This window comes from Oncorhynchus nerka, linkage group LG17 (assembly GCF_034236695.1).
Source record: "Oncorhynchus nerka isolate Pitt River linkage group LG17, Oner_Uvic_2.0, whole genome shotgun sequence".
In the NCBI taxonomy this organism is placed as follows: Eukaryota; Metazoa; Chordata; class Actinopteri; order Salmoniformes; family Salmonidae; genus Oncorhynchus; species Oncorhynchus nerka.
In genome coordinates, this window is record NC_088412.1 from 10646135 (window position 1) to 10790313 (window position 144179).

Here is a 144179-nt window from a genome sequence, read left to right on the forward strand (position 1 = left end):
AGGGTTATGTAGGGACCTGGTTATGTAGGGACCTGGTTATGTAGCAGGGTTATGTAGAGGCCTGGTTATGTAGGGACCTGGTTATGTAGCAGGTTTATGTAGGGGCCTGGTTATGTAGCAGGGTTATGTAGGGGCCTGGTTATGTAGCAGGGTTATGTAGTGGCCTGGTTATGTAGCAGGGTCATGTAGTGGCCTGGTTATGTAGCAGGGTTATGTAGGGACCTGGTTATGTAGCAGGGGTATGTAGGGACCTGGTTATGTTGCAGGGTTATGTAGCAGAGTTATGTAGGGACCTGGTTATGTAGCAGGGTTATGTAGGGACCTGGTTATGTTGCAGGTTTATGTAGGGGCCTGGTTATGTAGCAGGGTTATGTAGGGGCCTGGTTATGTAGCAGGGTTGTGTTGTGGCCTGGTTATGTAGCAGGGTCATGTAGGGATCTGGTTATGTAGCAGGGTTATGTTGGGACCTGGTTATGTAGCAGGGTTATGTAGGGGCCTGGTTATGTAGCAGGGTTATGTAGGGACCTGGTTATGTAGCAGGGTTATGTAGGGACCTGGTTATGTAGCCTGCTGTTGGCATGACTCACTGTTCAGCCTCTACCTTCTCCCCCCTCTAGATCAGCCCCTCCACATTTCACATCTCTACCCCAGTGTTCTATACAGTATAGATAGTAACTAACTCTCTACCCCAGTGTTCTATACAGTATAGATAGTAACTAACTCTCTACCCCAGTGTTCCTTACAGTATAGATAGTAACTAACTCTACCCCAGTGTTCTATACAGTATAGATAGTAACTAACTCTACCCCAGTGTTCTATACAGTATAGATAGTAACTAACTCTACCCCAGTGTTCTATACAGTATAGATAGTAACTAACTCTCTACCCCAGTGTTCCTTACAGTATAGATAGTAACTAACTCTACCCCAGTGTTCTATACAGTATAGATAGTAACTAACTCTACCCCAGTGTTCTATACAGTATAGATAGTAACTAACTCTCTACCCCAGTGTTCTATACAGTATAGATAGTAACTAACTCTCTACCCCAGTGTTCCTTACAGTATAGATAGTAACTAACTCTACCCCAGTGTTCTATACAGTATAGATAGTAACTAACTCTACCCCAGTGTTCTATACAGTATAGATAGTAACTAACTCTACCCCAGTGTTCTATACAGTATAGATAGTAACTAACTCTCTACCCCAGTGTTCCTTACAGTATAGATAGTAACTAACTCTACCCCAGTGTTCTATACAGTATAGATAGTAACTAACTCTCTACCCCAGTGTTCTATACAGTATAGATAGTAACTAACTCTCTACCCCAGTGTTCTATACAGCATAGATAGTAACTAACTCTCTACCCCAGTGTTCTATACAGTATAGATAGTAACTAACTCTACCCCAGTGTTCTATACAGTATAGATAGTAACTACCTCTCTACCCCAGTGTTCTATACAGTATAGATAGTAACTACCTCTCTACCCCAGTGTTCTATACAGTATAGATAGTAACTAACTCTCTACCCCAGTGTTCTATACAGTATAGATAGTAACTACCTCTCTACCCCAGTGTTCTATACAGCATAGATAGTAACTAACTCTCTACCCCAGTGTTCCTTACAGTATAGATAGTAACTACCTCTCTCTACCCCATTGTTCTATACAGTATAGATAGTAACTAACTCTCTACCCCAGTGTTCTATACAGTATAGATAGTAACTAACTCTCTACCCCAGTGTTCTATACAGCATAGATAGTAACTAACTCTCTACCCCAGTGTTCTATACAGTATAGATAGTAACTAACTCTACCCCAGTGTTCTATACAGTATAGATAGTAACTACCTCTCTACCCCAGTGTTCCTTACAGTATAGATAGTAACTACCTCTCTCTACCCCAGTGTTCTATACAGTATAGATAGTAACTAACAGTCACAACTCTCTCTCCTCTCTACCCCAGTGTTCTGGAGGATGACGAGGAGGATGAAGGTCACACAGTGGTGGCCACGGCCCGGGGGATCTTCAACTGTAACGGCGGGGTGCTGAGCTCCATCGAGACGGGAGTCAGCATCATCATCCCCCAGGGAGCCATCCCCGACAGCATAGAACAGGAGATCTATTTCAAGGTCTGTCGGGACAACAGCATCCTGCCCCCCCTGGACAAGGAGAAAGGTATGTGTCTAGTGTTTTCTTAATCACTATGCCCACTGGATAGTACATCTTACTCTTGTTGCTCTAGCAGAAGTGCTGCCAACTCAGGACCCTGGAGACAAGGGTTCGATCCCCATGGTCCATCTCGATCTTCCATCCCTTTCAACTGTCTTCCCCCTTTTCTCAAGATCTGTCTATCTTAAATATGAAAGGAGAGCAGAATTCCATTCTCCTAAAGACAAAATATAAAACATATCATTCTTGCCTCTATCTATTCCATCCAGGAGAGACCCTGCTCAGCCCTCTGGTGATGTGTGGGCCTCACGGTCTTCAGTTCCTGAAGCCGGTGGAACTGCGTCTACCTCACTGTGCGTCTATGACCCCAGATGGTTGGTCTTTTGCTCTAAAATCCTCCGACTCCTCGTCGGGTACGCTGTCCTCTATCTGTCCTTTTGGGGGTTGGGTCGGGGCTTCGGTGGTCTGTGTGATTGGTTGGGGGTTGAGTCGGGGATTCAAATGGCTTGTGTGATTGGTTGGCGGTTGGGTCGGGGCTTCGGGTGGCCTGTGTGATTGGTTGGAGGTTGAGTCGGGGCTTCAAATGGCTTGTGTGATTGGTTGGGTCGGGGCTTCGGCTGGCCTGTGTGATTGGTTGGTGTTGTGATTGAGGAGGGGTCACCATAGAGTTGGATAAGAGTACATTTGATAAGGGGCGGGCTGTGATTCCAACTCTATGGGTGTCGCTGGGGAGCGAATTTCCAGTCAGGTAAATGGAAATTCCAAGTCAATAATTAAAATTTGTAAAAATGTATAATGATTTCTCAATAAACCCGAGAATGAGAAGCTCTTTAATTCCAATATTTCAAAAAACAAACAATTGAAATGGATTTGACCCCAACCCTGCAAAAGAGAGATCTGGCTTGTTCATCGTCTTTATCACTCATCTACTGGTTTCCATTTTCTAGTCACAACATTGGATTTTTGTAACAATCTGAACATTTGTATCACCTAAGTAGTTATTTCCCACAGCAGTTACAATGTGAGGATTATGAAAATAGCCTGTGTTGTTGTTGCACCTAACACACACTACCATTCAGAAGTTTGGGGTCACTTAGAAATGTCCTTATTTACCATGAAATTAGTTGCAAAATGAATCAGAAATATAGTCAAAACATTGACAAGGTTATAAATAATGATTTTTAAATGAAATAATAATTGTGTCCTTCAAAGAATCCTCCATTTGAAAAAAGTACGACCTTTGGCATTCTAGGTAATCTGAAGAGATTTCACCCCATGCTTCCTGAAGCTCCTCTCACAAGTTGGATTGTCTTGATGGGCACTTCTTACGTGTCAAGCTGCTCCCACAACAGCTCAATAGGGTTGAGATCTGGTGACTGTGCTGTCCACTCCATTATAGACAGAATACCAGCTGACTGCTTCTTCCCTAAATAGTTATTGCATAGTGTCGTGGAGAATCGTTTCAGAAATATAATACTCTAACAAGAACTTGTGAAATCAATATAGACTTTAATACAAACGTAACAGAGCTGAGCCCTTCCATGGAAGGACCCTCTCACAAACACAACAGAGCTGAGCCCCTCCATGGAAGGACCCTCTCACAAACACAACAGAGCTGAGCCCCTCCGTGGAAGAACCCTATCACAAACATAACAGAGCTAAGCCCCTCCATGGAAGGACCCTCTCACAAAGGTAACAGAGCTGAGCCCCTCCATGGAAGGACCTTATCACTAACATAACAGGGCCAAGCCCCTCCATGGAAGGACCCTATCACAAACATAACAGAGCTAAGCCCCTCCATGGAAGGACCCTCTCACAAACATAAGAGCTGAGCCCCTCCATGGAAGGACCCTATCACAAACATAACAGAGCTGAGCCCCTCCATGGAAGGACCCTATCACAAACGTAACAGAGCTGAGCCCCTCCATGGAAGGACCCTATCACAAACGTAACAGAGCTGAGCCCCTCCATGGAAGGACCTTATCACTAACATAACAGAGCTGAGCCCCTCCATGGAAGGACCCTATCACAAACGTAACAGAGCTGAGCCCCTCCATGGAAGGACCTTATCACTAACATAACAGAGCTGAGCCCCTCCATGGAAGGACCTTATCACTAACATAACAGGGCCAAGCCCCTCCATGGAAGGACCCTCTCACAAACGTAACAGAGCTGAGCCCCTCCATGGAAGGACCCTCTCACAAACGTAACAGAGCTGAGCCCCTCCATGGAAGGACCTTATCACTAACATAACAGGGCCAAGCCCCTCCATGGAAGGACCCTCTCACAAACGTAACAGAGCTGAGCCCCTCCATGGAAGGACCCTCTCACAAACGTAACAGAGCTGAGCCCCTCCATGGAAGGACCTTATCACTAACATAACAGAGCTGAGCCCCTCCATGGAAGGACCCTATCACAAACGTAACAGAGCTGAGCCCCTCCATGGAAGGACCCTATCACAAACGTAACAGAGCTGAGCCCCTCCATGGAAGGACCCTCTCACAAACGTAACAGAGCTGAGCCCCTCCATGGAAGGACCCTCTCACAAACGTAACAGAGCTGAGCCCCTCCATGGAAAGAGACTTAACTTCTCATATTACAGAGTCCTGCCTCTATAGGATTCTGTCTTTGCATAACATATAGAGTCCCCCCCCCCCTCCCTCTATATGAAAATAGCTTCCCTTGACCTTTCTCCATTATTTTTATTTTCATCTCAGAGCTTGTTCACGCCCACTAACGCTCATATCTGCTTTTGGTTAGGTTATCATGATGGTAGAACTCCTTTCACATTCTAAAAAGAATGCATTGCATGCTTATGTTTCACGTGTTAGTCATCGGTTATCTTGCTTCCATCCTGCTGACCAATAGTGCGTCCAGCTGTCATAAATGTACGTATGGCCTGTTCCCTTTCAGAAATAGAGTATAGCCTGGGTGTCATCTTCTCTTAATGTGTATGTCCTTGCTTCTTCAGCCTGGCAACTAGACCTATTTATATTTAATGCTTAGCTCTCCTTTAACACTTAGCTCCCACAATAGTTTGGAGCTGTGCTTTGGGTCATTGTCCTGTTGTAGGAGGAAATTGGCTCCAATTAAGTGCCGTCCACAGGGTATGGCATGGTGTTGGAAAATGGAGTGATAGCCTTCCTTCATCAAGATCCATTTTACCCTGAACAAATCTCCCACTTTACCACCACCAAAGCACCCCCAGACCATCACATCGCCTCCACCATGCTTCACAGATGGCATCAAGCACTCCTCCAGCATCTTTTCATTTTTTCTGCATCTCATGAATGTTCTTCTTTGTGATCCAAACTCCTCAAACTTAGATTTCTCTGTCCATAACACTTCTTTCCAATCTTCCTCTGTTCAGTGTCTGTTATTTTGCCCATCTTAATCTTTTCTTTTTATTGGCCAGTCTGAGATATGACTTTTTCTTTGCAGCTCTGCCTAGAAGGCCAGCATCCCGCAGTGGCCTCATCACTGTTAACGTTGAGACTGGTATTTTGCATACTACTTAATGAAGCTGCCAGTTGAGGACTTGTGAGGCGTCTGTTTCTCAAACTAGACACTCGAATGTACTTGTCCTCTAGTTCAGTTGTGCACCGGGGGCCTCCCACTCCTCTTTCTATTCTGGTTAGAGCCAGTTTGTGCTGTTCTGTGAAGGGAGTAGTACACAGCGTTGTAAGAGATCTTCAGTTTCTTGGCAATTTCTCACATGGAAGCCTTCATTTCTCAGAGCAAGAATAGACTGATGAGTTTCAGAAGAAAGTTATTTGTTTCTGGCCATTTTGAGCCTGTAACGAACCTACAAATCCTGATGCTCCAGATTCTCAACTAGTCTAAAGAAGGACAGTTTTATTGCTTCTTTGTTAGCACAGCTGAAAACTGTTATGCTGATTGATTGCAAAAGGGTTTTCTAATGATCAATTAGCCTTTTAAAATGATAAACTTAGATTAGCTAACACAACGTGCCATTGGAACACAGGAGTGATGGTTGCTGATAATGGGCCTCTGCACGCCTATGTCGATATTCTATTTTTTTTTTTTTTATCTACCGTTTCCAGCTACAATAGTCATTTACAACATTAACCATGTCTACACTGTGCTTCTGATTAATTTCATGCTATTTTAATGGCAAAAAAATTGCACTGCACGTACATTCCTCACACACAATATACATGATGATTTTTTTGTGTCAGTTCTCGTCAGCGTATGCTGTTATTTACGGCCTTAAACAAATGGAAAGAACTGCACAATAAGACAGACAACCAACCAACCCGACCGACTGACCATTAACTGTGTTCCTGTTTCTCTAATTCCTTCAGGTGACTCCAAGACATGGCAGAACAAGTCTCTCCCAGGAGACCCCAACTACCTGGTGGGAGCCAACTGTGTGTCTGTGCTCATTGACCACTTCTGAACATAGAGGGAGACAGCTGGCCTGTTACTGAATGTGTTAGATCAGGGGGCAGCCACAGACTGAAACGTTGCCCTCCTCTCCTGCTGCTGTCCTCCTCCCAGGCAGCAGGGGGCAGCACTGCTTGACTTGATGAAGCACGAACTTGATTCTTGAATATTGAACATTGATGCATCGTTTACTGCGCCCCCAAAAAAAAAAAAAAAAAAAAAAACTCAGCAAGGTAGGAGGCCCATTGAAGTGGGAGGAGTCTCAACGCAGCATCCTATCCCAGTGCTGTGCCCCCCCCTTTTTTTGGTGCTTTAACTAAAGGCTTGCAAAAAATAACTTTTAAAAACTAAAATATAATATATTTAAAAAATTGAGCTGTTGTTGGAATGCATGAACAGACTGACTGAAGAATAATCTCATTTTGAAATTCTTTGCCTTTGTTTTTTTTCCTTTTAAACCAAGTCTGAGCAAATTGCAAGAAAAATAACATTTTTGAAAAAAATTCTAGATAAGGAGAATTCTTGAAAAAAAAAAAAACATTTAAATAATTGCAACGAAAATTTTCCAATTTAATGTATGCACTCACAAACAGAAAAGACAATATATGCAAAAAAAAAAACGTATTTGTTTGTGAGGTTGTCTGTGGTCATGCGTTTCTCTCTTGAATGATAGCTAAGGACTTGCAGATGATCTCATCTCAACAAGGGTTGTGAAGGAAGATTGGAGATGAAGTACTGTAGGCATCGTTTATGAAGGTATAAGACTGAAGGTAAAGTATTGGCATTGGATGCCCCCCTGTTTGGTTGGTCAAATGGACTTTCTCTAGAAGAAGTGAATCTTTTGTAGTTATGTTTTACCGTAGATAAATGTAACTGACTTGATTTGACAAACTCCTGCAGCGGTCTACATCTCTATGCATGTGCTATGACTCAGGTCCAGAAGCCTGCTTACTACTAAGTTCAAACACATTAAAAGTCCCATCTTACACTGCAAGCAGTGCTGCCTTATCTGCATAGTAACTTCTTTTTTTTTCAGTATAAAGACTTACTTAAAAAGAGATTTTTAAGTTGTAGTGATTGATCAATTATGGAAGTAAAAATGAAAATAAAAAAGCATTTCTCTGCATTTTCAACCCATTATATCAGTGAACTTGGATTTAGCATACAATAATATTTGAGGCTGATGAAGCAGTAAATGCTTTCTTTTCCTGCTATGCATATTGAAGTTTGAGAAAATACTACAAACAAAAACATGTTTAAATTGTGGCTGTACATAATGCTAGCAAATGGCCTTGGTTCGCTGTAAATGAACTTTTCTACATTTGTTATTTTGTATAAAAGTTTTTTTTATTTTTATGTTTCTTAAAAAAAAAAAAAAGAGCGAAAATGATGATTTAATTGGTTGTGTTTGTATTCTGGTTATACATGCCTACCGTGAGCCTTGGAACTGACCTACAGTAAGCAGTAATAAAATCAAACTTTTCTACCATCATACATACCCCCACACAACACTACTACTTAAAAGGAATTTCTAACAATCAGAAATAACTTTTTTTTTTTTTCTTCTTATTTACAAAAAAAAAAAAATGAGAAAAAGTGCTTGGTTTAAATCATTTTAAAAGATCTGTACTTGAGGGGATCTGCTTTAAGGAGCGGTCCCGTCCTCTATTTGTGATGCTGGAACCTACATTCTATTGAAATGTATTTTTGTACTAATAGACTATTTATTATGGCACATCCGTATTATTTAATTTTGATATGATGATATAACACACTAGTTTTCTTTTTCCTGTGTGCCTGACATTATTTATTTTAGTTTTATTTACGTTAAATGTTTTGTTCTTTGCAACACATTTCTAAGTATAACACTGTATTAATTCATAAAATAAATAATATAAAATAAAATAATTTTTAAAAGTAGTGCTTGGTTTGAGACTTCAATCGTGAGAAGAGAGTACATTATTGAGTAGGATGCGTATAATACACACTGATCTGACTGTAGGTGTGTCTCGCTTAACAGATTTAGTGTGTAGATTTTTTTTTTCAGCTTGCTAATCTTTGGATGCAAATGCATGTCTAGAGATCCATTTACAGTAATAAGATATTTCAAACATCGACAATTCATGGTACAATTCCTTTTCGGTCTCCAAGCCTTTTACTCGTGGCTTCAAGTGTCTCATATGGTGAATGAATGGTGTACAAAGGTTACAGGTTGTCTGTCTGGTGTCTTTTCACTGATCAATGATCTCATCAGGGTCCAAAAAGGGGATAAACTAAAATACTGAGAAAAAAATATAAACGCAACATGTAAAAAAAATATTTAAAAAATGTTGGTCCTGTTTTTCATGAGCTGAAATAAAAAATTACAGAAAATGTTTCATATGCACTAAGAGTTTATTTCTCTCAAATTTAGTGCACATTTGTTTACATCCCTGTTAGTGAGCGTTTCGCCTTTTGCTCAAAATAATCCAGCCACCTGACAGGTGTGGCATTTCAAGAAGCTGATTAAACATGATTATTACACAAATGCACCTTGTGCTGGGGACAATAAGGTTACTCTAAAATGTGCATTTTAGTCACACAACAATGCCAGAGGTCTCAAGTTTTGAAGGAGTGTGCAATTGGGATGATGACTGCAGGAATGTCCACCAGAGCATGTAATGTTCATTTCTCTACCATAAGCCGCCTCAAATGTCATTTTAGGGAATTTGGCAGTACGTCCAACCTGCCTCACAACCGCAGACCACCTGTATGGCATTGTGTGGGTGAGCGGTTTGCTGAGGTCAACGTTGTGAACAGAGTGCCCCATGGTGGAGGTGGGGTTATGGTACGGACAGGCATAAGCTACAGACAACTGACACAATTGCATTTTATCAATGCACAAAAATACCATGACGAAATCCTGAGGCCCATTGTGAGGTATCTGTATTCCCAGTCATGTGACATACATAGATTAGGACCTAATCAGTTTATTTCAGTAAAACTGTAACCTAAAGCGGCTACAGCCTCAGTGTTCACAGTAAACGCACACTGGAAGTTGCACAATGTTCAAATTTGCGCTCAGCAGACCTGAAATGGCAGATAATTTTTTTGAGGGAACATTGATTACAGTTCATATGAGGAAATAAGTCAATTGAAATAAACTGATTAGGTCCTAATCTATGTATGTCACATGACTGGGAATACAGATACCTCACAATTTGCCCAGCGTCGTCCAGGTTTGGCTGGGGTAGGCCGTCATTGTAAATAACAATTTGTTCTTAACTGACTTGCCTAATTAAATTGAATTAAAAAATGTTTTAATATAGGACCAGATTTACTGTGGTCTGCCTTCAAACCAATCTCATATCCCACTTATGGTTGTTGTAGTGACATACTAGTCTGCAACCTATTTTTTATACCTTTATTTAACTACGCAAGTCAGTTAAGAACAATTTCTTATTTTCAATGACGGCCTAGGAATAGTGGGTTAACTGGGGCAGAACGACATATTTGTACCTTGTCAGCTCGGGGATTTGAACTTGCAACCTTCCGGTTACTAGTCCAACGCTCTAACCACTAGGCTACCCTGCCGCCCCTATTAAAGCACAGAACAACAGTATTGACGACACTTAGATTAAGGCCTCTATTCAATCTGTCTCGCTGAAGAGTTGCAATATTCACTTAAAGGTAATTCAAGATTGCGCCGATTTATGGAGCGTTTACCATGAATGCAGTCTCTGCTAACACAGTGTCATGACGTTGGCCTGGGGGTAGGTTTATGACAGTCATAAATACCTCTTCCCCCCTTTTTCCTCTCTCTACCCTACTGATGTTATATTTGCAAACACCTTGGTAAACATAGAGATTCTGGTAACATAAGTAGGTGGGGGGAAATGAACTATATTCTGGTAATCCGACCAAATGAACATATGTGGTGGTACTTAATGAATAGGTTGTCATCTGAGACATTCTCAACAGTGGAAAGTCTACACATCAGTGTTATCGGATTCACATGGAATTGTTGTTCAATTTAAATGTTTGAATATGAAATTATTCATGATGGGATGTGAGAATTGGGTTTTTATAAGGTTAGGGCTCTGCTCAATCAGTGGCCCGCCCCTGTGAAGGGACATGGGCTATAAAACTTTTCAAACACGCCCTCCCTTTTCCTATATATAGCCTGTTCCGAGGATGTGGGGACGACGGTCCGATGTCAGAATGGTTCAGATAATAACTACAGAACGAAGCCAACATCAGCGTGAGCTTTGGTTGCGAATGGTATGAACTTTGAACTCTTATTCACTACAGAAGTGATACCTCCTAGCCGTTGAGTTAGCAACAGCAGCTGCAAACGTTAGGAAGGAACTTACAGTATCCTGTCTACCACACAACGACGTTACTACAACGTATCCAATTTACAGAGACATTCTTAAAAGGATTAGGTTCGGCAACACTGCCTTCCATCTACCACCAACCTACCGAAGCGCAGCTCAGAGTAAATGTTTATTGCATTTTCCTTTTCCAAATGAGCGGTAATTTAGAATGCATAATATACTGTCTTTACGATAGCACAGCTTCGCCTTTGTTCCTCAGTCTTCCCGCTCTTTCACTCAAACCCAGTCCCTTTTCTTTTGTGTAACAAGCTGTCATATCTGTTCCGCCCGCTAGGGACGTTTTCCTTTATGACGTAATTTCTAATCAAGTTATGATTAATTATGTGTATATGTAATTCTGTGTGATTAGTTAGGTATTTAGTAAATAAATAATTAAACCCAATTTTGTATTGCTGATTCAACTTGTTAGCCAGGGTTCGTGAAGATAGCCAAGAATTTACAACTTTCAGATGAGACTGAATTAAGGTGACGATTAATATTGATTGCTATTGATGTAAAATGTTACTAGGTCTTTAAGAGTTTATTCGGAAGATAACAGCTCAAATATTATTTTGTGATGCCCCGACTCTCTAGTTAATTACAATTACATGATTAGCTCAATCAGGTAATATTAATTACGGATAAATTATTTTATAGAATAGCATGTCATATCACTTAATCCGGCATAGCCAAAAGACACGACAACAGGAACATTGCCTTTAAATTTCAGTAACACTGAACTTCTGCGATACGGATTGAATAGAGAGCCCTGATATCATAAATTGGTTTATAGTGACCTAATAGAATTAAACCGGTTTATAGTGTCGTCCACAATCTAGTATAAAGGAAGAAGACAAGGAAATGATTTGGGTTCATAAAGTTTTATTAACTATTCAAAAAGTACAATCAATATACTATATCAAAATATCAAGTTGTTTTCAAGCACCTTCAGATGCTAGTACCCTCTACAATATACTGTATAACTGTAAACAATATAAAGTCTGGTTAAGACCAAAAATACATCATTTTAAACATGATCAGGTTTGTTACAAAATATAATTCAAATCTATTCCCTGAGATTAGTAGACAAAGACAATGGGTTAGTCTACAGAATCATTATACCATATTATTCCCCCGTGTCATCTGTTAACAACAGACCTTGCTCCAAATACTATTGGAAATCATTTCAAATGCTGGGTGGGGTTTGCAGTTTTAGGATTATTCTATTGGTCCGTTAACCCAGGCAAGCTCAATGCACAGAGAAAAAGTATATGAAATAATCAAATAGTATTTGAAACCAGGTCTAAACATTAGACATTTAATAATTAATGCAGATTTTGTACATTAATTGGCTACCATGATTATTTTGATTTTTTAAAATCACATTTTGATTTTATAACTTAATTTCTCTGGTGTTTATGGAGGAGTATATCTCTTCGGTGAGTGGTACGTATGTTTTCTTAGCTGGATCTAAGAAGAACAGAGGATCTTGGACCACAGCTGGGTTGAAGCCCTCTTCCACCAACGTCACTTTCTTCATCTTAAATGTTCCCGTCATCTCGAAGGAGGTCTTAAGTGTTATACATAAGAATATATTTAAGATTATTTTAAGAATATTAACTCAGCAAAAAAAGAAACAGACCTTTTTCAGGACCCTGTCTTTCAAAGATAATTCGTAAAAATCCAAATAACTTCACAGATCATTGTAAAGGGTGTAAACACTGTTTCCCATGCTTGCTCAATGAACCATAAACAATTAATGAACATGCACCTGTGGAACGGTCGTTAAGACACTAACAGCTTACAGACGACAGGCAATTAAGGTCACAGTTATGAAAACTTAGGACACTAAAGAGAACTTTCAACTGACTGAAAAACACCAAAAGAAAGATGCCCAGGGTCCCTGCTCATCTGCGTGAACGTGTCTTAGGTATGAGGACTACAGATGTGGCCAGGGCAATAAATTGTAATGTCTGTACTGTGAGACGCCTAAGACAGCGCTGCAGAGAGACAGGCCAGACAGCTGATCATGCAGTGGCAGACCACGTGTAACACCTGCACAGGATCGGTACATCCGAACATCACACCTGCGGGACAGGTACAGGATGGCAACAACAACTGCCCGAGTTACACCAGGAACTCACAATCCCTCCATAAGCTGAGAGAGGCTGGACTGAGGGCTTGTAGGCCTGTTGTAAGGCAGGCCAACAACGCCGCCTATGGGCACCAACCCACCATCGCTGGACCAGACAGGACTGGCAAAAAGTGCTCTTCACTGACGAGTGACGGTTTTGTCTCACCAGGGGTGATGGTCGGATTCACGTTTATCGTCGAAGAAATGGGAGTTACACAGAGGCCTGTACTCTGGAGCGGGATCGATTTGGAGGTGGAAGGTCAGTCATAGTCTGGGGCGGTGTGTCACAGCATCATCGGACTGAGCTTGTTGTCATTGCAGGCAATCTCAACGCTGTATGTTACAGGGAAGACATCCTCCTCCCTCATGTGGTACCTTTCCTACAGGCTCATCCTGACATGACCCTCCAGCATGACAATGCCACCAGCCATACTGCTCATTCTGTCTGTGCCTGGATCTCAATCCCATTGAGCACGTCTGGGACCTATTGGATAGGGCTAGGGCCATTCCCCCCAGAAATGTCTGGGAACTTGCATGTGCCTAAAAAATCATGTCGAATGCGCTTTGGTGTTTATATATACACTACGGGTCAAAAGTTTTAGAACACCTACTCATTCAAGGGGTTTGTGGAAGAGTGGGGTAACATCTCACAGCAAGAGCTGGCAAATCTAGTGCAGTCCATGAGGAGGAGATGCACTGCAGTACTAAATGCAGCTGGTGGCCACACCAGATACTGACTAACTTTTGACCCCCCCCCTTTTGTTCAGGGACACATTATTCCATGTCTGTGGAACTTGTTCAGTTTACGTCTGTTGTTGAATCTTGTTATGTTCATACATACGTTTACACAAGTTTGCTGAAAATAAACGCAGTTGACAGTGTGAGGACGTTTCTTTTTTTGTTGAGTTTAAACACACACACAGAGTGTACAAACATTAAGTACATGTTCCTAATATTGAGTGTTTGAAGGTTCTCCCATCTCCACAGAGGAAGCTGGAGCTCTGGCAGAGTGACCATCGGGTTCCTGGTCACCTCCCTGACCAATGCCCTTTTCTCAGATTCCTCAGTTTGGCCGGGCAGCCAGCTCTAGGAAGTATTGATGGTTCCAAACTTATTACACATACATATCTCTTTTACACAAATATTCACACCCTTGAGTCAATGAATGTTAGAAGCATCTTTGGCAGAGGTGCTTCTAACAACTATTGACTCAAGTGTGAATATTTATGTATATGAGATATGGAAATGGAGGTTTGGAACCACCAAGACTTTTCCTAGAGCTGGCCGCCCGGCCAAACTGAGCAATCGGGGGAGAAGGGCCTTGGTCAGGGTGGTGTCCAAAGCCCCAGAGTTCCTCTGTGGAGATGGGAGAACCTTCCAGAAGGACAACCATCTCTGCAGCACTCCACCAATCAGGTCTTTATGGTGGAGTCGCCAGATGGAAGCCACTCTTCAGTGAAAGGCACATGAAAGCCTGCTTAGAGTTTGCCAAAAGGTACAGTTGGAGTCATTAAAACTAGTTTTTAAAACATTCCACATATTTCTTGTTAACAAACTATAGTTTTGGCAAGTCGGTTAGGACATATACTTTGTGCATGACAAGTCATTTTTCCAACAATTGTTTACAGACAGATTTCACTGTATCACAATTCCAGTGGGTCTGAAGTTTCCATACACTAAGTTGACTGTGCCTTTAAACAGCTTGGAAAATTCCTGAAAATTATGTCATGGCTTTAGAAGCTTCTGATAGGCTAATTGACATCATTTGAGTCAATTGAAGGTGTACCTGTGGATGTATTTCAAAGCCAACCTTCAAACTCAGTGCCTCTTTGCTTGACATCATGGGAAAATCAAATTAATTCAGCCAAGACCTCAGAAAATAAATTGTAGACCACAAGTCTGGTTCATCCTTGGGAGCAATTTCCAAACGCCTGAAGGGACCATGTTCATCTGTACAAACAATAGTACGTAAGTATAAACACCATGGGATACCGCAACCATCAGGAAGGAGAAGCGTTCTGTCTCCTAAATATGAACGTACTTTGTGAAAAGTGCAAATCAATCCAAGAACAACAGCAAAGGACCTTGTGAAGATGCTGGAGGAAACGGGTACAAAAGTATCTATATCCACAGTAAAACGAGTCCTATATCCAATCAAATCAAATGTATTTATAAAGCCCTTCTTGCATCAGCTGATATCTCAAAGTGCTGTCCAGAAATCGACATAACCTGAAAGGCCGCTCATCAAGGAAGAAGCCACTGCCCCAAAACCGCCATAAAAAAAAGCAAGACTACGGTTTCCAACTGCACTTGGGGACAAAGATTGTACTTTTTGGAGAAATGTCCTCTGGTCTGATGAAACAAAAATAGAACTGTTTGGCCATAATGACCATCGTTATGTTTGGAGGAAAAATGGGGAAAGCTTGCAAGCTGAAGAACACCATCCCAACCGTGAAGCACAGGGGTGGCAGCATCATGTTGTGGGGGTGCTTTGCTGCAGGAGGGACTGGTGCACTTCACAAAATAGATGGCATCATGAGGGAGAACAATTATGTGGATATATTGAAGCAACATCTCAAGCCATCAGTCAGAAAGTTTAAGCTTGGTCGCAAATAGGTCTTCCAAATGGACAATGACCCCAAGCATACTTCCAAAGTTGTGGCAAAATGGCTTAAGAACAACAAAGTCAAGTTATTGGAGTGGCCATCACAAAGCCCTGATCACAAAGCCCTGACCTCAATCCTATAGAAAATTTGTGGGCAGAACTGAAAAAGAGTATGCGAGCAAGGTGGCCTTACAACCCTGACTCAGTTACACCAGCTCTGTCAGGAGGAATGGGCCAAAAGTCACCCAATTTAATGTGGGAAGCTTGTGGAAAGCTACCTGAAACATTTGACCCAAATTAAACAATTTAAAGGCAATGCTACCGAATACTAATTGAGTGTATGTAAACTTCTGACCATCTGGGAATGTGATGGAAGAAATAAAAGCTGAAATATATCACTCTACTATTATTCTGACATTTCACATTCCTAAATTAAAGTGGTGATCCTAACTGACCTAAAACAGGGAATTTTTACTAGGATTAAATGTCAGGAATTGTGAAAAACTGAGTTTAAATGTATTTGTCTAAGGTGTATGTAAACTTCCGACTTCAAATGTACCTAAAGGACTCTCAGAGCATGAGAAACAAGATTCTCTGGTCTGATGAAACTGAGATTGAACTCTTTGGCCTGAATGCCAAGCGTCACGTCTGGAGGAAACCTGGCACTATCCCTACAGTGAAGCATTGTAGTGGCAGCATCATGCTGTGGGGATGTTTTTCAGCGTCAGGGACTGGGAGACTATTCAGGATCAAGGGAAAGATGAACGGAGCAAAGTACAGAGATCCTTGAAGAAGTCCTGAGCGCTCTGGAGCAGGTTCTCAGACTGGGGTGAAGTTTCACCTTCCAACAGGACAACGACCCTATACACACAGCCAAGACAACGCAGGAGTGGCTTCAGGACAAGTCTCTGAGCCAGAGCCCGGACTTGAACCTGATCGAACATCTCTGGAGAGACCTGAAAATAGCTATACAGCGACGTTTGTCATCCAACCTGACAGAGCTTGAGAGGATCTGCAGAGAAGAATGGGAGAAACTCCCCAAATACAGGTGTGCCAAGCTTGTAGGATCATACCTAAGAAGACACCAGGCTGTAATCACTGCCAAAGGTGCTTCAACAAAGTACAGAGTAAAGGGTCTGAATACTTATGTAAATGGGATATTTCAGTTTTTTATGTTTAATAAATCTGCAAAACATTATTGATCAAAACCTGCTCCAGAACACTCAGAACATTCTCTCAATTTCGAGTCTCATAGCCAACCGTCTGAATACTTAAATAAGTTTTTCTTAATTTTTTTTTATACATTTGCATAATGGGGCACTGTGTGTTGATTGATGATAAAAAAAATGTTTTATTTAATCCATTTTAGAATAAGGCTGTAACGTAACAAAATGTGGAATAAGTGAAGGGGTCTGAATACTTTCCGAATGCACTGTAAACAGTATACAAGTATATTTAAAGAGCTCAGTATACTTCAAGACAACAGATTTTTTCAACTTGAACGACAGAGGTGTTAAAAGAACATTTCAATAGTAAAATACCTTGATAGTTACACTGATTCAAATCATGATAACAAAGCTGACTTTTAACATGATTAAAAAGAGATGTTGGGAAAAGCTCACCTGTATTCTAATGAAGCGCGGTCTTGCGTAAGCAGGGAGGTAGCTGGCTACTTGGCTGAAGGTGCTGGCGCCGTCAAACTCTTTCCCTTCTTCTACCTTTACAGCAGCCATTCCAATCCTCCCCTCGTGACCTGGAGAAAGACAATACTCAGCCTACATTTTTTTTTTACCTTTATTTAACTAGGCAAGTCAGATAAGAACAAATTCTTATTTACAATGACGGCCTAACCCGGACGACGCTGGGCCAATTGTGCTCCGCCCTCTGGTTCCTCCCAATCACGGCCGGTTGTGATACAGCCCCGGGATCGAACCATGGTCTGAAGTGACGCCTCTAGCACTGAGATGCAGCGCCTTAGACCGCTGCGCCGCTCGGAAGCCCACATACCAAATGCCACCCAATGTAGGGCACCCATAGCCCTATAGGCCCTTGACAGAAGTAGTGCTCTCTACAGGGAATAAGGTGCATTTGGGACGCATAATCAGAGTCATGACAAGTCTATTGTATGTGTACGGATGTGAAGTCTGTTGTACGTGTAGTCTATTGTGTGTATGAATGAGTGGTCGATTGTTTGTGTAGTATATTGTACGTGTAGTCTATTGTATGTGTATTGATGAGTAGTCTATTGAACATGTAGTCTATTGTACGTGTAGTCTATTGTACGTGTAGTCTATTGTACGTGTAGTCTATTGTACGTGTATGGATGTGTAGTATCTTGCACGTGTATGGATGAATAGTCTATTGTACGTGTAGTCTATTGTACGTGTAGTCTATTGTACGTGTATGGATGTGTAGTATCTTGCACGTGTATGGATGAGTAGTCTATTGTACGTGTAGTCTATTGTACGCGTAGTCTATTGTACAAGTGTACGGATGAGCAGCCTGTTGTACGAGTCTACGGATGAGCAGCCTGTTGTACGAGTGTACGGATGAGCAGCCTGTTGTACGAGTCTACGGATGAGCAGCCTGTTGTACGAGTGTACGGATGAGCAGCAAATACAATAAACCCAATAAACTAAAACCATTATAATTCAAAACGACTGTATATTTGTTTGCCAGGAAACACAATTTTTAAATAACCTATAATACATGTTGTAAGTAACAACCTATAATATAACTAATAACATATAGTACATGTTGTAAGTAATAACCTATAGTACATGTTGTAACTAATACCCTATAGTACATGTTGTAACTAATACCCTATAGTACATGTTGTAACTAATACCCTATAGTACATGTTGTAACTAATACCATATAGTACATGTTGTAAGTAATAACCTATAGTACATGTTGTAAGTAATAACCTATAGTACATGTTGTAAGTAATAACATATAGTACATGTTGTAACTAATAACATATAGTACATGTTGTAAGTAATAACCTATAGTACATGTTGTAACTAATAACCTATAGTACATGTTGTAACTAATACCATATAGTACATGTTGTAAGTAATAACATATAGTACATGTTGTAAGTAATAACCTATAGTACATGTTGTAAGTAATAACCTATAGTACATGTTGTAAGTAATAACATATAGTACATGTTGTAACTAATAACCTATAGTACATGTTGTAACTAATACCCTATAGTACATGTTGTAACTAATACCATATAGTACATGTTGTAAGTAATAACATATAGTACATGTTGTAAGTAATAACCTATAGTACATGTTGTAAGTAATAACCTATAGTACATGTTGTAAGTAATAACATATAGTACATGTTGTAACTAATAACATATAGTACATGTTGTAAGTAATAACCTATAGTACATGTTGTAACTAATAACCTATAGTACATGTTGTAACTAATAACATATAGTACATGTTGTAACTAATACCCTATAGTACATGTTGTAACTAATAACCTATAGTACATGTTGTAAGTAATAACCTATAGTACATGTTGTAACTAATACCCTATAGTACATGTTATAACTAATAACCTATAGTACATGTTGTAAGTAATAACCTATAGTACGTTGTAACTAATAACCTATAGTACATGTTGTAACTAATACCCTATAGTACATGTTGTAACTAATACCCTATAGTACATGTTATAACTAATACCCTATAGTACATGTTGTAACTAATACCCTATAGTACATGTTGTAACTAATACCCTATAGTACATGTTGTAACTAATACCCTATAGTACATGTTGTAACTAATACCATATAGTACATGTTGTAACTAATACCCTATAGTACATGTTGTAACTAATACCCTATAGTACATGTTGTAACTAATACCCTATAGTACATGTTGTAACTAATACCCTATAGTACATGTAAGTAATAACCCATTACACATATTGTAAGTAATGACCTATAAATGTTGTATGTAATAATACATGTTGTAGGTAATAACCCATAATACATAATGTAAGTAATAACCCACAATAAATATTGTAATAACCTATCATGTAGGTAATAACCTATAATACATGGTGTAAGTAATAACCTATAAATGGTGTAAGTAATAACCCTTAATAAATGGTGTAAGTAATAACCTATAAATGGTGTAAGTAATAACCTATAAATGGTGTAAGTAATAACCTATAAATGGTGTAAGTAATAACCTATAATAAATGTTGTAAGTAATAACCTATAATAATGTAAGTAATAACCTATAATAATGTAAGTAATAACCTATAATAATGTAAGTAATAACCTATAATAATGTAAGTAATAACCTATAATAATGTAAGTAATAACCCATAATAATGTAAGTAATAACCTATAATAATGTAAGTAATAACCCATAATAATGTAAGTAATAACCTATAACTTAGTAGCTGTTAACAATCTAAATCTGACCATATAGATTCATATTTACCTTCAACTTTCACACCATATACATTAGCCTCCTCGATGCAGTCCACCATTGTGAGGATATCAGCCACTTCAGTTGTAGCAACATTCTCGCCTTTCCACCTGAAATAACAAAACACATTTCCATGTTGGTCAGCCCCAAGAGATGTTTGGCAGCCCCAAGAGATGTGTAATTCAAACCCTGAGTGACATACTGTGGAGGGTTGGAAAATTCTGATACCTTTACCGGAATTCCCAGGTTTTCCAGATTATTTCCTTCTGATTTTCCAACTGGCATTTCTGGAAAACCTGGGAATTTTGTCAACCGTATTGCCTACCTGAACGTGTCACCAACCCGATCCTGAAACTGAACAAAGTTTTGTTCATCGATCCTCAACAGGTCTCCAGTGTTGAAGTACAGGTCACCTTTCTGTAAAACGTCTCTCAGTCTCTTCTTCTCCGTCTGCTGGTCGTTACCAGCGTAACCAACAAAGGGAGATCTCTTAGTTATCCTTCCAACCAAAAGTCCAGCCTCACCTAAAAAATAAAGAAAGGAAGATGAGGATAATGATGCTGATGCTCCCAATATTTATTTTCAGAACTATGTATCAAGCGACTAAGGAGCACTGATCTGGGATCAGACCCCCGACCCGACCCCCCCCCGTAAATGTAAACATATGCATTGTTATCTAAGAACTGACCATAAAGCAGTCCTATTGACTGATAAGAACCTGGAGCCGTATGTGATTGCAAAGACGACATTGGGTCATACTTTACCCAATGTTGTTCTGTCAACAATATAAAACAGGACCCAATCCATGTCACACGGTGTCCAAAGCTAGACAGTTCACATTTCTACAATGTAGAAAATAGTAGAAAAACCCTTGAATGACTTGGACCCAATCCATGTCCCAGTCTGCCTTAAACTAAAGTAACTTTGATAGACATCAGATTACAAACAGAGTGTCCAAAGCTAGACAGTTCACAGATTTTATGTCAGTGGGGTAAAAGTCAACAGAATTGATTTTTTTAAATGGTACCTTTCATTGCTTGGATACACAGACCCTTGGAGTTCCTAACAGGTTCCTCCTTCTCAATGTCAAATTTGATCAAAGTATAGGGGAACAGTCTCTGAAAGTGAAACACAATTACCCCAAAAATATATATATATAAAACAAAAATCTGTTGGGGCGGCACATCATTTACACATCAGGTAGTGATTTGAATCCATATGTGATCCACGTGTGGTTATCCTGGTTTCATTGTGTTGAGGTCAGATCACTACCTACCCTGTGGAGAAAGTTGACTCGTCCAACCACTCCGATCTTGTTGGTGTAGTTGATGAAGCCGATGTTGCCCTCGGTGGCAGCGTACAGTTCCCTGACAGCTACGTCTCCAAAACGATTCAGAAACTCTCTCCAGATGTCTGTACGGACGCCGTTGCCGATGGCAATACGCACTTTATGGTCCTTCTCGTTGTCTTTCTGAAAATAGAAACGGGACGGAGATGGATGTGTCTATTGAGTAGGATATCATTTCACACAGTCGGAGGTCAGAAAATAACAATTACAGGGTGGTGAAGTGTTTACAATATATTTTCTCCAATTAAAAGCAGTTAAATGCAACTTTGCTAGGTCATCTGAGTTTTTTTTTAACAGACCTAAGGCAATAACTGTAACTTTAAAATAAAACCTATAGTCGTACACTATTATGCCAGACTTACTACATATACTAAACACGTGTAATTTAGCAGACACTCTTATTTTTGATTAAATGTAACCTTTATTTCACGAGGCAAGTCAGTTAAGAACAAATTATTTTGTACAATGACGGCCTACTCCGGCCAAACCCTAACTCGGACGACGCTGGGCCAATTGTCCACCGCCCTGTGGGCCTCCATCACGGCCGGTTGTGATACAGCCTGGAATCGAACTAATGAGATGCAGTGCTTTAGACAGCTGTGCCACTCGGGAGCCCTACAGTAGTAGCTTTGATAGACATCGTATTATAAACACACACACAGAGTGTCCAAAGTTGGCAGGTACTCTACCGGTCTAAAGTTTTAGAAACACCTCCTCATTCAAGGGTTTTTCTTTCTTTTACTATTTTCTACATTGTAGAATAATAGCGAAGACATCAAAACCATGAAGTAACCAAAAAAAGTGTTAAACAAATAAATATATTTTAGATTCTTCAAATAGCCACCCTTTGCCTTCATGACAGCTTTGTACACGCTTGGCATTCTCTCAACCAGCTTCAGCTGGAATGCTTTTCCAACAGTCTTGACGGAGTTCCCATATATGCTGAGCACTTGTTGGCTGCTTTTCCTTCACTCTGCTGTCCAACTCATCCCAAACCATCTCAAATGGGTTGAGTTCGGGGGATTGTGGAGGCCAAGTCCTCTGATGCAGCACTCCATCACTCTCCTTCTTGGTAAAATAGCCCTCACACAGCCTGGAAGTGTGTTGTGTCATTGTCCTGTTGAAAAACAAATGATAGTCCCACTAAGCCCAAACCAGATGGGATGGCGTATCGCTGCAGAATGCTGTGGTAGCCATGCTGGTATGCATCCAAGTATGCCTTGAATTCTAAATATATCACAGACAGTGTCATCAGCAAAGCACCCCCACACCATCACACCTCCTCCTCCATGCTTTACGGTGGGAACCACACATGCGGAGATCATCCGTCCATCCACACGGATGGAACCAAAAATTGGAACCAAACATTTCAAATTTGGACTCCAGACCAAAGGACCAGTCTAATGTCCATTGCTCGTGTTTCTTGGCCCAAGCAAGTCTCTTCTTCTTATTGGTGTCCTTTAGTAGTGGATTCTTTGCAGCAATTTGACCATGAAGGCCTGATTCGCGCAGTCTCCTCTGAACAGTTGATGTTGAGATGTGTCTGTTACTTGAACTCTGTGAAGCAGTTATTTGGGCTGCAATTTCTGAGGCGGGTAACATTAATGAACTTATCCTCTGCAGCAGAGGTAACTCTGGGTCTTCCTTTCTTGTGGCGGTCCTCATGAGAGCCAGTTTCATCATAGCGCTTGATGGTTTTTGCGACTGCACTTGAAGAAACTTTCAAAGTTCATGAAATGTTCCATATTGACTGATCTTCATGTCTTAAAGTAATGATGGACTGTCGTTTCTCTTTGCTTAATTGAGCTGTTCTTGCCATAATATGGACTTGGTCTTTTGCCAAATAGGGCTATCTTCTGTATACCTTGTCACAACACAACTGATTGGCTCAAATGCATTAAGGAAAGAAATTCCACAAATTAACTTTTGAGAAGGCACACCTGTTACTTGAAATGCATTCCAGGTGACTTCCTCTTGAAGCTGGTTGAAGGGTGGCTACTCTGAAGAATCTCAAATATAAAATATATTTTGATTTGTTTAACACTTTTTTGGTTACTACATGATTCCATATGTTATGTTATTTCATAGTTTCAATGTCTTCACTATCATTCTACAATGTAGAAAATAGTAGAAAAACCCTTGAATGAGTAGGTGTTCTAAAACCTTTGACCGGTAGAGTAAATCCAGGGTCGGTCAACAAGAAAATCTAATTTAGTGAATAAACTACGGCCCTGTACAGAAAGCAGTTGCAACATGATGCTGCTCCCAAATTCACCCCTGTCTCATTCTCACGTTGGGAAACATTTTCGTACTGGTCCCCAGTGGGAAATCGAACCCACAACCCTGACATTGCAAGCGCCATACTCTACCAACTGAGCCACACAAGGATCGGTGTCCTAGACGAGGTGTCCTTTACCATGGGTGTGTTGCAGAGGTATCTCATGGTCTCTCCGATGTACTGCATCACTGTTACATGATGTTTCCTACAGTCCTCCCAGAACTGAGATGCTGAAAACTTTCTTCTCAGAACAACTGTTATGCCTGGTATAAAAGAGACAGATGATGTAACAGATTGGGTATTTAATCATATATCCTGATTAACTTACACCATCTTATTTAGGACATGTTTTAAAAGTAGACCAAAGTCATCTTTTCACTGTGCAACACGAAACATGTCGAACTCCTATGTGGAATGTATGAGTGTGAAAACTACTAATGTGTCTAATGGCTTCGTTCATCATGTGATACACTCTGCTCTGATTGGCTTCGTTCATCATGTGATACACTCTGCTCTGATTGGTTTCGTTCATCATGCGATACACTCTGCTCTGATTGGCTTCGTTCATCATGCGATACACTCTGCTCTGATTGGCTTCGTTCATCATGTGATACACTCTGCTCTGATTGGCTTCGTTCATCATGCGATACACTCTGCTCTGATTGGCTTCGTTCATCATGCAATACACTCTGCTCTGATTGGCTTCGTTCATCATGCAATACACTCTGCTCTGATTGGCTTCGTTCATCATGCAATACACTCTGCTCTGATATGTAGAGTATGACTCAATTCTGTATGGTTTATTTGAATAGGGGGCAGATACAAACACATTGACACGTTAAATAAACAATCTGACAACTCATTCCTAGCATTTCAAAATATGAGTCGTAACGTTACCCCTCTCGATGGCCCCAGCGAGTCCAATGAGGAAGCCTGCGCTGTGATACAGAGGCAGGTTGATATAGAACACATCCTCGGACGTCACTCCTGAGACGGCTTGGATAAAAGACGCAGTCCACACCCTCTCCTGGGTCACCAGAGCCGCTTTAGGTAGACCTACAGTCAGATAGGACAGTGGGTTATCTATAGACAATAGGTAGACCTACAGTCAGATAACCCACTGTCCTATCTATAGACAATAGGTAGACCTACAGTCAGATAGGACAGTGGGTTATATATAGACAATAGGTAGACCTACAGTCAGATAACCCACTGTCCTATCTATAGACAATAGGTAGACCTACAGTCAGATAACCCACTGTCCTATCTATAGACAATAGGTAACCTATAACCTACAGTCAGATAGGACAGTGGGTTATCTATAGACAATAGACAGTGCATTGAATGACGTATTCCTAACAAATCTTACCCCCAGGAAACAATTCAATAGGTATAAGCAACAACAACAACAAAATTTATTTCAGATTTACATGAAGTGCCTACATCCAAATTCATCCATTAGGGGACTAGGAGCCCTTTCCAGAAACCATCCCCAGCTCCTTCCTGCCCTAGTCCCAGGGCTGGAAGGAGTGGTAGCAGTGGTTCTTGAGGTGTAGAAGAGGACTGAGAAGTAGAGGAGGACCAAGGTTCTTACCAGTGGGTCCTGAGGTGTAGAGGAGGACTGAGGTTCTTACCAGTGGGTCCTGAGGTGTAGAGGAGGACCAAGGTTCTTACCAGTGGGTCCTGAGGTGTAGAGGAGGACTGAGGTTCTTACCAGTGGGTCCTGAGGTGTAGAGGAGGACCAAGGTTCTTACCAGTGGTCCCTGAGGTGTAGAGGAGGACTGAGGTGTAGAGGAGGACTGAGGTTCTTACCAGTGGTTCCTGAGGTGTAGAGGATGACTGGGGTTCTTACCAGTGGTCCCTGAGGTGTAGTGGAGGACTGAGGTTCTTACCAGTGGGTCCTGAGGTGTAGAGGAGGACCAAGGTTCTTACCAGTGGTCCCTGAGGTGTAGAGGAGGACTGAGGTGTAGAAGAGGACCGAGGTTCTTACCAGTGGGTCCTGAGGTGTAGAGGAGGACCAAGGTTCTCACCAGTGGTTCCTGAGGTGTAGAGGAGGACTGAGGTTCTTACCAGTGGTTCATGAGGTGTAGAGGAGGACTGGGGTTCTTACCAGTGGTCCCTGAGGTGTAGTGGAGGACTGAGGTTCTTACCAGTGGGTCCTGAGGTGTAGAGGAGGACCAAGGTTCTTACCAGTGGTTCCTGAGGTGTAGAGGAGGACTGACGTTCTTACCAGTGGTTCCTGAGGTGTTGAGGAGGACTGAGGTGTAGAGGAGGACTGAGGTTCTTACCAGTGGTTGCTGAGGTGTAGAGGAGGACTGAGGTTCTTACCAGTGGTTCCTGAGGTGTAGTGGAGGACTGAGGTGTAAAGGAGGACCATGGTTCTTACCAGTGGTTCCTGAGGTGTAGAGGAGGACTGGGGTTCTTACCAGTGGTTCCTGAGGTGTAGAGGAGGACTGAGGTTCTTACCAGTGGTTCCTGAGGTGTAGTGGAGGACTGAGGTGTAAAGGAGGACCATGGTTCTTACCAGTGGTTCCTGAGGTGTAGAGGAGGACTGGGGTTCTTACCAGTGGTTCCTGAGGTGTAGAGGAGGACTGAGGTTCTTACCAGTGGTTCCTGAGGTGTAGTGGAGGACTGAGGTGTAAAGGAGGACCATGGTTCTTACCAGTGGTTCCTGAGGTGTAGAGGAGGACTGGGGTTCTTACCAGTGGTTCCTGATGTGTAGTGGAGGACTGAGGTGTAAAGGAGGACCATGGTTCTTACCAGTGGTCCCTGAGGTGTAGATGTAGATCGCAGGGCTCTTGCTGGTGATGTTGGCCCTGAGGTCAGCTGACAGGGGAGTGTCTGAGGCCTGGGTGATATGTTCTGAGAGGGGGTTGATGCCTTCTACACTGCACTCCTCTGACAAGAGGTACACAGAGATACCCTGCTGTTTTAGTGTAGGGAGAACCTCCTCCACTGCCTCTTTCAGCTCTGTAGGATACAGGGAAGGAGAGAGGGAGAGAGACAGACAGGGAGAGACAGAGGGAGACACACATGTAGAGAGAGACAGACAGGGAGAGACAGACAGAGGGAGACACACGTAGAGAGAGAGACACACATGTAGAGACAGACAGGGAGAGACAGACAGACAGGGAGAGACACATGTAGAGAGAGACAGGCAGGCAGGTGATGTTACTCTCAACTCCTTAGACCAGGTTCCCCACCTGGTGCCCTGGAGGTGATTTTATTTGGCCCCCCAAGTTTTCTGAGATGGGTTTTTTTTTTGGACATAAAATACCAGCAAATCAGCTTCAAGTGATTTTATTTTATGGAAATCTGTTGCAATATATTTCCTTTGATAATAGAGAGATAAATATGATTGTATACAGATGTAAGCAAGGTTTGAAATAATGTTTTAGTCAAATATATATTTGGGCTTCTTGCAGTCTACAAATTATTAGCAATTATGTTCAGGTCCTCCATTGAGAAATGCCTGGGGTTTCTACACTACATACCAGAACATGTCTTGCTGTCAGCCCCTCAGAAGATCAACCTTGAGCAACGTGCCAAATGAGGGCTTATGTTACATTCCTAGTAGAATTCATTGCTAATAGAATACATTGCTTGTAAAATACAGCATTAAACATTCCAATAGAATACATTCCTAATAGACTGGCCAAACATGTGTTTCTAAAAATGAATTCATTATTATGTCATTTTAAGTCATTATTTTGAACATTTTATATTATATTATATTATACAGCCTAAATTTGACATGTATAGGCATGTTGTTGAAGAGCTGTTGACATCCTGAGCGCTCCTGCCAGACTGTAGCGTGTCTCAAATACTTCACAATGTCTTTCTTAAAACAATAATAATAATAATAAATGATAATAATAATAATAATAATAATAATAATAATAATAATGATAATAATGATAATAAATGATAATAATAATAATAATAATAATAATAACAATGATAATAATAATAATACCAATAATAAATAATGATAAATGATAATAATAATAATAATAATAATAACAATGATAATAATAATAATACCAATAATAAATAATGATAACAATAATAACAATGATGATAATAATACCAATGATAATAATAATAAATGATAATAATAATAATAATAATAATAACAATGATAATAATAATAATACCAATAATAAATAATGATAACAATAATAACAATGATGATAATAATACCAATGATAATAATGATAAATGATAATAATAATAATAATGATAATAATAATAATAATAATAATAATAATGATAATAATAATAATGATAATAATAATAATGATGATAATAATAATAATACCAATAATAATAATAATAATAAATGATAATAATACCAATGATAATAATGATAATAATAATAAATGATAATAATACCAATGATAATAATGATAATAATAATACATGATAATAATACCAATGATAATAATGATAATAATAATAATGATAATAATACCAATGATAATAATGATAATAATAATAAATGATAATAATAATAATAATGATAATAATATACCAATAATAATAATAATAAATGATAATAATAATGATAACAATAATAACAATGATGATAATAATACCAATAATAATAATAATAAATGATAATAATAATGATAACAATAATAACAATGATGATAATAATACCAATAATAATAACGTAATAACAATGATAATAACAATAACGATAATATACTAATAACATCAACAATATAACCCAAATAATGTGTATTCGTTCCTTCCTAGGCTACCCGGCTTGCTTCTGACTGATTTAGAGTTAGTATGCTGTTTAATAGCCTGTTGAAATGTTTAACATGAATTGATAATGACAGAATGACACATTACTTCCCACGCAGTACACGCTTTGTGTCCTCCGCTATGGGTTGTAGCGCAGCCCTTATCATCCTCCGCTATAGGTTGTAGCGCAGCCCTTATCATCCTCCGCTATAGGTTGTAGCGCAGCCCTTATCATCCTCCGCTATGGGTTGTAGCGCAGCCCTTATCATCCTCCGCTATGGGTTGTAAGCGCAGCCCTTATCCTCCGCTATAGGTTGTAGCGCAGCCCTTATCCCCCGCTATAGGTTGTAGCGCAGCCCTTATCCTCCGCTATAGGTTGTAGCGCAGCCCTTATCCTCCGCTATAGGTTGTAGCGCAGCCCTTATCATAGACACAAACCTAAGATATCGGAGTCACGTCTTTCCATTTTACAGCTGGTTTCTAGTCCTGGTTATAACTTAACATACCAAGCCCTTCACTCACTGACACCGGGATATTTAAAGGAGTACATGGTGACTGAAGGAATTGGCTGAAACATCTATGGATAGAGACTATAATTTTGTCTGTCAAACAAATAGGCCTCGGTCTTATTCCTTGAATATGAAGAAATTGGTTCCAACACAAAACAACTCTTGTTGTTCGTAGCTTAAAGTCAAATTAAGACTTTTCATCTTTAGGACTCCTAGAATTAGCCAACTTTCAGCACCCATGCGCTGTCCATCTCCCCCTCTACCGCTTCATAACACGGTCAATTATATCCGTGCTATTTCTATGTACATATTTCCAAATGAAATCCAATTCAATTACTTGGAATAATGTTGACTGCAAACGGATTCATGTTAACATATTTAGCAAAGATGGGATGGGTCTACATTTAGTCATTTCGTTTCTGTAAGCCGTTTAACAAACTATGACGGACAAACATTGGAGTTGATTCCAAAGGTAATACATTAAAGACCATACACAACTTGAAACAACCACATATTTAGTCATGGAGCACGTTCTGATTGGCCAGTGAGGGACCAAGCCTCGACACACGCACAACCCAGCCCATTCACGCCACAGACAGCACTGCTCCGGATAAAAATACAAATAAATGTTTTTAACGAGGCAAGTCAGTTAAGAACAAATTCTTATTTACAATGACGCCTACCCCGGCCAAAACCGGGCGACGCTGGGCCAATTGTGCGCCGCCCTATGGGACTCCCAAAAACGTTCGGATGTGATACAGCCTAGAATCAAACCAGGGGCTGTAGTGACGCCTCTTGCACTGAGATGCAGTGCCTTTAGACCACTGCGCCACTCGGGAGCCCCAGTGAAAAGCTAAAAAAGCATTAGACACGCCCCCAAACCTATAGCCAGCGTTTAAAGATTTACCATTGTGCTAATAAGTGTGTTAATCAATTACAAAGTACATGATCCTCCCCCTGCTCGAAGTGTTAAAATACTAAACCCTCCCAACTAACTGAAATTGAAAAATGATGACCCTCCCCCATTTCCCTCTGGGTAAAAAAATGTGTACATTTTGACCACTCCCTAACTGTAAATCGGGCAAATAGTCTACACGCCAATTGTCTTTGAGAACGGGCAGAAAAGTTTACTTCAATATGTGGGAGGCAAAAAATACGATATCGGAGTTTAATTCAATAAGGGAAATGCTGAGAAATGGAGAGTTGATTTGGTTAACAGGTACACGAAGAAGATAGCAGTACCTGCTATGGTATGTGTGATGATTGTGAGGCACTATACAAATTCGACAGTCACGAGATGGGTTTGTTCAAGTGAACTGTAGCCTACTTTTCAGATGGGTTAAATGGAAACTGACATCTGGACACTTACTGAATGTCTGTAACCTCTCACATAGCCTTAATATGAACTCCTGCAGAATTAAACATTTCTTGCAGTAAATTATACATCAAATGTAATAAATGTTTACTCGGGAACAGGAGTGGGGAAATCTGATTTATTTCAGTATCTGGAGAATATAAACGCTCAGATACTGTCTGTAGTAGAGGTGCTATCTTAAAAAGCAGTATTTTAAGCCACATAAAATATAAATCCAAGCCGAACTGAAAATGTGTCAGAAACATGTTGGGTCGTTTTTTCAAAGCTTTATATTTCCTTACAACCGGTCAAATGTATGTCACTTCGAAAAATCTCCCCAGTCCCGAAACTCCGCGAAAGTTGACAGGAAATTTTACCGATGTCAATTAGATTGCAGCTTTCCTTCTATTAATCTGGTGAGCAAGGGTTTATTTAATCTTCTATGGCAACATACTGTACAATGACAGAATAGAAGTTGACTAACAAATAGCCTAAACAAATGTCGGAAATTACAAACAGAAACATATATAGTCGGACAGAAAAAAAATCATGCACCCCTTGCAAAAACAAATCGCTCACCTAAAGCACATTTTCTATATTAGTGGTTATTAAAGGCCTCAGATGTTCACTTTATCTCATTTAGTCAGGCGGTTGTGGATGGGTTATTAGCTACCGCTACTGCGAGCGGCTGACCCGGGCACCACTATGGCGAACACATTTCTGATGTCAAGTAGTTTACAGTGAGAGTCGGTCTTACTAATGGAACACACTAGTATAATGATTGCCGTTTAGGGTTTTTGAAATATATACGGTAGGCCTACCCCTAGACTAGTGCCTAGTAGTCTAGAAACACATGCACCCCAACCTTAAGGGTTTCACTAGTTACCTCAGCCATAGTCACAATTAGCTATATGTTTTTTTGGTCTTAATAGAAGGTTAGTCATAAGGTTAACAGTGTGGTTAGGTTTCAAATCATATGTTTAATAATATAACTTGTAGGAATATGCGGAGTTTAGCCATAATTATGGCTTTGTGGCCGTGGTTACTAGTGACAAACCGACCCTATCCTTTACCTACGCGTGTGTCGTGAACAGCATTAGCGTGAGCAAACAGTGGAATATAGTAGGGTCGCCTTCAAAATAAAAGTCCCACATTGAAACTGTTGAACATAGTGGAATCCTTACCTGCCGCCGCGATGATCACTTTGGCCCCACAGCATGAGAAACAGTGTAGCAGAGATTTTGACCGTATGTTGAAGTTTAGCAGAGCGGTTGCACAGCCCAGTTTGGCCAGGCCCAGCCAAATCCACGCGTAAGAGGGTTCGTTCCCCATAAAGAGAGCTACCGTGTCCCCCTCTTTTAGATTAGCGTGAGTCTTCAAGGCTCTGGCAACCTTGTTACTCTGCTTATCCACCTCGATGTAAGAATGGGATGTCCCCTCAAAATGCATAAACGTTTTATTCGGTTGTTTCTTCACCGTGTCCAAAAAGCAGTCCAAAATGCTATAGAAAGGATTTTTCTTTTTGTATTTTTGCAGCCTGATTCCAAGTTTGATTGCTCTGAAGATATATGAACAGTCTTGGCCAAAGTATGGATCGAATAACGTTTTCAGAAGAAAGGGCAAAACAGCCAATCCGGCTATGATTGTAAACCAAATGTACATTTTGTAGCTGCGGGTTACAGACGCACGTGCCGCTGAGAATTAGAAGGTTGTAGAACTACCTCCAAAAAACGGAACGTTATAAAGTAACAAATGGGTGGCAAAGTTCAATCCGAAATCCCGACCTCGCATAACAAGCAGCCCTAGTGCAGTGGGCGGTGTACATGTTCTCCATAATTCCTCCCCCTGCGGGTTGCCAGATTGAGTTTATTGAACATTTAACTGATATTTCACATGAACAAAAAAAAGAAGAAAAAAATCTGATATGATCAAGAATTATGTACATATGGCTCAAATTAAAATAAACAGCTGATAATCGTCTGTTACTGGCAAGCAGCTGGAAATACCATTTACAAACGTCATTCAATACAGAAAGAATATGGCAACCAATGCCCTGCAACAACCTTTGAGCGAGCCTAGTGGGCGGGCACATCACCCAACCAGTAGTTCAGCACTGATTGGATAAGACTTATGAAAGACCCTTGTGAAAGGAACGCTGGAGTTGTGAGCTAATATTCATTGTGCCATGTGTACAGATGTTGTTTTAGACAGTAAAGTAGCCTAGTAGAGCCTGATTCAGCAGATAGTAGAGTAGCATAGTAGAGCCTGATTCAGTAGACAGTAGAGGAACATAGTAGAGCCTGATTCAGTAGACAGTAGAGGAACATAGTAGAGCCTGATTCAGTACAGTAGAGGAACATAGTAGAGCCTGATTCAGTACAGTAGAGGAACATAGTAGAGCCTGATTCAGTACAGTAGAGGAACATAGTAGAGCCTGATTCAGTACAGTAAAGGAACATAGTAGAGCCTGATTCAGTACAGTAGAGGAACATAGTAGAGCCTGATTCAGTACAGTAGAGGAACATAGTAGAGCCTGATTCAGCAGATAGTAGAGTAGCATAGTAGAGCCTGATTCAGTAGACAGTAGAGGAACATAGTAGAGCCTGATTCAGTAGACAGTAGAGGAACATAGTAGAGCCTGATTCAGTAGAGTAGCATAGTAGAGCCTGATTCAGTACAGTAGAGGAACATAGTAGAGCCTGATTCAGTAGACAGTAGAGGAACATAGTAGAGCCTGATTCAGTAGACAGTAGAGGAACATAGTAGAGCCTGATTCAGTAGACAAACATAGTAGAGCCTGATTCAGTAGAGTAGCATAGTAGAGCCTGATTCAGTAGACAGTAGAGGAACATAGTAAAGCCTGATTCAGTAGACAGTAGAGGAACATAGTAAAGCCTGATTCAGTAGACAGTAGAGGAACATAGTAGAGCCTGATTCAGTAGAGTAGCATAGTAGAGCCTGATTCAGTAGACAGTAGAGGAACATAGTAGAGCCTGATTCAGTAGATAGTAGAGCCTGATTCAGAAGACAGTAGATGAACATAGTAGAGCCTGATTCAGTAGACAGTAGAGGAACATAGTAGAGCCTGATTCAGTAGATAGTAGAGCCTGATTCAGTAGACAGTAAAGGAACGTAGTAGAGCCTGATTCAGTAGAGTAGCATAGTAGAGCCTGATTCAGTACAGTAGAGGAACATAGTAGAGCCTGATTCAGTAGAGTAGCATAGTAGAGCCTTATTCAGTAGATAGTAGAGTAGCATAGTAGAGCCTGATTCAGTAGACAGTAGAGGAACATAGTAGAGCCCGATTCAGTAGATAGTAGAGCCTGATTCAGTAGAGTAGCATAGTAGAGCCTGATTCAGTAGATAGTAGAGGAACATAGTAGAGCCCGATTCAGTACAGTAGAGGAACATAGTAGAGCCTGATTCGGTAGAGTAGCATAGTAGAGCCTGATTCAGTAGACAGTAAAGGAACGTAGTAGAGCCTGATTCAGTAGACAGTAAAGGAACATAGTAGAGCCTGATTCAGTAGACAGTAAAGGAACGTAGTAGAGCCCGATTCAATAGAGTAGCATAGTAGAGCCTGATTCAGTAGAGTAGCATAGTAGAGCCTGATTCAGTAGACAGTAGAGGAACATAGTAGAGCCCGATTCAGTAGATAGTAGAGCCTGATTCAGTAGACAGTAAAGGAACATAGTAGAGCCTGATTCAGTAGACAGTAAAGGAACATAGTAGAGCCTGATTCAGTAGACAGTAGAGGAACATAGTAGAGCCCGATTCAATAGAGTAGCATAGTAGAGCCTGATTCAGTAGACAGTAAAGGAACGCAGTAGAGCCTGATTCAGTACAGTAGAGGAACATAGTAGAGCCTGATTCAGTAGACAGAGTAGCCCAGTAGAGCCTCATTGATATAATACAGATCAATGCAAAATGTGCAGTTAGAAAAACTATTCTTAAATATGGACTTTTACCAAATAGGGCTATCTTCTGTATACCACCCCTACCTTGTCACAACACAACTGATTGGTTCAAATGCATTAAGTCAAGAAATTCAATTCCACAAATTAAATTAAGGCACACCTGTTAATTGAAATGCATTCCAGGTGACTACCTCATGAAGCTGGTTGAGAGAATGCCATGAGTGTGCAAAGCTGGCAAAGGCAAAAGGTGGCTACTTTAAAGAATCTCAAATATATTTTGATTTGTTTAACACTTTCTTGGTTACTAAAGAAAAACCCTTGAATGAGTAGGTGTTCTAAAACTTTTGACCGGGTTGTGTGTGTGTGTGTGTGTATGTATATATATATATATATATATATATAGCCACCCTTTGCCTTGATGACAGCTTTGCACACTTGGCATTCTCTCAACCAGTTTCAGCTGGAATGCTTTTCCAACAGGCTTGAAGGAGTTGCCACATTTGCTGAGCACTTGTTGGCTGCTTTTCCTTCACTCCACGGTCTGACTCATCCCAAACCATCTCAATATGGTAGAGGTCGGGGATTGTGGAGGCCAGGTCATTTGATGCAGCACTCCATCACTCTCCTTCTTGGTAAAATAGCCCTTACACAGCCCGGAGGTGTGTTGGGTCATTGTCCTGTTGAAAAACAAATGATAGTCCCACTAAGCCCAAACCAGATGGGATGGCGTGTCGCTGCAGAATGCTGTGGTAGCCATGCTGGTTAAGTATGCCTTGAATTCTAAGTAAATCAGACACTGTCACCAGAAAAGCACCCCCACACCATAACACCTCCTCCTCCATGCTTTACGGTGGGAACCACACATGCGGAGATCATCTGTTCACTAACACCGCATCTCACAAAGACACGGCGGTTGGAACCAAACTTTCCAATTTGGACTCCAGGCCAAAGGACAAATTTCCACCGGTCTAATTAATGTCCATTGCACATGTTTCTTGGCCTAAGCAACTCTCTTCTTAATTGTGTCCTTTAGTAGTGGTTTCTCTGAACAGTTGATGTTGAAATCTGTCTGTTACTTGAACTCTGTGAAAGCATTTATTCGGGCTGCAATTTCTGAGGCTGGTAACTCGAATGAACTTTTCCTCGAGAGCAGAGGTAACTCTGGGTCACCCTTTCCTGTGGCCGTCCTCATGAGAGCCAGTTTCATCATAGCGCTTGATGGTTTAGAAACTTTAGAAGTTCTTGAAATGTTCTGCATTGACTGACCTCCATGTCTTACAGTAATGATGGACTGTCGTTTCTCTTTGCTTATTTGAGCTGTTCTTGCCATAATATGGACTTGGTCTTTTACCAAATAGGGCTATCTTCTGTATAACCCCCCCCCCCCCCCTACTTTATCACAAACACAACTGATTGGCTCAAAAGCATTATGGAAAGAAATTCCACAAATGAAATTCCACAAATGAACTTTTAACAAGCCCCCCCCACCCCCTGATAGTAGGCGTGGGAGGTGGAATGCCGAAGACACTAGGATGTGCAATATGTCTTTCATTGGCATTTTTTTCTGGGAAATAGAGACTTTGAACTGTTGCCGAGTTAATAGAACCCTTTTTATTACAGTCCACATCAGTAAGATCTAAACTAAAAGTTATAAATTACATTAAAGCAACATCATTTATATTATAAAGAACTATTTTGTTACATGCACAGCATATCTCACAACCTTGATATAAAAAAATAGTTTAATTTAGAAAAACACAATTTTTAAAAAAATCCTTCAGTACAGATAAAAATCCATCCAGACACACAGACGGAAGAAATGGAACATTTTAGAAACGTGGAAATCATTGACTAGAACGAAGCCAGATCACACCAGGCTTGTATCCTACTACGTATTCATCCGTTCTGGAAGGCACATTCACTGCACACCACAACCTAAGATAGTTATTGGTCCTAACACACATGAACACGAGGTTTACTTGTACACGTTTGTGGCAATTTAGAATTACCGCGGCGTAATGATGGCCGCGCCGTAACGACGACCCCGGCGTAACGACGACCCAGGCGTAACGACGACCCAGGAGTAACGACGACCCCGGCGTAACGACGACCCCGGCGTAACGACGACCCCGGCGTAACGATGACCCCAGTCATTTCCCACATAATATCGCGTGGGGCGGTTGGTAGCCTAGCGCTTAAGACCGTTCGAATCGCCGAGCCGCCGAGGTGAAAAATCTGTCGATGTGCTCTTGAGCAAGTCACTTAAACCTAACTGCTCCTGTAAAAGTCACTCTGGATCAGAGCGTCTGCTAAATGACTCACATGTTAATGTAAATGTAAAACTGAACCAAAATACTAAAATTCAAGACTCACTGAAATCTCCACTAGCTCCATTTACCGCCCTTTATAAGAACAGTGTCATGCAGAGTCTTAGGACTGTTCGCTCTTATTGTCGATGAGAGAATGGACCGTCAAAACCACCGTCCTGCTGTTGACTCCGCTTCAGCTCAGAGAACAGACTCTTAGAACACAGCCGGTTCTGGAACTGGTTCTGATTCTGCCAGTCCCCCTCAGAGCCAGGGACAGGCTCTCTGTGACTTGATCTACTACTACCAGTCTTCATACTTGGGACGGACTGAGTTAAAGCTATGGTCTGAGGCGGGACACTGGGGAAAGTCGAGGCTTTGGCGCAAAACTGAACATTGACAAAGTCTTTGTAAACTGTCACGTCAGAGTTGTCAGTGGTGTGGTCATCAGCTGAAGAAGGTCCACGCAAAGGGAACGGTTTCACAGTTTCCATTTTTCTGCCTGGGTGAGAGGAAACTGCGGGGACGTGGCGGCCATCTTGGGACCCATTACTGGACAAACTCCAATCACTCGATCCTCCTTCATCTCTAACGGGAAGCTCCTCCTGGACCAGGAAGGGTTTAGTGTTACTACGGTGACACAGGAAGTTGTCATCGTCTGATCTCCCCGACTCCGCCCCCTGCAGGTACAGCTCCCTGCTGGTCTGGGTCCTCAGAGTAACGTTAGTAAAATCACCACGGTAACAGTCGAGGGAGGTTTGACCAATTTGATGAGAGGATTTGTGAGGAGGAAGTGAGAGGAAGAGTCCCGAAGAGACATGGCGTTTCCTAAGCAAGTTTGCAGGGGCTCCTTTCTCCTTTCCATTGGTCAGGAGGTTCAGGTGGGTGGGTTTACTCACAGGCCTAGTATTCCAGGTGGTGTTGGCTGCAGCTGACATGGTTTTTGAGTCGGGCTCAGAGGACCTCTTGGCCTTCAGGATCCTCCCCTCATCACCAAAGGACATGGTGATCTCAGGGAAGTGGCTAGCTGGACATGGGGTTTTATTAGGAGAACCTGACGCGTTGCCTGGATGGTTGTCAGTAGCGGCCTCTGTCTTTGATGACGAGACTGTTGATACAAGACATCATTTGGAACAAGCAATCTTTTTATTTTATTTTTATTTTTTACATCAACAGTTGTCACAGACTCCCTAGAAGAACGATTCCATTTGATGATCCTGTACCCTGTTTATTTTCATCTTATATTAAAATCAACATGGTCTTACCCGGTAAGCTGTGGCTCTTTCCCGTTTTCCTCTTGGTAGGGGTCTCCAACACTTTGGCCATGGCTGCCAGCTTACTCGCAGCATGAATTATTTTCTTCTCAGCCCTGAAGAGGAAGGAAAGGGAGGATACACTTAGCCTTAATATAACCTTTAACCCCAAATCAACCGCTGGGCACCAGTAGAGATCTGAGAGGATTGGACAGGTGTATGCAGCATACCCGGTGGCCTGCCCCCCGTCCTCTAGAAGTTCCTGCAGACAGGTGAGGTAGTAGCGTCTCATCTTCCTGGCTGTGTCCTGCCTCTCTCTCAGCACCTCGACACGGATCATCTCCGCTGCTCGCTCCTTACTCTCCTTGAGGTAGCGTAGCATGTCACCTAGAGAACGAAACGTCATGGTACATAAGGAGACACCTGTAGCATGTCACCTAGAGAACGAAACATCATGGTACATAAGGAGACACCTGTAGCATGTCACCTAGAGAACGAAACATCATGGTACATAAGGGGACACCTGTAGCATGTCACCTGGAGAATGAAACGGCATGGTACATAAGGAGACACCTGTAGCATGTCACCCAGAGAATGAAACATCATGGTACATAAGGGGACACCTGTAGCATGTCACCTAGAGAATGAAACATCATGGTACATAAGGAGACACCTGTAGCATGTCACCTAGAGAATGAAACATCATGGTACATAAGGGGACACCTGTAGCATGTCACCTAGAGAATGAAACATCATGGTACATAATGAGACACCTGTAGCATGTCACCTAGAGAATGAAACATCATGGTACATAAGGAGACACCTGCAGCATGTCACCTGGAGAATGAAACATCATGGTACATAATGAGAGGCCTGCAGCATGTCCATCGTCTAAGACCATTCCCACTTCAACTGGGGTGGGTTTCTTTCCAGCCTTTTGTAGCTAAAAGTAGTATGTTTATTTCACTCACCTCTGATTTTCTCAACAGCCTTCATGTACTGCTCCCTCATCTCTTCAAGGCCAGCATGGAGACTCTGCTCCATGTCTGTACCCCTGCGGTGAACAGTTATTCATTTAGAACATTCATTTGGTTACCAGTGACTTCGCATCCGGCTATAGAGATATTCAATATGGATGAGTCAAAAAATATATAAATATTGTTTACGTACCCAGAGGATTCTTTGGCTGCAGAGCTTTTCAATTCTTCAAGTTTCTGCAGGTTGTCCTCTTTTTCTTTCCGTAGGGCCACCTCGTGCTCAACTACAAATAGAGGGAGGGTGGTGTATGGGAAAGGGGGAGGGGCAAGGAAAGACACGGAATTAGACTCACACTCAGGCAATCGATGATCAATTTATCACTTGAAGCAATCCTTTTTGTGAGCCTCAACACTAGAACCGCCAAAACTAGAACCACTAGAACCGTCAATAACTTAATTTCAATAAAAACCTTGAACCCCACCCGTCCCGGCCCTTTTCTAAATATGTAGAATAGCTGGGCCTCGAACGAGTACAAATAGCCCCCAGTCTAATAAATCCATTAAAAAAAATACACAATCACATAGAAATCCATTCATATTTTGTTTAGGAAGGTCATAAAAAATATTAAAACAATTACAATTTATTTCAAAATAACCCGAAAAACGTGTTTTGGTTGTATTCATCTGTGCTTAATATCAGAGACTATGGCTGCTCCATGCTAATGAAATGAACTTATTGATTTAGCAGTCATCACAGGCTTATATACCCCTGCCCTACCACAGTAAAACACATATATATTATACAGTAAGACTATAACATAACAGAACAAAATAGAAAGGATATTTTTTCCCCTAATGGCTATTGCCGATTGTCGCCAATACAGACTCGGGTACTTTAACAATGAGATATTTGACAGAGACCATCCAAGAAATTTGTAGAGTTGTTTTTTGGTATATAAAAACATTTAATAGGTTCATTAGAAACCTTGGAATCGGCTCCTTCAGATAGGGTATAGCAATGACAACGTCTGGCCTGCATGGACCTCTGTAGGACGATATGGATAAAGTGCTGTTAGCTTAGCGCCATTCCCATCTTTATTCATCAGTGTCTTCCTTCTCAATTAGATTGTCTCCCATCACACTAGTGTCAATTTTAAAAAATGTTGTCGTTAGACCACAACTAATATTATTATTATTCATTTCAATATAGTTTAGTAAGAGCATCTGTTGTCTTACAGCCCCGAAAATACACCACCGTCTTATTTTAATAGTTACTGTCTACGTGCTTCTGGATCAAATCAATGCATTTTCTGACTGATTAGAATACACATTTGGTTTCCAGAGGTTTCTTAGGATCTATTTTAACATAATAAATGCATTCGTTCAGAATGGTAGTTTTTTACAACCCTGGCTCCTACAACCTGGGCACGTCTAGCCAATTCTTTCAGATCTGAATGATGTAAGCAATACAGTGGGGCAAAAATGTATTTAGTCAGCCACCAATTGTGCAAGTTCTCCCACTTAAAAAGATGAGATAGGCCTGTCATTTCATCATAGGTACACTTCAACTATGACAGACAAAATGAGGAAAAAAAATCCAGAAAATCACATTGTAGGATTTTTTATGAATTTATTTGCAAATTATGGTGGAAAATAAGTATTTGGTCACCTACAAACAAGCAAGATTTCTGGCTCTCACAGACCTGTAACTTCTTCTTTAAGAGGCTCCTCTGTCCTCCACTCGTTACCTGTATTAATGGCACCTGTTTGAACTTGTTATCAGTATAAAAGACACCTGTCCACAACCTCAAACAGTCACACTCCAAACTCCACTATGGCCAAGACCAAAGAGCTGTCAAAGGACACCAGAAACAAAATTGTAGACCTGCACCAGGCTGGGAAGACTGAATCTGCAATAGGTAAGCAGCTTGGTTTGAAGAAATCAACTGTGGGAGCAATTATTAGGAAATGGAAGACATACAAGACCACTGATAATCTCCCTCGATCTGGGGCTCCACGCAAGATCTCACCCCGTGGGGTCAAAATTATCACAAGGACGGTGAGCAAAAATCCCAGAACCACACAGGGGGACCTAGTGAATGACCTGCAGAGAGCTGGGACCAAAGTAACAAAGCCTACCATCAGTAACACACTACGCCGCCAGGGACTCAAATCCTGCAGTGCCAGACGTGTCCCCCTGCTTAAGCCAGTACATGTCCAGGCCCGTCTGAAGTTTGCTAGAGAGCATTTGGATGATCCAGAAGAAGATTGGGAGAATGTCATATGGTCAGATGAAACCAAAATAGAACTTTTTGGTAAAAACTCAACTCGTCGTTGGAGGACAAAGAATGCTGAGTTGCATCCAAAGAACACCATACCTACTGTGAAGCATGGGGGTGGAAACATCAAGCTTTGGGGCTGTTTTTCTGCAAAGGGACCAGGAAGACTGATCCGTGTAGAGGAAAGAATGAATGGGGCCATGTATCGTGAGATTTTGAGTGAAAACCTCCTTCCATCAGCAAGGGCATTGAAGATGAAACGTGGCTGGGTCTTTCAGCATGACAATGATCCCAAACACACCACCCGGGCAATGAAGGAGTGGCTTCGTAAGAAGCATTTCAAGGTCCTGGAGTGGCCTAGCCAGTCTCCAGATCTCAACCCCATAGAAAATCTTTGGAGGGAGTTGAAAGTCCGTGTTGCCCAGCAACAGCCCCAAAACATCACTGCTCTAGAGGAGCTCTGCATGGAGGAATGGGCCAAAATACCAGCAACAGTGTGTGAACCTTGTGAAGACTTACAGAAAACGTTTGACCTCTGTCATTGCCAACAAAGGGTATATAACAAAGTATTGAGATAAACTTTTGTTATTGACCAAATACTTATTTTCCACCATAATTTGCAAATAAATTCATTAAAAATCCTACAATGTGATTTTCTGGATTTTTCCTGCTCATTTTGTCTGTCATAGTTGAAGTGTACCTATGATGAAAATTACAGGCCTCTCTCATCTTTTTAAGTGGGAGAACTTGCACAATTGGTGGCTGACTAAATACTTTTTTGCCCCACTGTATGTTCATATTTCTCCTTTTCTCTTTGACAGGCTAGGTGAAAGATTTTCCAAATAGTGTACACCTATCGAGTCCTGTTAGATCTGTAGACGCCTCCTAAATACCCAAGGCAGCGTTTCCCAAACTTGGTCCTGAGGCCCTCTAGGGGTGCACCTTTCGGTTTTTACCCATAGCCCTACAGAGCTGATTCAAATAATCAAAACTTGATAATAAGTTGATCATTTGAATCAGCTGTGTAGCGCTATGGGCAAAAAACAAAAAATGTACACCCCCTTCTAGTCCCCAAGTCCAGGATGAAGAACCACTGGCCTAAGGAATAGGGGCCAAGGGTTGATTTGGGATTCAACGGGGAGTTTGTTACCTTTGAGGCACTGCATTGAGGCCTTGTGGTCTTTGACGGTCATCTGTAGCTGTCGGCAGGCCTTCTCGAGATGCCTCTGGAGGTCCCGACTCCTCTTCTGCAGCTCGGACACGGTCTCAGCACACCGCTTCCCACAACCACCCTCTTCCGTCTTCTGAGCAGCGGAGCCTGAATAAGTGGAAGAACAACATATTAAAATCAGACTTTTAAATGTTTTTTCTCTCACTCAAATTTGGTAACAGTGGGTTTCTGAGGATAAGAGTGGGTTTCTGAGGATAACAGTGGGTTTCAGTGGATAACAGTGGTCTACGGTGGGTTTCTGAGGATAAGAGTGGGTTTCTGAGGATAAGAGTGGGTTTCTGAGGATAAGAGTGGGTTACAGTGGGTTTCTGAGGATAACAGTGGGTTTCTGTGGATAACAGTGGGTTTCTGTGGATAACAGTGGGTTTCTGTGGATAACAGTGGGTTTCTGTGGGTTTCTGAGGATAACAGTGGGTTTCTGTGGATAACAGTGGGTTTCTGAGGATAACAGTGGGTTTCTGAGGATAACAGTGGGTTTCTGAGGATAACAGTGGGTTTCTGTGGATAACAGTGGGTTTCTGTGGATAACAGTGGGTTTCTGAGGATAAGAGTGGGTTTCTGTGGATAACAGTGGGTTTCAGTGGGTTTCTGTGGATAACAGTGGGTTTCTGTGGATAACAGTGGGTTTCTGTGGGTTTCTGTGGATAACAGTCGGTTTCTGTGGATAGCAGTCGGTTTCTGTGGGTTTCTGTGGATAGCAGTCGGTTTCTGTGGATAGCAGTCGGTTTCTGTGGATAGCAGTCGGTTTCTGTGGATAGCAGTCGGTTTCTGTGGATAACAGTCGGTTTCTGTGGATAACAGTCGGTTTCTGTGGATAACAGTCGGTTTCTGTGGATAACAGTGGGTTTCAGTGGGTTTCTGTGGATAACAGTCGGTTTCTGTGGATAACAGTGGGTTTCAGTGGATAACAGTCGGTTTCAGTGGGTTTCTGTGGATAACAGTCGGTTTCAGTGGGTTTCTGTGGATAACAGTGGGTTTCTGTGGATAACAGTGGGTTTCTGTGGATAACAGTGGGTTTCAGTGGGTTTCTGTGGATAACAGTGGGTTTCAGTGGGTTTCTGTGGATAACAGTGGGTTTCAGTGGGTTTCTGTGGATAACAGTGGGTTTCAGTGGGTTTCTGTGGATAACAGTGTCTGCCACATTCCATTCACAGTACATCAGTGAATAGAGAAGACTTGAGGAGAAACATACTATGAATCTGGTTGAGTTCTTTCTCATGACGCTCCTGAGTTTCCTTCAGAACCTGGCCAAGCCTCTCCTCGCTGATCTGTAGAACAACATGGAATTAGTATTAGTCAGACCCGGGTCAGAGAGTCACCTCGAGATTAAACTATCGATGTCTTACACAATACAGAACCCCTGCTTCCATGTCACGGCTCTAAAGTCTAATGATACTAGTTATCACACTGTCGGTAGAATGTGTGAGAGAGAGCGAAGGGAAAAGAGAAGGAGAAAGAGAGAGACAGCCACCTTCTTCAACTCCTTCTGGGCCTGGGCAACAGCTTTAAAGAGGAGGTCTTTACAGGTTGACATGAGGAGTTCTCTGACGCTCCCGCTGGCTCTCCCCCTCCCCTCCACCTCTCCTCCGTCCTCCTTCTCTTTGTAGGCTCCTCTGAGGAGGAGCACAGACTGCACCTCCTTCAGCCCAGCCTTAAGCTCCCGGAGCACCTCCTCACGTTCCTCCGCTCTTCCCTGCCTCCTCTCCTCCTTGCCCCTCCTATCCTCCTGCCTCTTCCAGTCCTCCTCTCGGTTCCTCAGAGCCTGTTGCAGCTCAGCCTCCGTCTGCAAAAGGAGCTCTTTCCTCTGGCGCTCCGCCTCCCCATTCGCCTCCTCCCGCACATCCTTCTGCGCCTGTTTCAGCTTCTCCTCCTGGAAAGCCTGCAGGGAGGAGATCTCCTGCTGCTTCTCTCTGTTCCAGGAGGCTCTGGCTGCAAGTAGCTCGGCTTTCAGCAGGGCAGCCTTCTCCTCCCTCTCATGGTCAAGCTGGCTTTGCAGATCATCCACCTGGCTCTGCAGATGTGCCACCTCCTCCACCTCGGTCTTCAGGTCCTCCTCCAGCTGCCTCCAACGCTGCACCTCCTCTTGGAGCTCCTCAACCCTCTGGTCTCCTCCTGCTCCTCCCTGCTCGTCCTCTTCCGAACTCCTCAGCCTCTCCTCTGCTTCCCTCAGGGCTAGGGACACCTGACACAATCAGAGAGAAACTAGAACTACAAGATGCTTTGGAGTGAAGCAGATGTTACCATCTGACTACTGGGATTAAGTTAGTTAAAAGGACCATTTCACCTCTAATCTTTCAATTCATTCATTGTTTAGATGTTAAATACTGTATAACTTAGCGACAAAGATGATATGTATTTTATCCAGGGATGATGTTGAATACTGTATAACTTAGCGACAAAAGTTGAATAGTCTCCCAAATATAAGCAACATTCAAACTGATTCAGAAAAGAAACAGAAAAACACAGTGAAACAGTGACGGTCAGTTGTACCAGTTGTTGAACATGTTTCTCCTGTTCTTTCTCCCACTTCTCTCGTTCTCTCTGGAGCGCTGCCTTATACTCCGGCAGAGTGGGGAGGTCCTGGAGCCAGCGGCTGTAGGCTCTGCTTATCGCTCCTTCAACCTGTAGGGGACAAATCAGAGAGACATTCACGAAGCGTCTTAAGAGTAGAGGAGTGCTGATTTAGGATCAGTTTTGCCTTTTAGGTTCAGAATGAATAAGACAACATGGACAGGAGGGATCTGATCCAAGATCAGGGGGTGTGTATTCACTAGGAACCAAAAAACGAAGCAAACAGGAGGGACATACACTACATGAACAGAAGTATGTGGACACCTGCTCGTCGAACATCTCATTCCAAAATCATGGGCATTAATATGGAGTTGGTCCCGCCTTTGCTGTTATAACAGCCTCCACTCTTCTGGGAAGGCTTTCCACTAGATGTGGGAACATTGCTGCTATAACAGCCTCCACTCTTCTGGGAAGGCTTTCCACTAGATGTGGGAACATTGCTGCTATAACAGCCTCCACTCTTCTGGGAAGGCTTTCCACTAGATGTGGGAACATTGCTGCTATAACAGCCTCCACTCTTCTGGGAAGGCTTTCCACTAGATGTGGGAACATTGCTGCTATAACAGCCTGCACTCTTCTGGGAAGGCTTTCCACTAGATGTGGGAACATTGCTGCTATAACAGCCTCCACTCTTCTGGGAAGGCTTTCCACTAGATGTAGGACTTGCTTACATTCAGCCACATGAACATTAGTGAGGTCGGGCACTGATGTTGGGCGATTAGGCATGGCTCGCAGTCGGCGTTCCAATTCATCCCAAAGGTGTTCGATGGGGTTGAAGTCAGGGCTCTGTGCAGGCCAGTCAAGTTCTTCCACATCGATCGACAAACCATTTCTGTATGGACCTCACTTTGTACACGAGGCCATTGTCATGCTGAAACAGGAAAGGGCCTTCCCCAAACTGTTGCCACAAAGTTGGAAGCACAGAATTGTCTAGAATGTCCCTGTATGCTGTAACATTAAGATTTCCCTTCACTGGAACTGAAGGGCCTAGCCCCAACCATGAAAAACAGCCCCCAACACTCTGCTTAAAATCATTAGGAGCTAAAAGTAGTCAGTTAACTAACTGGTCAGTTGAGTCATATAGGGAGGGATTACATTGCCATCTTCTGGATCAGAAGTAATGTTGCCAACACCGGGTTTAAATTTATTAGGAGCTATAAGTCAACTCATCATTCTTCATTTTAGAATAAGGCTGTAACATAACAAAATGAGGAAAAAAGTCAAGGGGTCTGAATACTTTCTGAATGTTTTTACTGTGTAAGTCTATGGAAGGAGGTGAGAACCATGAGCCTCCTAGGTTTTGTATTGAAGTCAATGTCCCCAGAGGAGGACGGAAGCTAGCTGTCCTCCCAGACCATTATTCCTCCTCCACCAAACTTTTCAGTTGGCACTACGCATTCAGGAAAGTAGCGCACTATGGGCTTCCGCCAAACACAGATTTGCCCGTCGGACTGCCAGATGAGTGAGTCATCACTCCAGAGAACGCGTTTCCACTGGTCCAGAGAATGCGTTTCCACTGGTCCAGAGTCCAATGGTGACGAACAGTTCATGTGTTGACGTTGCTTCCAGAGGCAGTTTAGAACTCAGTAGTGTGTGGCCTACCACTTCACGGCTGAGCCGTTGTTGCTCCTAGACGTTTCCACTTCACAATAACAGCACTTACAGTTGACCGGGACAGCTCTAGCAGGGCAGATATTTAACAAAACTGACATCCTATGACGGTGCCACGTTGAAAGTCACTGAGCTCTTCAGTGAGGCCATTCTACTGCCAATGTTAGTCTATGGTGATTGCATGGCTGTGTGCTTGATTTTACACATCTGTCATCAACGGGTGTGGCTGAAATAGCCAAATCCATTAATTTGAAGGGGTGTCCACGTAATTTTGTATCTATAGCGTACCTGAATGTGTCCGATAGAAACTTGTTTTCAGTTTGGAGTTAACGGTTTCCAAAGCAAAAGGTTTTGGACTAATTATTACGCTGCAGCGCTACTTCCCTGAGACGCTCAATGAATATGGAGCCAACTCTGTTATAGTCAGTTCAGGCCAATGTCCCTCCCCTCTGTCCCGACCTGGGCTCCAATGTTACAGAGTAGATCCCTCCCTCCCTGTCCCGACCTGGGCTCCAATGTTACAGAGTAGATCCCTCCCTCCCTGTCCCGACCTGGGCTCCAATGTTACAGAGTAGGTCCCGACCTGGGCTCCAATGTTACAGAGTAGGTCCCGTCCTGGGCTCCAATGTTACAGAGTAGATCCCTCCCTCCCTGTCCCGTCCTGGGCTCCAATGTTACAGAGTAGATCCCTCCCTCCCTGTCCCGTCCTGGGCTCCAATGTTACAGAGTAGGTCCCGACCTGGGCTCAAATGTTACAGAGTAGGTCCTGACCTGGGCTCCAATGTTACAGAGTAGGTCCCGTCCTGTCCTGGTCTCCAATGTTACAGAGTAGATCCCTCCCTCCCTGTCCCGTCCTGGTCTCCAATGTTACAGAGTAGATCCCTCCCTCCCTGTCCCGTCCTGGGCTCCAATGTTACAGAGTAGATCCCTCCCTCCCTGTCCCAGGCTCCAACCAGGGATCACTCTACAACACCTCATACTCAAGAAGCACCATCAATACTACTGACCCAGAAAAGCCACGGCACAGGCATTTGATTTCACCTCACAAGTGGATAGGTCTCGCATGCAAAATCATGGTGATGTGATCACCTGTATAACTAAAAGATGAAAACATAGAACTCAGATAGAAGTGTTGAATGGTCCCTCCCCCTGACCTGTTTGGACATGTCCTCCAAGTGCTTCTCCTGTAGTTCTTTCTGGATTCGTTTCCCAGCATCCTCCACTGCTCTGCGTCGTGCCGTGTCTGCCTCTCGCTGCAGCTGGAGCCTCTGTTCCCGGAGCCTGTGGTGGTAGTAGTAGTAGTGGTAGTAGTAGTAGTAGTAGTGGTAGTAGTAGTAGTGGTAGTAGTAGTGGTAGTGGTAGTAGTAGTAGTAGTAGTAGTAGTGGTAGTAGTAGTAGTGGTAGTAGTAGTAGTGGTAGTAGTAGTGGTAGTAGTAGTAGTGGTAGTAGTAGTAGTGGTAGTAGTAGTAGTGGTTATTGGTTGTTCACAGTCATATACATCCTATGCTTCTCATTGGAGCCAAGGGCTTAAGTCAAGCAAGTCAATCAATCATACTGATTTGTACACAATTTACAACCATAGATTGTCATGAAGAAAATAATCCTACAATAAATCACAATCATTTCAACAGAATAGAATGTGTAAAATACCTGGTGTCCAGCTCCTCCATAGTGCAGCCTGGAGCAGTCTCGGTCCTCTCAGAGCTAGGTGTCCGACAGGCCTTCCTCTCCTCAGTTAGGTCCGTCTGAGACTCCTGGGTATCTGTGGGTCTCGGTCCTCTGGCGTCTGCTACGGCTGCCTCCAGCCTCTGAGTCCAGGACCTGTCCATCTTCACGGGGGGAGACCATAGAGATATATTTTCCAGGATGTGATCGGAACAATGAGTATGTTTACATGAACACTAATAATTCCATACAAAACCGATTAAGGCAGAGTATGCCATTTAGTCGTGTAAACAGGTTACTCTGCTTATCTGCGTACGGTCGTAATCTGACGTAAACACACACGGATTAAAAAGACCTGGTTTTCTGAGTAATCTTTCAAATGATTAGGACATGTAAAACAGTTTCGTAGGTGTTGGAGCGAGTGATTTCATCTACGCATGGTGTTCACATCAGCAGCGCAAGCCTCCCCGCTAACGGGCGAGAGAAGTGAGTTCGGGGGGGGGGGGGACTGAAAGTATGGATCTTAGAAGTAGTTCACATACAAAAACTTTAAATTTATTTTCCACCATAATTTGCAAATAAATTCATTAAAAATCCTACAATGTGATTCTCTGGATTTTTTCTCTCATTTTGTCTGTCATAGTTGAAGTGTACCTATGATGAAAATTACAGGCCTCTCATCTTTTTAAGTGGGAGAACTTGCACAATTGGTGGCTGACTAAATACTTTTTTGCCCCACTGTATCCGTCCAAACTCAGAATCAAATCCGCTTCCCCCAAAAAATGAACATGGTCGCTGTGCTAGAACGGTTATTTAGATCGCCGATTTTCTACATTTATCAATGTGTCCCATAAGGTAGTTTGATTTCAGATGTGTCCATGTAAACAGGATTATTAGGTTAAAAATCGTTTTTCTTGCAATGCATTGTCAATATTTCAAATCAAACTATTAAATTAAGAAAGTATTCAGACCCTTTACTCAGTACTTTGTTGAAGCACTTTGGCAGCGATTACAGCCTTGAGTCTTCTTGGGTATGACCCTACAAGCTTGGCACACCTGTATTTGGGGAGTTTCTCTCATTCTTCTCTGCAGATCCTCTCAAGCTCTGTCAGGTTGGATGGGGAGCATCACGACGCAGCTATTTTCAGGTCTCTCCAGAGATGTTAGATTGGGTTCAAGTCCGGGCTCTGGCTGGGCCACTCAAGGACATTCAGAGACTTGTCCCGAAGCCACTCCTGCTTTGTTTTTAGAGTCATTGTCCTGTTGGAAGGGTAAACTCCGCCCCAGTATGAGGTCCTGAGCGCTCTGGAGCAGGTTTTCGTTAAGGATCTCTGTACTTCGCTCCGTTCATCTTTGCCTCGATCCTGACAATAAGCATTTCGCTACACTTGCAATAACATCTGCTAACCATGTGTATGTGACCAATAAAATTCGATATGACTAGTCTCCCAGTCCCTGCCGCTGAAAAACATCCCGACAGCATGATGCTGCCACCACCATGCTTCACCGTAGGGATGGTGCCAGGTTTCCTCCAGAAATGATGCTTGGCATTCAGGCCAAAGAGTTCACTCTTGGTTTCATCAGACCAGAGAATCTTGTTTCTCATGGTCTGAGAGTCTCTAGGTGCCCTTTGGCAAACTCCAAGCGGGCGGTCATGTGCCTTTTACTGAGGAGTGGCTTCAGTCTGGCCACTCTACCATAAAGACCTGATTGGTGGAGTGCTGCAGAGATGGTTGTCCTTCTGGAAGTTTCTCCCATCTCCACAGAGGAACTCTAGAGCTCTGTCAGAGTGACCATCGGATTCTTAGTGGTAGTAGTAGTGGTGGTAGTAGTAGTAGTAGTAGTAGTAGTGGCCAAGGCCCTTCTCCCCAGATTGCTCAGTTTGGCCGGGCGGCCAGATCTAGGAAGAGTCTTGGTGGTTCCAAACTTCTTCCATTTAAGAATGATGAGGCCACTGTGTTACTTATATATATATTATATAATGTTACTTACCCTACATTATTCATCTCATATGCATATGTATATACTGTACTCTAGATCATCGACTGCATTCTTATGTCACTAGCCACTTTAACTATGCCACTTTGTTTACTTTGTCTACATACTCATCTCATATGTATATACTGTACTCGATACCATCTACTGTATGCTGCTCTGTACCATCACTCATTCATATATCCTTATGTACATATTCCTTATCCCCTTACACTGTGTATAAGACAGTAGTTTTGGAATTGTTAGTTAGATTACTTGTTGGTTATCACTGCATTGTCGGAACTAGAAGCACAAGCATTTCGCTACACTCGCATTAACATCTGCTAACCATGTGTATGTGACAAATAAAATTTGATTTGATTTGATTCTTGGGGAGACCTTCAATACTGCAGAATATTTTTGGTTCCCTTCCTCAGATCTGAGCCTCGACACAATCCTGTCTTGGAGCTCTATGGACAACTCCTTTGACCTCATGGCTTGGTTTTTGCTCTGACATGCACTGTCAACTGTGGGACCTTATTTAGACAGGTGTGTGCCTTTCCAAATCATGTCCAATCAATTGAATTTACCACAGGTGGACTCCAATCAAGTTGTAGAAACATCTCAATGGAATGATCAATGGAAACAGGATGCAACCTGAGCTCAATTTCAAGTCTCAAATCAAAGGGTCTGAATACTTATGTAAATAAAAGGTATGTTTTTTTATTTTTAATACATTTGCAAAAATGTCTAAAAACCCGTTTTCGCTTGGTCACCGGGTATTTTGTGTACATTAACAAATGATTTTTATTTTATCCAATTCAGAATAAAGCTGTAACGTAACAAAATGTGGAAAAAGTCGAGGGGTCTGAATACTTTGCGCAATGTAGCAATGTGTGTGTGTGTGTGTGTGTGTGTGTGTGTGTATATATATATATATACACACACACACAAAACAAAAATATAAACATCAATTAAGGTGTTGGTCCCATGTTTCATGACCTGAAATAAAAGATCCCAGAAATGTTCCATACGCACAAAACGCTTATTTCTCTCAAATGTTGTACACAAATTTGTTTACAGCCCTGTTAGTGAACATTTCTCCTTTGTCAAGATAATCCATCCACCTGACAGGTGTGAAATATCAAGAAACTGATTAAAATAACATGATCATTACACAGGTGCACCTTGTGCAGGGAACAATAAAAAGCCACTCTAAAATGTGCCGTTTTGACACACAACACAATGTCTCAAGTTGAGGGAGTGGGCAATTGATCTGCTGACTGCAGGAATGTCCACCAGAGCGGTTGCCAGATAATTGAATGGTAATTTCTCTACCATAAGCCGCCTCCAATGTCATTTTAGAGAATTTGGTAGTACATCCAACCCGGCCACACAACACGTGTATCCAGATTAAAGGCACGCCCTACAGATTAAAGGCACGCCCTATAGATTAAAGGCATGCCCTACAGATTAAAGGCACGCCCTACAGATTAAAGGCATGCCCTATAGATTAAAGGCACGCCCTACAGATTAAAGGCATGCCCTACAAATAAAAGGCATGCCCTATAGATTGGAACCAATGTCTAAGTAGCTGAACCAGTTTGTCACTCCTGAAAGTGTCAAACTGATACGTTTTCGCGACACGACCGCTAGACTAGATGACGTGTTTCTGCGCACGAGCTACGCTAGCTAACGTCGCCTAGAAAAGGTGATTGGGGATTTATAATAGAGAAGCAGTTTCTGCCCATCTTCACGCTCTACTGTCTTTGGCTGTATCCGGTGAATATGACAAATAAACTCAGATTTTTTTTTGTTGTCCATGGGGTGGCAGAACCGATCCATTCATAAAGTAAAGACGAGCTACAGACAAGCTACAAGACAAGTCCTACCTCCTCCTTCTCCTCAGTCCATGTTGCTTTGGCCTTGGTCAGCTGGGTTTGGAGCTCTTGTCTGAGCTCCTTGTCCTTCTCTTCAGACCACAGGGCTCTGAGCTTGTTGACATTCTCCTGATGCTGGCTCTCCAGGTCTGATCTCAGCTTCTCCAGAGCAGCCCTGCTCTCGTCGAGAGTTTTCAGCTGAGAAAGGGATGCAAATCGTCAAAAAAGCCATTTTCAATTAATTATTCGCTTGAGTTGGGAACTTTTCACAGATTTCAGAAAACAGCCCTTATTACCCTTCTAAAAATTGGTAAAGACCTCTGGTTCCAGCCGCGGGCCCTTATCAATTTTGAATTGAGATTTCAAGCTGCATGTGAAGGTTCATGACCTGGCCTTTTATTTAATAACTAGACAAGTCAGTCACCCGACCTCAATCCAATTGAGATGGTTTGGGATGGGTCGGACAGCCGAGTGAAGGAAAAGCAGCCAACAAGTGCTCAGCATATGTGGCAAATCCTTCAAGACTGTTGGAAAAGCATTCCAGGTGAAGCTGGTTGAGAGAATGCCAAGAGTGTGCAAAGCTGTCATCAAGTTAAAGGTGGCTGCTTTGAAGAATCTAAAATATATTTATTTGTTTAACATTTTTTTGGTTACTACATGATTCCATATGTGTTATTTCATAGTTTTGACATCTTCACTATTATTCTACAATGTAGAAAATAGTAAAAGTACACAAAACCCCTTGAATGAGAAGGTGTGTCCAAACTTTTGACTGGTACTCTACGGCCTATATTAAACCAAAGAAACGACTCATATCTCCCTTTACACTGATTACATTTTGATGTACCCATCAGACATTGCCAACTCCGTTCAAGTCCTTGGCGTCTTTGAAGAATTTGGTTATTTTACGAACTACAAGATGAAGTCTAGTCTATCGCAATGCCATTAAAACGCCACAGACAAAAATAGTCAATTTAACATCATTGCCTGTCTCTTGAATGTCACGGCTTTACTTACCTGGGCATTCAGATCAGACCCACCCCCCCTCATCATTGGTGGCATTCAGATCAGATCAGACCCCCCCCTCATCATCATTGGTGGCATTCAGATCAGACCCACCCACCCACCCACCCACCCACATCATTGGTGGCATTCAGATCAGACCCATCCCCCACCCACCCTCATCATTGGTGACAACTTCAGTGCATCCAGCGTGAAAACCCCCCAAAAAAAAATAATTGGTCCCCTGTATGTCAGTCTCCACAGACGAGTGTCGGCCCCCAACAAAATTATATTCTGCCCTGCGTCAATTGTATTTTTTCAATGCTTCCTCTTTCACCCTCCTCTTAACCTTTTTATTTATTTTTTTATTTCACCTTTATTTAACCAGGTAAGCAATTGAGAACAAGTTCTCATTTAAATCAGACCTGGCCAAGATAAAGCAAAGCAGTTCCACATACAACGGAGTTACACATGGAGTAAAACAAACATACAGTCAATAATACAGTTAAAAAAAAATAATAAAAAAAAACAAGTCTATATACAATGTGGCAAATTAGGTGAGAAGGGAGGTAAAGGCAAAAAAGGCCATGGTGGCAAAGTAAATACAATATAGCAAGTAAAACACTGGAATGGTAGTATTGCAATGGAAGAATGTGCAAAGTAGAAATAAAAATAATGGGGTGCAAAGGAGCAAAATAAATAAATAAATTAAATACAGTTAGGAAAGAGGTAGTTGTTTGGGCTAAATTATAGTGGGCTATGTACAGGTGCAGTAATCTGTAAGATGCCTAACAGTTGGTTTTAAAGCTAGTGAGGGAGATAAGCCAATTTAAGAAATTTTTGTAGTTCGTGGCAGTCATTGGCAGCAGAGAACTGGTTAAGGAGAGGCGGCAAAGAAAGAATTGGTTTTGGGGGTGACTAGAGAGATATACCTGCTGGAGCGTGTGCTACAGGTGGGAGATGCTATGGTGACCAGCGAGCTGAGATAAGGGGGACTTTACCTAGCAGGGTCTTGTAGATGACATGGAGCCAGTGGGTTTGGCGAGAGTGAAGAGGCCAGCCAACGAGAGCGTACAGGTCGCAATGGTGGGTAGTGAAAATAAGGGCTTTGTTGACAAAACGGATAGCACTGTGATAGACTGCATCCAATTTGTTGAGTAGGGTATTGGAGGCTATTTTGTAAATGACATCCAACTTTAGATTGGTAGGATGGTCAATTTTACAGGGTATGTTTGGCAGCATGAGTGAAGGATGCTTTGTTGCCAAAAGGAAGCCAATTCAGATTTAACTTTGGATTGGAGATGTTTGATATGGGTCTGGAAGGAGAGTTTACAGTCTAACCAGACACCTAAGTATTTGTAGTTGTCCACGTATTCTAAGTCAGAGCCGTCCAGAGTAGTGATGTTGGACAGGCGGGTAGGTGCAGGTAGCGATCGGTTGAAGAGCATGCATTTAGTTTTACTTGTATTTAAGAGCAATTGGAGGCCACGGAAGGAGAGTTGTATGGCATTGAAGCTTGCCTGGAGGGTTGTTAACACAGTGTCCAAAGAAGGGCCGGAAGTATACAGAATGGTGTCGTCTGAGAGGTGGATCAGAGACTCACCAGCAGCAAGAGCAACATCATTGATGTATACAGAGAAGAGAGTCGGTCCAAGAATTGAACCCTGTGGCACCCCAGAGACTGCCAGAGGTCCGGACAGCAGACCCTCCGATTTGACACACTGAACTCTATCAGAGAAGTAGTTGGTGAACCAGGCGAGGCAATCATTTGAGAAACCAAGGCTGTCGAGTCTGCCGATAAGGATGTGGTGGTTGACAGAGTCGAAAGCCTTGGCCAGATCAATGAATACGGCTGCACAGTAATGTTTCTTATCGATGGCGGTTAAGATATCGTTTAGACCTTGAGCGTGGCTGAGGTGCACCCATGACCAGCTCTGAAACCAGATTGCATAGCAGAGAAGGTATGGTGAGATTCGAAATGGTCGGTAATCTGTTTGTTGACTTGGCTTTCGCCCCCTTAGAAAGGCATGGTAGGATAGATATAGGTCTGTAGCAGTTTGGGTCAAGAGTGTCCCCCTTTGAAGAGGGGGATGACCGCAGCTGCTTTCCAATCTTTGGGAATCTCAGATGACACGAAAGAGAGGTTGAACAGGCTAGTAATAGGGGTGGCAACAATTTCGCCAGATAATTTTAGAAAGAAAGGGTCCAGATTGTCTAGCCCGGCTGATTTGTAGGGGTCCAGATTTTTCAGCTCTTTCAGAACTTCAGCTGAATGGATTTGGGAGAAGGAGAAATGGGGAAGGCTTGGGCGAGTTGCTGTTGGGGGTGCAGTGCTGTTGACCGGGGTAGGAGTTGCCAGGTGGAAAGCATGGCCAGCCGTAGAAAAATGCTTATTGAAATTCTCAATTATGGTGGATTTATCAGTGGTGACAGTGTTTCCTATCTTCAGTGCAGTGGGCAGCTGGGAGGAGGTGTTCTTATTCTCCATGGACTTTACAGTGTCCCAGAACTTTTAGAGTTAGTGTTGCAGGAAGCAAATTTCTGCTTGAAAAAGCTAGCCTTGGCTTTTCTAACTGCCTGTGTATAACGGTTTCTAGCTTCCCTGAACAGCTGCATATCACGGGGGCTGTTCGATGCTAATGCAGAACGCCATAGGATGTTTTTGTGTTGGTTAAGGGCAGTCAGGTCTGGGGAGAACCAAGGGCTATATCTGTTCCTGGTTCTAATTTTCTTGAATGGGGCATGTTTATTTAAGATTGTTAGGAAGGCATTTTTTTAAAATATCCAGGCATCCTCTACTGACGGGATGAGATCAATATCCTTCCAGGACACCCCGGCCAGGTCGATTAGAAAGGCCTGCTCGCTGAAGTGTTTCAGGGAGCGTTTTACAGTGATGAGTGGAGGTCGTTTGACCGCTGACCCATTACGGATGCAGGCAATGAGGCAGTGATCGCTGAGATCTTGGTTGAAGACAGCAGAGGTGTATTTAGAGGGGAAGTTGGTTAGGATGATATCTATGAGGGTGCCCGTGTTTAAGGCTTTGGGGGGGTACCTGGTAGGTTCATTGATAATTTGTGTGAGATTGAGGGCATCAAGTTTAGATTGTAGGATGGCTGGGGTGTTAAGCATGTTCCAGTTTAGGTCGCCTAGCAGCACGAGCTCTGAAGATAGATGGGGGGCAATCAGTTCACATATGGTGTCCAGAGCACAGCTGGGAGCAGAGGGTGGTCTATAGCAGGCGGCAACGGTGAGAGACTTGTTTTTAGAGAGGTGGATTTTTAAAAGTAGAAGTTCAAATTGTTTGGGTACAGACCTGGATAGTAGGACAGAACTCTGCAGGCTATCTTTGCAGTAGATTGCAACACCGCCCCCTTTAGCAGTTCTATCTTGTCTGAAAATGTTGTAGTTTGGAATTAAAATTTCTGAATTTTTGGTGGTCTTCCTAAGCCAGGATTCAGACACAGCTAGAACATCCGGGTTGGCAGAGTGTGCTAAAGCAGTGAAAAGAACAAACTTAGGGAGGAGGCTTCTAATGTTAACATGCATGAAACCAAGGCTATTACGGTTACAGAAGTCATCAAAAGAGAGCGCCTGGGGAATAGGAGTGGAGCTAGGCACTGCAGGGCCTGGATTCACCTCTACATCGCCAGAGGAACATAGGAGGAGAAGAATAAGGGTACGGCTAAAAGCAATAAGAATTGGTCGTCTAGAACGTCTGGAACAGAGAGTAAAAGGAGGTTTCTGGGGGCGATAAAATAGCATCAAGGTATAATGTACAGACAAAGGTATGGTAGGATGTGAGTACAGTGGAGGTAAACCTAGGTATTGAGTGATGAAGAGAGAGATATTGTCTCTAGAAACATCATTGAAACCAGGAGATGTCATTGCATGTGTGGGTGGTGGAACTAATAAGTTGGATAAGGTATAGTGAGCAGGACTAGAGGCTCTACAGTGAAATAAGCCAATAAACACTAACCAGAACAGCAATGGACAAGACATATTGACATTAAGGAGAGGCATCCTTAGTCGAGTGATCAAAAGGGTCCAGGGAGTGGAGAGGTTGGTTTGGGGGTCACGGCGATTTAGACAGCTAGCCAGGACATCGGTAGCAGGCTAGCATAGGATGGAGGTCTGTTGTTAGCCACCTCTTTAGGGACATTAGATGCCTTGTGTAGAAACTTCATTTGTAATGAAAAAAGGTCCCGAAAATCAGACTTTCCACTTTAACAAGTCCAAAACGGGGCAGCAGGGTAGCCTAGTGGTTAGAGTGTAGAGGCGGCTGGTAGCCTAGTGGTTAGAGTGTAGAGGTGGCGGGTAGCCTAGTGGTTAGAGTGTAGAGGCGGCAGGTAGCCTAGTGGTTAGAGTGTAGAGGCGGCTGGTAGCCTAGTGGTTAGAGTGTAGAGGTGGCGGGTAGCCTAGAGGTTAGAGTGTAGAGGCGGCAGGGTAGCCTAGTGGTTAGAGTGTAGAGGTGGCTGGTAGCCTAGTGGTTAGAGTGTAGAGGCGGCAGGGTAGCCTAGTGGTTAGAGTGTAGAGGTGGCAGGGTAGCCTAGTGGTTAGAGTGTAGAGGCGGCAGGTAGCCTAGTGGTTAGTGTAGAGGCGGCTGGTAGCCTAGTGGTTAGAGTGTAGAGGCGGCAGGGTAGCCTAGTGGTTAGAGTGTAGAGGCGGCAGGCTGGCCTAGTGGTTAGAGTGAAGAGGTGGCAGGGTAGCCTAGTGGTTAGAGTGAAGAGGCAGTTAAGTAACCCACTGTTCCTAGGCCGACACTGAAAATAAGAATTTGTTCATAACTGACTTGCCTAGTTAAGTAAAGGTTAAAAAAAAAAAAAAAAAAAAAAAAAAAAAAGTTAGGTGGCATTTCTTTGCCCAACTTTAGATATCACTAATTGGGCATTTTCAGCGATTTTAAAAAGGAAGAAAGAAATTCACCCAAAACAACTAATTCACACTGTTAAATAACACTAATACGTGATATATATATATATTTTTGTAAAATAATGTTTCATTTTGTCATTATAATAAGGTTGGTAGCAACATGTTGCAGCTGAAGTTGACTACAAACCCCACAATACAATGCTCTCTCGATAAAGGGCTGGCTGGCTAGTTGCTACAAGTAATAACGATACAACCCAATACACCCTGGAATGAAGAGGTGAACAAACAGGAGAAATGTAGTGGAGCCTCTTAAATTACACATTTCTCAAGGTAGGATTACCACGCAAAAATATGATCAATGGCTCATCTGAGAGTAGACATCGCACCGTAGACACGCCGTCCGTCCCGTCCGTACAGTAGACACGCCGTCCGTCCCGTCCGTACAGTAGACACGCCGTCCGTACAGTAGACACGCCGTACGTACAGTAGACACGCCGTCCGTTCCGTACGTACAGTAGACACGCCGTCCGTTCCGTACGTACAGTAGACACGCCGTCCGTTCCGTACGTACAGTAGACACGCCGTCCGTACAGTAGACACGCCGTACGTACAGTAGACACGCCGTACGTACAGTAGACACGCCGTCACGTACAGTAGACACGCCCGTCGTACGTGTAGACACGCCGTGCGTACAGTAGACACGCCCGTCGTACGGTAGACACGCCGTCCGTTCCGTCCGCTGTGCAGTAGACACGCCGTACGTACAGTAGACACGCCGTCGTACAGTAGACACGCCGCCGTACGTACGGTAGACACGCCCGTCGTACAGTAGACACGCCGTCCGTTCGTACGTACAGTAGACACGCCGTCCGTACAGTAGACACGCCGTACGTACAGTAGACACGCCGTCCGTACAGTAGACACGCCGTCCGTACAGTAGACACGCCGTCCGTACAGTAGACACGCCGTCCGTTCCGTACGTACAGTAGACACGCCGTACGTACAGTAGACACGCCGTACGTACAGTAGACACGCCGTCCGTACAGTAGACACGCCGTACGTACAGTAGACACGCCGTCCGTTCCGTACGTACAGTAGACACGCCGTCCGTTCCGTACGTACAGTAGACACGCCGTCCGTTCCGTACGTACAGTAGACACGCCGTCCGTTCCGTACGTACAGTAGACACGCCGTCCGTTCCTGCGTACAGTAGACACGCCGTCCGTTCCGTACGTACAGTAGACACGCCGTCCGTTCCGTACGTACAGTAGACACGCCGTCCGTTCCGTACGTACAGTAGACACGCCGTCCGTTCCGTACGTACAGTAGACACGCCGTCCGTTCCGTACGTACAGTAGACACGCCGTCCGTTCCGTACGTACAGTAGACACGCCGTCCGTCCGTTCCACGCCGTGCGTACAGTAGACACGCCGTCCGTTCCAGTAGACACGCCGTACAGTAGACACGCCCGTCCGTTAGACACGCCGTACGTACAGTAGACACGCCGTCCGTTCCGTACGTACAGTAGACACGCCGTCCGTTCCGTACGTACAGTAGACACGCCGTCCGTTCCGTACGTACAGTAGACACGCCGTCCGTTCCGTACGTACAGTAGACACGCCCCGTCCGTTCCGTGCACGTACAGTAGACACGCCCGTTCGTGCGTACGACACGCCGTCCGTTCCGTACGTACAGTAGACACGCCCGTACGCCCGTACGTAGACACGCCGTCACGCCGCACGTACAGTAGACACGCCCGTCCGTTCCGACACGCCGCACGTACAGTAGACACGCCGTTCCAGTAGACACGCCGTACGCACAGTAGACACGCCGTACGCCACGCCGTCCGTTCCGTACGTACAGTAGACACGCCGTCCGTTCCGTACGTACAGTAGACACGCCGTCCGTTCCGTACGTACAGTAGACACGCCGTCCGTTCCGTACGTACAGTAGACACGCCGTCCGTTCCGTACGTACAGTAGACACGCCGTCCGTTCCGTACGTACAGTAGACACGCCGTCCGTTCCGTGCACGTACAGTAGACACGCCGTCCGTTCCGCACGTACAGTAGACACGCCCCGTCCGTTCCTGCACGTACAGTAGACACGCCCGTCCGTTCCGCACGTACAGTAGACACGCCGTCCGTTCCGTACGTACAGTAGACACGCCGTCCGTTCCGTACGTACAGTAGACACGCCGTCCGTTCCGTACGTACAGTAGACACGCCGTCCGTTCCGTACGTACAGTAGACACGCCGTCCGTTCCGTACGTACAGTAGACACGCTGTCCGTTCCGTACGTACAGTAGACACGCCGTCTGTTCTGATTTTTCTCTTAATTTATTAGTTTGTTTGTTTTCTTCCTCTTGTTCAGTGTGGAGACTTCTTATCTGTTGTCGTATATAGAAAATAATTATTAAAATCATTTTTTCTAAATAAATAAAAAGCCATTCTCTGCACCAGCGTTCCTAGCCCGTTCCCAGACCTGTTTGTGCTCTATAGCGAAATCCACATGACAACAAACAAATAAGACAACACAAACAGATCTGGGACCAGGCTATTGTTCATATAGCATCTTCATAAAATGTGTGTGTGTGTGTGTGTGTGTACTAGACTATATACCTCATTGTCCCTCTTCTTCTTCTCCTCCTCCATTCTTCCCTGCAGGTTTTCCTCCAGCCGGTCTTTGTCCTTGCAGAGTGAGATGTAGCACTCCTGCACTGCCACCATCTCTCCATTCACCTCACACAGCTTGGCTCTATCCAGAGAAGAAAGGATTATCATTGTGGGTGAGGTTATACAGGAGACCTCTTAAAAAAAAAACAGTTCCCGACTGAGATAGCAGAGTTTGGTTTATATGCTGCCCAGCAGACACTTTTACTCGAAGCGACTTACATGCAGGTGGCAGGTAGAGACTTACAGGTAGAGACTTACAGGTGGCAGGTAGAGACTTACAGGTGGAGACTTACAGGTGGCAGGTAGAGACTTACAGGTGGCAGGTAGAGACTTACAGGTAGAGACTTACAGGTAGAGACATACAGGTAGAGACATACAGGTGGCAGGTAGAGACTTACAGGTAGAGACTTACAGGTGGCAGGTAGAGACTTACAGGTAGAGACTTACAGGTGGCAGGTAGAGACTTACAGGTAGAGACTTACAGGTAGAGACTTACAGGTAGAGACATACAGGTAGAGACATACAGGTGGCAGGTAGAGACTTACAGGTAGAGACTTACAGGTAGAGACTTACAGGTAGAGACTTACAGGTAGAGACTTACAGGTGGCAGGTAGAGACTTACAGGTAGAGACTTACAGGTGGCAGGTAGAGACTTACAGGTAGAGACATACAGGTGGCAGGTAGAGACTTACAGGTAGAGACTTACAGGTGGCAGGTAGAGACTTACAGGTGGCAACTTACAGGCGACAGGTAGCCTAGTGATTAAGAGCGAAAAGGTCGCTGGTGTTCGAATCCCCAAGCTGACTAGGTCAGAAATCTGTCGATGTGTCTTTGAGCGAGGCACTTAACCTCAATTGCTCCTATAAGTCGTATGCGATCACTGCAGGAATTGACCCCAGGGCCAAGCCGTTGCCACACACAGGAGCCCAGGGCCAAGCCGTTGCCACACACAGGAGCCCTTACTGTAGCTGTTGTATTTGCAGCTGGTGGTGTGCCGTGATGTCATCTATCTGAGCTGTGTGTTCCAGGGTGAGTTCTGAACGAACACGGTTCACTACGTCATCTCTGAACTGCTGCTGGGTTCGCTCATACCTGGACCACACACACAGAGACACACACACACACACACACAGAGACACACACACACACACACACAGAGGCACACACACACACACACAGAGACACACACACACACACAGAGGCACACACACACACACACACACACACACACACACAGAGAGACACACACACACACACACAGAGTAATAGTTCAATGAGTCATTACACACCTGCACAGTCGCTCATTTTCCCATATGATGACTAGTATCCAATAGGAAATTATCTGTGTTATACAGCACACCAGCTATATATAGATACAACTATTCAATTCAATTCAAGGGCTTTATTGGCATGGGAAACATGTGTTAACATTGCCAAAGCAAGTGAAGTAGACAACATACAAAGTGAATATATAAAGTGAAAAACAACCAAAATTAACAGTAAACATTACACATACAGAAGTTTCAAAACAGTAAAGACATTACAAATGTCATATTATATATATATATATACAATGTACAAATATTCTATTCTCTCTCTAGGGATGCCAGGACACAGATATTCACATATCTGCCAACCGCAACACCCCAGACTAACCTCTGAGCAGCCTCCTGCTTCTCCTGGTCCAGTTCCTGAATCATCTCTCTCATCTTGGTACACAGCTCTGAGTTAGCCCCCTTCACTTTCTCCTCCCTCTGCTTCAGCTCCACGTTCTTCTTCTCCAGCGTCTGGGAGGAGGACCGACAGACAGACAACTATGAGAATGTAACACCGAGCTGGAAAAAAGCTGTTGACAAATCATAATAATAACGCCATTTAGAATACACTTTTATCCAAAGCAACTCAAATACATACATACATTTTTTTTTTAATACATATGGCTGGTCCCGGGAATCGAACCCACTAAATCAAATCACATTTTATTGGTCACATACACATGGTTAGCAGATGTTAACGCGAGTGTAGCGAAATGCTTGTGCTTCTAGTTCCGACAGCGCAGTAATAACCAACGAGTAATCTAACCTAACAATTTCACAACAACTACCTTATACACACACAAGTGTAAAGGAATGAATAAGAATATGTACATAAAGATATATGAATGAGTGATGGTACAGAACAGCATAGGAAAGATGCAGTAGCTGGTATAGAGTACAGTATATACATACAGTGGGGAGAACAAGTATTTGATACACTGCCGATTTTGCAGGTTTTCCTACTTACAAAGTATGTAGAGGTCTGTAATTTTTATCATCGGTACACTTCAACTGTGAGAGACGGAATCCAACACAAAAATCCAGAAAATCACATTGTATGATTTTTAAGTAATTAGTTGTTATATATTATATAATAGTTGTTCTCCCCACTGTATGAGATTAGTGTAGGTTATGTAAACATTATATGAAGTGGCGTTATTTAACGTGAATAGTGATACATTTATTACATCCAATGTTTTATATCCCGACGTAGCAAAAGCACCGTGCTCTACCAACGGAGTTGTCATGCATTGGGACTTCAGTTCAAACAGAGGTACCATCTTCACACCACCGCGTCAAATCAGAACTACACTTGATGGGCTTGTCACAGATTGGTTGAGCTCAGCTTGGTGCAGCTCAATAGTGTGAAAAGCCTTCTAGAATCTTTATCAAATGAGGAATAACCTCGAGGCGTTCTTGTAGGCGCTGCCTGTCCTCCTGCAGCTCTTTCTGGGAAGCTACATCTGGATGTGGGTCCATTGGTCTGGTTTCTGCTGTGTCTCTGGTCTGTTCCTGGTCTAGCTGGGACTGTAGCTGGGTCTGAAGCTGGGTCTGTAGCTCGTTCACCTGCAAGGATGGGATCCAGACAAGAAAATATGAACTTTGATTATGGGGGTATGTGGGTTTTAATTATACACTCGAGGATGAATCCGAAGAAGAGGGAATTATCTTTATTTCATGTTTATTTAACCAGGAAAGAGCCTTGAGTTTATAGAAACCTCTTTTGCGAGGGCGACCTGAAAATGCCATCACTAACCTGTCCCTGTGAGTCCCGTAGATGGTCCTGCAACTGACTGATCCTCTGCCTCTTTCCCTTCAGACTGGCCAGACAGCGCTGTAACTCTGCCCGGAGCTCCTTCACAGCCACGTCCTCCTTCTCTCTGGGCAGCTTTGGGTTGGGCTCAGACACTCCCAACAGAGGAGTGCTACGGGACAGAAGGAGAACATTATACATGTGCCACGTAGCAGAGCCTTTTAATCCAAATCCATTTACAGACCGTGCAGAAGTTTGTATTATGTTTGTGGTGCTTGCGGGATTTGAACCAACGACCCTGGCGTTACAAGCACCATTACCAACTGAGCCATTCAGGACCACTAACAATACACCTGATAAAGAATCTTAATAGATAAGACTGGCGGTCTAGATAAAACTGAACAGGGTTGGGGCCTCAATTCTTTTTCAATTCCAGGAAAATAAACTCATATTTTAACTTCTCATTTATTTAAACTTCCTGAATTTGACTGAAATGAAATGGAATTGACCTCAACCCTGAAACTGAAACCAAATAGAAACATGAAGTTTATGTCTAAGGGCACCAACAGTCAAGTGTTACATTGCGTACCTGTGAATTTGTCCGTTCTCACAGCGAGTCTTCTTGATCCCCAGGTCTACATAGGAGTCAGACAGCTGGTTCTCCCAGATATCTCCTCCGGTCACCTCAACAGAGAGGACTCCATGTTTCACAACAGACTCATACAGACAGATCTGCTCCTTCAGCTCAGACAACTCCTCCTGAGATGGAGAAAAAAAAATGGAACATAACATATTATAACTGCTATAATAAGGCATTATAAAGTCTCATGAATGCTTATAACAGGTATTATTAAAGGTTGATCTGCTGTAGAAACCAAGGAGAGCGGTTTTACATGATACGTTTACATTATTTAGTTACATTTTAACTCAACAAGTGAAGCAGAAACAAAAGTAGTATTTGCGTGATACATTTTTTTCCAATATTCTACATTTCTGGATACAAACCAGGGGAATACCTGCAAGGCTTTGTTCATGTTGTCACTCATGGTCTTGGCTGACTGAGTCTGTTGTAGTTTCAGTTGCAGCTGGCCCATCTCCTGGACTGAACCTAAAGGACAAACAGGTGGACAGAGGGGGCGTCAACAAACAGGTGGTGGACAGAGGGGGCGTCGACAAACAGGTGGACAGAGGGGGCGTCGACAAACAGGTGGTGGACAGAGGGGGCGTCGACAAACAGGTGGACAGAGGGGGCGTCGACAAACAGGTGGACAGAGGGGGCTTCAACAAACAGGTGGTGGACAGAGGGGGCGTCGACAAACAGGTGGTGGACAGAGGGGGCGTCGACAAACAGGTGGACAGAGGGGGTGGTGGACGTCGACAAACAGGTGGACAGAGGGGGCTTCGACAAACAGGTGGTGGACAGAGGGGGCTTCGACAAACAGGTGGTGGACAGAGGGGGCGTCGACAAACAGGTGGTGGACAGAGGGGGCGTCGACAAACAGGTGGTGGACAGAGGGGGCGTCGACAAACAGGTGGTGGACAGAGGGGGCGTCGACAAACAGGTGGACAGAGGGGGCGTCGACAAACAGGTGGACAGAGGGGGCGTCGACAAACAGGTGGTGGACAGAGGGGGCGTCGACAAACAGGTGGTGGACAGAGGGGGCTTCAACAAACAGGTGGACAGAGGGGCTTCAACAAACAGGTGGTGGACAGAGGGGCTTCAACAAACAGGTGGTGGACAGAGGGGTGTCGACAAACAGGTGGTGGACAGAGGGGGCGTCGACAAACAGGTGATGGACAGAGGGGGCGTCAGAGGGGGCGTCGACAAACAGGTGGTGGACAGAGGGGGCGTCGACAAACAGGTGGTGGACAGAGGGGGCGTCGACAAACAGGTGGTGGACAGAGGGGTGTCGACAAACAGGTGGTGGACAGAGGGGGCGGTGGTGGACGAGGGGCAAACAGGTGGTGGACAGAGGGGGCGACAAACAGGTGGTGGACAGAGGGGCGTCGAAACAGGTGGTGGACAGAGGGGGCGTCGGTGGTGGACAAACAGGTGGTGGACAGAGGGGGCGTCGACAAACAGGTGGTGGACAGAGGGGCGTCGACAAACAGGTGGTGGACAGAGGGGCGTCGACAAACAGGTGGTGGACAGAGGGGGCGTCGACAAACAGGTGGTGGACAGACAGGGGGCGTCGACAAACAGGTGGTGGACAGAGGGGGCGTCGACAAACAGGTGGTGGACAGAGGGGGCGTCGACAAACAGGTGGTGGACAGAGGGGGCGTCGACAAACAGGTGGTGGACAGAGGGGGCGTCGACAAACAGGTGGTGGACAGAGGGGGCGTCGACAAACAGGTGGTGGACAGAGGGGCGTGGTGGACAGACAAACAGGTGGTGGACAGAGGGGGCGTCGACAAACAGGTGGTGGACAGAGGGGGCGTGGACAAACAGGTGGTGGACAGAGGGGGCGTCGACAAACAGGTGGAGGACAGAGGGGGCGTCGAAAACAGGTGGTGGAAACAGGTGGTGGACAGAGGGGGCTTGGACAAACAGGTGGTGGACAGAGGGGGCTTGGACAAACAGGTGGTGGACAGAGGGGGCTTGGACAAACAGGTGGAGGACAGAGGGGAGGACGAGGGGGCGACAAACAGGTGGAGGACAGAGGGGGCGTCGACAAACAGGTGGTGGACAGAGGGGGCGTCGACAAACAGGTGGTGGACAGAGGGGGCGTCGACAAACAGGTGGTGGACAGAGGGAGCTTCAACAAACAAGTTGTGGACATCAACAAGCATTTCCCAAGGTGGTGACACAGACGGACACAGACACACACCAGTCTGTAGCAGTTTGGCACACTGCTGCTGGCTCTCCTGTAGGCGCTGTGTGAGAGTGTTGATGACTCCTGCTCTCTCCACCTGCTCCTCCTCTCTCCGTCTGTCCTGCTGCCTCACCTGATCACGCAGACCCTGGACCACCTCCGCCTGGATGATACCACAGCCACTGAAGTGGTTAGTCCGGGATTCACCGACAGCAATGTGACAACTCTTAGGTTCACAGTCTATCGTCACCCGAGATTACCCAGGACCAATACAGCAAATTTCACCACCGATTATTTTAAAGCCTTCGGTTATAATAGATTCATTACATTGTCATAAGCATGTATGAACCTCTTACAATATCTCATTAGCTCAAGATAATCCAAATAATCAAGTGTGATACCAAAGAACAAACGCTAAGTGATCATGTTTACTGGTTAATATGGAGGTCAACATCAATTCCACTGGGTCCTGACCTGTTCTTCCAGGGCCTGATCGCAGGTGTCCAGTCTCTGCTGTAACACCAGCAGCTTGGCGTCGTGCTGCTCTCTGACCACGGTTAGGTCTCTGTCGTGTTGCTCTCGGAGTCTCGACAGACTGTCTGACCGACACAGTTCTGTCATCTGCTGCTGCATGCTGTCCACCGCTGCCTCCGCCACACGCTGCTTCTTGGTGTTCTGGAGGGAGATAGACACACACACACACACACACACACACACACACACACACACAGACACACAGAGAGACACAGACACAGAGACACACACAGACACACACACAGACACAGAGACACACACACACAGACACACACACAGACAGACACACACACACACAGACAGACACACACACACACAGACAGACACACACACACAGACAGACACACAGACACAGAGACACACACAGACACACACACAGACACAGACACAGAGACACACACACAGAGACACACACACACAGAGACACACACACACAGACACAGAGACAGACACACAGAGAGACACACAGAGACACAGACACACACGCAGACAGACACACAGACAGACACACAGACAGACACACACACAGACACAGACACACACACACACAGACACACACACAGACAGACACACACACACACACAAACACACAGACACACACAAACACACAGACACACACACACAGACACTTGTATTCCCGCAGGCTTATTCTCACCACCTCTCCCATAGTGTGCACTGCACACTCCCCATTGTGAATCTTGGGGGGCAACCATAGTGTCTATAACAGGGCTCTCCAAGCCTGTACCCGGAGAGCTACCCTCCTGTAGGTTCGGAGTCAAAACCTACAGGAGGGTGTCTCTACTGTAAGTGGCTATGGATAAGAGAGTCTGCTAAATGACTCACTACTGTAAGTGACTCTGGATAAGAGTCTGCTAAATGACTCACTACTGTAAGTGACTCTGGATAAGAGTCTGCTAAATGACTCACTACTGTAAGTGACTCTGGATAAGAGAGTCTGCTAAATGACTCACTGCTGTAAGTGACTCTGGATAAGAGAGTCTGCTAAATGACTCACTACTGTTAGTGGCTCTGGATAAGAGAGTCTGCTAAATGACTCTACTGTAAGTGACTCTTGATAAGACTCACTACTGTAAGTGACTCTGGATAAGAGTCTGCTAAATGACTCACTACTGTAAGAGAGTCTGCTAAATGACTCACTACTGTTAGTGGCTCTGGATAAGAGAGTCTGCTAAATGACTCACTACTGTAAGTGACTCTGGGTAAGAAAGTCTGCTAAATGACTCACTACTGTTAGTGGCTCTGGATAAGAGAGTCTGCTAAATGACTCACTACTGTAAGTGATTCTGGATAAGAGCGTCTGCTAAATGACTAAAATGAATATAAAATAGGGTAGGCCGACTCATTAGGTTGTTAAGAAATTAAAATAAATGTTTATTCACATCATGTTTCTTTTGACTTTGCCTAAAATTAATAAAACGATTTATGGTGATGGTGTAGACTATATTACATGGATTTATTAGACTTTTTCAAATGTAGATGTCAGTGGGCTTGTAGGCTGTGTGTGGAGGCCTGTAGATGCTAAATGTGTTTGTTAATTAACGGTCAATTACCATGAGACCAGGACAATAACCGGCTGACAAAATGTCATGACAGCCACAGCCCTCGATACAACTTTCTAATCCAACTGACTAGAAATTGAATACAGGTCTCCCATCAACAACCCAGGTGTAAATCCAACCCAGGTGTAATCCAACCCAGGTGTAATCCAACCCAGGTGTAAATCCAACCCGGGTGTAAATCCAACCCAGGTGTAATCCAACCCAGGTGTAAATCCAACCCAGGTGTAAATGCAACCCAGGTGTAATCCAACCCAGGTGTAAATCCAACCCAGGTGTAAATCCAACCCAGGTGTAAATCCAACCCAGGTGTAAATGCAACCCAGGTGTAAATGCAACCCAGGTGTAAATGCAACCCAGGTGTAAATGCAACCCAGGTGTAAATGCAACCCAGGTGTAAATGCAACCCAGGTGTAATCCAACCCAGGTGTAAATGCAACCATTTAACATTTACATTACATTTAAGTCATTTAGCAGACGCTCTTATCCAGAGCGACTTACAAATTGGTGCATTCACCTTATGACATCCAGTGGAGCAGCCACTTTACAATAGTGCATCTAAATCTTTTAAGGGGGGTGAGAAGGAGGTGTAAATCCAACCCAGGTGTAAATCCAACCCAGGTGTAAATGCAACCCAGGTGTAAATGCAACCCAGGTGTAAATGCAACCCAGGTGTAAATGCAACCCAAAATACATTATCGTCATGGTAACATCAACAGACAATCAACCGTACCTCATGATCTCGGTCAGTAAGAGCCTGAACCTGCAGCTCCAGAGACGTAACGCTAGTCTGCAGCAACACCTCTCTCTCCTTGGCCTCCTCCATCACTCTGCAGGACTCCTTCAGACTCACAGCCAGACCCTCCTTCTCATCTGGGAGGAGAGGGGGGGGAACAGGAGAGAGAAACATCTAGGTATTCAGGTGTGACAGAGTGCATTCAGTTCTGCCATGAGACGGCCTGGAGCTCACAACCTTCCACAACAAAACACACCGTTCGTAGCCATCCCCTCTTAGCCAACAGAGCAAGAGACTCCGTTGAGCGTCGGTTGTCTATTAGAATTCAGATCTAAGGAAAACATGTTACGGGTGAGTTTTCACTGCCACTACACATGCTCGTGACAGTTCATGAAGTGGGTCAGTAGACTGAGCTAACTAGGTAGCATGCTAGCATCTGGTTTCAGTGTCCACACACCTCTCATGATGGCAAACTGATGCTCCAAGTATCTCATATTGCGTCTTGAATCCTCCAGTTTCTGCTCCAGGTCTTCGATCTGTCTCAGCTGGGCCTTGTTGAGGATCTGGAGTTGGGCTAGCTGCTGAGTGTCTGCAGTACCTGGGACACACGCAACAACAATTAATCTCCTATCTTATCAATAAACAACAACAGAACAGGTCAAATTTTCCATACATCCTAGTAAAATATCAGAAAAAAAAAGAAAAGGAATGTCATGTAATTCTTTGGCCAACTTTGTCAAAGATCATGAATATCCAACCAAGACAATGTGAAAAGACTTACTCTGTGCCGAGTCCAGGAAGTCTCTCTGCAGCTGGTCATAGTGGTCGTCAAGCTGCTGGTGGGGGACCTCGGAGTTGAACATCTTGGGCTGAATGGCAGGCTGGTAGGGGTTGTAGTTGGCCTTATAACGGTCTCCTGATCCCACACTGTCAAACTTCTACAGGAAGACAACAGAACAACAGTGAGACAATAAATCAATTTGATCAGCCCAGAGACTAACGCATTTCAATGCATTAATACTAGTAACATGATTCTAACTTTGTTAAATGCCACATTTCATGCAGTCACATTACTGCCCTTAAAAACATTTGTTTTATTTTTTATATATAAAATAATTTGACTCGTCAAAATCTTGTTGAATAGTTCCAATAGAAGTCCAATGTTTTACAAAATATGGCAGCCGATACTGGATAAATGGTCTAGTCCCGCTTCATAACAGCTTTAAGCACCAACTGTCAGAGCAGCTCACAGATTACTGCACCTGTACATAGCCCATCCATAATTTAGCCCAAACAACTACCTCTTTCCCAACTGTATTTAATTAATTTATTTATTTTGCTCCTTTGCACCCCATTATTTGTATTTCTACTTTGCACATTCTTCCACTGCAAAACTACCATTCCAGTGTTTTACTTGCTATATTGTATTTACTTCGCCACCATGGCCTTTTTTGGCCTTTACCTCCCTTATCTCACCTCATTTGCTCACATCGTATATAGACTTGTTTCTACTGTATTATTGACTGTATGTTTGTTTTACTCCATGTGTAACTCTGTGTCGTTGTATCTGTCGAACTGCTTTGCTTTATCTTGGCCAGGTCGCAATTGTAAATGAGAACTTGTTCTCAACTTGCCTACCTGGTTAAATAAAGGTGTTCTCAACTTGTCTACCTGGTTAAATGAAGGTGAAATAAAAAATAACTGGGTTGACGATCTGCTGCTACTCTGGGCTGCAATGCTGCTACTCTGGGCTGCAATGCTGCTACTCTGGGCTGCAATGCTGCTACTCTGGGCTGCAATGCTGCTACTCTGGGCTGCAATGCTGCTACTCTGGGCTGCAATGCTGCTACTCTGGGCTGCAATGCTGCTACTCTGGGCTGCAATGCTGCTGCTGCTACTCTGGGCTGCAATGCTGCTGCTGCTACTCTGGGCTGCAATGCTGCTACTCTGGGCTGCAATGCTGCTACTCTGGGCTGTAATGCTGCTACTCTGGGCTGTAATGCTGCTACACTGGGCTGTAATGCTGCTACACTGGGCTGTAATGCTGCTACTCTGGGCTGCAATGCTGCTACTCTGGGCTGTAATGCTGCTACTCTGGGCTGTAATGCTGCTACTCTGGGCTGTAATGCTGCTACACTGGGCTGTAATGCTGCTACTCTGCTTGTAATGACTATATGCTTTCTTCTTATACATAGTTTTACTTTGTGTATGTGTGAGTTAAGTTTTGTTTTGTCCTCTAAATTGGCCATCCCATTCAACAGTACAATGAATGTCATTGTTAGTATTGCTGTCTTTTTTATTAGATTTTTATTGGAAAATAATAAACATATTATAAAAAATTTAAAAATCTTGTTGAAGTAAAAAAATAAAATAATAATCAAGTATGACCCCACTCACTTGGACATGTTTCCTGCTGTTCTGATCCTCACCAGCGTAGTTCTGTTCGTCCTCATGGCCCCCCACTACTCTCTGGTACTCCACCCCAGGGAGAACAGCCCCACGTGGGTACAGCTCATCTCCATACACCCCTTCCTCCGTGGAGAAATCAGGGCCGGCTGCTGCAGACTGCTCAGTACCTACGCTGGTGTATGTGCAACCCTCACCATGGCCATAGTGCTGCTCTTCCTGTTTGGAGAGGACATGAAGGTGTTTGTTGTTTTTAACCCCGCGTGACTTCAGTTGCAACTAAAATATCATAAAGGGCTGCATTTGAAGAGAATAGATATGTCTCTGGCTCATAATTAAAAACCTTGGGGCTGGTTTCCCAGACACAGATTAAGCCTAAGAAACATTTCCAAAGGAGATGAACATCCCTCGAAACATCCTTTTAGTTCAGGACTCGTTTTGGTGATTTATTAGGGCATTTCAAGTTTTTTTTAAAACATGACGTACATGCTGGTACTCAGTCAGTCCTTGCTGGCTCCAGGCCTGGGGGTGACCCTGTTGGGGGAGACTGGCATGGTTGGCATGGCCGTTGATCTGCCCAACGACAGCAGCCTCCTCGTAGGGGTACTCTTCATGGTAGGAGCCGTGGTCATAGTCCTTCTCATAGTTCTGCAAAGGACAGTATTGGTTTCCCTTTAAAATATATGTTGGAAATAACACGTCCCTGGATATTACACTTAACACAAGACCTCGATATGAACCCATGACACACATTCATCACTGACAAGGAAAGTATTGTTTGTTGAAATGCTTACTTCTTCACGTGAGGCAGGTGTTTGGTGATCGGACCATTCAGTTTGTTGGTGAGTCCACGTAGGCTGTTGTGATCTGAGAAATCAATACAAAAAAATAAGTCCTACTAAAAAGGTGTATGGAATGATGATCAATACAAACGTACAACTCATCTGATTAAACTATTTATTGTTTGAGAAGGACAGAACATTTGAATAACTTGTGAATAATTTGTGTTCTGCATTATCCCATGATGGCTATTAGCCTAAATGTACCAACATTCAGACGTGTGACCTACTGGGCAACGCCACCTAGCAGGCAATGCCACAGGCTGGTGCATTACATTACATTTAATGTAATGTCACCATGTGTGTGAGTACAAATCCAGACCACACTTCCACTCCCCCTCTGCTGCTACTACTACTTTTCTCCCTCTGCTACTACTACTTTTCTCCCTCTGCTGCTCTCCCTCTGCTGCTGCTACTACTACTTTTCTCCCTCTGCTGCTGCTGCTGCTGCTCTCCCTCTGCTGCTCTCCCTCTGCTGCTGCTGCTGCTGCTCTCCCTCTGCTGCTGCTGCTGCTGCTCTCCCTCTGCTGCTCTCCCTCTGCTGCTCTCCCTCTGCTGCTACTACTACTTTTCTCCCTCTGCTGCTGCTGCTGCTGCCTCCCTCTGCTGCTCTCCCTCTGCTGCTCTCCCTCTGCTGCTCTCCCTCTGCTGCTGCTACTTTTCTCCCTCTGCTGCTGCTACTTTTCTCCCTCTGCTGCTGCTACTTTTCTCCCTCTCTATTTCATCTCCGTCTCTGGCTGAAAAATAAATAACCTTACCTGTTCCGTGTGTCTGGGTTGCTGCAGGCAGAGCAGTCCAGCTCAGGAGAGGAGGAGTCTCTGCTGTCCTCCAGCATGTCATCGGGCAGGTCAGTGAGCAGCTTGTGGAGCTAGAGAAGAAGAAACAACACGTCATCGGGCAGGTCAGTGAGCAGCTTGTGGAGCTAGAGAAGAAGAAACAACACGTCATCGGGCAGGTCAGTGAGCAGCTTGTGGAGCTAGAGAAGAAGAACCAACACGTCATCGGGCAGGTCAGTGAGCAGCTTGTGGAGCTAGAGAAGAAGAAACAACACGTCATCGGGCAGGTCAGTGAGCAGCTTGTGGAGCTAGAGAAGAAGAAACAACACGTCATCGGGCAGGTCAGTGAGCAGCTTGTGGAGCTAGAGAAGAAGAAACAACACGTCATCAGGCAGGTCAGTGAGCAGCTTGTGGAGCTAGAGAAGAAGAAACAACACGTCATCAGGCAGGTCAGTGAGCAGCTTGTGGAGCTAGAGAAGAAGAAACAACACGTCATCAGGCAGGTCAGTGAGCAGCTTGTGGAGCTAGAGAAGAAGAAACAACACGTCATCAGGCAGGTCAGTGAGCAGCTTGTGGAGCTAGAGAAGAAGAAACAACACGTCATCAGGCAGGTCAGTGAGCAGCTTGTGGAGCTAGAGAAGAAGAAACACAACAAGTGGACTCACTGTGCGGTAGTTACCTTGGTTACTGAGTTATACAATGACACAGTCTAGGAAAACAGTGGGGGCAACCGCTCAAATAGTTCAACGAATTCCCTCAGCCAGGAGTTATAGAAAAACTGGAGAATGTTCACAGGACTGCTTAAAAGATAGGTATTTATTTCTAAACAAACAAATACCCATTTTTAAAGTGCATCTTTCCTCCAAAATCCAACATGTGAAAATCATTATTCCATTTTCACTGTAGTCATTTCTGATATGACACAAACTGCATGAAGCAAATAACCTCCAGCGCTGAGGACAAACAAGCCAACGCTGAGGGACAACAAGCCAGCGCTGAGGGACAAACAAGCCAGCGTTTTGAGGGAAAACAAGCCAGCGTTGAGGGACAAACAAGCCAGCGTTGAGGGACAAACAAGCCAGCGTTGAGGGACAAACAAGCCAGCGTTGAGGGACAAACAAGCCAGCGTTGAGGGACAAACAAGCCAGCGTTGATGGACAAACAAGCCAGCAAGCCAGCGTTGATGGACAAACAAGCCAGCGTAGATGGACAAACAAGCCAGCGTTGAGGGACAAACAAGCCAGCGTAGAGGGACAAACAAGCCAGCGTAGAGGGACAAAACAAGCCAGCGTAGAGGGACAAACAAGCCAGCGTTGAGGACAAACAAGCCAGCGTTGAGGACAAACAAGCCAGCGTTGAGGACAAACAAGCCAGCGTTGAGGGGGAAAACAAGCCAGCGTTGAGGGACAAACAAGCCAGCGTTGAGGGACAAACAAGCCAGCGTTGAGGACAAACAAGCCAGCGTTGAGGACAAACAAGCCAGCGTTGAGGACAAACAAGCCAGATCTGAGGGACAAACAAGCCAGCGTTGAGGGGGAAAACAAGCCAGCGTTGAGGGACAAACTAGCCAGCGTTGAGGGACAAACTAGCCAGGGTTGAGGGACAAACTAGCCAGCGTTGAGGGACAACAAGCCAGCGTTGAGGGACAACAAGCCAGCGCTGAGGGAAAACAAGCCAGCGCTGAGGGAAAACAAGCCAGCGATGAGGACAAACAAGCCAGCGCTGAGGACAAACAAGCCAGCGTTGAGGACAAACAAGCCAGCGCTGAGGACAAACAAGCCAGCGTTGATGGACAAACAAGCCAGCGTTGAGGGACAAACAAGCCAGCGTAGAGGGACAAACAAGCCAGCGTAGAGGGACAAACAAGCCAGCGTAGAGGGACAAACAAGCCAGCGTAGAGGGACAAAACAAGCCAGCGTTGAGGACAAACAAGCCAGCGTTGAGGACAAACAAGCCAACGTTGAGGACAAACAAGCCAGCGTTGAGGACAAACAAGCCAGCGTTGAGGGGGAAAACAAGCCAGCGTTGAGGGACAAACAAGCCAGCGTTGAGGGACAAACAAGCCAGCGTTGAGGACAAACAAGCCAGCGTTGAGGACAAACAAGCCAGATCTGAGGGACAAACAAGCCAGCGTTGAGGGGGAAAACAAGCCAGCGTTGAGGGACAAACTAGCCAGCGTTGAGGGACAAACTAGCCAGCGTTGAGGGACAACAAGCCAGCATTGAGGGACAACAAGCCAGCGCTGAGGGAAAACAAGCCAGCGCTGAGGGAAAACAAGCCAGCGTTGAGGGGGAAAACAAGCCAGCGTTGAGGGGGAAAACAAGCCAGCGTTGAGGGGGAAAACAAGCCAGCGTTGAGGGACAAACAAGCCAGCGTTGAGGGACAAACAAGCCAGCGTTGAGGACAAACAAGCCAGCGTTGAGGACAAACAAGCCAGATCTGAGGGACAAACAAGCCAGCGTTGAGGGGGAAAACAAGCCAGCGTTGAGGGACAAACTAGCCAGCGTTGAGGGACAAACTAGCCAGGGTTGAGGGACAAACTAGCCAGCGTTGAGGGACAACAAGCCAGCGTTGAGGGACAACAAGCCAGCGCTGAGGGAAAACAAGCCAGCGCTGAGGGAAAACAAGCCAGCGATGAGGACAAACAAGCCAGCGCTGAGGACAAACAAGCCAGCGTTGAGGACAAACAAGCCAGCGCTGAGGACAAACAAGCCAGCGCTGAGGACAAACAAGCCAGCGCTGAGGACAAACAAGCCAGCGTTGATGGACAAACAAGCCAGCGTAGAGGGACAAACAAGCCAGCGTAGAGGGACAAACAAGCCAGCGTAGAGGGACAAACAAGCCAGCGTAGAGGGACAAACAAGCCAGCGTAGAGGGACAAAACAAGCCAGCGTAGAGGGACAAACAAGCCAGCGTTGAGGACAAACAAGCCAGCGTTGAGGACAAACAAGCCAGCGTTGAGGACAAACAAGCCAGCGTTGAGGACAAACAAGCCAGCGTTGAGGACAAACAAGCCAGCGTTGAGGGGGAAAACAAGCCAGCGTTGAGGGACAAACAAGCCAGCGTTGAGGGACAAACAAGCCAGCGTTGAGGGACAAACAAGCCAGCGTTGAGGACAAACAAGCCAGATCTGAGGGACAAACAAGCCAGCGTTGAGGGGGAAAACAAGCCAGCGTTGAGGGACAAACTAGCCAGCGTTGAGGGACAAACTAGCCAGCGTTGAGGGACAACAAGCCAGCGTTGAGGGACAACAAGCCAGCGTTGAGGGACAACAAGCCAGCGCTGAGGGAAAACAAGCCAGCGCTGAGGACAAACAAGCCAGCGCTGAGGACAAACAAGCCAGCGCTGAGGACAAACAAGCCAGCGCTGAGGACAAACAAGCCAGCGCTGAGGACAAACAAGCCAGCGTTTTGAGGACAAACAAGCCAGCGTTTTGAGGACAAACAAGCCAGCGTTTTGAGGGAAAACAAGCCAGCGTTTTGAGGGAAAACAAGCCAGCGTTTTGAGGGAAAACAAGCCAGCGCTTTGAGGGAAAACAAGCCAGCGCTGAGGACTGCCAGCGCTGAGGACAAACAAGCCAGCGCTGAGGACAAACAAGCCAGCGCTGAGGACAAACAAGCCAGCGTTTTGATGGAAAACAAGCCAGCGTTTTGATGGAAAACAAGCCAGCGTTTTGAGGGAAAACAAGCCAGCGTTTTGAGGGAAAACAAGCCAGCGTTTTGAGGGAAAACAAGCCAGCGTTAAGCCAGCGTTTTGAGGGAAAACAAGCCAGCGTTTTGAGGGAAAACAAGCCAGCGTTTTGAGGGAAAACAAGCCAGCGTTTTGAGGGAAAACAAGCCAGCGTTTTGAGGGACAACAAGCCAGCGTTGAGGGGGACAACAAGCCAGCGTTGAGGGTTAAACAAGCCAGCGTTGAGGGGGACAACAAGCCAGCGCTGAGGGACAAACAAGCCAGCGCTGAGGGACAAACAAGCCAGCGCAGAGGGACAAACAAGCCAGCGCAGAGGGACAAACAAGCCAGCGCAGAGGGACAAACAAGCCAGCGCAGAGGGACAAACAAGCCAGCGCTGAGGGACAAACAAGCCAACGCAGAGGGACAAACAAGCCAGCGCAGAGGGACAAACAAGCCAGCGCAGAGGGACAAACAAGCCAGCGCAGAGGGACAACAAGCCAGCGTTGAGGGGGACAACAAGCCAGCGTTGAGGACAAACAAGCCAGCGTTGAGGACAAACAAGCCAGCGTTGAGGACAAACAAGCCAGCGTTGAGGACAAACAAGCCAGCGTTGAGGACAAACAAGCCAGCGTTGAGGGACAAACAAGCCAGCGTAGAGGGACAAACTAGCCAGCGTTGAGGGACAAACTAGCCAGCGTTGAGGGACAAACTAGCCAGCGTTGAGGACAAACAAGCCAGCGTTGAGGACAAACAAGCCAGCGTTGAGGGACAAACAAGCCAGCGTTGAGGACAAACAAGCCAGCGTTGAGGACAAACAAGCCAGCGTTGAGGACAAACAAGCCAGCGTTGAGGGGGACAACAAGCCAGCGTTGAGGACAAACAAGCCAGCGTTGAGGACAAACAAGCCAGCGTTGAGGACAAACAAGCCAGCGTTGAGGACAAACAAGCCAACGTTGAGGACAAACAAGCCAGCGTTGAGGACAAACAAGCCAGCCAAGCCAGCGTTGAGGGACAAACAAGCCAGCGTTGAGGGACAAACAAGCCAGCGTTGAGGACAAACAAGCCAGCGTTGAGGACAAACAAGCCAGATCTGAGGGACAAACAAGCCAGCGTTGAGGGGGAAAACAAGCAAACTAGCCAGCGTTGAGGGACAAACTAGAGGGAGGACAAACAAGCCAGCGTTGAGGACAAACAAGCCAGCGTTGAGGACAAACAAGCCAGCGTTGAGGACAAACAAGCCAGCGTTGAGGACAAACAAGCCAACGTTGAGGACAAACAAGCCAGCGTTGAGGACAAACAAGCCAGCGTTGAGGGGGAAAACAAGCCAGCGTTGAGGGACAAACAAGCCAGCGTTGAGGACAAACAAGCCAGCGTTGAGGGACAAACAAGCCAGCGTTGAGGACAAACAAGCCAGATCTGAGGGACAAACAAGCCAGCGTTGAGGGGGAAAACAAGCCAGCGTTGAGGGACAAACTAGCCAGCGTTGAGGGACAAACTAGCCAGCGTTGAGGGACAACAAGCCAGCGTTGAGGGACAACAAGCCAGCGTTGAGGGACAACAAGCCAGCGCTGAGGGAAAACAAGCCAGCGCTGAGGACAAACAAGCCAGCGCTGAGGACAAACAAGCCAGCGCTGAGGACAAACAAGCCAGCGCTGAGGACAAACAAGCCAGCGCTGAGGACAAACAAGCCAGCGTTTTGAGGACAAACAAGCCAGCGTTTTGAGGACAAACAAGCCAGCGTTTTGAGGGAAAACAAGCCAGCGTTTTGAGGGAAAACAAGCCAGCGTTTTGAGGGAAAACAAGCCAGCGCTTTGAGGGAAAACAAGCCAGCGCTGAGGACAAACAAGCCAGCGCTGAGGACAAACAAGCCAGCGCTGAGGACAAACAAGCCAGCGTTTTGATGGAAAACAAGCCAGCGTTTTGATGGAAAACAAGCCAGCGTTTTGATGGAAAACAAGCCAGCGTTTTGAGGGAAAACAAGCCAGCGTTTTGAGGGAAAACAAGCCAGCGTTTTGAGGGAAAACAAGCCAGCGTTAAGCCAGCGTTTTGAGGGAAAACAAGCCAGCGTTTTGAGGGAAAACAAGCCAGCGTTTTGAGGGAAAACAAGCCAGCGTTTTGAGGGACAACAAGCCAGCGTTGAGGGGGACAACAAGCCAGCGTTGAGGGTTAAACAAGCCAGCGTTGAGGGGGACAACAAGCCAGCGCTGAGGGACAAACAAGCCAGCGCTGAGGGACAAACAAGCCAGCGCAGAGGGACAAACAAGCCAGCGCAGAGGGACAAACAAGCCAGCGCAGAGGGACAAACAAGCCAGCGCAGAGGGACAAACAAGCCAGCGCAGAGGGACAAACAAGCCAGCGCAGAGGGACAAACAAGCCAGCGCTGAGGGACAAACAAGCCAACGCAGAGGGACAAACAAGCCAGCGCAGAGGGACAAACAAGCCAGCGCAGAGGGACAAACAAGCCAGCGCAGAGGGACAACAAGCCAGCGTTGAGGGGGACAACAAGCCAGCGTTGAGGACAAACAAGCCAGCGTTGAGGACAAACAAGCCAGCGTTGAGGACAAACAAGCCAGCGTTGAGGACAAACAAGCCAGCGTGAGGGACAAACAAGCCAGCGTTGAGGGACAAACAAGCCAGCGTTGAGGACAAACAAGCCAGCGTTTTGAGGGACAAACAAGCGTTGAGGACAAACAAGCCAGCGTTGAGGACAAACAAGCCAGCGTTGAGGACAAACAAGCCAGCGTTGAGGACAAACAAGCCAGCGTTGAGGACAAACAAGCCAGCGTTGAGGACAAACAAGCCAGCGTTGAGGACAAACAAGCCAGCGTTGAGGAAAACAAGCCAGCGTTGAGGACAAACAAGCCAGCGTTGAGGACAAACAAGCCAGCGTTGAGGACAAACAAACAAGCCAGCGTTGAGGACAAACAACAAACAAGCCAGCGTTTTGAGGGACAAACAAGCCAGCGTTGAGGGACAAACAAGCCAGCGTTGAGGACAAACAAGCCAGCGTTGAGGGCCAGATCTGAAAAACAAGCCAGCGTTGAGGGGGAAAACAAGCCAGCGTTGAGGGACAAACAAGCCAGCGTTGAGGGACAAACTAGCCAGCGTTGAGGGACAACAAGCCAGCATTGAGGGACAACAAGCCAGCGCTGAGGGAAAACAAGCCAGCGCTGAGGGAAAACAAGCCAGCGTTGAGGGGAAAACAAGCCAGCGTTGAGGGGGAAAACAAGCCAGCGTTGAGGGGAAAACAAGCAAGGGACAAACAAGCCAGCGTTGAGGGACAAACAAGCCAGCGTTGAGGACAAACAAAGCCAGCGTTGAGGACAAACAAGCCAGATCTGAGGGACAAACAAGCCAGCGTTGAGGGGGAAAACAAGCCAGCGTTGAGGGACAAACTAGCCAGCGTTGAGGGACAAACAAGGGTTGAGGGACAAACAGCCAGCGTTGAGGGACAACAAGCCAGCGTTGAGGGACAACAAGCCAGCGCTGAGGGAAAACAAGCCAGCGCTGAGGGAAAACAAGCCAGCGATGAGGACAAACAAGCCAGCGCTGAGGACAAACAAGCCAGCGTTGAGGACAAACAAGCCAGCGCTGAGGACAAACAAGCCAGCGCTGAGGACAAACAAGCCAGCGCTGAGGACAAACAAGCCAGCGTTGATGGACAAACAAGCCAGCGTAGAGGGACAAACAAGCCAGCGTAGAGGGACAAACAAGCCAGCGTAGAGGGACAAACAAGCAAACAAGCGCGTAGAGGGACAAAACAAGCCAGCGTAGAGGGACAAAACAAGCCAGCGTAGAGGGACAAACAAGCCAGCGTTGAGGACAAACAAGCCAGCGTTGAGGACAAACAAGCCAGCGTTGAGGACAAACAAGCCAGCGTTGAGGACAAACAAGCCAGCGTTGAGGGGGAAAACAAGCCAGCGTTGAGGGACAAACAAGCCAGCGTTGAGGGACAAACAAGCCAGCGTTGAGGGACAAACAAGCCAGCGTTGAGGACAAACAAGCCAGATCTGAGGGACAAACAAGCCAGCGTTGAGGGGACAAGCCACGTTGAGGGACAAACTAGCCAGCGTTGAGGGACAAACTAGCCAGCGTTGAGGACAAACAAGCCAGCGTTGAGGGACAAAAGCAGCGTTGAGGGACCAAGCCAGCGCTGAGGGAAAACAAGCCAGCGCTGAGGACAAACAAGCCAGCGCTGAGGACAAACAAGCCAGCGCTGAGGACAAACAAGCCAGCGCTGAGGACAAACAAGCCAGCGCTGAGGACAAACAAGCCAGCGTTTGAGGACAAACAAGCCAGCGTTGAGGACAAACAAGCCAGCGTTTTGAGGACAAACAAGCCAGCGTTTTGAGGGAAAACAAGCCAGCGTTTTGAGGAAAAACAAGCCAGCGTTGAGGGACAAACAAGCCAGCGCTGAGGACAAACAAGCCAGCGTTGAGGACAAACAAGCCAGCGTTTTGAGGAAAACAAGCCACAAAAACAAGCCAGCGTTGATGGAAAACAAGACAAAAACAAGCCAGCGTTTGAGGAAAACAAGCCAGCGTTTGAGGAAAACAAGCCAGCGTTGAGGAGGGAAAACAAGCCAGCGTTGAGGAAAACAAACAAAAACAAGCAGCGTTGAGGACAAACAAGCCAGCGTTTTGAGGACAAAAGCAGCCAGCGTTGAGGGTTAAACAAGCCAGCGTTGAGGGGGACAACAGCGTTGAGGGACAAACAAGCCAGCGCTGAGGGACAAACAAGCCAGCGCAGAGGGACAAACAAGCCAGCGCAGAGGGACAAACAAGCCAGCGTTGAGGGACAAACAAGCCAGCGCAGAGGGACAAACAAGCCAGCGTTGAGGGGACAAACAAGCCAGCGTTGAGGGACAAACAAGCCAGCGTTGAGGGACAAAAACAAGCCAGCGTTGAGGACAAACAAGCCAGCGTAGAGGGACAAACTAGCCAGCGTTGAGGACAAACAAGCCAGCGTTGAGGACAAACAAGCCAGCGTTGAGGGACAAACAAGCCAGCGTAGAGGGACAAACAAGCCAGCGTTGAGGGACAAACTAGCCAGCGTTGAGGGACAAACTGAGGAGGACAAACAAGCAAGGACAAACAAGCCAGCGTTGAGGACAAACAAGCGCGTTGAGGACAAACAAGCCAGGTTGAGGACAAACAAGCCAGCGTTGACAAACAAGCCAGCGTTGAGGGCGTTGAGGGGACAACAAGCCAGCGTTGAGGGGGAAACAAGCCAGGAAACAAGCCAGCGTTGAGGGGACAACAAGCAAACAGCGACAAACAAGCCAGCGTTGAGGACAAACAAGCCAGCGTTGAGGACAAACAAGCCAGCGTTGAGGACAAACAAGCCAGCGTTGAGGACAAACTAGCCAGCGTTGAAACAAGCCAGGAGGACAAACAAGCCAGCGTTGAGGACAAACAAGCGTTGACAAACAAGCCAGCGTTGAGGGACAAACAAGCCAGCGTTGAGGGACAAAAGCCAGCGCAGGGGGACAAAAAGCCAGCGTTGAGGACAAACAAGCCAGCGTTGAGGACAAACTAGCCAGCGTTGAGGGACAAACAAGCCAGCGTTGAGGGGGACAACAAGCCAGCGTTGAGGGGGACAACAAGCCAGCGTTGAGGACAAACAAGCCAGCGTTGAGGACAAACAAGCCAGCGTTGAGGGACAAACAAGCCAGCGTTGAGGGACAAACAAGCCAGCGCTGAGGGAAAGCTTAGCTCCTCCTCACCTAATGTCCAACAGCAACTCTCCACTAAGTCAGGCGTCACGCCCAGGCGAACAGACTCCCACGACAGGTTTCCCTGACAGCCATCAACATAAATACACGTGCTCTACACTACCGAGAGCGACAGCCCTGAGTGAAGAGTAAGGCTGAAAACGCACCCTATTGCCTTTAGTTAACTTCCTTTCTGACCAGCCATGCTCAAATGTAATGCACTTACTATACAGGAAATAGGGTGACATTTCAGTAGACTGTAGCCTGAAGTAGCCTGAAGTAGACTGTAGCCTGAAGTAGCCTGTAGCCTGAAGTAGACTGTAGCCTGAAGTAGACTGCAGCCTGAAGTAGCCTGAAGTAGACTGCAGCCTGAAGTACCCTGCAGCCTGAAGTAGCCTGCAGCCTGAAGTAGCCTGCAGCCTGAAGTAGCCTGCAGCCTGAAGTAGCCTGCAGCCTGAAGTAGCCTGCAGCCTGAAGTAGCCTGAAGTAGCCTGAAGTAGACTGCAGCCTGAAGTAGACTGCAGCCTGAAGTAGACTGCAGCCTGAAGTAGCCTGAAGTAGACTGCAGCCTGAAGTAGCCTGAAGTAGACTGCAGCCTGAAGTAGCCTGAAGTAGACTGCAGCCTGAAGTAGCCTGAGTAAAGGGAACAGGGAAAGGCAGAGACAGCTACTTACTTCCCATAAGGACTGCTGGATGTTCCTCACATTTTCCACCGTGTCCTCAATCATAGGAGGCATATCCCCAACCAGAGCAGAACTCACTAAAATGTCCCACTTGGGGAGTTATCAACAGAAGTGAGGAAACGCATTAACTTCAGCTCCTGAGCCACATGATTCCAGTCTGGTGTCGCCACACAGAGGATCATTCTTGTGTGACGATGAAACATTCGAAGGCAATGCGGCCAGACATGTTCTAGGCTAGCCTTGTGTTCCCAGTCAGTCGGCTCTATTGTTGGTTCTCACACACATCATACAGCCTGGAGCAGACCCAACATTTTTCACATGACTGACTTTGCGCATAACAGCCTCCTGTACGTACAGCATACACGCAAAAATGTAGTCAGTTCTCTGTAGAATAAATCCAGTTTTTTTTAAACGCAATGTTAATCCAATGATAATCCAGTCAGGGTTTCAATAATCCAGCCATGCTTGATCTAGTCTGGTAAAATGCAACTCTAATGTTTTATAATCCATAGAGTGAGCGGTCTGGTATAGTCAAATCTAGTTGAAAGCAACCCTGCTCCAGCTTTACTCTACTGAGAGTGTGAGAGAGACAGACAGAGATATTATGATGTTTAACTTTTTTTTTAAAGAGAAAATACAGAGCAGAATTAGCTTCACTATGACAACAGGCTGAAAGCCTTTTACTGGCCAGCCTGGGTCAATAATATCCCAGCACAGCACAGGTAACAGGTTCAGGGTTGAACAGAGCAGATGGCTGAGAGGTGAGTAACACACCGAGCATGCCTACATCTGATTGGAGCAGGCAGTATGTTAGAAATACAAAGAAAACGCCAGGCTACATCCTAAAGGCTTACCCTCCTCAAGGTTCCCACTGTACCCTCCTCAAGGTTCCCACTGTACAGATACCCTCCTCAAGGTTCACACTGAACAGATACCCTCAAGGTTCACACTGAACAGATACCCTCAAGGTTCCCACTGAACAGATACCCTCCTCAAGGTTCCCACTGAACAGATACCCTCCTCAAGGTTCCCACTGACCCACTGTACAAAACAACTACTAAAGAGTGGGCAGTGTAACCATTCAGATCACATAGAAGATTTCTGCCTAAAAATACCACAATATTAGAGATGATGTCATGACACATTTGCCGGATGAGAAGACCGACCCAGACCCTCTTCGGTAAATCTGACCCAGACCCTCTTCGGTAAATCTGAAGAACATGTCTATCATAAAAATAAACTTTAAAATGAGACATTTCACTGTCTATGCTCAACCTTGACAAAGTCTGTGTTTTCCAAAGAAGCGTTTATTAACATCCCTTCAGATGAGCCCTGACTAACGTGGTTACTAAATATGCTGAATAAGTGCGTCGGCATAGCTACTGTTTTTTGGTGTCCACATCACTAAGAATCTATCATGGTCCACAGTACAGACACACACCAACACAGTCCTGAAGTGGGCACAACAACACCTCTTCCACACTCAGGAGACTGAAAAGATTTGGCAAGGCACTCAGATCCTCAAAGAAGTTCTACAGCTGCCCGACTTACAGAAAACGTTTGACCTCTGTCATTGCCAACAAAGTGTATATAACAAAGTATTGAGATAAACTTTTGTTGTTATTGACCAAATACTTATTTTCCACCATAATTTGCAAATAAATTCATTAAAAATCCTACAATGTTATTTTCTGGATTTTTTTATTTTGTCTGTCATAGTTGAAGTGTACCTATGATGAAAATTACAGGCCTCTCACCTTTTTAAGTGGGAGAACTTGCACAATTGGTGGCTGACTAAATACTTTTTTGCCCCACTGTGTGTGTGTGTGTGTGTGTGTGTGTGTGTGTGTGTGTGTGTGTGTGTGTGTATGTGTGTATATATATATATATATATATATATATATATATATATTTGTGATAATGACAATTACAACAATACTGAATGAACACTTTTATTTAAACTAATACATAAATAAAATCTATTTAGTCTCATAAATAATTAAACATGTTTTTTTTGGTTTAAATAACACAAAGACAGTGTTGGAGAAGTAAAAGTGCAATATGTGCCATGTAAAAAATCTAACGTTTAAGTTCCTTGCTCAGAACATGAGAACATATGAAAGCTGGTGGTTCCTCTTAACATGAGTCTTCAATATTCCCAGGTAAGAAGTTTTAGGTTGTAGTTATTATAGGAATATTTCTCCCTATACCATTTGTATTTCATATACCTTTGACTATTGAATGTTCTTATAGGCACTATAGTATTGCCAGCCTAATCTCGGGAGTTGAAAGGCTTGAATTCATAAACAGCACTGTGCTTCAAGTATTGCGAAGAGCTGCTGGCAAACGCAGGAAAGTGCTGTTTGAATGAATGCTTACGAGCCTGCTGCTGCCTATCACCGCTCAGTCAGACTGCTATATCAAATCATAGACTGAATTATAATATAATAAACACACAGAAATACGAGCCTTGGGTCATTAATATGGTCAAATCCGGAAACTAACATCTCGAAGACAAAACATTTATTCTCTCAGTGAAATATGGAACCGTTCTGTATTTTAACTAACGGATGGCATCCCTAAGTCTAATATTGCTGTTACATTGCACAACCTTCAATGTTATGTCATAATTATGTAAAATTAACCTTGTGGAGTGCAATGTAATCGATGCCCAAAAATGCAGATTGCCGATTGTTATGAAAACTTGAAACTCGGCCCTGCCGATTAATCGGTCGACCTCTAATTACTTGAACTCTGTGGAGCATTTATTTGGGCTGCAATTCCTGACATGCAGTTAACTCTAATGAACTTATCCTCTGCAGCAGAGTTAACTCTGGGTCTTCCTTTCCTGTGGCGGTCCTCATGAGAGCCAGTTTCATCATAGCGCTTGATGGTTTTTGCGACTGCACTTGAAACTTTCAAAGTTGTTAAAATTTTCCATATTGACCATGGACTGTTGTTTCTCTTCGCTTATTTGAGCTGTTCTTGCCATAATATGGACTTGGTATTTTACCAAATAGGGTTATCTTCTGTATAACAACCCTACCTTGTCACAACACAACTGATTGGCTCAAACGCATTAAGAAGGAAAGAAATTCCACAAATTAACAAGGCACATCTGTTAATTGAAACGCATTCCAGGTGACTACCTCATTAAGCTGGTTGAGAGAATGCCAAGAGCGTGCAATGCTGTCTTCAAGGCAAAAGGTGGCTACTTAGAAGAATCTCAAATAGAAAATATATTTAGATTTGTTTAACACTTTTTTTTGGTTACTACATGATTCCATGTGTCATTTCATAGTTTTGACTTCACTATTATTCTACAATGTAGTAAAAATGGAATAAGAGTTAGGTGTCCAAACTCTGTATACATTACCAGTCAAAGGTTTGGACACACCTACTCATTCCAAGGTTTCAGAGGAGTAGCAGCTACACTTCGATAAATAAGATCACCATGATCAAGAACAGATCAAATAAGGTTGACTGAATAATCTGCTTCCTACTCCAAGGATTCAATAATCTTAGCTAGACAAGGAAGTCTTGAAATGGGCCGATAATTATAAATATCACTACTATCCCCGCCCTTATGGAGTGGCAACACAAGAGCTGATGTCTACTATCTGCAAAAACACTCTGAATTGAGGTCACACTGAAACCATTGTCAGACAACATAATAGCAACACTGTTTCATAGGCACGTGATGCATGTCTGATCCACTACCCTAGCAACAAGCAAGTTTATCAACAACAAAAACAGTCTGTGTGTTAGAGAAAGAATGACAGAGTATTTCGTACCTCTTGCTCTCGGGCATAGTCCTCTGGGTCGTATTCCTCCTCTTCATGTTGAGTTTGCAGAGCAGCACTATCAAAGTCGATGGACATGATGATCAGTACTAATACTGATAGAAGACCTGAGAAAGCACAAGAGAGCGCAGATGTTCATGACGTGGCTGTGTATTTGATTGACAGTGAGGGCGGAGGGCTCACGCAAACCACACACCTCGTATCAGAAACATTGTCATTATGCCTTTAGTACGACTCAAAAACAACACCGAGCTAGCTAATGTTAGTCAATTAGTTAGCTGTAACGTTAGCTAGAAGAAACTGTTTGTTTGAAGAGTGATCAAAACAGTCAACTCACTAATCACCTTACCTTGTGATTTGAAGTACAAGTGGATATCCGATGATAAATGTTGTCAGCGAAGACCAAAATAAATAAATCAAATGTAAAACGTTACAAAACAGCAGATGCACATGATGCTGGGCAGTGAATGATCGGACTGGTTAGCTAACATTAGCTAGCTAACATAGCAACCATTTACCAGAAAACAAACAAAGCATCGAACGACTCGCATGACGGGCACAGCTAACTAATAACGTACTAGTCTGACAAGAGTACAGTTTCGTTAACAGTTGCTAATCAGAACAAAACGTCTGCGTATATATCATAAACAACTAAAGTTAGGTTTTCAATCTGTCTGGCTAATAATAGTAATGAACTTCCTGTGTTACGACTCCCCGCTCTGTTGAAAGCTCGCGCGCCCAAACAGCGGCATAAACTCTCCATCGCTGATTGGTGAATTCAACCCGCGTCATCAAACGACCCCCCACCAATGGCCATGCTGCAACACAGATGGGTTGTTGTAGTTGTTGCCGACAACCAAATCACCAACCTGGAAGTGAATGGAAATAATGCTTTGGGATGATTTGTAGAGATGGTTGCTGATGTATGATATTTACAGAATATGAGTTACCTCCACGTGATATGCAAAAAAATATGTAAAAAAATATTTAAGAAGTGACACCATAGGAAGGTACAATTTGTCGTTTATTATTCATTAATAAAACAGAAAAGCTCAAATTGTTCAACAACAGTGTCAAAACAACATACCATATGAAACATGGACCTACATTGATGAAATACTGTATAGAGAGCGCTGGCTATTTTACAGAAAAGGGCATGCTGATTTTGACATGCTCAACAATAATATTAGAAATAATTTGGTGTTTTCACATTTCCATGAAAGGCGGTAATATAGTGGGAGAACATACATGTCTTTTCCCTATAAGAAATGTACATAAGTGGGATTTTTCAATCCTCTATCTGTACAATGGCCATCGTTTTCTAATATAAGTCGATTGGTTTTAGGCCACAAGGTCCGAGTTCCCAGACACAGATTACGCAGAGTCCAACACCGAAACCCTAAAAAGCATTCTCATTGAGCATGCTTCTAAATCCAGGACTAGGATTTATCTGTGCCCAGGAAACTGGCCCAAGGACATGAAACACAAGCTAGCAACTGGCACCCCTGATCTCCATCTTAAATGATCAGTCACATAATAAGTGACAGTACATTTGCCATTGGAAGCTTTGAACATCATCAATCCTACAGATGACAATAATGAATGTAGCCTACTGCTACTGTAACCCGAGATGAATTGGGTTCATTCGTTCCTTCAAGTTGAAATACCCCCACCATCGAATTGTTAACTTTTCAATTACACTACTGACTACTCTGATTAGGCCAGTTTGCTGACGATGGCCTGGTTGAGAGTATTCAGTTGATTCGTCCATTTATCTAAAGCCATGTATCGGGCTCCGTTCCTCTTCTGGTGATCCAGCTCCAACAGTTGGTTGACTTGGTCGATGCGGCCGTTGATCGTGCTGACAGGTAGAGGAAGAAAAGTTCCATAGAAGGTCAATGATGGTAAACTCACAAAACTGTGGTGCATTATTGTTTTATTGAACCTTTATTTAAGTCAGTTAAGAAGAAATTGTTATTTACAATGACGGCCTACCCCGGCCAAGCCCTAACGATGCTGAGCCAATTGTGCACCGCCCTATGGGACTCCCAATCACGGCCCGGATGTGATACAGCCTGGAATCGAACCAGGGTCTGTAGTGACGCCTCTAGCACTGAGATGCAGTGCCTTTAGACCGCTAAGCCACAATGATGTAACGACATGCAATTTACCTGTCTAGAATGCACTGAACAAGAAGGCTTTCCACATCGCAGACATCAATGTTCAATTCCTGAAAAGAGACAAAAATGTTATAATGACCTTCAAATTTAGAGAAAATATTTGCTTTTTCAACAACAACAACAACAACAACAGAAAATGCCAGAGACAGATCTTTGCAGTGATCTTACCTTGGAAATAAAAGGTATGTGTATTCTCGTGTAAGGCTTAATTAATTTGACGAGTACTTGTGTTCTTATGTTTCGTAATAACTCTGAAAGACAAAAGCAAGGAAATAAATGAATATATAGAAGGAATTTTCAGTAACACATTTGAGCTGTTCTTGCCAGAGTAGCCTAGTGGTTAGAGCGTTGGACTAGTAACCGAAAGGTTGCAAGATCAAACCCCCGAGCTGGTACAAATCTGTCGTTCTGCCCCCGAACAGGCAGTTAACCCACTGTTCCTAGGCCGTCATTGAAAATAAGAATTTGTTCTTAACTGACTTGCCTAGTTAAATAAAGGTAAAATAAAAAATAAATAAAACATGCCACCCAGGCATAAGGATTTTTAACTTGCTTATATAAACATGTTACTACTTAATAATATGTTGTTGTTTTTTGTTGTGATGAAGTAACATCAACCAAATACATCAGTCTGAAAGTGACGTCTAGACCATACCTTCTATATGTTCCCTTATGAACGGATCATCCATTATGTTACTGTGATTGGTCTTCAGGATCTTCTCAAACTCTGTGATGTCATTGTTCTGGTAGGAACTAGAGGGGGAGTGGTGGAAGGGGGGGGAGGAGAAATAGAACATTGGTTTCCATTCAGTAATCAGACCATGTTCATAGAGCATAATGTTGACAAACAGTGTGTAGACAAAACAGTGTGTAGACAAAACAGTGTGTAGACAAAACAGTGTGTAGACAAAACAGTGTGTAGACAAAACAGTGTGTAGACAAAACAGTGTGTAGACCAAACAGTGTGTAGACAAAACAGTGTGTAGACCAAACAGTGTGTAGACAAACAGTGTGTAGACAAACAGTGTGTAGACAAACAGTGTGTAGACAAACAGTGTGTTGACAAACAGTGTGTTGACAAACAGTGTGTTGACAAACAATGTGTTGACAAACAATGTGTTGACAGTGTGTTGACAGACAGTGTGTCGACAAACAGTGTGTAGACAAACAGCCAAAGCCAAACTTACCCCAGAAAGGTTAGATTGTAATAGTGAAAGAGATGCAGTCTTACCTGACCAAGTTTGTCATTGCAAGAATGTCTGGATCATTTTTATAGGGTTTAGCCTAAGATAAACAAATGTCAGCTTGAGTAAAGATACTCAAACTTTATGAAAAGATGCACCAATACAACACACACATCACTAAATCACTCAAATATGAATTAATTTACTTAATTAGCAGGTTATAATATTGTGACAGGGCCCTCCGTTTTAAATCTGGGTCTGGGAAACCATCCCTAAGAGAGATTCATCTCTTATCACAAATGAGACCTTTCATACCTCCTGTGAGTCAAAGGGGTTGATTCCAGACTTCATCAGCATGTTGGCCAACACCAGGTACTTTAGACAGGTGGTCCGTCGGGGACTTCCTGATTCATCGTAGTTCTTAAACGCCTCGAAGAAGTCTGTGTGAGCCTTCTCAAACTCCCCTTCTCGCAAATGCATTTTCCCTCCACACTCTTGAGAAAACAAAAACAAGAGAGAGAGACCAAACACGGTCAGGAATCATTTCCTAGAAAATCCTCCATGGTCCTGAAAAAGGATCCTCTGTACATGCCTCCTACCTAAAAAAAATACATTAGAGAACTCGGTCAGAGGGGAGGGACCTTGGGTTTTCTCCTCCAATGCGTTTTGAGAACGAAGCAAGAACACAAGAAAGGGAAAAAACCCTTGACAAAGAGCCAATGAATGTGTGTCTAGGTTATAAAGCTTTTTTATTTATTTATTTAAACTAGGCAAGTCAGTTTATAACAAATTCTTATTTTACAATGACGGCCTACCCTGGCCAAACCCTCCCCTAACCCGGACGATGCTGGGCCAATTGTGTGCCGCCCTATGGGACTCCCACTTAGACCGCTGCACCACTCGGAGTAACACAGTTAAGGTGTAGGTAGAGATGTGGTTTTATAGTTAAGGTGTAGGTAGAGACGAGGATATATAGTTAAGGTGTAGAAGCATCGTGAAGAAGGCGCAGCAGCGCCTCTTCAACCTCAGGAGGCTGAAGAAATTTGGCTTGTCACCAAAAGCACTCACAAACTTCTACAGATGCACAATCGAGAGCATCCTGTCGGGCTGTATCACCGCCTGGTACGGCAACTGCTCCGCCCACAACCGTAAGGCTCTCCAGAGGGTAGTGAGGTCTGCACAACGCATCACCAGGGGCAAACTAGCTGCCCTCCAGGACACCTACACCACCAGATGTCACAGGAAGGCCATAAAGATCATCAAGGACAGCAACCACCCGAGCCACTGCCTGTTCACCCCGCTATCATCCAGAAGGCGAGGTCAGTACAGGTGCATCAAAGCTGGGACCGAGAGACTGAAAAACAGCTTCTATCTCAAGGCCATCAGACTGTTAAACAGCCACCACTAACATTGAGTGGCTGCTGCCAACACACTGACTCAACTCCAGCCACTTTAATAATGGGAATTGATGGGAAATGATGTAAAATATATCACTAGCCACTTTAAACAATGCTACCTAATATAATGTTTACATACCCTACATTATTCATCTCATATGTATACGTATATACTGTACTCTATCATCTACTGCATCCTTATGTAATACATGTATCACTAGCCACTTTAACTGTGCCACTTTGTTTACTTTGTCTACATACTCATCTCATATGTATATACTGTACTCTATCATCTACTGCATCCTTATGTAATACATGTATCACTAGCCACTTTAACTGTGCCACTTTGTTTACATACTCATCTCATATGTATATACTGCACTCAATACCATCTACTGTATCTTGCCTATGCTGCTCTGTACCATCACTCATTCATATATCTTTATGTACATATTCTTTATCCCCTTACACTTGTGTCTATAAGGTAGTAGTTTTGGAATTGTTAGCTAGATTACTTGTTGGTTATTACTGCATTGTCGGAACTAGAAGCACAAGCATTTCACTACACTCGCACTAACATCTGCTAGCCATGTGTATGTGACAAATACAATTTGATTTGAGATGTGTCTACCTCTGATGACTCCCATGATGAGAGGGTGAGGGATGGCAGACTTGATGTGTAGAGACTGTTCATACAGCGCCTTCAGCTTCTTGTTGTTCTTCTGGGCCGTATACATCTGGATCTCCAGAGCATAGATCTCCAAGAGCTGGGTGCCTTTCTTCAGGTCATCCTCACCGTCATCCGTCTATACACCAAGGCAGAACATGTGACAAATACTAATCACCAAGACAGAACATGGGACAAACACTAAATCATCAGTCTATACACCAAGGCAGAACATGTGACAAATACTAATCATCCGTCTATACACCAAGGCAGAACATGTGACAAATACTAATCATCCGTCTATACACCAAGACAGAACATGTGACAAATACTAAATCATCCGTCTATACACCAAGGCAGAACATGTGACAAACACTAAATCATCCATCTATACACCAAGACAGAACAAATACTAGAGATATAATTCCACAGACACTTCAGGAGGAACAGGAAATTCTAGATTTCCACAATGGTTCCACAGCCATACTAGCCCGGCCCCAGATCTGTTTGTGCTGTCTTGCCTCCTGTGGTCATGACAACAGCTATAGAAGTTGTCTATATGTAACGGATGTGAAACGGCTAGCTTAGTTAGCGGTGCGCGCTAAATAGCGTTTCAAATCGGTGACGTCCCTTGCTCTGAGACCTTGAAGTAGTAGTTCCCCTTGCTCTGCAAGGGCCGCGGCTTTTGTGGAGCGATGGGTAACGATGCTTCGGAGGGTGACTGTTGTTGATGTGTGCAGAGGGTCCCTGGTTCGCGCCCGGGTATGGGCGAGGGGACGGTCTAAAGTTATACTGTTACATATACAGTGCAAACAGAACTCGGACCAGGCTACAATGATACAATACAGTTCCAATCTACTGTCACTAAGAACACACAAGTATGTTTTTCATTATGATGTTATAATGCTGAATTAGATTTGGTGGTAAAACCTCTGTGAAAACCTCTGATTGCATTGATGAGGAGTGTTTCTTCACCTGACAGGACTGGTGCAACTGCCTCAGGATCTTCTGAAGCTTACCATACTCTTCTCTCTCCAGGTACAACTTCCCAAGCTAAACAACAGACAGGACAAACCGAGGAGGAAATCAGTGAAAAGTCAGTGTCTCCATATAAATTATATGCCACATATGTTTTTGCGTTGTATAAAATGTTAATTATGATATTGTGGATGGAATTAAGGACACATGTAACGTTTTATATATATATTTTTCATCTTTAAAATGAATCATACCTTCGTGTTGGTTTTAAACCAAAGCCTGTCATTTTTGGCATCCTTTAATGCATCCAATGTGGTTTCATAAAACTCTTGCAGCAAGTCCATCTTAAAAAGAAATGTAGAAGTATTTGCCTCCTCTTCAAACATTCAGTTTGTTTGGACTGTTTTCCAAAATTGTACAGCTCAGATGATCACAGAATCAACATTGTTTATTGATAATTTGATGCGGCAAACAATACCTGCTTAGACGTAGAGATGTAATCCAGGATGGAGTTGATGGATTTCTCTGAGTAGTTTCGTGTAACTGCACTCCGAATGTATGTTAACAGCTGCTTGTACCTGTTCATCATTTCAGGGAAATTCGTCTGGGGGGAGGGGTTACAAATTAAATAAATGTCATTCAAAATACAATTTTTATGCTCCCATAATATAGCATTTCTTTACAAAATATTATCACATTTGATCAGAGATGTCGCATAAAGTAGGCTGTTCATATTTATGAATACCTAGGCTACTCCTACAGAAATGCCTGTCAGACAATAGTTGTAGGTAGCCTACATGTAATATTTCAGAGACTAATGTCTAATGCTTACCAGTTTGAAATTCATCTTAATCATCTGTTTGAGAGCTTTGAACCCCCATTCTCCTTTCTCGCCCTCTAGCTCCAAGACCTGGGGTTCAGAAAGACGCATTTAATAAATGGCCAGCCATTGACATGGTGTGTGTGTGTGTGTGTGTGATAACTAACCTTCTGGAAGCTGATGAGAGCTGCTTTGGGGTCATCCTCCTTCAGGGCCTTTGAATTGTAGTATTGATTCTCTAAATCAACATTGGGCTCAGAGTTGCTGTCCTCTGAGTACTCCTGAAATCACACAATTCGTCATCAATGCGGTTTACAAGATCAACACCCACTGGTTGTGTTGACATTCAGCTAGCTAGCTCATGGTGATGTGTGTTGTTTTTGCTATGGTGATTTGTAAAGCAAACAGCTGGATCATATAACGGTGCAAACGGTATAGCAGCAGTATGTGAACAAATCATTACAGACAAAGCTAGCTAACTAACTAGGCAATTGAGCTGTCAATGATACGAGCACCAATAACAGCTACAGTAACGTAGCTGAGAGTAATACGGTAGCTAGCTAAAGTTAGCGAAGTGGAATGTTTACGCTGGTTATCTAGCTAGCTAAATACGTTGTATATGGTAATCAGCTACAATATCCATATATATTTACTTCGGAGGAGTTTACCAGATCATAATCCTCTTCATCGTCGCACATGAAGTCATCTTCCATATCAGACATCGTGACTACGAAGCTAACTCGACAGCAAACTTGCTAATGGTACAAGCGTAGGTGTATCGCTGGAGTGACTCTTTTAAAAGGAGTGTGGAGAGAAGTAAGGGAGCATTGCTGGGAGGATCATGCTGTCCAGCGGTGGGCAGCAGAGAGTCGCAGTTTGTTCCAGCTCCAACCTTATCCGCCACCGATATGCCTTTCTGCGCAGCGTGAATCGTGATTCCTATGAACTGGAACCCTTTCTATACTCTTCCGTATTGTTACGTTTCGTTACAATGATTTTTATTTTTATTATTATTATTTTTTTTCACATTTATTTAACCAGGTAGACAAATTTGAGAACAAGTTCTCATTTACAATTGCGACCTGGCCAAGATAAAGCAAAGTAGTTTGACACATACAACAACACAGAGTTACACATGAAGTAAAACAAACATACAGTCAATAATAGAGTAGAAAAAAATAAGTCTATATACGATGTGAGCAAATGAGGTGAGATAAAGGAGGTAAAAGCAAAAACAAGGCCATGGTGGCAAAGTAAATACAATATAGCAAGTTAAACACTGGAATGGTAGATTTGCAGTGGAAGAATGTGAAAAGTAGAAATAGAAATAATGGGGTGCAAAGGAGCTAAATAAATAAATACAGTAGGGGAAGAGGTAGTTGTTTGGGCTAAATTATAGATGGCTAATATATGTTAACACCTGGTCAAGAAACAGTTTTTTGTTTAACTGAAAGTGTTTGAGGTTTTGGTTTTGGTAGGAAGAGCTGGTCATAGATCAGCAGTACAAAAATATCCAGGACCCGTGTATATACGTCAGCAGATAAACACAGCAAAAAAAAGAAACGTCCCCTTTTTCAGGACCCTGTCTTTCAAAGATAAATCGTACAAATCCAAATAACTTCACAGATTGTCATTGTAAAGGGTTTAAACACTGTTTCCCATGCTTGTTCAATGAACCATAAACAATTAAAGAACACGCACCTGTGGAACGGTCGTTAAGACACTAACAGCTTACAGATGGGAGGCAATTAAGGTCACAGTTATGAAAACTTAGAACACTAAAGAGGCCTTTCTACTGACTGAAAAACACCAAAATAAAGATGCCCAGGGTCTCTGCTCATCTGCGTGAACGTGCCTTAGGCTGCAAATGAGGACTGCAGATGTGGCCAGGGTAATACATTGCAATGTCTGTGAGACGCCTAAGACAGCACTACAGGGAGACAGGACGGACAACTGATCATCCTCACAGTGGCAGACCACGTGTAACAACATCTGCACAGGATCGGTACATCAGAACATCACACCTGGTACAGGATGGACAGGTACAGCATGGACAGGTACAGGATGGCAACAACAGGAACGCACAATCCCTCCATCAGTGCTCAGACTGTCCGCAATAGGCTGAGAGAGGCTGGACTGAGGGCTTGTAGGCTTGTTGTAAGGCAGGTCCTCACCAGACATCACCGGCAACAACGTCGCCTATGGGCACAAACCCACCGTCGCTGGACCAGACAGGACTGGCAAAAAGGGCTCTTCACTGACGAGATGCGGATTTGTCTCAACAGGGGTGATGGTCGGATTCGCATTTATCGTCGAAGGAATGAGCGTTACACCGAGGCCTGTACTCTGGAGCGGGATCGGTTTGGAGGTGCAGGGCCCGTCATGGTCTTTGGCGGTGTGTCACAGCATCATCGGACTGAGCTTGTTGTCATTGTAGGCAATCTCAATGCTGTGCGTTACAAGAAAGACATCCTCCTCCTTCATGTGGTACCCTTCCTGCAGGCTCATCCTGACATGACCCTCCAGCATGACAATGCCACCAGCCATACTGCTCGTTCTGTGCGTGATTTCCTACAAGACAGGAATGTCAGTGTTCTGCCATGGCCATCGAAGAGTCCGGATCTCAATCCCATTGAGCACGTCTGGGACTTGTTGGATCGGTGGGTGAGAGCTAGGGCCATTCCCCCCCAGAAGTGCCCGGGAACTTTGCAGGTACCTTGGTGGAAAAGTTGGGTAACATCTCACAGCAAGAACTGGCAAATCTGGTGCAATCCATGAGGAGGAGATGCACTGCAGTACTTAATGCAGCTGGTGGCCACACCAGATACTGACTGTTGTTGGGAATGAATCAGAATAGTCGGGTAACATAGATAAGATGTTTTATTTTCATTATATGCTTGTGAGTTACTTCTCATTTAGAATGTATCTTGTTGTACTATAGTGGTGGCCATTTGCAGTTATCCTTTCTCTGTCCTGGGTTCAGTTACTTGGGCCACAGAAAGGGGAGAAGTCAAGCTTGTCTTCATATGTAAACATATCTTTTAAACCATGTGAAGGGGTGATTGAGGGGGAACCAATTATCTCTTGGCTCCACAATGTCTGTGTGCCAGTCACTGTGTCTCTGTGATCTTGTCCAGGAGGGGTGTATTTGATATATGCTAGTGGATGAGGTAATGTCTTGGTACTATGTTGTACCAAGAACGAGAAGTAGAACCTTGTTTTAGGAGAGCAAACTGAACGATAATTTATAGCTAATGCTGTCTGGCTATGGGATACTCCTCTCTCAAGTAAAGTCTTCCTTTTTAATGTTCCTAAGATCTGTTATTCGTCATGTGAGTTGAGATGGGTGTGTCTTGGCTATAAATGATACTAAGAACTGTTTTGTAAGGACTCTCAGAGAATTCATTTATAGACACTGAATTAATCTGAGAGTCACAGGGTTGTGATGGAGCTCATACAATTAAAGATGGACTTTATGATAACTCTGACTTGTGTGTGGTTTGCTCTCATGATTTGGTAATAAGGGAAATTTCCACTACATTTGGTGACGAGGATGGGATGTGAATCTTCACTCGGTGACCGTTCCTGACGATCTAGGTAAATAAATCGTGCACGAGGGATCCCCCAAACTTGGGATCTTAGGGAAACCACACTTCGGGAATGAAGCAGATGGACCAACCTTTGATCTGAGAGGAAGTGAGCCAAGTGGATACCACATCTCGAACAGAGTTTTTAAAAGTTTTTGAAAGGTGAGCAAACCACACACAGATTTGAAGTCAAGTTTTTTTTAAATATGCCTGTTACGTATACTCTGAGCGTGAATTCCTTTGTAAGGAAGGCACCTTGGCGGCGTAAGCAGGGCCGAGTCAGAGGAGAGGAATCTGAGAGTTTGTGGACTCAAAAGATACTCTGCCACTGTCCGGTTGCGAGTGACCAAGAGCTGTCCTGACACTGAATTGATCACAGTGTGGATTGGTGCGGTCTGTAGGGGTGAGGGGCCAGGTGACTGTGTGTTCTGAGTGAAACATGGTATTTGGTGAAGCCCTATTGGAAGAAGGACCTCATTCTGTGCATCTGTGTGATTGTCTAAGTGACCCTCAGAGGTGGTGAATTCCAATTATTTTAAATGTGCTAGCCAGGTATGCCCTGGGTTACTCTGTGTGAGTATTTTGTTATGGGATCACTAGGTAATAGTTGTCGGACCGTTCTGTGTGAGCGGGGTAGGTTGACTCTGTGTGGGTAACCTTTTTATGTTCTGATGTTCTGTGTGGACGTCTGACCAATCCTGTGTGGGTGATCCTTAAAGTTCTGTGTGAGTACCTAAGATTTCTTAAGTTTTATATGGATTCTGTGAATTATTTGAAATTATGATAAATTGTATGTGTGTATAATCAATTACTAGAGATTTGATAAAGTAATGCTGAGAATAATTAGATACAATTTAAACCACCCATTCGTAGACGGTAGGTTTTGAGTTGGTATCTTAAAAATTGATAATTTGATAAAGATGAGGGTTTAAGCACGATTAAACTAGTCTACAAAATCTGGGAAATTGAGCTCTAGAAACTGATTAGAGTGTGTCCACTTTTGGTTATCTTACCCTAACGATGTAACTATAAAACGAATATTGGATTATCTCCTTCTGGGTGAAACATTTTAAATTAAACTGCCCTTAAAGTCTGAACATGTTATATGTTTTCTTCCCAGTATGAGAGAAGTTGCGGGATTTATTGAATAAACTGTTTTCCATAAAGTTAAAGAGAATTCGAAGGACTCTCGACGTAATTTATAATGTCGTACAAAGCCTAAGGTTTTCCATCAAACTAATTATCATTGCGTGATTAATGTGGTGTAGTAAAGTAATTGAAATACGTTGCATAAGTAAACATAATCTGCTTTTATTAAAATGCGCAATATCTGTTTCCTAGTCATTAACTGTCGATTTTATTCTTTGATTGCTAATCTATTCATTTGGCATTTGAGAATCATAGCTGGAGTAACGTTTGTACTATTAAACTTGGGCTATTATTTTTCTGGGAATTGCCGATAGTGACGTGTCTTGATTTTACTTGTAAAGTGGGTTTATTTCTGGAGAATCTTAGGCATTTATATAGCATTGGTGGTTCAGCGGGAGGCCCGGGTTCGTTTCCCAGTCAATGCGCTAACTGAATTCTGAGTTTTTGATTGTAAATAATCCATTTGTATGTTTTGCTGGAAAGTTATGGTCGCTAGTGTTTGTATAAGATATAAACTGAACATTTTAATAGCTTGTTTGGTTCAAATTGATAGAAGGGATAAATTGAACGTTTTTAATAGATTGTTTAGGTTAAATTGATAGACTAATTCATTCAACATAAAATAATGACGAAGCGAATTTTGATGCAAGACGATGTCTGTTCACTAAATTATCTGCTGGAATAATGTATTGAGAATTGAGTCGTATTTAAATTACTGTATCAATAGAGAAGACAGTTACCTAAGTTAAAAATCAGAATAGTTGTTACTAAATTTATATCAACAGGTTGAAATTATTAGATTGCTGATTTGTGGTTTGTTTGTTTGTTTATTGTTTGTTTTAGGAGTTGATTTAACTTAATTAAACATTGTATTCTGATGTGTTTGAGTAGGATTCTTTCTTCCGGGATGGATGGAAATTATCTAAATATGTAAATTGAAGGAGACATTTTTATTTAATGCCTGGGATTAAATTACTGATTTCTTACGCTGAGAAATGTACTACGTTTGCGACAGAGGAAAAAATATAATTGTATCTAAGGGTAACATGTTCAATTAAGCATACATATACATTGATGTATAGACCAGTATCCCTTCTTTCTTTTCTCTCCAAAACTCTTGAACGTGCCGTCCTTGGCCAGCTCTCCCGCTATCTCTCTCAGAATGACCTTCTTGATCCATATCAGTCAGGTTTCAAGACTAGTCATTCAACTGAGACTGCTCTTCTCTGTATCACGGAGGCGCTCCGCACTGCTAAAGCTAACTCTCTCTCCTCTGCTCTCATCCTTCTAGACCTATCGGCTGCCTTCGATACTATGAACCATCAGATCCTCCTCTCCACCCTCTCCGAGTTGGGCATCTCCAGCGCGGCCCACGCTTGGATTGCGTCCTACCTGACAGGTCGCTCCTACCAGGTGGCGTGGCAAGAATCCGTCTCCACACCACGTGCTCTCACCACTGGTGTCCCCCAGGGCTCTGTTCTAGGCCCTCTCCTATTCTCGCTATACACCAAGTCACTTGGCTCTGTCATAACCTCACATGGTCTCTCCTATCATTGCTATGCAGACGACACACAATTAATCTTCTCCTTTCCCCCTTCTGATGACCAGGTGGCGAATCGCATCTCTGCATGTCTGGCAGACATATCAGTGTGGATGACGGATCACCACCTCAAGCTGAACCTCGGCAAGACGGAGCTGCTCTTCCTCCCGGGAAGGACTGCCCGTTCCATGATCTCGCCATCACGGTTGACAACTCCATTGTGTCCTCCTCCCAGAGCGCTAAGAACCTTGGCGTGATCCTGGACAACACCCTGTCGTTCTCAACTAACATCAAGGCGGTGGCCCGTTCCTGTAGGTTCATGCTCTACAACATCCGCAGAGTACGACCCTGCCTCACACAGGAAGCGGCGCAGGTCCTAATCCAGGCACTCGTCATCTCCCGTCTGGATTACTGCAACTCGCTGTTGGCTGGGCTCCCTGCCTGTGCCATTAAACCCCTACAACTCATCCAGAACGCCGCAGCCCGTCTGGTGTTCAACCTTCCCAAGTTCTCTCACGTCACCCCGCTCCTCCGCTCTCTCCACTGGCTTCCAGTTGAAGCTCGCATCCGCTACAAGACCATGGTGCTTGCCTACGGAGCTGTGAGGGGAACGGCACCTCAGTACCTCCAGGCTCTGATCAGGCCCTACACCCAAACAAGGGCACTGCGTTCATCCACCTCTGGCCTGCTCGCCTCCCTACTACTGAGGAAGTACAGTTCCCGCTCAGCCCAGTCAAAACTGTTCGCTGCTCTGGCCCCCCAATGGTGGAACAAACTCCCTCACGACGCCAGGACAGCGGAGTCAATCACCACCTTCCGGAGACACCTGAAACCCCACCTCTTTAAGGAATACCTAGGATAGGATAAAGTAATCCCTCTCACCCCCTTAAAAGATTTAGATGCACTACTGTTCCACTGGATGTCATAAGGTGAATGCACCAATTTGTAAGTCGCTCTGGATAAGAGCGTCTGCTAAATGACTTAAATGTAAATGTAAATGACGTTGATTAAAACTTATGATTAATGATTTGAGGTACAGTGGAATTATCATTAGGTTTGGTTTATAGTTCACTTTTGAGTTTCTGAAACGAAGTAGTATAATAAATATTAACAAAGTTTTTTGTGTTTTTTCTGGGAAAATGGGTATTTCATTGTCTCTCTTTGGAATGTTTCCAGGGGCTATACTCTTGGGGAGAGTGAGTGAGTTTGAGGCCAAAAACTACCACATTGAAAAGGGCCTGGAAGTTTTTGTTTTAATGCAAAGGTATCTTAAAGGGGCACTCACGCACATGGGATTTTAATGAGTTTTTATTTTCTGAGTTTTAATTACACACACAAATTATTTTGATAAAGGAATGTTCTGGGAACCTGGGATACAACATGTAGGAACTATTTGACTATTGTTTGCAATTTTTTAATATAGTGAAAAACACTGCTTTGAAGGGTTTTGTATGACCTATGACCTTCTGATGACCTTCCGTTGTGGCTTGATCACCCGCATTGGAAAGCCATTTGGATAATGAATTTATGGTCATTTGTAATACTGCTTTCATGATCATTTGTGTAATTGGTAAATATGTTTGAGTTTATAGTTCTTAGCCATATTTGTAATTTGGACCACTGTGAAGAAGGAGATGGCATTGCTTTTAACTAAGGGTATGCTGCTTTAAGTCTATTTTCCTATGACCATAGGGGTTAAATAATTTTTCTTTGTGGAGTTTTTTTCAGTTTAGTGATTTTAATTTGATTAGGTTAGTTAAAATTTTGTTTTATATTTTTTTCAGTTTAGTTTTACATTACTCTCATATGGAGAGATGTGTGTAAAAACATGGGGGAGGATTCCGTTTTTTGAGGGTTTGAAGTTATACACCTTAAGTGATATGTGAAGGAGTGTATTGTATTGTTGAGTGTATTGTATTGTATTGTTGTGTTTGTTTTGTTCTATTCCCGAGGGGTATAGGTCTAACTTCTTGATCCTTGGCTCTACGATGGAGTTGACAGTGAGATGGGGAGTATAAACCAATTTGAAAGAATAGTTTCAATAGAATGTTTTGATATTCTCTTTGAGATATGTATAGATATGTGTATTAAGAATAATTGGTAAAAGTAATAATTTATCATGTAGTTAATGAACTGAACTAAACTGTTGTTCTGATCTGTTCTTTCGAGGTTATCATGAAAAGTGACATCAGACGGTATCTTAATGCATGTAAATGAGATCTGTATTTCAATTTCAATAAATGAGTCCAATTTTTTTATTTTTTTGTGTTCATTCAGGCTGAAACAACAAAATGTGGAATAAGTTGGATTATGAATACTTTTTGAAGGCACCGTATAACTTTATAATGTTACCCCCACTAGATTTATTTAAATTAGATGTATGTTTTATTGTCACGCCCCCCAGAATGCTCTAACCACAAGGCTACCTGCCTCTCTACAGGCTTTATGTTTCCTTCTAGGCTTTATTTAACTCTATGGTGTGACCCCCACTCTAGAATTGTTTCCCTCTAGGATTTATTTAACTCTGGCAAAGAGGAGGTCTGCAAGGCCCTGGGAATCACCACAGAACAGCTCTGGACAGACCTTAGCCCTTAGAACCCAAACCGTACTGTGTGTGCAGACTGGGATATGTTATTTTCAGAACAGTTCATTCTCCACATCTGCCTATCCTGCTGTCCCTCCTCGCAAACCGTCTCCTCCATATAATATTCATACTGTCTACTAAAGGTAAATGACCAATTAAATAACAGGTTTGACCTGGTATACCTGTCCTCTCCTCCCAGTGACCCAGTTCAAGCTGTACCAGTGGGCCAGGCATGTATACGGCGATGCGGCGTGGTGTTGCGGTTCAAGAGCGTGTGTGATGAAACTCCCACAGCCCCGAACGGCGTGCAGAGTCTAGGAGACCTAATGAAGCAGAGCCATGCTAGCTGCAGAGACCTGTACGAGTGCAGCTGTCCAGAGCTGGACTAGCTGGTGAAGATATGTCTGGGAGTCCAGCATCAGCGGGAATGACTTCATTATCTTAGCAAACAGGCAAAACTGGTTGACATTACGACGTCCTTTCAACTAAATGATGTGACAGTTTCTAGGTGTAACGACATCATGTCAACTAGTTTTCACTGGGTAGTTATTACAATGAAAATGTTGTAGATTTCACAGGCTATCTATCCTGTAGTTGTTTGCCAAATGAATGCTACCAACTTATATGCATTGTGCAAAACACTGTAAAAGCACTTTGTGACAACTGTTGATGATAAATGGGCTTTATGCATACAACTTCGTTCAATTATTGATTGACTGACATACACTGATGACACAGATGTAGCCGGCTTGCTGGAACCTTATGGTACTTCCTGTCTCCTCTCTCTCTTCACTCCAGGCAGTCAGGCGCGGTGGGATCGTGGCTAACCGGAGCAGGCTGGGGAGGCTGACCGGAGCAGGCTGGGGAGGCTGACCGGAGCAGGCTGGGGAGGCTAACCGGAGCAGGCTGGGGAGGCTGACCGGAGCAGGCTGGGGAGGCTAACCGGAGCGGGCTGGGGAGGCTAACCGGAGCAGGCTGGGGAGGCTGACCGGAGCAGGCTGGGGAGGCTGACCGGAGCAGGCTGGGGAGGCTAACCGGAGCAGGCTGGGGAGGCTGACCGGAGCAGGCTGGGGAGGCTAACCGGAGCAGGCTGGGGAGGCTGACCGGAGCAGGCTGGGGAGGCTAACCGGAGCAGGCTGGGGAGGCTAACCTGAGCAGGCTGACCTGAGCAGGCTGGGGAGGCTGACCTGAGCAGGCTGACCGGAGCAGGCTGGGGAGGCTGACCGGAGCAGGCTGGGGAGGCTAACCGGAGCAGGCTGGGGAGGCTAACCGGAGCAGGCTGGGGAGGCTGACCGGAGCAGGCTGGGGAGGCTGACCGGAGCGGGCTGGGGAGGCTAACCGGAGCAGGCTGTCAAGGTGGAGTCTTTCCTAAAGTGCGTCAGAGAGTTGTACTACACACCAGACCCACGCAGAGCTAGAGAAACACAGTTTTGTCACCAAGCCTGGTGGAGGGGGGGCCATCTTCCTTGAAGACTGAAATCAAAGATTCTTGTATTTACAATTTGACGTGAAATGTGTTTCTTCAGGTTTCACCTTTTCAGTATTGGCATGCAAAAATTACACTTTGATGATTCTGGAGTTTCAATAGCAATGATAATCAAAGCTAGCCAGGTCCCAGACCTGTTGTCTCCTTCTATAGCCTGGTCCCAGATCTGTTGTCTCCTTCTGTAGCCTGGTCTCAGATCTGCTGTGTCATTCTATAGCCTGGTCCCAGATCTGTTGTCTCCTTCTGTAGCCTGGTCTTAGATCTGTTGTCTCCTTCTATAGCCAGGTCCCAGACCTGTTGTCTCCTTCTATAGCCAGGTCCCAGATCTGTTGTCTCCTTCTGTAGCCTGGTCTCAGATCTGCTGTCTCATTCTATAGCCTGGTCTCAGATCTGCTGTCTCATTCTATAGCCTGGTCCCAGATCTGTTGTCTCCTTCTATAGCCAGGTCCCAGACCTGTTGTCTCTTTCTTTAGCCTGGTCCCAGACCTGTTGTCTCTTTCTATAGCCTGGTCCCAGATCTGTTGTCTCCTTCTGTAGCCTGGTCTCAGATCTGCTGTCTCATTCTATAGCCTGGTCTCAGATCTGTTGTCTCCTTCTATAGCCTGGTCTCAGATCTGTTGTCTCCTTCTATAGCCTGGTCTCAGATCTGTTGTCTCCTTCTATAGCCTGGTTTCAGATCTGTTGTCTCCTACAATAGCCTGGTCCCAGATCTGTTTGTGCTTTTGCCAGGTTCATTATCAAGCCAAACATGAGGAGTTGGCATGATAGCACAAACAGTCTGGCTCTCAGGCTAAATCAAAGCCTTCTATTTTGAAAACAGAATAAATAGAGGGTTGTAACTAGGAACTAGAGTTGTAACTAGGAACTAACTTTTCTTTTACAAGAAGGGGAATTTGCTTGGTACTGTGAGTGTGGGGATGTTTTCATTTAGTAAGGGACTGTGCTATAGATACATACAATGATTTCCCACTACATTCCTTCCATGTCTGTGTGTGTTGTATGTTTGAAGGGATTAAGAAGTAAAGGCATATTGTTTACTTTGTCTGGCTGTTCTATTTGTCTTGTTTCCACGGAAACAGACCATGAACACAATATGAACCAGCTGTATAGTTGTATAAAAATGCACTGCCATTGAAAAACATGATTTCCAAAATGATGGTGTTTCAGTTTGTCGGTAGAAACAAATGTAAAATAAAATGATACATCAGCAATATTTATTTATTTACCTTTATTTAACTAGGCAAGTCAGTTAAGAACAAATTCTTATTTTCAATGACGGCCTAAGAACAGTGGGTTAACTGCCTGTTCAGGGGTAGAACAGATTTGTACCTTGTCAGCTCGGGGGTTTGAACTTGCAACCTTCTGGTTACTAGTCCAACACTCTAACCACTAGGCTACCCTGCCATCCAATACAAGAACATTTTTATTTATTTAACTAAAAAATTAAATAAAACATTCCAATGAAATATTTTCAACGTTAACAAATGTACATGATAAATTATTGAATAGAATTATAGAGCACAACGTATCGGCCTAATGGGGAAAAAACATCATTCCTCTTTTGATTGTGGAAACAGCATGTCCTCTGATCTGGCAGACACACTAAACACAAATGCTTTGTTTGTAAAGGGTGTCTGAGTGTTGGACTGTGACCCTGGCTATCCGTAAATAAATAAAAAATACAATTGTGCCTGGTTTACTTAATATAAGGATTTTTTAATTACCTTTGATACTTAAGTATATTTTAGCAATTACATTTACTTTTGGTACTTAAATATATTTAGAACCAAATACTTTTAGACTTTTACTTAAGTAGTATTTTACTGGGTGACTTTCACTTTTACTTGAGTCATTTTCTATTAAGGCATCTTTACTTTTACTCAAGTATGACAATTCAGTACTTTTTCCACCACTGGCTGTGCTACAGAAGGCGATATATCGATCCTCTAACACGGGACTAGTAAAGGCCCAGTGCACTACTTTTGTGGGGGTAAAAAAGTTTCCTTTTTTTTTTCTACTGAGAAATACTATAACAGCAAATGAATGAAGACATTCACTACGATAAAGCTGTCTCTAATAATCTAATAGCTTACCTACCGCAGACCTTTGACAAATAAATCTCTGTGTGAAAAAGGCATCCCATGGTCTGTTTTGTCAACGAGCTTAATCTATTCCAAACACTAGCGATAAGATGATGCCAATAATCTAGGTCGTCTAGTAAACGATCCCCCCCCCCCCCCAAATGTTCTATTGCCAACGGTTTGTGACTCGTCGTTGTTTCCCTGTTTACTACTAAAAATATTTGACTTATTAAGTCAAAGTCTAAATGAACTTGCAATAGAGCCCCACAGTGGAGGTGTCATCATATCCATAAAACCCTAGCGGTCAAACAAGGAAATGGTTCTAGTCATTTTTCCACCATCATTTTCCCCCATAGGGCATTTCATATACACTCAAAATAAGGGCAGTGTTTCATGTAGGCTTACCCTGGCATGACATTTTTGATAACCATTTAAATCTCTCTTGGACAAGGTGACATTGATCCATATTTGATCAATATTCTGTATTTTTTTGTGTAATCTGTAATCGTTTTGTTTGTCTCGTGTAGTTTCTTAATCAGTGTACCTAAACTGTATGTGTAAACATGTATACGCAGGGCCAAGCTGTAAAAGAGACCTTGGTCTCAGTTTGTGTTCCTTTGTTGAAACAAAGGTACAATAATAATATTAATAATATATTCGGCTCTATTTACTCTGATTCGAAAATTATCATTAGCATAAAAGTAGACATCATGCAAGACTACAACTCTCTGCAAGCTCCTGCACGTCATCTCTAGCTGACACCTTTGCTAACGGCTATTGTGTTCTTTAGGATAGCCACATTAGCATCTAATTAGCGTTTTATTTTGTGGGGGTAAATACAGACAAATATATTGATAAGTCACCTTATCCTAGAGTTTTACACGGTTATCAAAACGTCACACCTATCCAAAACACAGCCCTTATTTGAAGTATTTCTAAAATGCCCTATGGGGGAAATGAATGGTGGAAAAACTATTGGAACCATTTCCTTGTTTGACCGCTTGGTTTTATGGGTATTGTTACTCTTAATGTGGTACTCTATACATTGATCTCAAATATATTAGCATGACTGGGCTACACAGAACCATGGCGGACCCATTGTAAAATGAGGATTTTTTTTCACTGTATTAAAACGTGTCCCAGTGCAACATGCCTTGCTCTTCCCACATGGACGTGGCTTACAGAGCAAGGCATGTATCGTCATATACCAACTGATCGACTTATCTCACCACACCGGCAATTAAGGAGAATGAGAGGCTCAATTAAAAGATGTTACCAAACTGCTGTATTTGAAGCACAACTGCCCAGTTTTCCTGATGTTGCTATGGCATTCAAGCTGTTTTTATTTTATTTTTTACCATCCCTCGTCATTAAAGTGAAGGAGGAAAATGTCGACTCATCTGCAGTTCTGGAGAATCTGTGCGTTTCTCTCACTACTGCTAGCAGAACTAACGATAGCTTCAGTTTCCTATGGTAATGAGGAGCCCTTCAAAATAAAAGCCCACATGTCAAAACATTGCAAGGTGGATAACGCATTCAAAATACAGTATATTACATTTTAATCAATGTCAATTTGTATTGTGCTTATAAGCAAATGCAAGAAGGATTTATTTTTATTTTTAAATCAGATATGGAAAAATACAACGTTCAGACTGGTATGTTGACAATATTGGGCTTATAGTGAGAGAAAAAAACGATTATTTGTGCTGATGTAAAAGTGGGGTTGGGAGTAGTCTGTAGGGTCTCTAGAATCTAGATATGGTGTCATTTCATGGGGCACTGAATAATACAGAGTGTTGCTGGCTTTTCAATTAATTTTCCCAGTCACTGTGTTGGTGGTGCTCATAAAATGTATCAGAACTTCAAAATGAATAAGAGAGCCGTCTCTGGAAATGTGTAGTGCTTGTAGAGTATATTGTTCCAGATGTATACGGTTGTAAGAAAATGAAGAAGAGCAAAAACTTCTTGATTTGAGGAATCTTTACTTTAGTATCCATCCAGGCAGCAGAGCTGAAGACAACAGCAGCAATGAAGCAGTGTAACTTCTTAACTCTGGCTCCAGTGGAGAACACTGAACCCAGAGCTGAGTTTGCCCTCATCTCTGGGTAGTGTTTTAACTCTTTGATCTCTGCCCTAACCTGAAGAACCAATCTAATCAATAGCATGTGCATGTCTTACTTGTATGTTAATTGCTTTGATAGTTCCTGTCACACCAAACGTGATTCCTCACCATCACTGGGTGTGGTGAGATGTTCTCGAAATGAATTACCCGATAAAGCAAACTGAATATTCCTTACACAGTAAAGGCTTCATGGGCTTAGTTCAACTGTCGATAGCCCATCAAAACCCAACATATAAGCTTGTTTTACTAAAAAAAATTGTAAACAAAGTAAATGTAAACAAATACTGTAAAGCTAAAAAAAAAAAAAACATGGTTAAAACTATCATTTTGATATCACGGATGGTCAGTCTTTGCATCCATAGCTCTGTCTATGAATTTGAAAGTGGTACATTTCTCCAAGTCCCAAAATTTGGGTCAAAACTACATTTGGGTCAAAACTACATTTTTAGTACTTTGATGCAATCAGGGCCCTGCTCAAGTAAACATGGACACATTTTTCACCTAATCGGTTTAGGGAATCGAACACAGCAACCCTTCGGTTACTAGCCCAAAGTTCTTAACTGCTAATCTACCTACCACCCTGCACAATGACCACGATGACTCCAGACCCCTCCGAGTGAACATTTCAAACCTTAATTCCCCTCACTTCTCACGTTTTTATCTAAGATCTTACTGGAACAGTGTTGTGGACTAAAAGATGAAATCACATTTATATGCTTTTGGGCAACGTATTTGTAGATTGGCTGACAATGTTCCATTCTAAAATGGCAGCTGTCCATGGTTCTGATATGTGTGCCACTGTTCAAACGTCAACCTAAAGCTACAGAAGCAACATGACCTAGCGTTTTGTCCTAACTCATCTGTTTTGTATTCTAGGGATTTTAGTGAGTAGACTGGCATCTGCAACTAGATGCGGTTTTTTCCCTTATATAAGCCATTATGCAATGCATATACAGTGTATTGCATTGCAGGAAACGGAGTGAGTGGAGTAAGGAGTCACAAGCACTCTGTATGAAACCCGTTGCCCAGCACAATAGACCAATGTACGTTTTGGAGACTATATATTTGCATTAAAAGTGTATTTTCTAAAGAAATGCTGGTATAAATAATACAATAATAAAAATATATAAGTATGTTCAATATTTGTAAACAACAGCTGGTGCACAAAATCTAAGGAAGTCTCTAGATTTTGCTCGCCTGAAGTAGAGTATCTTGTGATGAAATGCAGACCACACTATTTGCCTAGAGAGTTTTCAGCTATACTTTTCGTGGCTGTTTATTTACCACCACAGACAGATGCTGGCACTAAGACCGCACTCAGTCAGCTGTATAAGGAAATAAGCAAACAGGAAACCGCTCACCCAGAGGCGGCGGCTCCTAGTGGCCGGAGACTTTAATGCAGGGAAACTTGAATCAGTTCTACCTAATTTCTATCAACATGTTAAATGTGCAACCAAAGGGAAAACAATTCTAGATCACCTGTACTCCACACACAGAGACACGTACAAAGCTCTCCCTCACGCTCCATTTGGTAAATCAGACCACAATTCTATCCTCCTGATTCCTGCTTACAAGCAAAAATTAAAGCAGGAAGCACCAGTGACTCGGTCTATAAAAAAGTGGTCAGATGAAGCAGATGCTAAACTACAGGACTGTTTTGCTATCACAGACTGGAACATGTTCCGGGATTCTTCCGTTGACATTGAGGAGTACACCACATCAGTCACTGGCTTTATCAATAAGTGCATAGAGGACGTCATCCCCACAGTGACTGTACGTACATACCCCAACCAGAGGCCATGGATTACAGGCAACATTCGCACTGAGCTAAAGGGTAGAGCTGCCTCTTTCAAGGTGCGGGACTCAACATGTCCCTGATTGAGTCTGTAATACCAACATGCTTCAAGCAGACCACCATAGTCCCTGTGCCCAAGGACACGAAGGCAACCTGCCTAAATGACTACAGACCAAATGACTACAGACTACCATAGTACCCTCAAAGCTCATCACCAAGCTAAGGATCCTGGGACTAAACACCTCCCTCTGCAACTGTATCCTGGACTTCCTGACGGGCCGCCCCCAGGTGGTGAGGGTAGGTAGCAACACATCTGCCAACACTGGAGCTCCTCAGGGGTGCGTGCTCAGTCCCCTCCTGTACTCCCTGTTCACCCACGACTGCATGGCCAGGCATGACTCCAACACCATCATTAAGTTTTCAGACGACACAACAGTGGTAGGCCTGATCACCGACAACCACGAGACAGCCTATAGGGAGGAGGTCAGAGACCTGGCCGAGTGGTGCCAGAATAACAACCTATCCCTCAACGTAACCAAGACTAAGGAGATGATTGTGGACTACAGGAAAAGGAGGACTGAGCACACCCCCATTCTCATCAATGGGGCTGTAGTGGAGCAGGCTGAGAGCTTCAAGTTCCTTGGTGTTCACATCAAAAACAAACTAGAATGGTCCAAACACACCAAGACAGTCGTGAAGAGGGCACAACAAAGCCTATTCCACCTGAGGAAACTAAAAAGATTTGGTATGGGTCCCCAGATCCTCAAAATCTGCAACATCGAGAGCCTGACTGGTTGCATCATTGCCTGGTGCAGCAACTGCTCAGCATCTGACCGCAAGGCACTTCAGAGGGTAGTGTGTACGGCCCAGTACATCACTGGGGCTAAGCTGCCTGCCATCCAGGACTTCTACACCAGGCTGTGTCAGAGGAAGGCCCTAAAAATTGTCAAAGACCCCAGCTACCCCAGTCATAGACTGTTCTCTCTGCTACCGCACGGCAAGCGGTACCGGAGTGCATGGTCAAGGTCCAAGAGGCTTCTAAACAGCTTCTACGACTCTAGCGACTCCTGAACATCTAATCAAATGGCTACCCAGACTATTTGCATTCCCCCCCCCCACCTATTTTACATCGCTGCTACTCTCTGTTATCTATGCATAGTCACTTTAATTACTCTACCTACATGTACACATTACCTCAATTACCTCGACTAACCGATGCCCCCGCACATTGACTCGGTACCGGTACCCCCTGTTTATAGTCTCGCTATTGTTGTTTTACTGCTGCTCTTTAACTATTTGTAATGTTTATTTCTTATGGTTTCCACCTGTTGTATTCGGCGCACGTGACTAATACCATTTTATTGGATTACACACACACACACACACACACACACACACACACACACACACACACACACACACACACACACACACACATACTAACTTCGGTCATCACTAGTTGCCACAGCCAGAAAGTAAAAAACCCTGCCTATTTCTACAATTTCTCTGGTGAAATCAGATTTTAAACGGAACCCTAACCTTATCCACATTGCTAATCTTATGCCTAACCTTAAAGCAAATGTTTGTTTTCAGGAATTTTGACGATATAGCTAATTTTGACTTTGTGGCTGTGATAGCTACCCCCCCCCCCCCACACACACACACCTTAATGCATACTTCTAAATTGTATTATGTTAGCTAAACACCATTTTTTAGATAACTAATGTAAATGTCACCACTAAAACACAAATCATGCTTAAATACATGTAATTTTGTCCTTGAAACATTTAATTGAAATACTGTAGAATTCCATTCTTCCTATGGAGGACTGCCAATATGGCCGAACGGTGGCGTCAAAGCCTTTCAAACCGTCTCTCAATGGCCAATAGATAGCAACTGCAATCCAGTGTTTTTTTAAAATATTTTTTTATTAACAACAAATCAATACAGGAAGTACATGTGGGAACACAAGTATATAAATAATATACAATGGACAATTGGGCTAGAGGGTACAATATCACATTACACAAGGACCTTAAGGGTTTGTATACTGTTCATCATTGGCAGTGACCCATTGTCAGGCATTTCTTTTGACAATGGTGCCATCATGTGGACATTTCGAGTAATGCACTCAGCAGCTGATAGACGACGCAGTCATTTATGTTTACAACTCATGTTTCTGCACAGCTTCCGTTTGAAGAGGTTTGATCTAGCAGTCGTGCATGTCTTTATTGTGGGCGGAATGTTTTCTTCTAGCGTCATGTCGTCTGGGTTTTGTGAAACGAGGCCAATTTGTACTTACTGTATGTAGTGGTTTACTACGAAAACTATACTACGCAATCGGTGACACGCTCTCGAGGTGTGTTTAAGACTGAAGGTAGATCGACAGTAAGTTTGACCAGAGCAAGGAGTCTGAATAGCCAGTCATAGATCGCCAGCCTGCAAGGATCATATCCCGTTTTCGCAACTTTCTTCTTAAATAAGGTAGGTTTCTAGCTTCGACGCAACTAATTCTGGGAGTCTGTTGGGACTCAGTCCCAGCCCAATGTATTTTTAAGCAATTCAAAATATAAAATATAGTATAAAAAAAGTATACAAACATTACAAAGAACAGTCATGGAATACATACAATATTTAAATAAACACCTTGTAAAACGTACAAGCATTCAAAGTTTTAATAGCTTTTTATGTTCTGAGAATAAAATGTTTGTTTAATTTCATTCTCAAATAATAGAGGTTTTCAACTCTTATATTTACGAATTTGGAATTGAGCTAAAATAACAATTATTTTGATTAAGAAGGCTTCGCATAGCCTTTGCTATACTTTGTAAAAAAAAAATAGAACATTTTCAACTAGAAGAGAAAAATATGCATGTATATAATCTAAAAACATCTTTCCACAACTTCCGGGTATAAAATACATGTAAAACATTACAGAAGGTACAATAAACATCAATGTCTTTAAAAAACGTTTTAAGTTCATGTTTAGTAGAGTAGCACTTTTGTATTCATTTTTATGAAACGAATGTAATGTTATTAGTTAAAAAGAAACTTGTGAGAAAGAGAGTAACCAAAGAGATGCATCCCTTGTAACCACTGATTCCCAGCTAGCACAGTGGAGCTGGGATGATTCCTCATTGCTAGCTGGGTTACATTTATTTTGAGTTCTCTCTATGATAGGGTTAAAGTTCAGAAAACATCTAGCTTTTGTTTCTTAGTTATTGCTATTCCCAGATAAGTCATTGTATCCTTAACTGGGATGTCAGATTATTGCGGGCATTTCAATCAAATGACTTGCCTAGTAAAATAAAGATAAAATGAACATACAGACGAAGTAATGAGGATCATTTAGTTGCTAATGGCAGCCTGCACCTGCAGTACCTCGGTCTGCCTTCAATTTGAGAAACATAAGGACAGCATTGAGCTAACCTGCAACATAATTTCCTAGAGTAGCTCAAACTACGCATGCAATGTTTCCCCCCAAAAAACTCCATGTCGCAAGATTTCGACATTGAAATCACACTTCCTGATCATCAAATACGCCACTGAGCATCCTCATGAAACCCATGGGGTGACGTCATCGATGACATCGTCCATCTGTTTTACAGTCTATGGGATCATCAGAGATCCTATCATTCACCATTTAACTGTTGACTAGTGTTTAGAGTGGTCCCAGCCCAATGTCCCGACAGACTCCCAGAATAAGTTGCATTGAAAGGGAAAGGGGGAATAGCTAGTCAGTTGTCCAACTGAATGTATTTAACTGAAATGTGTCTTCTGCGTTTAACCCAAGCTAGTAGAGTTCTTGGTAGAATGATGTGAATAGGAGTGAATTGGCTGCTCTGCATAGACTTCAAATCACTTTGCTCAATGTTGTTATTATTTTTTGACACGGGGGCTATGAAATATGCATATGTAGTATGTGGGTTGGCATTTAAAAAAAAAAGTTTTATATATTTTTTACCTTTAGTTAACCAGGCAAGTCAGTTAAGAACAAATTCTTATTTTCAATGAGGGCCTAGGAACAGTGGGTTAACTGCCTGTTCAGATGCAGAACGTCAGATTTTTACCTTGTCGGCTCGGGGATTCCATCTTGCAAACTCTCGGTTACTAGTCCAACGCTCTAACCACTAGGCTAACCTGAACTAGCTAGGTTACAGAAGTCCGATTGATAGAACGGTTACCCCTACACATAAGACGAATATAACCAGTAGCCTCAATAACCTGATAATTGTAAGTGCGCGTTTTATGCTTGCACACATGCACCTTCTGCTGTTTTTCCTTTGACTATACTGCCTGTCAATAATCTGTCAGTCACTCGACCTAGGCCCTATGGGATCACTTCCTGTCAATAATCTGTCAGTCACTAGGCCCTATGTATTCACTTCCTGTCAATAATCTGTCAGTCACTAGGCTCTATGGAATCACTTCCTGTCAATCTGTCAGTCACTAGGCCCTATGTCATCACTGGAACTGAATCCTGACTTTGAATCCATTCTAGAGATCATACAGAAAGGAAACCATGGCTACAGTCAGAGTGGTGCATCGGCAGCGAGCCCTGTGGAGGCAGTGCCATAGGACTGCTGCTATTGGCATCTGTCATCTCCACACCACCACCAGCAGCAGCAGCAGCCATGCCTCCTCCTCCAAAGAGCATTACAAGGTCCTAGTGCTGGGAGGAGGAAGTGGTGGCATCACAATGAGTGCTCGGATGAAGAGGAAGCTAGGGGCGGAGAACGTGGCCATAGTGGAACCCAGTGAGGTATTAAAGACAGTGGGTGGGTCTCAAATGGCCCCCTATTCCTATACAGTCCACTATTTGACCAGGGGCCCGTAGTGCATTACATAAGGAATAGGGGGCCATTTTGGATGTGGAACATGTAGTCTCGTGCACAAGAGTATATATTTAAGCATTAAGGCCCGAGGAGGGGGTGCGGTATATGGCCAATATACCACGGCTAAGGGATGTTCTTAGGCGGAGTGCCTGGATACAGCTCTTAGCCATGGTATATTGGCCATATCACAAACCCCCCTTGAGGTGCCTTAATGATATTATAAACTTGTTACCAACGTAATTAGAGCAGTAAAATCGATGTTTTGTCATACCCGTGGTATACGGTCTGATATACCACGGCTGTCAGCCAATCAGCATTCAGGGCTCGAACCTCCCAGTTTATAATAAGCAACATTATTCCCATAGATGCACTACTATCAGCCCATCTGGACATTGGTTGGCGCTGGGGCTAAAGGTGTGGCCTCTTCCGGTCGACCTACCGCCAGTGTTGTGCCGTCTGGTGTCAAGTGGGTTAGATCCAAGGTTCAGGAGATCAACCCAGACACAAACACTGTGCGCACAGGAAATGGCATGGAGGTAGGTAGGGCTGTTTACTTTCCATATCATTTATTTGATTTAATACACATTGATTGAAGTTAAAAAAAAAAAAATTATAGGGCTTGGTCTCCATCTGAAGGCAAAGTTCAGTCAAGTGTTGTCATAATCAGTGTTGCTCCTCCTTCCTGCGGAGGCTGAATCTACCACACACAGCAAAACCGATTAGTGAAGGTGCTGGAGGCAAAATGCTAAACTAGAGAAAAACAACAGAAAAAGACATAACACTTAAGAGATAAAAGGCTATAGAGCAGGGCTCTCCAATCCTGTTCTCAAACCCTGTTCTCGTGGGTTTACACCAGGGCTCTCCAACCCTGTTCCCAGAGAGCTAACCTCCTGTAGGTTTACACCAGGGCCCTCCAACCCTGTTCCCAGGGGAGCTACCCTCCTGTAGGTTTACACCAGGGCTCTCCAACCCTGTTCCCAGAGAGCTAACCTCCTGTAGGTTTACACCAGGGCCCTCCAACCCTGTTCCCAGGGGAGCTACCCTCCTGTAGGTTTACACCAGGGCTCTCCAACCCTGTTCCCAGAGAGCTAACCTCCTGTAGGTTTACACCAGGGCCCTCCAACCCTGTTCCCAGGGGAGCTACCCTCCTGTAGGTTTACACCAGGGCCCTCCAACCCTGTTCCCAGGGGAGCTACCCTCCTGTAGGTTTACACCAGGGCTCTCCAACCCTGTTCCCAGAGAGCTAACCTCCTGTAGGTTTACACCAGGGCCCTCCAACCCTGTTCCCAGGGGAGCTACCCTCCTGTAGGTTTACACCAGGGCTCTCCAACCCTGTTCATGGAGAGCTACTCTCCTGTAGGTTTTCACTCCAACCCTGTTCCCGGAGAGCTACTCTCCTGTAGGTTTTCACTCCAACCCCAGTTGTAACTGACATGATTCAGTTTATCAACCAGCTAATTATTAGAATCAGGTTCACTAAATTAGGAACAGGGCTGGAGAGGCCTGCAATATAGATTCTCTTGATATGCAACTGGACAAATGACAATGAAATCATTCAGCTTTACATGTCCTTTACACTGAGTATACCAAACATTAGGAACGCCTTCCTAACAGTGAGTTCCACGCCATGTTCCCTCTAAACTGCACGCTCGCCTCAGGAGAAACATTGGCCCACGTAGAGAAGCACGAGATTGAACTTTACTCAACTATCTAGAGTTTTCCCCTGTTAGTTAACACTATCAACGTTTCCCTTTTACTGTGGCAATTGATGAAAATCAACACAATATTATCCACTTTCAATGCAACATACCGAAACAAAACTAACTATGCAAGAGATTTTGTTTTTGGCAGAATGCAACGTAGTAGAATTCTATTGCATTGACACGCACGACACAGACCGGTGCGGCATAACCAATCAGAGCTGCAGTAGGCCTATATGCAAATAGACCATTGCCATATGGATCTGTGGAATTTACTTTGAACTGGACCGTGTGTACAGCATGAGCGGTCGTGAGTAGTTGCACTTGTTTTGAGATCAAAGGAAGAGCTGCATGTAGCCATGTGTGCACATTTTGTTCATATCCTTTGCCACTTAGTGAGTTATTAGCCCAGTTGTAGATCATTTGTAGTCCGCAATAGTGTAGTGATTGCTTCCTACAAGAGCACAAAACGTGTACATTTCTAGACATCTTTGAAAAGCGAGTCAGATAAAAACCTTTTTTTATCTTAAAGGGGCAGTGTTGTATTTTGAGACTAGATTGAGTAAGCTAAGTAGTGAATAGGCAGAGGGTAGCATCATTTATCTGATTCTCTGTAATAATGGTATCGGAATAATAATGCATTTTATTTTGTAAAGTGGTTTCTTGCATCAAACAACATTTTCAGTCACCTGGTCTGAAGGACAAGTGGATAAACAGGTTGATGTTTTTTCAAAAGTCTCATGGAATGTAGGCCTACATTGAACACCACACATTGACTTCTACTGTAGGCTCAATGATGGAACAACTTTTTCCATGTTCAAATGTTATGGGATGCATTTTCAAAAAAAAAAATGGTAAGCCATTCTGGTAGGCCTAGATTATGATCAAATAGCCACTGTAGCCTACTTGGCCACTGTTAAAACTGTAACCTAAAGCGGCTACAGCCTCAGTGTTCACAGTAAAACTGTAACCTAAAGCGGCTACAGCCTCAGTGTTGACAGTAAAACTGTAACTTAAAGTGGGTACAGCATCAGTGTTCACAGTAAAACTGTAACCTAAAGCGGCTACAGCATCAGTGTTGACAGTAAAACTGTAACCTAAAGCGGCTACAGCCTCAATGTTGACAGTAAAACTGTAACCTAAAGCGGCTACAGCCTCAGTGTTGACAGTAAAACTGTAACCTAAAGCGGCTACAGCCTCAGTGTTGACAGTAAAACTGTAACCTAAAGCGGCTACAGCCTCAGTGTTGACAGTAAAACTGTAACTTAAAGTGGGTACAGCATCAATGTTCACAGTAAACCCACCCGCTCTGGAAGTTGCACAGAATTTTCACAACGTTCAAGTTTGCGCTCAGCAGACCTGAAATGTGCTCCGTGCCGACAATGTTTTGAGGCAACATTGTTTTTTTCTATTCACCCTCTAAATGGCTCACATACACAATCCATGTCTCAATTGTCTCAAGGCTTAAAAAATCCTTCTTTAACCTGTCTCCTTCCCTTCATCTACACTGATTTGAAATGAATTTAACAAGTGACATCAATAAGGGATCATAGCTTTCACCTGGTCAGTCTAAATCATGGAAAGAGCAAAGTTCTTCATTGTTTTGTATGCTCAGTGTATGTTTGTTAATAACAAGGAAGTAGGCCTACAATAATTTGACCTTACAACTGACTGTAACTTGTATTGTCTTCCCTGTAACAGATCTCCTACCAATATCTGATAGTGGCTTTAGGTTTACAGCTACACTATGAAAAGGTAATAAGCACCATATTGTTTATTTTATGCCTTTCACCACTCCCTCAATATTGTTTTAAAGGTCTAATGCAGACATGTTTATCTCAATATCAAATAATTTCTGGGGAACAATGGTCTATTGATTAATTTATTGCCTGGTGATGTCACCAAGCAGGCCAAAACTCCATTCTACCAAAACAGGCAGAAATTTCAGGTGGCCTTTTCAAACAGCTCTGACACTAAAAGGGCATTATCATTTTAATTTTTTATTTCACAGTATTATTCCAACCTTTGTGTGGAAATATATATATATATAAAATACAAGTAAATCACATTTTTTACTGCACTGGGCCTTTAACATAAGTCCTTTTATTGTATGAGTCAGTCTCTGCCAATGATCATCTATTTTTGTCTCTCACAATCACTCTCTAGATCAAGGGTCTGCCTGAGATTGAAGAGTGGGTCAAATTTAAGATTGGTTCAAACTATTCCGTACAAACTGTGGAGAAGACTTGGAGTGCACTGCAGAACTTCAAGGAGGGAAATGCTGTATTCTCTTTCCCCAACACTCCGGTGAAGTGTGCAGGAGCACCACAGAAGATCATGTACCTGACCGATGCTTATCTCAGGAAGGTATTTTGATATAAAATGCATCAGATAAACTGTTGTAAGAAGGTATTCTGAATCTACATTTTTGCATCTGGGTTGACTTCTGTTCATTAGTGCACATGTAACGGATGTGAAACAGCTAGCTAGTTAGCGGTGGTGCGCGCTAAATAGCGTTTCAATCGGTGACATCACTTGCTCTGAGACCTTGAAGTAGTAGTTCCCCTTGCTCTGCAAGGGCCGTGGCTTTTGTGGAGCGATGGTTAATGATGCTTCGAGGGTGACTGTTGTTGATGTGTGCAGAGGGTCCCTGGTTCGCGCCCGGGTATGGGCGAGGGGACGGTCTAAAATTATACTGTTACACACACCGTAGCAGAACGTTTTGAAATTGTGTATTTCTTACTGGTACCTAATGAACACAACCCAGCTCTCATCTGTGTCATACCCTTCCTCAATATCATAACAGGTTTATTCTGATCTGATCCCTCTCGAAGACAGGAAAAAGGGCCAAGGCCAACGTTGTGTACAACACATCACTGCCAGTGCTGTTTGGGGTCAAGAAATATGCAGATGCATTGTGGGAGATTGTGAAGAGTCGCGACATCCAGGTGAATCTCAGACAAAATCTCATCGAGGTCCGGGCCGACAAGCAGGAAGCTGTGTTTGAAAACCTCGACAATCCTGGAGAAACCAAAGTGTTTGAGGTAATTTGCTAATGGAAAACACAGAATGTAGCCGAGGGGTTTGTTCACAGATTTCTAACATATTATTTAAGTTGACATAGAAAACTGATGCTAAGTAACGTAGTATGCAGATGTAGTCATAGTTATTGTAGCATTCATAGTTATTGTAGCATTCATTATCTCAGTGGTCTTGTGGTTGGTGTTTCTCCCCGAAGATAAGAAGATTGGGAGTTCGATCCCTGGGTGAATCATACCAAAGACTCTAAAAAATGGTACCTGATGTCCCTCTGTTTGGCACTCAGCATTAAGGAGATAGATTGTGATAGACTAGCATACCAGTATACCCCCTGGACAGGACATCAAGCTGACTCGCACTACAGAAACAGGAGATAGATTGGGGGTAAGGCCCTGTGATAGACTAGCGTACCAGTATACCCCCTGGACAGGACATCAAGCTGACTCGCACTACAGAAGCAGGAGATAGACTAGCATCATGTCCAGGGGGTGAACTGGTACATCAAGCTGCCTCACTACATAATTTGGAGATAGAGCAGGAGCCTATGGGTCATTCTGGCTCAGACGAGGCTTACTTGTCTAAAGCTTAACTCACTATTGGAGTATTTGCTGGGCAACAACAGGACCGTAATAGTTTGATTTGTTTTGCTAATTTTCAGTCAGGGAATCAAGCTTTTCTTTGTTTTTCAGTATGAGATGCTTCATGTCACTCCTCCGATGGGACCCAACCCGGTGGTTAAAGGATCCTTATTGGCTGATGAGGCTGGCTGGCTGGACGTCAACAAAGAGACCCTTCAACATAACAAGTATCCCAACGTGTTCGGGATCGGAGACTGCACCAACCTGCCGACATCCAAAACAGCTGCTGCCGTGGGTAAAGTCATTTTGTTTTTTCTGTTTTGCCACTTGTAAAAAAAAAAGTATAATACCACAACTAAACACCAGGGGAAACGGCTCTTACAAAACTTTTGCTGTGGTATTTACCTGCCGAGGTTGAAAACATGTACCTACATGTCCTACGTTTGTTGTTGAGCATGGGGAAGGGCATCAGTAAGAATATGGTGTATTTTATTTCCAGCTGCCCAGTCTAGTATTCTGGACAGAACCATTTCAAAAGTGTTGAAGAATGAAAAGCCGGATAGTAAGGTACGTTACCTTACATAACACTAATTACACTTAACCTACTATTATTATTAGTATTAGTATTTTTAGAATCTTCAAGATAACACAGGATATGTCCAAAATGACACACTTTATAGTGCACTACTTATGACCAGGGCCCTGGTCAAAAGTAGTGCACTATGGTTTGAATAGGGTGCCTTTTGGGACGTATCCACATGATTATAAACTGGGTGGTTTGAGCCCAGAATGCTGATTGGTTGACAGTCGTGGTAGATCTGACCGCAAACCACGGGTATGACAAAACATTTATTTTTACTGCTCTAATTACGTTGGTAACCAGTTTATAATAGCAATAAGCCACCTCTGGGGGGTTGTGGTATATGGCCAATATACCATGGCTAAGGGCTGTATCCAGGCACTCCGCCTAAGAACATCCCTTAGCCGTGGTATATTGGCCATATACCACACCCCCTCGTGTCTTATTTCTTAAATATAGCGCTAAAATACTTGTGTTTACAGTATGATGGCTACACATCCTGCCCTTTGGTGACGAACTACAACGCCGTCATTCTGGCTGAGTTTGACTATAGTGGGCAGCCATTGGAGACATTCCCCATTGACCAAAGCAAGGAGAGATGGACCATGTACCACATGAAAGCTGACGTGATGCCTCATCTGTACTGGCATGGACTTCTCAAGTAAGTAGCTGTCAAAGAGAATTACTGGGTCGTATTCGTAAGGCACCAAGTGTGGGAGGGGGGGGGGGGGGGGGGGGGGGGCAGGGGCAAACAGGGATGGATTTACTTAATTTTACCAATAAGAAATGCTCATTTTTATTTTCCATCGCTAAATGTTTTCTGTTGTGTGCCCTAATAAACCCAACCTTTTATGTAGACTAAACAGAAAATACATGTTTTACAGAGCTTGTTGTTGCTAATATTAGTCTGATATTTTTCCCATAGGGGGTTTTGGGGTGGACCAGGACCATACAGGAAAATCATGCACCTTGGGATGAAATAGAAGCTTATACATCCAATTCAGCTGTTTCACTGTTACAATGTAATCCACTTTTTCTCTGATCTTTGATTCCCAGATAGGGTTGCAAAATTCCTGTGACTTTCCCAAAATTCCAAGGATTTCTGGAAAACCTGGTAGTTTTTGGAAAGTTCCTAGAACGTTACAACACTATTCCCAGACCACTATTTCAATAACCATCATTTCATAATACAATTAAGCAAGGTATTGAAAATACCATTAGATTTTTTATTTAATATAATATATATCCATAAAACCTCTAGTAATACTGTCAGTGCTTAATCTGGTACCTGTTGCGGCATGATTTATTAATTGTTTCACTGTTCGCACTATAAACATTCTAATAAAAGCTATAACAGTCCAATCAAATTGCCTACTTGTTATTTCTCCCGACCCCCGGAAAAAACCATCAGGTAAAAGCGCGAGGATCCTGTGTAATCATCCTATCCTCCCACACTGATTCCAGACCTGCTTTCTTATTTGTACTTAAAGGTTATGGGTAGGGTCGGTGGGGGGTAAGTAACTGATCTTGACACAGGTCTTGGTAGTGGTGGTCAGCTAGGGAAGTGGTCCCTACTGTCTGTAGTCATGTAGCCTAGGCTAGTCATCTCCCTACTGAATTTGAAACGTGGGAAAGACAATTTTTTTTAAATGGATAAGAAGAAGCAATGATGATGTTTTTCAAGTTAAAAAATCCAGAGAAAATCAATCCCGAAACGAGCCAGAGAACTGTCAGTGCCTTGAAGAGAGGAGTGGGGAAAACTGACCCTGATGGCGATGCAGCTGCTAGCTGCTAACCCTGCCACCTCCACTACCAAGTAGGCCTTCAAATCTCATCACAGACAACTTTAGTATTTCAGCTACTTTTCAACTACTTAGCACGTTAGCTAACCCTCCCTCTAACCTTAAAACCTAACTCCTAAACTTAACCCTAACCCCTAGCTTACGTTAGCCACCAAGCTAAAATTCGTAACATATTGTACGTTTTGCAAATTCGTATCATATAATACGAATTGTAAATCGTAACATACCATACGAAATGGGTGATGGACATTCACAAATGAATACATACCATACAAAATGTCACATATCATACATAAAGGAACTTCTCAGATTTACGTACAGAATAATACAAAATGCTCTGAGACCAGGTTGATCCACTGAAGGGAGGCTCAGTTCAAGAACAAGCAAAGGTATAACCCATGGCTTGTCATGTGAAATTAAAAGCTGGGCTGTACAACATGCAGAAATGTAGTGAGCTTTGGTCTAGAAACGACTGGATGGATTAAACTAACAAAAGATTGGGTGGAATGTACAATAATGTCCTTTGCCTCCGATGGAAAAACAAAACAAAGCCCTCAAAGTTTTTTTACCATGACTGAACCAAGGAGCATTTAGTGGAAGCAAGCATTGTAGACGAGGCTAAAGAGGACACCCAAGTTACCGTTAACATTCAAAATGAGAAAAAAAATAGGCACTACTGCCAGATTCTTCTGAACAGCCTTACAAGGAGGCTAAACATCACAGATACAGGCCCGCTCATGACTTTGAGCAAGACATTTACTGACATGGAAAGTCATTGTGGAAGGTTTTAAAAACTAAGGTAGGAAAGTATTTCCTTCATCTGAATATGTGCTTCATGTTATAGGCAGGGGGCCTATATATTCTCAAACCACTGAGCTGACAAGGTACACATCTGTCGTTCTGCCCCTGAACAGGCAGTTAGCCCACTGTTTGTAGGCTGTCATTGTAAATAAGAATTTGTTCTTAACTAACTTGCCTGGTTAAATAAAGGTAAAAAAAAACAAAAAAACACATAGTTTAAAGTGCCATAAGGAAGGGTTTCTCACATATAGGCTATATTTTTTATTTTATTTAACTAAGCAAGTCAGTTAAGAACAAATTCCGATTTACAATGTATATAATTAAATGTCTTATAAATGGGAGTAACAGGGATTCTCACAACTCATGAGGATTATTAGGAGAGAATTTACCAGCTTTATACTAACATGTATTTAAATATGAATTTCCAAAGCAAACATTAGATATGTTTTTATGATTTTATTACATATGATTGTCCTGCTTTCATTCCTATAGGAAATTATAAATATAAAAGTTGAGTAATTTTAATAAATAACACATGTATTATTTTTGTTCTATTTTGCTGATAAGCTCCACTGAAGGGCTACTCCTAAACTTCTATAGTATGACGTCCTTCTCTGTTTACAATGACCACACCATACTAGGCATCCACACATACCGGTACTCACTATGCTTAGTTGGCTTAGGAAGTATATGAGATCAGACTTTGCTTTCCAAACCTATTTTTGAAAATAAATTGTGTACCAGTAATGCTGAGGTGCGCCTGCGCAGGTCATATGTGTGGCGCTGCGTCAAAGGCACTGCATCTCAGTGGTAGAGGAGTCACTACAGACCTTGGTTCGTTTCCAGGCTGTATCACAACTGGTCGTGATTGGGAGTCCCATAGGGTGGCGCACAATTGGCCCATCGTCCGGGTTAGGTATTGGCCGGGGTAGGCGTCATTGTAAATAATAATTTGTTCTTAACTGATTTGCCTAGTTAAATACATTAAAGTATGTGTGTGTGTATATATAATATATATAATATATATATAATGTGTGTGTGTGTGTGTGAGAGAGAATCAATCAATCATCCGGGATTTCTGACGAGTTAGCTAGGATTCGCATTACAGTGGGTACACTCGGTTTACTCCGGTGCAGCAGCCACATATATGCTCCGTATTGAAACACGTGATCCGTCAAACCATGTCATGAAAATAATATCTCTCACAAACCGTTTTACCGCATACTTTTATGACGTTATTTAGTGGTTACTTTTAGCTGCTTTTGCGATGGTGGTACACTGTAAATTGCATGTAATATAATCCACATTCCTAGACATCAAAGTAGTGCTGGAGTCCCGAGTAGCTTTATCGAGTGCACCCTCTCGGGAATTTGTGATGAGGCGGGAAATGGCGTCCGAAGAGCCCGTCGATGGTCTGTGGTTCTGAACACAGCTGGCAGCGATAACGACGGACAGACATCTCTCTCGGTGGCCGCACCGTTGCGGCTACCAGTGTGGACAGGCAAGCGGCAAGTTTGGTTACGAATTTATTTGCACCATCGGTAAGTAACGTTAATTGTTTATGGCTGTGTCAACATGTTTTTTTTTGTTGATTCAAACGATTGCCATATCACCAGTGAGCACCTAGCTAGCCAGCTTGATGTAGCTTTTAAAAATGCTACCAGCTAACGTGACTAGCTAGCTATATCTAGCGACGATACTAGTCATTTGATTTATTAAAACTAATATTAAAACTGCTGACCGATGTTATGCATGTTTGGTTAGCAATCGTGAAATCAAAATGGCTAGCTAGCCTGCTAATCTTAAGTGATGGATACCGTTAGCTAGTCGCCAGACAACTATTCCGTTACTTTAAAAAAATGTTAAATCGTTAGTCCCAATTTTGTTGGCTAGCTTTGCCATCTTACTACCTGTAATACCTGTATCTCGTTTTAGAATGGCCGGAATAAAATAATTGGGGTCGCTGTTTTGGTTAGCTAGCCAAACACTGGTTACATAACAGTTAACTGGCTAATGTAATGTTCATGCTTGTCACTCGCTGTTCACTGGCTTGCTAACAACTGCTAGCTAGATACTAGCTAACACATTACTAATGTTTGGAGCTATATATATATATATATATATATGTGGTGGCATTTGGTAAAGTCTCATATTTATTTTGTTTAACGTCCTATGTGACTTGTGAAAGGGAATTGTCGTCTTAACTAGTTACCTAGGTCTCATACTAGCACCTAGTTAAAAGTTTGCCAACAACTTCAGCTAGAAGGGGGAAAAAAAGCTTTGCAGAACTAACACCGCCCACTTTCCTGGTAGTGTTAATAAAATAACTACAAGTACTGTAGCATAGATCCCACTGTGGATCAAGTACTGTAGCATAGATCCCACTGTGGATCAAGTACTGTAGCATAGATCCCACTGTGGATCAAGTACTGTAGCATAGATCCCACTGTGGATATGTTATTGTCAATTTAAATCTGTATTCTGAAATATTTATACATTATAATTATAATTCTCAATGCTCTTTATTGTTTTAGATAAAGTCGTTTTTGGGGAATACAAATGTCAAGAATATGCCAAACATTCTAACAAAGTAAAAATAAACACATTGTTAGGGCTATAATAAATAAATGTGTTGTGGCTGTGTTAAAGTGTTGACTTGGCAACATGTCACCTCACTGGTTTCCTGTGTTCTCTTTGTTGTACTTGTAATATATATATTGCCCTGTCTGCTTGCTGTGCTGCCACACCAGTCTTCCATGTAACGTGTAGGATGATGAGGTTGAGAGTGCGGAAAGCTTCTCAGCAGACCAGCGCCAAACCAAAACCTGGTCCCAAATCCAGCCCCGGCCGTCCAGCCCCAGCCTCGGCCCCCCGCCCAGCCCAGGCCAAGAGGAAACACTGTGAGGTGGAGCCCACTGCTGCGACCAGGAGAGGCCTCAGAATGCAGAAGAATGAGACGGGCCTGTTTTCCACCATCAAGAAGTTCATCAGGGGAAATGCTGTCAAGGTGTGTTTGTGTGAACTGTTTGCAAATGCTCACGTTTTGGGTGGCAGGTAGCCTAGTGGTTAGAGCGTTGGGCCAGTAATGGAAAAGTTGCTAGATCGAATCCCTGAGCTGACGAGGTAAATATCTGTCGTTCTCCCCCTGAACAAAGTAGTTAACCCACTGTTCCTAGGCCGTCATTGTACACGGCTCAAAAAAATAAAGGGAACACTTAAACAACACAATGTAACTCCAAGTCAATCACACTTCTGTGAAATCAAACTGTCCACTTACGAAGCAACACTGATTGACAATAAATTTCACATGCTGTTGGGCAAATGGAATAGACAACAGGTGGAAATTATAGGCAATTAGCAAGACACCCCCAATAAAGGAGTGGTTCTGCAGGTGGGGACCACAGACCACTTCTCAGTTCCTATGCTTCCTGGCTGATGTTTTGGTCACTTTTGAATGCTGGCGGTGCTTTTACTCTAGTGGTAGCATGAGACTGAGTCTAGAACCCACACAAGTGGCTCAGGTAGTGCAGCTCATCCAGGATGGAACATCAATGCGAGCTGTAGCAAGAAGGTTTGCTGTGTCTGTCAGCGTAGTGTCCAGAGCATGGAGGCGCTACCAGGAGACAGGCCAGTACATCAGGAGACGTGGAGGAGGCCATAGGAGGGCAACAACCCAGCAGCAGGACCGCTACCTCCGCCTTTGTGCAAGGAGGAGCAGGAGGAGCACTGCCAGAGCCCTGCAAAATGACCTCTAGCAGGCCACAAATGTGCGTGTCTGCTCAAACGGTCAGAAACAGACTCCATGAGGGTGGTATGAGGGCCCAACGTCCACAGGTGGGGGTTGTGCTTACAGCCCAACACCGTGCAGGACGTTTTTCATTTGCCAGAGAACACCAAGATTGGCAAATTCGCCACTGGCGCCCTGTGTTCTTCACAGATGAAAGCAGGTTCACACTGGGCACATGTGACAGTCTGGAGACGCCGTGGAGAACGTTCTGCTGCCTGCAACATCCTCCAGCATGACTGGTTTGGCGGTGGGTCAGTCATGGTTTTGGGTGGCATTTCTTTGGGGTGCCGCACAGCCCTCTGCTCGCCAGAGGTAGCCTGACTGCCATTAGGTACCGAGATGAGATCCTCAGACCCCTTGTGAGACCATATGCTGGTGCGGTTGGCCCTGGGTTCCTCCTAATGCAAGACAATGCTAGACCTCATGTGGCTATAGTGTCAGCAGTTCCTGCAAGAGGAAGGCATTAATGCTATGGACTGGCCCGCCCGTTCCCCAGACCTGAATCCAATTGAGCACATCTGGGACATCATGTCACGCTCCATCCACCAACGCCACGTTGCACCACAGACTGTCCAGGAGTTGGTGGATGCTTTAGTCCAGGTCTGGGAGGATATCCCTCAGGAGACCATGCCCAGGCGTTGTAGGGAGGTCATACAGGCACGTGGAGGCAACACACTACTGAGCCTCATTCTGACTTGTTTTAAGGACATTACATCAAAGTTGGATCAGCCTGTAGTGTGGTTTTCCACTTTAATTTTGAGTGTGACTCCAAATCCAGACCTCCATGGGTTGATCAATTTGATTTTCATTGATAATTTTTGTGTGAATTTGTTGTCAGCACATTCAACTATGTAAAGAAAAAAGTATTTAATAAGAATATTTCATTCATTCAGATCTAGGATGTGTTATTTTAGTGTTCCCTTTATTTTTTTGAGCAGTGTAAATAAGAATTTGTTGTTAATTGACTTGCCTAGTTAAAGGTTAAATATAAAATCAATTGCGGCACATCCCATTCATGTCACGGGATGGATAATTTAGCGGTTTTACACGCTTCGTGTTCAAATAATCCAAATGACTTTGTTGAGCTTCACAATCAATTTGAGATGATGCGGGGAAAAATACTGTTATCGGTCTCATGACTTGAATGGGATTTGTACCTCAAATGCTAAAGCATTTAGGAACAGTACCAGGGGAAACTAAAGCAAAGCATGGATTCCTGTCATCAAATTTTATTTGTCTCATGCGCCTAATACAACAGGACTTTACTGTGAAATGCTTACTTACAAGCCCTTAACCAACAATGCAGATCAAGAAATAGAGTTGGGAAAATATTTACCAAATAAACGAAAGTACAATTTTTTTCAAATAAAAAGTAACAATAACATACAATGACCAAGGCTATATACAGGGGGTACCGGTACTGAATTAATATGTGGGGGTACAGGTTAGTCGAGGTAATTTGTACAGGTAGGTGGGGGTAAAGTGACTTTGCATTGATGAGTGGGATCAATGTTAATAGTCTTTGTGGCCATTTGATGAATGGTTCAGCAATTTTATAGCTTGGCTATAGAAGTAGTTAGGTACCCTTTGGACCTAGACTTGACACTCCGGTACTGCTTGCCGTGCGTTAGCAGAGAGAACAGTATGTCACTAGAGTCTTTGACAGTTTCTTTGGGCCTTCATCTGACACTGCGTTGTATATACAGTACCAGTCAAAAGTATGGACACACCTACTCATTCAAGGGTTTTTCTTTGTTTTTACTATTTTCTACATAGTAAAGATGTCAAAACTATGAAATAACACACATGGAATCATGTAGTAACCAAAAAAGTTTTAAACAAATTAAAATATATTTTATATTCTTCAAAGCAGCCACTTTTATCTTGATGACAGCTTTGTACACTCTTGCCATTCTCTCAACCAGCTTCACCTGGAATGCTTTTCCAACAGTCTTGAAGGAGTTCCCACATATGCTGAGCACTCGTTGGCTGCTTTTCCTTCACTCTGCCATCCAACTCATCCCAAACCATCTCAATTGGGTTGAGGTCGGGTGGTTGTGATGCCAGGTCATCTGATGCAGCCCCATCACTCTCCTTGGTCAAATAGCCCTTACACAGCCTGGAGGTGTGTTGTATCATTGTCCTGTTGAAAAACAAATGATAGTCCCACTAAGTGCAAACCAGATGGGGTGGCTATTCGCTGCAGAATGGTATGGTAGCCATGCTGGTTAAATGTGCCTTGAATTCTAAATCAATCACTGACTGTGTCACCAGCAAAGCACCATCACACCTACTCCATGCTTCACGATGGGAACTACACACACGGAGATCATCCGTTAACCAACTCTGTGTCTCACATAGACGTGGCCTTCACCTGCAACCGTTTTCAGTGGCTCATCATTTGTAAAATATATATCACACACACAGAAGGTTACCCACTTCATTACTTTGATACACTTGAAAACCCAATTGTAAAACAATTTATGTAAACTGTCATTATTTGTTGCTTATTTTCTACTTCTTAGATGCGTATAATGTCCAGGCTATAACCTAGCCTGGTGGGAACCAGCCTGATCACTGTGTTCAACATATAATGTCCAGGCTATAACCTAGCCTGGTAGAACCAGCCTGATCACTGTGTTCTCCATATAATCTCCAGACTATAACCTAGCCTGGTGGGAACCAGCCTGATCACTGTATTCAACATATAATGTCCAGGCTATAACCTAGCCTGGTAGAACCAGCCTGATCACTGTGTTCTCCATATAATCTCCAGACTATAACCTAGCCTGGTGGGAACCAGCCTGATCACTGTGTTCTCCATATAATCTCCAGGCTATAACCTAGCCTGGTGGGAACCAGCCTGATCACTGTGTTCTCCATATAATCTCCAGGCTATAACCTAGCCTGGTGGGAACCAGCCTGATCACTGTGTTCAACATATAATCTCCAGGCTATAACCTAGCCTGGTAGAACCAGCCTGATCACTGTGTTCTCCATATAATCTCCAGGCTATAACCTAGCCTGGTGGGAACCAGCCTGATCACTGTGTTCACCATGTAATCTCCAGGCTATAACCTAGCCTGGTGGGAGCCAGCCTGATCACTGTGTTCTCCATATAATCTCCAGGCTATAACCTAGCCTGGTGGGAACCAGCCTGATCACTGTGTTCACCAAGCTATTTCACTTCACATTTTCTGATATCTGAAGAGAAATAGAAAGGCAAATCCATTGATCAGGTTGGTTCCACCAGGATAATCATAACCAGTATTGATCGTGTCTGTTCAGTGCCCTGTGTGTGTGTGTGTGACCGTCCAGTATCTTTGAGGAAGGGCTAGGAGCTGATCTACGCTGCTGTGACCATTTAATGAAGCGCTGGTAAAGACATATCCTAACTGCCATTGATATTAGAACAGTGACTGTTCACAGAAACATCTATGGAGCCAGCACATGGAGACTTGCAAGATGATGTGATGAAGTCCAGACTGACAGACAGGCTTGATACTGATGTCTCTGAATGGAGAGAGGCCTGGCACTCTGTACTGATGTCTCTGAATGGAGAGAGACCTGGCACTCTGTACTGATGTCTCTGAATGGAGAGAGGCCTGGCACTCTGTACTGATGTCTCTGAATGGAGAGAGGCCTGGCACTCTGTACTGATGTCTCTGAATGGAGAGAGACCTGGCACTCTGTACTGATGTCTCTGAATGGAGAGAGGCCTGGCACTCTGTACTGATGTCTCTGAATGGAGAGAGGCCTGGCACTCTGTACTGATGTCTCTGAATGGAGAGAGGCCTGGCACTCTGTACTGATGTCTATGAATGGAGAGAGACCTGGCACTCTGTACTGATGTCTCTGAATGGAGAGAGACCTGGCACTCTGTACTGATGTCTCTGAATGGAGAGAGACCTGGCACTCTGTACTGATGTCTCTGAATGGAGAGAGGCCTGGCACTCTGTACTGATGTCTCTGAATGGAGAGAGGCCTGGCACTCTGTACTGATGTCTCTGAATGGAGAGAGGCCTGGCACTCTGTACTGATGTCTCTGAATGGAGAGCGACCTGGCACTCTGTACTGATGTCTCTGAATGGAGAGAGACCTGGCACTCTGTACTGATGTCTCTGAATGGAGAGAGGCCTGGCACTCTGTACTGATGTCTCTGAATGGAGAGAGGCCTGGCACTCTGTACTGATGTCTCTGAATGGAGAGAGGCCTGGCACTCTGTACTGATGTCTCTGAATGGAGAGAGGCCTGGCACTCTGTACTGATGTCTCTGAATGGAGAGAGACCTGGCACTCTGTACTGATGTCTCTGAATGGAGAGAGACCTGGCACTCGGCATTAAACATTTTACTAGACAACTTTTACTTGTATTGTCTTTTATTATTATTGAATTCAATGGTATCAGTCAATATGGGGAGGAGGGAAAACCCTTTGTATTCTGCACCAGGATCAGGGAACTCCTGGTGTGTGTGTATGGGACACCAAACAGGAAGGTAATTACCATGTTTGCCAAGGTCGGCCCCATTACCACCAGAAACAATGCAGATGGGCGCAGCATCTGTATCGCCTGGGAATGACAATGACAGATTAAATATGCACATTGTTATATTAGCAAAACACCGCTTCGATGGTATTATGTAAAGGGTGGTTTATTCTACATCAACCTGTTACTGCAATGTTAAAGTTATCAAAACACTTTGTTTAGAACATCTACATAAAACCAGAAATTGCGTTCTTCTCATATGACTGCAGGCTATTGATCTGTTCAAAGCTTCCTCCGGCATCTCACCATACATCTGCCTGTAGTTGTACAACACAACCTGCAGGAGGTTTGTTTGTTGTGATTTTGGGGGGGGAGGGATTCTGACAGATGGGTGTGTCCTGGTGGTGGCAAGGACACGCCCACATCAAACCCCCCCCAGTTACATTTGGCTTCTGTTTCTTGAGGAGCCAAAAGAGGCCAACATCTGCAGGTCCAATTCACCTTTTTTAAAGTTAAAATGGCATTTTGATTTTAAAACGGTTGAAGAGGATTAGCATCCTAAATTAAAGCTACAAGTCAGAAGGATTCCATATTGAATGTTGCTTTCAGCAAGTTGTGACACTAACTACTAGTTCCTCTACTCTGCTTCCTTTCTGTCAGATGGAGCATGACATCCCAGCTAAGAGGAGTCGTGTTGATTGTAAAGTGGGCAGCAGCAACCTGATCACGTCTTCTCCTCATCCTCCTAACAAAGCTATCCCCAGGGGCTGCAGGAGAAGCGCTAACAAACCTGGTGAGTCAAGACATTCCTCTGGCATAATTAAGCAATGAGGCACGAGGTGGTGTGGTATATGGCCAATATACCACGGCTAAGGGCTGTTCTTAAGCACGACGCAACGCGGAATCCGTTGTATATTGGCCATATATCACAAATCCCTGAGGTGCCTTATTGATATTATAAACTGGTTACCAATGTAATTAGAACAGTAAAAATGTTTTGTCATACCTATGGTATACGGTCTGATATACCATGGCTGTCAGCCAATCAGAATTCAGGTCTGGAACCAACCGGTTTTATAATCTGTAATAATAATGGAGTCGTTCGTAGCGCGAAATGACAAACTGTTGTCACGACGTCATCTTTGTGAACATCTGCTTTTGGAAATGTTGCAATGAGTCAATTGGTCATTAATGTTCATGAGATCGAAATGTCCTGTTTTGCTGTAACAGTGTGGATGTTGTCGTGTCCATTGTAAGAGTTCTGGCTGTACGACCACGTGGACAACACTTCCCCTCCGCTGTAAGGAGGCGGTGATCATTAATGCTCAGGAAATCTGAAATATTCTGCGTTGCCAAAAAAGCAGGTGGATTTGGCAGGTTTCATTGGAAATAGTGAAGTTCCCTTGTTTTTCCCCTCAGATCCAATGACGTTGAACAGTAAGCCCCTGAAGCCCAACGGTAAACTGGAGGTCCCCGTGGAGGTGGCCATCAGCCCTCCTCGCACTACTCTCCTGGGCACCATCTTCTCTCCCGTCTTCAACTTCTTCTCACCTGCAACCAAGACGGGTAACAGAATCTGCCTCAAGTCTCATCATTGTGTCTTGTGTTTGTTTGGTTTTTTTTGTTTGTTTTTTTTCAACCAGGAAGACTGGTTACAGATTAAGGATGTTATTGGACTGAAACACATTTACTCAATGGAGTTCCTCCAACGTGCTTTACTGATCCATGACTTGGTGTAATCTGTCTGGGATACCAGCCCCATGGTTTATTTTTTTTACCGGTCCTAAAGGAATTCTCTTATATACCTCCCTCTTCTCTACGTCGCTCCTGTGTATCCCCCTCGTCCAGCCAGAGGTTTTAAATCTAAAACATATCTGTGGGTTACACACACTTTTTTAAATATATTTTTTAATCCATGTTCACTCTTCTCTCGTCATTGCCTTATTCCTCTCTGTGTACGGCGTTAACGAGAGAAGATTCAAAGAAAATACTTTTTGAGATTAACCCCCTGTGTCTCTCCTGTATCTCCCCGATCCAGCCACTCTTGGGTCTGACTCACCTGGGCAGGTGCTGGAGGCTGAGGAGATTGTGAAGGAGGTGGAGGAAATGTCGACCAGTACCCCCACATCTACAGAAGGCGTCGTCCTCTCTCCTGTTGCTCCAGTACCACCACCGGCTCCTCTGGCTACACCAGAACCACCTGTGGAGGAAGGGGAGATGGTTACAGAAACAGATACGCCCCTTTTAACAGGTAACCGTGGTGATATGCCCCTTCTAACTTGTAACCGTGGCGGTACGCCCCTTCTAACAGGTTAAAACCCAGTGATTAGTAATCTGGAATATTCAGTGGAATTTTTTTACTTGCTGTGTTTGCTATGTTGAAATACCCGGGGTAAAAGTACATGCAAATAAATAAAACCTGTGGATTTCTGTGCCATTTTTAAATATGTCATCCAGCTCCGGTATGCACCCCAGTCAGCTGTTACCCCCACGCCCCTCCCACAGCCCCTGCAGACGGCACCTACGAGGAGGACTGGGAAGTCTTTGATCCGTGAGTATCTACCTCTTAGTTTATTTACCAACCAAACAACGTTTTAGGTGCCCCTCTTTAAATGTCTGTAGAATAATTAGTAGTAGAAGTAGGTCGCCCATCTGCGTGTCGTCATCACCATCAAACCAATTGAAGAAAAGTATTGTGTGTGTGTAAATGTTTGTTTTTTTCTTTACTTGAACCAACTAATATCTTCTGTGCCTGCTCTGTTTTCAGGTACTTCTTCATCAAACATGTGCCTCCGTTGACAGAGGAGCAGATAGCCAGGAAACCAGCACTGCCTCTCAAAACACGCAGCACACCAGAGTTCTCCCTGGTCCTAGATTTGGTGAGTAGCACTTTTTTTTAATATATATTTTTTTATATATTTGAGTCATTAGCAGAAGCTCTTGTTTAGCCTGGGTGCCGGTGAGTTTCTGCACTCTTTTAATATAGCCTGTGTGCCAGTCTACGACAGTTGCTTTCCCATTGGAGCGCTACGATTGGTTTCTCAAAATTCTGGGGCTAAGCAAAGGTTAAATTTGTCTTGACAATTGGAGTAGGCAGAAGAAGCACAAACCAATCTGCGACTAGGCTAGCTCTCATCCACAGCGTCTTACAGTCGGTGCATTCAACTAAAGAAGGTTGAACAGCCGCTAACCAGAAGGTGTACTGTTTGTGTCTTCATCAGGACGAGACGTTGGTGCACTGTAGTCTGAATGAGTTGGATGACGCAGCGCTGACCTTCCCTGTCCTGTTCCAAGACGTCATCTACCAGGTACAGGCTGTGATACTATAGAAATCCACAGGTGTTAAGTGATTGTCAATGGGCTTTTTCTCAATTCTTCTTTCCTTGTGTCCTCTCTCTCTCTCTCCTCGCTTTATTCTCAAACCACATTGTAAGAGAATATCCAAGGGCTTTTTCTCAATTCTTCTTTCCTTGTGTCCTTTCTCTCTCTCCTCGCTTTATTCTCACACCACATTGTAAGAGAATATCCAAGGGCTTTTTCTCAATTCTTCTTTCCTTGTGTCCTTTCTCTCTCTCTCGCTTTATTCTCACACCACATTGTAAGAGAATATCCAAGGGCTTTTCTCAATTCTTCTTTCCTTGTGTCCTTTCTCTCTCTCCTCGCTTTATTCTCACACCACATTGTAAGAGAATATCCAAGGGCTTTTTCTCAATTCTTCTTTCCTTGTGTCCTTTCTCTCTCTCCTCGCTTTATTCTCACACCACATTGTAAGAGAATATCCAAGGGCTTTTTCTCAATTCTTCTTTCCTTGTGTCCTTTCTCTCTCTCCTCGCTTTATTCTCACACCACATTGTAAGAGAATATCCAAGGGCTTTTTCTCAATTCTTCTTTCCTTGTGTCCTTTCTCTCTCTCCTCGCTTTATTCTCACACCACATTGTAAGAGAATATCCAAGGGCTTTTTCTCAATTCTTCTTTCCTTGTGTCCTTTCTCTCTCTCCTCGCTTTATTCTCACACCACATTGTAAGAGAATATCCAAGGGCTTTTTCTCAATTCTTCTTTCCTTGTGTCCTTTCTCTCTCTCCTCGCTTTATTCTCACACCACATTGTAAGAGAATATCCAAGGGCTTTTTCCCATGGATTATTTTTCATCATGCAAAACATATATCTTTCACTGAACAGGGAACGCTCTTGACATATGGTTTCCATATGATTCTTTCTTCTCTGCAGGTGTATGTGCGTTTGAGGCCGTTCTTCAGAGAGTTCCTGGAGCGCATGTCTCAAATTTACGAGGTGAGGTCCTATGTGTTTAATACATAGACATCAGACCACTGTAGACTAGAGTGAAAATTAATTCCTGTCTTGTTCGGTCAATAAAATAAATTCCCCCACCTGTACTATCCTGATCCTACAACAGTTTTATAACCCCAGAACATTCTTGTCCCTTATCACAAAAAAATTGCTGACGCCCGTGCTCAATTTTGTGCGCAAAAGTATGTAGGCTATTCAATCAAATTTGTGTTTAAAGCCCTTTTTACATCAGCAGATGTCACAAAGTGCTATACAGTAACCCAGCCTAAAACTCCAAACAACAAGCAATGCCTGTGGCTGCGAGAATGTCAAGAGTGTGCAAAGCTGGCATCAAGGGTGGCTACTTTGAAGAATCTCAAATATAAAATTGATTTGTTTAACACATTCTTGGTTACTACATGATTCCATGTGTGTTATTTCACAGTTTTCATGTTTTTTTTGTTGTTTATTCTACAATTTAGAAAATAGTTTAAATAAAAAGTCCTGTCTGTCTGTGACATGACTCTGTATTTCCACCCCTATTACTGCACTGCCCTTTCCTGTGGACTGTTGATCCTGTCCCGAACTTGACTCCCGTTCCCTGCCAGATTCCCGCGGGGTCCCGTTCTCGTGTAAACATTACATTTTACATTTACATTTAAGTCATTTAGCAGACGCTCTTATCCAGAGCGACTTACAAATTGGTGCATTCACCTTATGACCTCCAGTGGAACAGTAGTGCATCTAAATCTTTTCAGGGGGAGGGGGGGTGAGAGGGATTACTTTATCCTATCCTAGGTATTCCTTAAAGAGGTGGGGTTTCAGGTGTCTCCGGAAGGTGGTGATTGACTCCGCTGTCCTGGCGTCGTGAGGGAGTTTGTTCCACCATTGGGGGCCAGAGCAGCGAACAGTTTTGACTGGGCTGAGCGGGAACTGTACTTCCTCAGTGGTAGGGAGGCGAGCAGGCCAGAGGTGGATGAACGCAGTGCCCTTGTTTGGGTGTAGGGCCTGATCAGAGCCTGGAGGTACTGAGGTGCCGTTCCCCTCACAGCTCCGTAGGCAAGCACCATGGTCTTGTAGCGGATGCGAGCTTCAACTGGAAGCCAGTGGAGGGAGCGGAGGAGCGGGGTGACGTGAGAGAACTTGGGAAGGTTGAACACCAGACGGGCTGCGGCGTTCTGGATGAGTTGTAGGGGTTTAATGGCACAGGCAGGGAGCCCAGCCAACAGCGAGTTGCAGTAATCCAGACGGGAGATGACAAGTGCCTGGATTAGGACCTGCGCCGCTTCCTGTGTGAGGCAGGGTCGTACTCTGCGGATGTTGTAGAGCATGAACCTACAGGAACGGGCCACCGCCTTGATGTTAGTTGAGAACGACAGGGTGTTGTCCAGGATCACGCCAAGGTTCTTAGCGCTCTGGGAGGAGGACACAATGGAGTTGTCAACCGTGATGGCGAGATCATGGAACGGGCAGTCCTTCCCGGGAGGAAGAGCAGCTCCGTCTTGCCGAGGTTCAGCTTGAGGTGGTGATCCGTCATCCACACGGATATGTCTGCCAGACATGCAGAGATGCGATTCGCCACCTGGTCATCAGAAGGGGGAAAGGAGAAGATTAATTGTGTGTCGTCTGCATAGCAATGATAGGAGAGACCATGTGAGGTTATGACAGAGCCAAGTGACTTGGTGTATAGCGAGAATAGGAGAGGGCCTAGAACAGAGCCCTGGGGGACACCAGTGGTGAGAGCACGTGGTGTGGAGACGGATTCTCGCCACGCCACCTGGTAGGAGCGACCTGTCAGGTAGGACGCAATCCAAGCGTGGGCCGCGCCGGAGATGCCCAACTCGGAGAGGGTGGAGAGGAGGATCTGATGGTTCACAGTATCGAAGGCAGCCGATAGGTCTAGAAGGATGAGAGCAGAGGAGAGAGAGTTAGCTTTAGCAGTACTGTAGACTTCACTGGGACAGACAATCAAACAGAACGGAAATATATACTTTTAAAAAGTATTGTTATGGGTTTCTTGTCGTTCACAGATCATTCTGTTCACTGCCTCTAAGAAGGTGTATGCAGACAAGCTGCTCAACATCCTGGACCCTAAGAAACAGTTGGTCAGGTCAGTTAAATGGAAGTTATTGCTTTTTGAATGATTACAAATAACCCGTGTTGAGTTGCACCGTGACCTGTATCCCAAATGGCACAATATTCCCCAAAAGTAGTGCACCTATGTAGGGTTTAGGGTGTGTCTATGAAGCTTGTGCTAATGTCCTAACACCCACTTCTACACTTGGCTAATCATTTGGGTTATTCCTCTCCTACAGGCATCGTTTGTTTCGTGAGCACTGTGTATGTGTTCAAGGAAACTACATCAAGGACTTAAACATTCTTGGAAGAGATCTTTCAAAAACAATAATAATCGACAATTCACCTCAAGCCTTCGCCTATCAGGTAAAAGCCTTTACAGTACTCATTCTATCCCGCAGGAATCGCATACTTGAATGATATGCCGTCAATATACAATAAGTATTTTGGATAAAAGTGACGGCAAAGTGGCATATACGATTCAAAACGTCATGGTTCTTCATCACAGCTTTCCAATGGGATTCCCATCGAGAGCTGGTTCATGGACAGGAACGATAACGAGCTTCTCAAGCTGGTTCCTTTCCTGGAGAAGCTAGTAGAGATGGTATGTACTCATTCTGGAGAAGCTAGTAGAGATGGTATGTACTCATTCTGGAGAAGCTAGTAGAGATGGTATGTACTCATTCTGGAGAAGCTAGTGGAGATGGTATGTACTCATTCTGGAGAAGCTAGTGGAGATGGTATGTACTCATTCTGGAGAAGCTAGTGGAGATGGTATGTACTCATTCTGGAGAAGCTAGTGGAGATGGTATGTACTCATTCTGGAGAAGCTAGTGGAGATGGTATGTACTCATTCTGGAGAAGCTAGTGGAGATGGTATGTACTCATTCTGGAGAAGCTAGTGGAGATGGTATGTACTCATTCTGGAGAAGCTAGTGGAGATGGTATGTACTCATTCTGGAGAAGCTAGTGGAGATGGTATGTACTCATTCTGGAGAAGCTAGTGGAGATGGTATGTACTCATTCTGGAGAAGCTAGTGGAGATGGTATGTACTCATTCTGGAGAAGCTAGTGGAGATGGTATGTACTCATTCTGGAGAAGCTAGTGGAGATGGTATGTACTCATTCTGGAGAAGCTAGTGGAGATGGTATGTACTCATTCTGGAGAAGCTAGTGGAGATGGTATGTACTCATTCTGGAGAAGCTAGTGGAGATGGTATGTACTCATTCTGGAGAAGGGGGAAAATGTAAAAAAAAAAAAAAAAATTAACGAATTTATTTTTGAATGTGCATCCAACTCCAACGACTTCCTTATGTACTCACTCAAACATTTGCCCTTGTACCTGTTAGACTGTCTGTATCCGGCTTGCATAAACAGACCGGTTTCTGTTCTTTCTCTTCCTCCACGAAAGTCACCTCGTTCATTTGTGTTGCTGTACTATTTTATGCAACCTGTTGTCTGTTCTTACACTCCTCCACAGAATGAGGACGTAAGGCCTTACGTCAGAGAACGGTTTCGTCTTCACGATCTCCTTCCTCCAGACTGATTTGTGATTGGTTGACCCAGCAGGCTAACCAATAGAAATACAGAATGTATATTTATATTAGAATGTTCATTCTAATTCTATGGATTAGCCCTGCAGTACTTGGAGAGGGATGCCTTCCCTTCAACACAGCGGAGATGAGGAGAATCAAGTTTAACTGACTCTAATGAGGATGTTGTTTTAAATGGATCTCTGCCTACAACTACAACGTTTTCATTACTGATGAAAATACCAACAAAACACCATTACAGAGGATTTTCTTGTTACTGAAAATCACAAAACACAAATCTTTATAATTCCTGAAGCTATGTACAGTTTGAGTATTTGTATATGTTTTCTATTCTCGAACTAAACTGTTATACTCAAACTAAACTGTACCCCCAGGGTAGAGCAGTCCCCTTGTATTGTAAAAGGCTTCTGCCTAGACGGATGGACCTCTTTGTTTATTCTTGAAAGCAGGGCCGTGTTCATTAAGGCACAAACGTTTTGCAACTAAGGAAAATAAAGCGTTTCTGATTGGACAAGTCCAGGCAGAACGTCTCCAATTCGGACCGTTTTCTTCGTTTTTGGTGCCTAATGAACAAGACCGTGGCGACTTTCTGGGAGATTGTTTCTCATCTGCAGCTACACTTTTGGACTGAATGTCATGCAGTATTTGAGTGTGGGGACCTGACTGTTCCAGACTCCTTTTAACAGGAATGGGCAGTCAAACCTGTATAATATACACACTCGATTACATGTGTACATATGACGTATATATTTTTCAACTTTTCACTGTGCTTCTGATTTTAGTATGTGTTCCTCTTTTAACTGACGACCTCTTTTCTTTTTTACGCCTTTGGAGAAAAAAAATAGTGATTTTTCTGTTGTCTGCCTGCAATTTTTACATCCCAAATAGTAACCTATTCCCTATATAGTGCACTGTTTGACCACAGTCCTATGGGACCTATTCCCTATATAGTGCACTGTTTGACCACAGTCCTATGGGACCTATTCCCTATATAGTGCACTATACAAAAGAATAGGGTGTAATTTGGTATGCATGCTTACTTCCTAGTGTGCTTTTTAGTCCCATTTTAAGTGCAGTTATGTGGTCTCTAACAAGGTGCGGGTTTTTAAGAGGAAATGTTTATGAAATCATCATGATGACGTGCATAGGTCGTAATGTTAATGTAGTATAAGGTTTCACTTGGAAGACCATTCAACAAGCCATAATGATGGCCCAGATATTCATTTAGAAAATGTATATTTGAGATTTCACCCCTTTTTTTTTTTTTTTGTAAAGATGTTTTAAAAAATACCCTTAAGATGCTCTGTTTTTAGGGTGTGATGAAGAGTTTGAGGAAGGAAGGCTCCGGAGCTCCTGCACTTTTTGTATAAAAAAAAAAAAAAACTTTTAAATGCAGCCCTATGTAAAAAAAACATTTTTTTGTACACAAGTTATCACCTCAATTGTTATATCTGGACTATTTTGAAATCGTAGCACCAGCAAAACGGCTAACATTTTGTTTTTATCTTTTAAATCATGTTTTTCATTGTTCTTAGTAGTGGGTGCGTGTGGAATCTCTTATGTATGAGTCTAAAAGTTTGGCCGATAAGACTCCATGTTGTCATTGACCATCTTGGACGGTCACTCCTGTTGTACTTGGTGTTACTCAATGGTGTCCTTGATCATAAATACATTTTTATACAATTAATGAAAATGAATGATTTACGTTTTTGTTTTTGAACTGCATCAGTATGAGCGGAGACGCATACATTATTTAGCAAGATACTCTTAGTCACATTTGTATTTTTTTTGTGTGTGTGTGTGTGGACACCCCTACAAATTAGTGGGATTTGACTATTTCAGCCACACCTGTTGCTGACCGGTGTATACAATTGAGCACAGCCATGCAATCTCCATAGACAAACATTGGCAGAATGTCCCGTACTGAAAAGCTCAGTGACTTTCAATGTGGCACCGTCATAGGATTCCACCTTTCCCTTTAATGGATTAAAATACTTTTATCCCCCTCATCAGTCTACACACAAGACCCCATAATGACAAAGCAAAAACGGGTATTTATACATTTTTGCAAATGTATTCAAAATAAAAACAAATTAAATACCTTACGTAAGTATTCGGACCCTTTGCTATGAGACTTGAAATTGAACCAAGCCATTTCGATGAATTAATTGTCCGTAGAGCTCAACGGGTACCAAAACATTTCTGCAGCATTGAAGGTCCCCAGGAACACAGTGGACTCCATCATTCTTAAATGGAAGAAGTTTGGGACCACCAGGACTCTTTCAAGAGCTGGCCGCCCAGCCAAACTGCGTTCGGGGAAGAAGGGCCTTGGTCAGGGAGGTGACCAAAAATGCAGTGGTCACTGTGACAGAGCTCCTCTGTGGAGATGGGAGAACCTTCCAGAAGAACAACCATCTCTGCAGCACTGCACAGATCAGGCCTTTATGGTAGAGTGGCCAGATGGAAGCCGTGCCTTTTAATGAAGAATGGCTTCCATGACAGCCCTCTTGGAGTTTGCCAAAAGGCACCTAAAGGACTCTCGGACCATGAGAAACTAGATTCTCTGGTCTGATGAAGCCAATATTGAACACTTTGGCCTGAATGCCAAGTGTCACGTCTGGAGGAAACCTGGCACCATCCCTACGGTGAAGCATGGTGGTGGCAGCATCATGCTGTGGGGATGTTTTTCAGCAGCAGGGACTGGGAGACTAGTCAGGATCGGGAGAAAGATGAACGGAGCAAATTACAGTAAGATCCTTTTTGAAAACCTGCTTCAGAGCACTCAGATCCTCAGACTGGGGTGAAGGTTCACCTTCCAACAGGACAACAACCCTAAGCACACAGCCAAGACAATGCAGGAGTGGCTTTGGGAAAAGTCTCAATGTCCTTGAGTGGCCCAGTCAGAGCCCAGACTTGAACCTGATAGAACATCTCTGGAAATAGCTGTGCAGCGACACTCCCCATCCAACCTGACAGAGCTTGAGAGGGTCTGCAGAGAAAAACTCAAGGCTGTAATGGCTGCCAAAGGTGCTTCAACAAAGTACTGAGTAAAGGGAGTAAAAGGGCTGAATACTTATGTAAATGTCATTTCAGTTTATACATTTTTGCAGACTTGTTTAAAGTCAACATATTTTTTGGCTTTGTCATTATGGGGTATTGTGTGTAGATTGATGAGGGGGAAAAAGCTATTTAATCTAATTTTGAATAGGGCTGTAACCTATCAAAATTGAAAAAATTGAAGGGGTCTGAATACTTTCCGAATGCATTGAAACAGTACTTTTTCCGTTACTCTCCTCTCCCCAACTTGGGACTTGAACCAGGGACCCAGTGCACACCGACAACAGTCACCCTCGAGGCATCTGTCGTGGAAATTCTACACACGGACACTCAAAGTCAATCTTAAATGAATCGTTGTTTATTAACAGTCAACTGGAGAGGTTCCAACAAAACTTGATACACCGTCATACACGTCTGTCAGGAGCTCTATCGGGGCAGTCCCATTAGATATCTACTACTTACGGTCTCGTTACATAGGCATGATTTAGCTTATTCATCATTCATAATTAATTCATTAACGTTTGATTCGTGCATGAGACCCACCAATACCTCACGAGGCTTCTTCTCTCCAAGCTGAAACCTTAACTGAGATCCTTTCATTCTTAAAACAAAAGTGTGTTCTGACAAATTGCAGATACTGAGAGTGAGGATTTGTTCAAATCAGTCACTTAAATGAACACAAAAATTGGTTATTAGAAAAGCACAAACATAGCCTCCCGAGAACATTTAACATTACATTACATTTAAGTCATTTAGCAGACGCTCTTATCCAGAGCGACTTACAAATTGGTGCGTTCACCTTAAGACATCCAGTGGAACAGCCAC

General features: G+C 43.7%; 5 protein-coding genes and 1 pseudogene across 10 annotated transcripts; 3 read left to right on the top strand and 3 right to left on the bottom strand.

Moving 5' to 3' along the window:
- Nucleotides 1-6782, top strand: part of LOC115117279 (tight junction protein ZO-1-like) — a 222293-nt pseudogene extending 215511 nt beyond the window's left edge.
- A 5014-nt stretch (nt 6783-11796) lies between these two features.
- Nucleotides 11797-32171, bottom strand: zgc:101540 (hsFATP2a_ACSVL_like domain-containing protein). Its single transcript, XM_029645749.2, has 10 exons — nt 31556-32171; nt 26517-26726; nt 24654-24812; nt 23895-24019; nt 21407-21601; nt 21158-21248; nt 20456-20654; nt 20143-20240; nt 17293-17423; nt 11797-12501 (listed from the first exon to the last, which is right to left on the bottom strand). The coding sequence occupies exons 1-10, from the start codon at nt 32031-32033 to the stop codon at nt 12325-12327; spliced, it is 1863 nt and encodes a 620-aa protein (XP_029501609.1). The 5' UTR covers nt 32034-32171; the 3' UTR covers nt 11797-12324.
- A 3705-nt stretch (nt 32172-35876) lies between these two features.
- cep152 (centrosomal protein 152) lies at nt 35877-87923 on the bottom strand. The gene is made up of 30 exons (XM_065002956.1): nt 87551-87923; nt 87193-87308; nt 73313-73422; nt 72510-72582; nt 72202-72363; nt 71707-71934; nt 70091-70247; nt 69767-69907; nt 69307-69446; nt 66937-67137; nt 66478-66625; nt 64666-64757; nt 64239-64408; nt 63653-63821; nt 63301-63462; nt 62237-62367; nt 61544-61672; nt 60527-60662; nt 52048-52233; nt 48167-48345; nt 47671-47797; nt 44825-44956; nt 43806-44516; nt 43527-43602; nt 42254-42421; nt 39018-39108; nt 38819-38901; nt 38078-38234; nt 37860-37963; nt 35877-37702 (listed from the first exon to the last, which is right to left on the bottom strand). The coding sequence occupies exons 2-30, from the start codon at nt 87277-87279 to the stop codon at nt 36735-36737; spliced, it is 5418 nt and encodes a 1805-aa protein (XP_064859028.1). The 5' UTR covers nt 87280-87308; nt 87551-87923; the 3' UTR covers nt 35877-36734.
- Nucleotides 87924-88207: 284 nt separating this feature from the next.
- LOC115117276 (COP9 signalosome complex subunit 2) lies at nt 88208-95326 on the bottom strand. 5 transcript variants are annotated; one of them, XM_029645745.2, is made up of 13 exons: nt 95081-95326; nt 94595-94708; nt 94440-94517; nt 94086-94211; nt 93862-93951; nt 93572-93682; nt 92594-92768; nt 90881-91059; nt 90613-90665; nt 90037-90134; nt 89550-89632; nt 89373-89431; nt 88208-89062 (listed from the first exon to the last, which is right to left on the bottom strand). In XM_029645745.2, the coding sequence occupies exons 1-13, from the start codon at nt 95147-95149 to the stop codon at nt 88918-88920; spliced, it is 1380 nt and encodes a 459-aa protein (XP_029501605.1). In that variant the 5' UTR covers nt 95150-95326; the 3' UTR covers nt 88208-88917. The 5 variants fall into 5 exon arrangements, with proteins under 5 accessions (XP_029501605.1, XP_029501604.1, XP_029501606.1 ...); XM_029645744.2 differs by having other exon boundaries at nt 93560-93682; XM_029645746.2 differs by having other exon boundaries at nt 93560-93682; nt 95096-95325.
- A 17810-nt stretch (nt 95327-113136) lies between these two features.
- LOC115117275 (sulfide:quinone oxidoreductase, mitochondrial-like) lies at nt 113137-122870 on the top strand. The gene is made up of 10 exons (XM_029645743.2): nt 113137-113255; nt 115273-115533; nt 115972-116142; nt 119008-119061; nt 119473-119673; nt 120141-120350; nt 121035-121218; nt 121423-121490; nt 121986-122164; nt 122429-122870. The coding sequence occupies exons 2-10, from the start codon at nt 115294-115296 to the stop codon at nt 122484-122486; spliced, it is 1365 nt and encodes a 454-aa protein (XP_029501603.1). The 5' UTR covers nt 113137-113255; nt 115273-115293; the 3' UTR covers nt 122487-122870.
- A 2533-nt stretch (nt 122871-125403) lies between these two features.
- On the top strand, nt 125404-141994 carry LOC115117274 (CTD small phosphatase-like protein 2-A). 2 transcript variants are annotated; one of them, XM_029645741.2, is made up of 13 exons: nt 125404-125647; nt 126857-127113; nt 133039-133171; nt 133798-133944; nt 134417-134629; nt 134836-134929; nt 135146-135257; nt 135600-135686; nt 136608-136670; nt 138698-138777; nt 138983-139109; nt 139252-139347; nt 140225-141994. In XM_029645741.2, the coding sequence occupies exons 2-13, from the start codon at nt 126877-126879 to the stop codon at nt 140288-140290; spliced, it is 1455 nt and encodes a 484-aa protein (XP_029501601.2). In that variant the 5' UTR covers nt 125404-125647; nt 126857-126876; the 3' UTR covers nt 140291-141994. The 2 variants fall into 2 exon arrangements, with proteins under 2 accessions (XP_029501601.2, XP_029501602.2); XM_029645742.2 differs by lacking the exon at nt 126857-127113 and having other exon boundaries at nt 125411-125647.
- The last annotated feature ends 2185 nt before the right edge of the window (nt 141995-144179 follow it).

Bases quoted from the DNA above. Each gene is read 5' to 3' on its own strand.
- zgc:101540 (XM_029645749.2), bottom strand. From the start codon at position 32,033: ATGTACATTTGGTTTACAATCATAGCCGGATTGGCTGTTTTGCCCTTT. The intron at 24,020-24,653 runs GTAACGTTACGA...CTTTTATACCAG, and splicing joins CGCTGGGGCCATCGAGAGGG to GCATAACAGTTGTTCTGAGA. The intron at 12,502-17,292 runs GTGAGCTTTTCC...ATAACACTTAAG, and splicing joins CGCGCTTCATTAGAATACAG to ACCTCCTTCGAGATGACGGG.
- LOC115117275 (XM_029645743.2), top strand. From the start codon at position 115,294: ATGGCTACAGTCAGAGTGGTGCATCGGCAGCGAGCCCTGTGGAGGCAG. The intron at 119,674-120,140 runs GTATTTTGATAT...TCCCTCTCGAAG, and splicing joins CCGATGCTTATCTCAGGAAG to ACAGGAAAAAGGGCCAAGGC. The intron at 121,219-121,422 runs GTAAAGTCATTT...TTTTATTTCCAG, and splicing joins CAAAACAGCTGCTGCCGTGG to CTGCCCAGTCTAGTATTCTG.
- cep152 (XM_065002956.1), bottom strand. From the start codon at position 87,279: ATGTCCATCGACTTTGATAGTGCTGCTCTGCAAACTCAACATGAAGAG. The intron at 42,422-43,526 runs GTATGTTTCTCC...CCACTTATTCAG, and splicing joins AGAACTCAACCAGATTCATA to GCTCCGCTGCTCAGAAGACG. The intron at 39,109-42,253 runs GTAACAAACTCC...CTCTATTTGTAG, and splicing joins CTCAATGCAGTGCCTCAAAG to TTGAGCACGAGGTGGCCCTA.
- LOC115117274 (XM_029645741.2), top strand. From the start codon at position 126,877: ATGATGAGGTTGAGAGTGCGGAAAGCTTCTCAGCAGACCAGCGCCAAA. The intron at 135,687-136,607 runs GTACAGGCTGTG...TCTTCTCTGCAG, and splicing joins TCCAAGACGTCATCTACCAG to GTGTATGTGCGTTTGAGGCC. The intron at 136,671-138,697 runs GTGAGGTCCTAT...TGTCGTTCACAG, and splicing joins GCATGTCTCAAATTTACGAG to ATCATTCTGTTCACTGCCTC.
- LOC115117276 (XM_029645744.2), bottom strand. From the start codon at position 95,149: ATGTCTGATATGGAAGATGACTTCATGTGCGACGATGAAGAGGATTAT. The intron at 94,709-95,080 runs GTAAATATATAT...GTGTGATTTCAG, and splicing joins ATCTGGTAAACTCCTCCGAA to GAGTACTCAGAGGACAGCAA. The intron at 89,063-89,372 runs GTAAATTGCATG...TCTACCTGTCAG, and splicing joins GTTCAGTGCATTCTAGACAG to CACGATCAACGGCCGCATCG.